Source organism: Lampetra fluviatilis, chromosome 56 (genome assembly GCF_964198595.1).
Source record: "Lampetra fluviatilis chromosome 56, kcLamFluv1.1, whole genome shotgun sequence".
Lineage (NCBI taxonomy): Eukaryota > Metazoa > Chordata > Hyperoartia > Petromyzontiformes > Petromyzontidae > Lampetra > Lampetra fluviatilis.
Window position 1 is genome coordinate 5,163,068 of NC_136330.1, and position 144,179 is coordinate 5,307,246.

General features: G+C 50.7%; 1 protein-coding gene and 1 non-coding gene across 2 annotated transcripts; both read right to left on the minus strand.

Annotated features, from left to right (window-relative positions):
• Nucleotides 1-3,773: 3,773 nt before the first annotated feature.
• Nucleotides 3,774-62,134, minus strand: LOC144950111 (glypican-5-like). The gene is made up of 10 exons (XM_078880171.1): nucleotides 58,814-62,134; nucleotides 53,437-53,598; nucleotides 37,509-38,251; nucleotides 33,615-33,819; nucleotides 31,667-31,782; nucleotides 15,983-16,101; nucleotides 14,344-14,403; nucleotides 8,751-8,876; nucleotides 4,127-4,247; nucleotides 3,774-3,794 (listed from the first exon to the last, which is right to left on the minus strand). The coding sequence occupies exons 1-10, from the start codon at nucleotides 59,202-59,204 to the stop codon at nucleotides 3,774-3,776; spliced, it is 2,064 nt and encodes a 687-aa protein (XP_078736297.1). The 5' UTR covers nucleotides 59,205-62,134.
• Nucleotides 62,135-121,245: 59,111 nt separating this feature from the next.
• On the minus strand, nucleotides 121,246-121,328 carry TRNAL-CAG (transfer RNA leucine (anticodon CAG)). Its single transcript has one exon. It is a non-coding gene; the product is annotated as a tRNA-Leu (tRNA).
• Nucleotides 121,329-144,179: the final 22,851 nt, after the last annotated feature.

The following is a 144,179-nucleotide window of genomic DNA, read 5'->3' on the forward strand; positions in this document are numbered from 1 at the left end:
AGCCTGAATGTGTATAACCGGCGCAGCTGTTGCATTAGAGGGATCCACGTTTCATAAGCAGAGAGAAGGGAGGGCATGACTGTGGCCGAGAAGACCCGAAGCTTCGTATGGAGCAACATACCAGGTAGATTCCACACAGCTTTAAACAACCGATGTCAACGTGACACTTTTTTTGCTGATTGTCCGTGTCGGGTGGTGCAGGGTTACGACACATTTATAAATAACGTGATCTCAACCAAAAAAACGTTGACTATGAATAATATTGGTCGCGAAAGCCTACGTGTTAAACTAACCGATGAAAAGCCAATGCCACCTGACTGATTTGGAGACCTCTGCTGTCAAACCGGAGCTGGTCATAAGCGCACTGCCCAGGTATGTGCAACTCTCCACTCTCTTCACAACTGCTCCATCAGCAATGGGGAGCTGAGAGATTGAGTGAGCAGCAATCACCAGACCAAGAGGGAGACCTCCTTAAACCGCACCCGGGCATCGACCAGCCTCCCATTGTTTCTGTACCAGATGGAATTTCCTCCTGTACAGCCATAAAAAGCTTCTCAAACTGTGTGGTCAAAGATCATGTTAAATAATGTGGGAGCCAGAGGACATCCCTGTCGCACCCCAAGGTGAACAGGGAATGGCTCTGACTCCTGGCCACGCAGCTTTACCCGTGCCTGCCCACCATCACCAAGGCCCTTAATGATTGTGAGCAGAGTAAGGGACTTCGAAAGTACAGAGAACTGCCCACAAACCTTGGCTTGTTTATGGTATCATAGGCCTTGACCAGGTCAAGAAAAGCAGAGATGTAAGTCCTGCTGGAATTCCCTACACCTCTGCTGTAGCAGAAGTAGAGAGAAAATGGCGTCCGCGCAAGACTGCCCTGGTCTGAAACCACATTGGGGCTCCGCAAGCCTCTCCCCAGCGTGCCTTGGCAAGGCAATGTTCAATAATCCTTGCCAGGACCTTTCCCGGCACACTGAGAAGATAGCTGCCCCTATAGCTGTTACAATCTGTGCAGTTCCCCTTCTTAAAGACCACCAGGGCATCCTTCAAATCTTGCAGAACCTACCTTGTGTTCCTTAACAGATGTGATGTCATGTAGGGAAGTCTGCACACAGTTTCCACCCTCTCTCAGCATTTCACTTGGAAGATCATCTCTGCCCGGTGCTTTTCCTGGTCTCAGGACCCCAGATCGCCCCTCCTACTTTCTCCACAGATGGCACCTCTGTGGAGAAGGAGTGGCTACTTCTGCCAATGTTTGTTATACCGCAGCCCTAGAAGGGGCATAATCACCTCGCCCCATGACGTTGTCTGAGCTGAGCGAATTCCCTTCCCCCAAGACCTCACAGAAAATGCTCAGCAAACCTACATATCTGTTCCTGGGGGTCGGAGATCGGATCACTGTTCTTTTCCTTAACGGTGGTAGGTGAGGCGCTGCAAGTTACTTTTTTGATGGAATCAAAGATTGATTTGTGATTGTGGGCTACTGAGGCATAGTCCATCTCCTCAGCAAACCCGCACCCACCACTCATCCTTGCAGCGCCGCACGTCTCTCCGAATCTCTGAGCAAAGGCTGCGGTGACCCTCTTCATTCTCCCATGTTGGATGTTGCAGACGACAGGAGTGGGCCTGTCATTTTCTCTCAACCAGCCGGAACACCTGCTCCTTCAACCAGGGTTTCTTGGGAGGTCTGGACCGCGTAGCCAATGTAGCTGTTGCAGCTGCATGAGCCACAGTCCTGAACCTCATCCATTTCTCCTCAGCATCAGAAGGAAGGGGGGGGGACGTTGCCAACCCCAGCTGCAAGCAATATTGAAATTCCTGCTTGCAACTATCCTCAGCTAGCTGAGACCAGGCTACTGAGGGTTTGAATGGGGTCTTGGATGGACACCCACCACCGGAGTGGAGGAATGGCAGGCGCATCTTACACATGACAAGTCGATGGTCAGTGCGCAGATCAGCTCCACGGTAGGTCCTGGTGTCAAAGACATGGGCCCGCATCCGCTGTTCCGTCACTATGTAGTCCAGCAGATGTTCTTGCTTAGACCTTGCGTGCATCCATCATGTGGTGTGGATGTGCCGATGCCCACAACAGCGTGTGCATAATTACAAGCCCACAGGCTGCACAGAAGTCTAGCAGCCTCCTACCATTATTATTGAGCTGATCTGGCCCATGCCTTCCGATCATACAACCCAGGTGTCTGCGCCATGACCCACTCAGGCATTAAAGTCACTCAACAGGATGACTCTATCCCGAGGGGCCACTTTAGTTAGCACTTGGGACAGGAGGTTATGGAAGGCGTCCGACTCATTTGCCTTGCCTTCATCCCTCCACTGATGTTCATCTTCGGTGGGGGCGTAAGCAACCACCAACCATTCCTCTCCTCCCGTTGATGGGGAGGTGAGCCCACCGTAACCTGGGGCTTACAGCTTCCCACACCTCACCGCCACGCTCCCTCATCCCCTTCATTCTTTTGTTCAGAATAAGAGCCACTTCCTGTTGTCTGGCAGTCTCCTGCCCCGAGTAGAGGACTGTCCATCCTGCATTGTGACTGGAGCCAGAACCAGTCGACCGGACCTCCTGAATACCACAGAGATCCCAGCGGTACCAGTCCAGCTCCCGACAGAGGAGTGGCAGCCTCTCCTCTGCGGCGAGCGTCCCGAACATTCCACGCAGCCCTTCGCAGTGGTTTTTTTGCCTTTTCTGGAGGAATTCCGAGGGTGAAGATTCAGTTTACTGGCTCCGCCAAATGGGGTTTGGCCAAGAGACGTCATAGACGCAAACACGTACACGCACACACGTACACGCACACACGCACACGTACACACACACGTACACACACACACACGTACACACACAAGTCCACACGTACACACACACGTACACACACGTACACACACACACGTACACACAAGTACACACGCACACGTACACACACACACGTACACACACACACGTACACACACGTACACACGCACACGTACACACACACACACGTACACACACACACGTGGTACACACACGTGGTACGCACCGTGTCGCCCCCCGCGCTGCGAGCCCTCCACTCCGTTGCCGGACCCCGCGCAGCCATCCTCGTCGTCGCAGTCCCCGCTGGCCCCCCCCTCGCCCCCCCCCTCGCCCCTCCCCCCCGCCACCGCCAAGCCGCCCTCGCCGGACCGGATCGGCGGCCGCCCCGCCCCCGTGACCCCCCCCGTGCCCCCCGATCCTCCCGCCCGCAGCATCTGAAACGGGGGGGGTAGAGAGGTGGTGGTGGGAGGGAGGGGGAGGGGTGAGAAGGGAGGGAGGGGGAGGGGGGAGGGGGAGAGGGGGGTGTTGTGAGAGGGAGGGGGAAGGAGGAAAGAGGAGTGAGGGGGGGAGAAGGGAGGGGGGGTGGAGGGGGAAGAAGGGAGGGAGGGAGGGAGGGGGAGGAGGGGGAGGGGGGAGAAGAGAGGGAGGGAGGGAGGGAGGGGCGGAGGGGGAGGAGGGAGGGAGGGTTGGTGGAAAGGAGGAGAGGGGAGGGAGGGAGTGGGGGGGAGGAAGGAGGGGGGGAGAAGGGGCGGGGGGAAGAGGGGGGAAGGGGGGCGAGGAGGAGGGAGAGGGGAGGAGGGGTGTCTATGTCTGTGTGGGTGTGTGGTGATCGCTGACAGCACTTTCCCCCAACAGCCTGCGAAGGCTACACGGGGGATCTTTGTCTTTGTGTATGTAGGTGTGTATGTGTGTGTGCGGAGGAGTGACGCTCACAACGAGTGGAGCGCCGGGTGGCTAAAGCACAGCATCAGCCAGTCATCTCGGTCATCTAAGTCAGTCGAACCGTGGCACCTGCTGGGTCTGCCCTGTGATCTCCTGCCAGCGGGCGTTCGACACTTCACGTGGTAGCCTCAAGGTGCACATGGCCTGGCACAAGCGTCGTGGTGACGTCACCGCCACGTAGTGGCGAATGGCGGTTGTGTGTGGGTGTGTGATGGGTGTGTGGTGTGTGTGTGGGTGTGTCTCTGTGGGTGTGTGTGGTCTGTGTGTGTGGCGTGCCGTGCCGGAATTCACAGGTGCTCGCTAACAGCACTTGCCCCAACAGTCTGTGAAGGCTACACGGGAGGGGGGGATCTTTGTCTTTGTGTGCTCGAGCCGCACCTGATTGAGTTGCTGTAGCTTGTGGGCTATGAGGGAGACTCCGGGCTCCACGGAGCGCACTCGCAGCTCCGGGTTGCGCTGCTGCTCCTCCAGGCTCGTGCCGACCACGAGGCGCTGGTAGCTGCAAGGCAAAGGCAAAGGTCTGCCCCCACCACCCGTATAGCCTCGACCGACTGTTGGGGCAAGTGCTGTTAGCGAGTAGCACCGCCTTTGAAGGCTGGCACGGCACAGGATGGGGTGGGTGGTCAGCGACAAGCCCGGCCGAATTGTGTCTCTGTAGTGGCGATGTTTATACCGGTTGAGGCTGAGTCGACCTAGGGGAGGCTCATACAGAGAACAATGAGACTCGCACAGAGAACAATGAGACTCACACAGAGAACAATGAGGCTCACACAGAGAACAATGAGACTCACACAGAGAACAATGAAACTCACACAGAGAGCAATGAGACTCACACAGAGAACAATGAGGCTCACACAGATAACAATGAGACTCACACAGAGAACAATGAGACTCACAGAGAACAATGAGACTCACACAGAGAACAATGAGACTCACACAGAGAACAATGAGACTCACACAGAGAACAATGAGACTCACACAGAGAACAATGAGACTCACACAGAGAACAATGAGGCTCACACAGATAACAATGAGACTCACACAGAGAACAATGAGGCTCACACAGAGAACAATGAGACTCACACAGAGAACAATGAGACTCACACAGAGAACAATGAGATTCAGAGAGAACAATGAGACTCACACACAGAACAATGAGACTCACACAGAGAATAATGAAACTCACACAGAGAACAATGAGACTCACACACAGAACAATGAGACTCGCACAGAACAATGAGACTCACACAGAGAACAATGAGACTCACACAGAGAACAATGAGGCTCACACAGAGAACAATGAGACTCACACAGAGAACAATGAAACTCACACAGAGAACAATGAGACTCACACAGAGAACAATGAGACTCACACAGAGAACAATGAGACTCACACAGAGAACAATGAGGCTCACACAGAGAACAATGAGACTCACACAGAGAACAATGAGACTCATACAGAGAACAATGAGACTCACACAGAGAACAATGAGGCTCACACAGAGAACAATGAGACTCACACAGAGAACAATGAGACTCACACAGAGAACAATGAGACTCACACAGAGAACAATGAGGCTCACACAGAGAACAATGAGACTCACACAGAGAACAATGAGACTCACACAGAGAACAATGAGACTCACACAGATAACAATGAGACTCACACAGAGAACAATGAGACTCACACAGAGAACAATGAGGCTCACACAGAGAACAATGAGACTCACACAGAGAACAATGAGATTCAGAGAGAACAATGAGACTCACACACAGAACAATGAGACTCACACAGAGAATAATGAGACTCACACAGAGAACAATGAGACTCACACACAGAACAATGAGACTCGCAGAGAACAATGAGACTCACACAAAGAACAATGGGACTCACAGAGAACAATGAGACTCACACAGAGAACAATGAGGCTCACACAGAGAACAATGAGACTCACACAGAGAACAATGAGACTCACACAGAGAACAATGAGATTCAGAGAGAACAATGAGACTCACACACAGAACAATGAGACTCACACAGAGAATAATGAGACTCACACAGAGAACAATGAGACTCACACACAGAACAATGAGACTCGCACAGAACAATGAGACTCACACAAAGAACAATGGGACTCACAGAGAACAATGAGACTCACACAGAGAACAATGAGGCTCACACAGAGAACAATGAGACTCACACAGAGAAAAATGAGGCTCACACAGAGAACAATGAGACTCACACAGAGAACAATGCGACTCACACAGAGAACAATGAGACTCACACAGAGAACAATGAGACTTACACAGAGAACAATGAGACTCACACAGAGAACAATGAGGCTCACACAGAGAACAATGAGACTCACAAAGAGAACAATGAGACTCACACAGAGAACAATGAGGCTCACACAGAGAACAATGAGGCTCACACAGATAACAATGAGGCTCACACAGAGAACAATGAGACTCACACAGAGAACAATGAGACTCACACAGAGAACAATGAGACTCACACAGAGAACAATGAGACTCACACAGAGAACAATGAGGCTCACACAGATAACAATGAGACTCACACAGAGAACAATGAGGCTCACACAGAGAACAATGAGACTCACACAGAGAACAATGAGATTCAGAGAGAACAATGAGACTCACACACAGAACAATGAGACTCACACAGAGAATAATGAGACTCACACAGAGAACAATGAGACTCACACACAGAACAATGAGACTCGCACAGAACAATGAGACTCACACAAAGAACAATGGGACTCACAGAGAACAATGAGACTCACACAGAGAACAATGAGGCTCACACAGAGAACAATGAGACTCACACAGAGAAAAATGAGGCTCACACAGAGAACAATGAGACTCACACAGAGAACAATGCGACTCACACAGAGAACAATGAGACTCACACAGAGAACAATGAGACTTACACAGAGAACAATGAGACTCACACAGAGAACAATGAGGCTCACACAGAGAACAATGAGACTCACAAAGAGAACAATGAGACTCACACAGAGAACAATGAGGCTCACACAGAGAACAATGAGGCTCACACAGAGAACAATGAGGCTCACACAGATAACAATGAGGCTCACACAGAGAACAATGAGACTCACACAGAGAACAATGAGACTCACACAGAGAACAATGAGACTCACACAGAGAACAATGAGACTCACACAGAGAACAATGAGGCTCACACAGATAACAATGAGACTCACACAGAGAACAATGAGGCTCACACAGAGAACAATGAGACTCACACAGAGAGCAACGAGACCCACGTACACAAACAAGAACATTGGCATAAAATTACCGCTCCACCCACTCAACCACTGGTCCACCCACTCACCCACTGCTCCACCCACTCACCCACTGCTCCACCCACTCAACCACTCCTCCACCCACTCAACCACTGGTCCACCCACTCACCCACTGCTCCACCCACTCAAACACTGCTCCACCCACTCAACCACTCCTCCACCCACTCAACCACTGGTCGACCCACTCACCCACTGCTCCACCCACTCACCCACTGCTCTACCCACTGCTCCACCCACCCATCCACTGCTCCACCTACTCACCCACTGCTCCACCCACTCACTCACTGGTCCATCCACTCACCCACTGCTCCACCCACTCACCCACTGGTCCACCCACTCACCCACTGGTCCACCTACTGACCCACTGCTCCACCCACTCATCCACTGGTCCACCCACTTATCCACTCATCCATTGCTGCACCCACTGCTCCACCACTCATCCACTGCTCCACCCACTCACCCACCGCTCCACCTACTCACCCACTGCTCCACCCACTCACCCACCGCTCCACCCACTCACCCATTGCTCCACCCACTCACCCACTGCTCCACTCATCCACTGGTCCACCCACTCACCCACTGCTCCACCCACTGACCCACTGCTCCACCCACTCACCCACTGCTCCACTCATCCACTGCTCCACCCACTCACTCACTGCTCCACCCACTCACCCACTGCTCCACCCACTCTCCTACCGCTCCACCTACTCACCCACTGCTCCACCCACTCACCCACTGCTCCACCCACTCACCCACTGCTCCACTCACTCACTGCTCCACCCACTCACCCACTGCTCCACCCACTCTCCTACCGCTCCACCTACTCACCCACTGCTCCACCCTCTCATCCACTGGTCCACCCACTCACTCACTGGTCCACCCACTGCTCCACCCACCCACTGGTCCACCCACTCACCCACTGCTCCACCCACACACTCACTGGTCCACCCACTCACCCACTGCTCCACCCACTCACTCACTAGTCCACCCACTCACCCACTGCTCCACCCACTGACCCACTGCTCCACCCACTTACCCACTGCTCCACCCACTGACCCACTGCTCCACCCACCCACTGCTCCACCCACTCACTCACTGCTCCACCCACTCACCCACTGCTCCACCCACTCACCCACTGCTCCACCCACTAACCCACTGCTCCACCACTCACCCACTGCTCCACCCACCCACCCACTGGTCCACCCACTCACCCACTGCTCCACCCACTCACCCACTGCTCCACTCATCCACTTCTCCACCCACTCACTCACTGCTCCACCCACTCACCCACTGCTCCACCCACTCACCCACTGCTCCACTCATCCACTGCTCCACCCACTCACTCACTGCTCCACCCACTCACCCACTGCTCCACCCACTCACCCACTGCTCCACCCACTCTCCTACCGCTCCACCTACTCACCCACTGCTCCACCCACTCACTCACTGCTCCACCCACTCACCCACTGCTCCACCCACTCACTCACTGCCCCACCCACTCACCCACTGGTCCACCCACTCATCCACTCATCCATTGTTCCACCCACTCACCCACCGCTCCACCCACTCACCCACTGGTCCACCCACTCATCCATTGTTCCACCCACTCACCCACCGCTCCACCCACCCACTGCACCACCCACCCACCCCCTCACCTCTCCACCACCTCGTCCCCGTCCCAGCAGAGGGAGCCGTCGGGCGCGGCGAACTGCGTCTCGCAGAGTCGCTCCGGTAGCGTTGCATAGAAACCCTCGTACACGGGAAGGCTCTTCCTGAACTCCCTGCAAAGACAAAGGTCCCCCGCGTAGCCTCAAACGATTGCCGGGGCAAGTGCCGTGGGCGAGTTGCAGCAACCTACGGAGGGCCGGCAGCGTGCCTTAGAATCCCTCTTACGCCGGGAGGCTCTTTTTGAACTCCCTGCAAAGACAAAGGTCACCCGTGTAGCCTCGATCTATTGGTGGGGCAAGTGCCGTGAGCGCGTTGAATGCAACCTTTGAAGGGCCGGAACGGCACGCGGCAACGTGGAGGTGGGAGGTCAGCACCACGCAGCGGCTACAATTGACTCCCCCATGTACGAACACACGCACAAGTTAAATGATCACCCTGCAGGCGGGCACACCGTGTGAGTGGGTGCGAGTTCAGGAGGACGTGGAGCTGAGTGGACTTGCCGATGACTGGTACCAGCGGTGTCAAGTTCGGCCTCTGTGGAGGAGGCTCGTGAAGGACGCTGCTACTGGGCAGTTGGAGGCAGTCGCCCTCCAACAACAACGGAGGGCGGAGGAGCGGAGCGCCGGGTGGCTAAAGCACAGCAAGTTGTCTTGTTTGACTTGCATCCCACTGGGATTTTTGCACACAGCGTTGGTGTACGGTATTTTTTTTTGCAATATTTTGCTGTCTTTAAATTTGATTTTCTGTTTGCACTCAGTCACATATTCACTTTAAGATGTTTTTTTGTTCATGGTTTTGTTTTTTGTTTGTTGCGGTTGCACCCGATTCAAGAGCCGAATGGCTCACAGGGCTATACCAAATAAATGAACTTGAAGTTGGCACAGTAAGGGGCACAGGTGGTGCATCAGCCGGTCATCTCAGTCAGTCGACCCTTGGCACCTGGGTTTGCCCCGTGACCTCCTGCCAGCGGGCGTTCGACACTTCACGTGGCCTCAAGGTGCACATGGCCTGGCACAAGCGTCGTGGTGACGTCACCCACACTTAGTGGCGAATGGCGGTTGTTGTTGTGTGTGTCTCTGTGTGTGTGGGGAGCGGTGGTGTAGCGGTTAGCGCTACGCTGCGCTACGAACCTGACCGCCCTAGTTCGATTCCCGCTCACGGCCAACACCGGTGACGATGATCTGAACCGATCCCGGGCCTCCCCTAGGTTGACTCAGCCTCAAATGAGTACCTGGTGTGGTGTGTAGTAAACCTCGCCACTGGGGAGACAAAGGCGGCCGGGCGTGGTTCTGGCCACCCACCCCCTCGTGTGCCGTGCCGGCCTTCGTAGGTGCTCGCTAACAGCACTTGCCCCTACAGCCTGTCACAGCCTACACGGGGGGTCATTGTCTTCGTACGAACGCAAAGACAAAGATCCCCCGTATAGCCTTTCACAGACTGTCGGGGCAAGTGCTGCTAGCGAGTAGCAGCACCTATGAAGGCCGGCACGGCACACGAGGGTGTGTGTGTGTGGGGGGGGGTAGTGGTGGCCAGCAACCACGCCCGGCCGCCTTTGTCTCCCCAGTGGCGATGCTTACGACACACAGCACGAGGGACTCATTTGAGGCCGAGTCGACCTTAGGGGAGGCCCGGGATTCGTTCAGATCGTCGTCAGCGGTGTTGGCGGTGAACGGGAGTCGAACTCTGGGGGGGGGGTCTCTCTGCCCAGTAACGGATGCTCAGCGAAACGTTGCGGTTAGTCTCAACATAGTCAGTACCCTCGCAGCCCCAGCCCAAACATCATACACTACACACCACACACACCACACACACACACACCACACACACCACACACACACCACACACACACACTACACACACACACCACACACACACAACACACACACACACACACCACACACACACACCACACACACCACACACACACACTACACACACACACCACACACACACCACACACACCACACACACACACCACACATACACACTACACACACACACACCATACCACACACACACTATACCACACACACCACACACACACTATACCACACACACCACACCACACACACAAAGCACACACCACACACACACACCACACACACCACACACACACACCACACACACACACCACACACACACACCACACACACACACCACACACACACACCACACACACACACCACACACTACACCACACACTCCACACACAGCCTACACACACCACACACACTACACACACACCACACACACACCACACACACACCACACATACACACCACATACTACACCACACATACATCCCAAACTCCACACACACGGCACACACAGAACACACACACACCACACACAGCCTACACACACACACCACACACACCACACACACCACACACACCACACACACCACACACACACCACACTACACCACATACCACACACACACCACACACACACCACACACACACACCACACACCACACAGCCTACACACACATCCACACACACACACACACCACACACACCACACACACACCACACTACACCACACACCACACACACACCACACACACACCACACACACACCACACACCACACACAGCCTACACACACATCCACACACACACACCACACACACACACCACACACACACACACCACACACACACACCACACACACACACGCCACACACACACCACACACACACCACACACACACCACACGCACCGACCCCCCCCCCCCCCCGTGGCTTCAAGTAAACACAGAACCACGTCAAGGCGGTGGCAGCAGCAGCAGCAGCAAGAGAGGCGAAGCTCAACAACATCCATCAAGGACCGCTGCCCTGTGACACAAACAGGAGATGCCGTGTCACGGTTCACCCGCTCTCGATTCACTGCTGGATGACTCACTCACACACCCACTCACACAATCACCCGCACACTCACTCACCCATTCACTCACATACCCCCCCCCCCACACGCTCACCCACTCACTCATCCAAACACCCACCCACACACTCACCCGCCTACACACTCACCCATCCACTCACCCACACGCGCACACACACGCTGGCCCACTCACTCATCCACCCGCTCACCCACTCACTCAACCAGTCACTTACTTAATCCACCCACTCATTCACTCACCCACCCAATCTCCCACTCACCCACCCACACACTCACTCGCCCATTCACACAACGACTCACCCATCCACCCACTCTCCCACTCGCCCACTCACTCATCCACTCACTTACTCATCCACTCATCCACCCACTCAACCCCTCACCCACCCACACACCCACTCATTCACTCAACCACTCACCCAGCCACTCTCACAATCGTCCACTTGCACTCACTGAACCGCTCACTCACCCACTCACCCACTCACCCACTCATCCACTCATCCACTCAACCACGCACTTCAGAATCAGAAGAACCATGCGTGTATTTCCCGCCGAGTAAAGCCGTGAATCTAAGGAGCTCTTTCTTTTCCCAGGGCTGACTCGGCCGGCAGACAACATCAAAGCATTCCGCAAATTTACAAACCATATATATGTTTTTCTTAAGCAAACAAACTTAACGATAACAGCGAATGTGGTGGAACATTACAATTTGCACTTCTTAAACTTGAGTGATTTTATTTCTAAACAAGTCGGGTTTAGATGAGGACAGAGATGGGGGGGTGAGGGGGGGCGAAATTTCGTCGGTTCCGAAACACTTTGGGGGCAGACGAAACCAACGCCGCTGCTGGGCCCTCCGCCAGGTCGGCTCAGCCTTAAATGAGTACCTGTACCTGGCGCGGTGAGTCGATTGCAAACTCATTTCTTGAAGAGCTGCGCTGAGTATTTAGTTCGCTCTCATTCCCACGCAACTCCCATTAGCAGGGTTGGCTACCTGCCAACATACACACGTGGCCTGCAATTCGCTACGAAGTGGCGGTGACGTCACCACGGCAGCTTGTGCCAGGCTAGGTGCACTCCGAGGGAGGCCACGTGAAGAAGTGTCGAAGGCTTGCTGAGAGGTCACGTGGCAGACCCCAGGTGGTGCCATGGGTTGACTGCCGTGCCAGGCTAGGTGCAGGAGGTCACGGGACAGACCCAAGTGGTGCCATGGGTTGACTGCTGTGCCAGGCTAGGTGCAGGAGGTCACGGGGTAGACCCAGGTGGTGCCATGGGTTGACTGCTGTGTCAGGCTAGGTGCAGGAGGTCACGGGGCAGACCCAGGTGGTGCCATGGGTTGACTGCTGTGCCAGGCTAGGTGCAGGAGGTCACGGGGTAGACCCAGGTGGTGCCATGGGTTGACTGCTGTGCCAGGCTAGGTGCAGGAGGTCACGGGGCAGACCCAAGTGGTGCCATGGGTTGACTGCTGTGTCAGGCTAAGTGCAGGAGGTCACGGGGCAGACCCCAGGTGGTGCCATGGGTTGACTGCTGTGTCAGGCTAGGTGCAGGAGGTCACGGGACAGACCCAAGTGGTGCCATGGGTTGACTGCTGTGCCAAGCTAGGTGCAGGAGGTCACGGGACAGACCCAAGTGGTGCCATGGGTTGACTGCTGTGCCAGGCTAGGTGCAGGAGGTCACGGGCAGACCCCAGGTGGTGCCATGGGTTGACTGCTGTGCCAGGCTAGGTGCAGGAGGTCACGGGACAGACCCAAGTGGTGCCATGGGTTGACTGCTGTGCCAAGCTAGGTGCAGGAGGTCACGGGACAGACCCAAGTGGTGCCATGGGTTGACTGCTGTGCCAAGCTAGGTGCAGGAGGTCACGGGACAGACCCAAGTGGTGCCATGGGTTGACTGCTGTGCCAGGCTAGGTGCAGGAGGTCACGGGCAGACCCAAGTGGTGCCATGGGTTGACTGCTGTGCCAGGCTAAGTGCAGGAGGTCACGGGACAGACCCAAGTGGTGCCATGGGTTGACTGCTGTGCCAGGCTAGGTGCAGGAGGAGGTCACGGGACAGACCCAGGTGGTGCCATGGGTTGACTGCTGTGCCAGGCTAGGTGCAGGAGGAGGTCACGTGGCAGACCCAGGTAGTGCCATGGGTTGACTGCTGTGCCAGGCTAGGTGCAGGAGGAGGTCACGGGGCAGACCCCAGGTGGTGCCATGGGTTGACTGCTGTGCCAGGCTAGGTGCAGGAGGAGGTCACGGGGCAGACCCCAGGTGGTGCCATGGGTTGACTGCTGTGCCAGGCTAGGTGCAGGAGGTCACGGAACAGACCCAGGTGGTGCCATGGGTTGACTGCTGTGCCAGGCTAGGTGCAGGAGGTCACGGGGCAGACCCCAGGTGGTGCCATGGGTTGACTGCTGTGCCAGGCTAGGTGCAGAAAGTCGCGAGTTCGATTCCCGCTCACGGCCACCAACACCAGGTGACGATTATCTGAAGCGGTCCTGGGTCCCTTTCCCTAGGTCGACTCAGCCTCGAATGAGTACCTGGGACGGTGTTGTGGTAAACATCGCCACTGGGGAGACAAAGGCGGCCGGGGCGTGCGCCGTGCCGGCCTTCGTGAGCCGCTGCTGCTATCCGCTACGAACAGCACTTGCCCCTAACAGTCTGTTAAATGCTATACGGGGGATCTTTGTCTTTGTTACTCACAGCAAGAGGTTCCGCAGGGATCGTGGCTTCTTGGGGCGGTCCAGCCACAGTGGCAGATCGCTGCGAGACACACACACAGACACACACACACACACAAAGATAAAGACAATGATCCCCCGTATAGCCTTAACAGACTGTAGGGGCAAGTGCTGTTAGCGAGCACCTATGAAGGCCGCAACGGTACACGAGGGGGTGGGTGGCCAGCACCACGCCCCACACACAGACACACACACTCACAGACACACACAGACACACACACAGACACACACACACAGACACACACACACAGACACACACAGGGACACACAGACACAGAGAGTCAAATGTAAAGATAAAAGTTTCCCGTGTGGCCCACAGTGCGCTAACCGTTGTGCCACCGCTCCCCCACAAACACGCACACACATGACAAAGATCCCCCGTGTAGCCGTAACAGACTGTTGGGGCAAGTGCTGTTAGCGAGTAGCAGCAGCAGCTATGAAGGCCGCTGGCACTGTGGCACACGAGGGGGGGGGGTGGCGGCTGGCCAACACCACGACCGATTCACACACACACGCACACTCACACACGCACACACACACACGCACACACATACACAGACACACACACACATACACGCACACACGCACATACACGCACACACACGCACACACACACATACACACGCGCACACACGCACACGAACACACACGCACACACACGCACACACACACGCACACACACACGTACACACGCACACACAAGCACACGCACGCGTACATTCGTACGCACAGAGAGACACAATGTAAGGAAGTTAGGTGAAAAAGATGACACTGCTTGATATGGCAACAGCTGTAGCACAAAAACACAGCAGCTGCACAAGAGTCAACAGCAGCAGCAGAAACAGCAACATCGTTATCAGCAGTAGAAGCAGCAGCAGCAGCAGCAGTGATAGAGACACCCAGACCCAGGGCTCGAACCTAGGATCATATCAGCAGCAGTAGCAACAGAAACAGCGTTATCAGCAGTAGAAGCAGCAGCAGCAGCAATGATAGAGACACCCAGACCCAGGGCTCGAACCCAGGATCACAGCAGCAGTAGTAGCAACAGCAACAGCGTTATCAGCAGTAGAAGCAGCAGCAGCAGCAGCAGCAATGATAGAGACACCCAGACCCAGGGCTCGAACCCAGGATCACAGCAGCAGCAGTAGCAACAGCAACAGCGTTATCAGCAGTAGAAGCAGCAGTAATAGAGACACCCAGACCCAGGGCTCGAACCCAGGATCATAACAGCAGCAGTAGTAGCAACAGTGTTATCAGCAGTAGAAGCAGCAGCAGTAGCAGTGATAGAGACACCCAGACCCGGGGCCCAGAAAAAAAATGTAAATTTTAAAACGAATTTCCTGCCTAAAATATTTAAAAAGTTCACTAACACATGGGATGGAATTTATAGTTATTGTTTACAATAATGTCTAATAGTGTATTGTATTACATTGCTCTGTTTTTTCTTTGTTTACCTTTTATTGTTTCACTGTATGTACTGGCGGAGATTAGGGATACGTAAAGTACAACCATAACCACAATCATATAAACATTGGGGGGCGGGGGGAGACGTGTGTCCCCCCTCCCCAATATATATATGATGATTACGGCCTTGGCTTCACCTGAACCTGGCGTTAGTGATGGGAGGCCGCGTCTGCTCAGCTGCGAGGGACGTGAAGTCCTCGTCTTGATCAAGGCCCCCCGCTCCGGCTGGCGGAGGTGGCCCACAAGACTGAGCCACCTTCAAACACAGAGGACACATCATCAACAGCATCAGCATCATCAGCATCAGCAGCAGCATCATCATCGCCATCAACAACATCATCATAATGAGCAGCATAATCATGATCAGCAGTAGCAGCAGCAGCATCATCATCAGCAGCATCAGCATCATCAGCAGCATCATCAACAACATCATCATAATGAGCGGCATAATCATGATCAGCAGTAGCAGCAGCAGCATGATCATCAGCATGATCATCAACATCATCATCAGCAGCAGCAGCATCAGCAGCAGTAGCAGCATCATCAGCAGCATCAGCAGCAACATCATCATAATCAGCAGCATAATCATGATCAGCAGCATCATCAGCATGATCATCAGCAGGATCATCAGCAGTAGCAACATCAGCAGCAGCAACATCAGCAGCAGCACCATCAGCATCATTATCATCATTAGCATCAGCAGCAGCATCATCAGCAGCAGCAGCATCAGCACCAGCATCATCATCAGCAGCAGCATCATCATCAACAACATCATCATAATCATCAGCATAATCATGATCAGCAGCATCATCAGCTTGATCATCAGCATCATCAGCAGCAGCATCAGCAGCAGCAGCATCATCAGCAGCAGCAGCTGCATCATCAACAACATCATCATAATCAGCAGAATAATTATGATCAGCAGCAGCAGCAGCATGATCATCATCATCATCAACAGTAACATCAGCAGCATCAGCAGCAGTAGCAGAGGCATCATCAGCATTCGTTGTGAAAACCCAACGCAGAACATCCCTCTGAGTTTTGATGATGATACACTCACTACTCTGCTACTGATGATGATGATGATACACTCACTACTCTGCTGCTGCTGCTGCTGATGATGATGATACACTCACTACTCCGCTGGCTCCTGACGAAGTGGTTACTATCTGAGCTTGACACAGCTAGAATCGTGACATTGTAGCTGCTGCTCTGCATCAACATCAGCAGCCATACGGAAGAGGAAGCATCATCATCAAGTATTACGAACCATGGATCATCATCGCCATCATCAATTATCACGAACCATCGATCATCATGCTCGTCATCATCAATTATCACGAATCATTAAATCATCATCGTCAATTATCACGAATCATCGATCAGGATCATCATCAATTATCACGAACCATCGATCATCATCATGATCATCATCATAAATTATCACGAATCATCGATCAGGATCATCATCAATTATCACGAACCATCGATCATCATCATGATCATCATCATAAATTATCACGAATCATCGATCATCATCATGATCATCATCATAAATTATCACGAATCATCGATCATCATCATGATCATCATCATAAATTAGCACGAATCATCGATCATCATCATGATCATCATCACCATCATCAATTATCACGAATCATCATCATGATCATGACCATCATAAATTATCACGATTCATCGACCACGATCGCGATGATCATCACCAGGGTCATCAGTACCCAGTCGTGCGCTGATACTCATGAAGCTGGCCTAGCAGGTGAGAGCGTTACAGTTTAAAAGGGTAAAAACCTACTACTATATTTTGCCACTGGTAACTGAGATCTCATAGTGTAAATGCTTACCCCGAGCTCTCAAGACTCTGATATTGCACTGTGTTTGAGTTGTACGCCTTCTGGTGTCATCTGGTCCAACACCAATGGGGACTAGGCTCTAAAGAAAGCCGTCTCGGGTGTGGACCAATCAACTTCAAGGACAGTGCATATCATTATCATTATCAGAGTTGCTTCTTTTTCTTTGCTTTTTTGACTACTTGTGTTGTGGTTATTGCAAACATGATGCCTTGAATAAAGGTGTCAGTTTTGTACCAGTTTAAAAGGGTAAAAACCTACTACTATAGCGTTACAGAGCTTCGCTGGTACGACATCCAACGCCCGCCCTGGTTAATACTGCGGCCGTGTGTGCAGTAACGGGGAGTGTGGGGGGGGGGCGTGAGAGGGGAGGGGGTGCGAAGGGGGGGGGTGTTGTCTGGAGGGGGGTGGTGGCCGCGCTGGGTATTTGAATAAACAGATTGGTTTGGGGAAAACGAGCGCACTTCCCCAACTCCTGACAGCCTCACGCAAACACGCGGCCTCGCACAGCTGCCAGTACTCCACGCGTGCGTACGCAGAGTGCACGAACCCTTGTTGACACAATGGGTTCATGCACGTAGGCAGATGCAGATCCACTACATACACCGTGGGTTGTACAAATTCACCGCGCCGTAGACTCTAGAGATCCCACAAACACAATGATTTACACCATTGGAACCTCATTTGCCAGTAAAAAATATGATGATTGGTGTTTTACCCTTCTATCTGGCAACAAAACTGACACCTTTTTTTACAAGGAGTCATGTTTGCATTGACCACAATACCTGCAGCCGTAATGCAAACAAAAAACACAACTCTGATAATATATGCACTATCCGTGAAGTTGATTGGTCCACACCCGAGACAGCTTTCCTTAGAGCCTAGTCTCACATGGTGTTGGAAAAAAAAACCAATTATCAAACACAATGATGATGATGATGAGTCGACCGTGGGGATGCCTAGGACCGTTTCAGATAATCGTCAACGGCGTTGGCCGTGAGCGGGAATCGAACTCGCGCCGTCGGGTGCGTAGCGCAGCGGAGAGCTCGCCGCTACGCCGCCGCTGATCACACACAGACACACAAACTCGCAAGCAAAGATTACCCGTATAGCCTTCACAGACTGTTGGGGCAAGTGCTGTTAGCGAGCACATATGAAGGCCGGCACGGCACGCTGACGTAGACTCACACACAGACCCACACACACCACACACAACACACACACACCCACACACACACCACTCACATAGACCCACACACACAGAACCACACACACACCACACACCCACACACACCACTCACACAGACAACACACACCACACACACAGATCCACACACACATTGACCCACACAGACCACACACACCACACACACACACACCACTCACACAGACTACACACAACACAGACCCACACACCCACAGAGACACACCCACACACCACACACACACACCACACACCCACCACACACCAACACACACCACACACAACACACACACAGACCCACAAACCCACACACACAGACCAACACACACACACCACACCCCCCCCACACACACACCAGTCACAACAACCGCCATTCGCCACTAAGTGGCGGTGACGTCACCATGACGCTTGTGGCAGACTATGTGCACCTTGAGGCCACGTGAAGTGTCGAACGCCCGCTGGCAGGAGGTCACGGGGCAGACCCAGATGCCACAGGTCGACTGACTGAGATGACTGGCTGATGCACCACCTGTGCCCCCTACTGTGCCAACTTGCTGTGCTTTAGCCACCACGCGCTCCGCTCGTTGTTGTGAGCGTCGCTCCTCCCCCCTCCGTTGTTGTTGGAGGGCGACTGCCTCCAACTGCCCAGTAGCCTTGCCTACAGGAGGAGCTCATCGATGGGACTTTGTCCAGATCTTTCGAGGATTTGTGAGCTCCTCACACAATCCAGCCTGGTTAAACCCACACACACATACCACCCACACACACACACCCACACACACAGACCCACACACCCACACACACACCACCCACACACACACCACCAACACACACAGACCAACACACCCACACACATACCACCCACACACACACCACACACACACACCACACCCACACACACAGACCCACACACACCCACACACACCACACCACACACCCACACACACACCACGCACACACACACCACACACACACACCACACCCACACACACAGACCCACACACCCACACCACCTACACACACACCACCCACATACACCCACACACACCACACACACCACACCCACACACACAGACCCACACACACACCACACACAACCACACACACACACCACACACACCACACCACACACCCACCCCACACACCCACACACAGGCAGGGAGCCGCCACACGTGGCCTGCGCCGAGACTCTCCCAGTCAGCACGTGCGTGACCCTTGCCTGCCGGGTGACGTTATCGCGACTTTCCAGCGAGCGGTGGTACAATGTCCCCCCTCCCTCCCTCCCACCCTCCCCACCTCCCTCCCACCGCTCCTCCGCCCTCCGTTGTTGCTGGAGGGCGACTGCCTCCAACTGCCCAGTAGCGTCCTTCACGAGCCTCCTCCACAGAGGCCGATCTTGACACCGCAGGTACCAGTCATCGGCAAGTCCACTCAACTCCACGTCCTCCTGTACTACATCACTCCATCTCTTCTCTAGCCCGTGCCGCGCCCGTTTAGCCCCCTCGATCCGGCCGAACAAAAGCTGTTTAGGCATGCGGTGGCTGGGTTTGCCGGCTACATGACCCAGCCAACACAGCCTTGTCTGTCGGAGGAGCTCACCGATGGGACTTTGCCCAGATCTTTCAAGGGTTTGTGAGCTCCTCACACAATCCAGCCTGGTTAAACCCAGGATGGATCGTAGGCAGGCCAGCCTAAATGTTTCCAACCGGCGAAGATGCTCCATTAGGGGGGTCCACGTTTCGCAAGCGTAGAGAAGAGAGGGAATGACCGTGGCCGAGAAGACCTGAAGCTTCGTGCGGAGCGACAGACCAGGTAGCTTCCACACAGCGTTACGCAACCGATGAAAAGATATTGCCGCTCGACTGATTCGGAGTGAGACCTCTGCTGATAAACTGGAGCCGGTCATGAGCACACTGCCCAGGTATGGGAAACTCTCCACTCTCTCCACAACTGCCCCATCACCGATTGGGAGTTGTGGGGGTGGAGTGTCCGATGGTACAAAATACCCAGGCAGGTGCTTAGTTTTGGTGGGGCTGATGGTAAGGCCCCACCTCTTAGTGGCATGCTCCAGTCTCAGCAGCAGCGTCTCCAACTCCTCCTCTGAATGAGCAGCTATTACCAAATAATCAGCATACATAACGTGATTGACCTATAGGGAGCCATCCCTTGATCACCACCGGGCATCGATCATCCTCCCATTGTATCTGTACCAAATGGAAATTATCCCGGTACAGCTATTGAAGGCTTCACGAACTACGTGGTCAAAATAGATGTTAAATAATGTGGGAGCCAGAGGACATCCCTGTCGCACCCCAAGGTGAACAGGGAAAGTCACTGACTCGCGGCCACGTAGTTTTACCCGGGCCCGCTCACCATCATAAAGGTCCTTAATGATCGTGAGCAGAGGGTCAGAGACTGGGAAAGCACGAAGAACAACCCAGAGCCCAGGCCTACTGATGGTATCATAGGCCTTGACCCGGTCAATAAAGCAGACGGACAGAAATATGGCATCTGTGCAGGATCGCCCTTTCTCTCCTCAGCGTGATTGGCAAGGCGATGTTGAATAATCCTTGCCAGAGGATTATTCAACAGAGACACACACACAGACACATAGACACAGACACACACACACACAGACACACACAGAGACACACACAGAGACACACAGACACACACACAGAGACACACACTGACAGAGACACACACAGAGACACACTCACAGACACACACACAGACACACACACAGGGACACACACACAGAGGCATACACACAGAGACACACACAGAGACACACTCACAGACACACACACAGAGACACACATACACACAGACACACACAGACACACACACAGAGCAACACACACACAGACACACACACAGAGACACACACAGAGACACACACAGACACACTCACAGAGACACACACACAGAGACACACACAGAGACACACACACAGAGACACACACAGACACACTCACAGACACACACACAGAGACACACATACACACACATACACACACACACACACAGAGCAACACACATAGAGACACACACACAGAGACACACACAGAGACACACACAGAGACGCAGACACACTCACAGAGACTCACACACAGAGACACACACAGAGACACACACAGAGACACACAGACACACACACAGAGACACACACACAGAGACACACACACAGAGACACACACAGAGACACACTCACAGACACACACACAGAGACACACATACACACACAGACACACACTCACACAGAGCAACACACACAGAGACACACACAGAGACGCAGACACACTCACAGAGACACACACAGACACACACACAGAGACACTCACAGAAACACACACACAGAGACATACACAGAGACGCAGACACACTCACAGAGACACACACACAGAGACACACGCAGATACACACACAGAGACACACGCAGAGACACACACACATCCTCCGCATTGCTTGAACGTGGCCTATTGGCACGTACCGACTAATAGACTCGGACGCGGCCATTATTAACCCTCTGAGACGGAACGAGAGAGGGAGAGAGACACCCCGACCATGGGCTCAATCCCAGCGTTCCCAGCAGTCCTGTCTCATTGTGTTTCCTGCAGGGTCATTATGAACCTCACGAGATAGACAGAGAGGAAGAGAGACACCCAGACCCTGGGCTCAAACCCAGCGTTCCCAGCAGTCCTGTCTCATTGTGTTTCCTGCAGGGTCATTATGAACCTCACGAGATAGACAGAGAGGGAGAGAGACACCCAGACCCTGGGCTCAAACCCAGCGTTCCCAGCAGTCCTGTCTCATTGTGTTTCCTGCAGGGTCATTATGAACCTCACGAGATAGACAGAGAGGGAGAGAGACACCCAGACCCTGGGCTCAATCCCAGCGTTCCCAGCAGTCCTGTCTCATTGTGCTTCCTGTAGGGTCATTATGAACCTCATGACATAGACAGAGATGGAGAGAGAGACACCCAGACCCTGGGCTCAAACCCAGCGTGCTCAGCAGTGCTGTCTCATTGTGTTTCCTGTAGGGTCATTATGAACCTCATGAGATAGACAGAGAGGGAGAGAGACACCCAGACCCTGGGCTCAAACCCAGCGTCATCAGCAGTGCTGGCACATTGTGTTCCCTGTAGGGTCAGTATGAACCTCATGAGATAGACAGAGAGGGAGAGAGACACCCAGATCCTGGGCTCAAACCCAGCGTTCCCAGCAGTTCTGGCTTAATGCCACTCGAGCATGGCCATTATGAACTTTCTGAGAAAGAAAAAGAACAGAGACAGAGGGAGAGGGAGACACAGATACCCTGGGCTCAAACCCAGCGTTCTCGGCTGTGCTGGCTTTAGTGTGTCCGACACGAACACCCTGTTCGTCACCACCACGGGGTGGTCGTTACAGCGCCTGTTGACACAATATTGCGGAGACCCTCCACCGACAGACGAACCCCGGAGCATGTGAGCCTGGGTTAGAGTCCTGGCTCTGGGTGTCTCTGTCTATCTCAAGGGGTTCATAGTGGCCGTGTCAGAGACACTGAACTGAGGGCCTGGGTTCGAGCCCTGGCTCTGGGTGTCTCTGTCTATCTCAAGGGGTTCATAGTGGCCGTGTCAGAGACACTGAACTGAGGGCCTGGGTTCGAGCCCTGGCTCTGGGTGTCTCTGTCTATCTCAAGGGGTTCATAGTGGCCGTGTCATGGACACTGAACTGATGGCATGGGTCTAGGTGTCTCTCTGTGTCTCTCATCTCAAGGGGTTCATAGTGGCCGTGTCAGAGACACTGAATCGAGATCCTGGGTTAGAGTCCTGGCTCTGGGTGTCTCTCTGTGTCTATTTCAAGGGGCTCACAATGGCCGTGTGAGAGACACTGAACTGAGGGCCTGGGTTCGAGTCCTGGCTCTGGGTGTCTCTCTGTGTCTATCATCTCAAGGGGTTCATGATGGCCGTGTCAGAGACATTGAACTGAGATCCTGGGTTAGAGTCCTGGCTCTGGGTGTCTCTCTGTGTCTATCATCTCAAGGGGTTCATAGTGGCCGTGTCAGAGACACTGGACCGAGAGCTTGGGTTCGAGCCCTGGCTCTGGGTGTCTCTCTGTGTCTATTTCAAGGGGTTCATAGTGGCCGTGTCAGAGACACTGAACTGAGAGCGTGGGTTCGAGCCCTGGGTCTGGGTGTCTCTCTGTGTCTCTCATCTCAAGGGGTTCCTAGTGGCCGTGTCAGAGACACTGAACTGAGAGCGTGGGTTCGAGCCCTGGCTCTGGGTGTCTCTCTGTGTCTCTCATCTCAAGGGCTTTATAATGGCCGTGTCAGAGACACTGGACCGAGAACCTGGGTTCGAGCCCTAGCTCTGGGGTCTAGCGCAGCGGTTAGCCGCCGCTGCAATGCGAACCCGGCGACCCGAGTTCGACTCTCGTTCACGGGTGTCCCCCTGGGCAGACTTGGCCTCCTGCGATGTCTGAACATTGCAGGGGGGGGGGGGGAAGACGACACTGGGGGAGACAAAGGCGGCTAGGCGAGATTTTCAAGCCACACCCAAAGCAACCTCCTGGTATAAGCCAATGTCACGGGAACAAAAAAACAAAGACAAAGATCCCCCGTATAGCCTTAACAGACTGTAGGGGCAAGTGCGGTTAGCCATCACCTATAAAGGTCGGCACGGCACACGAGGGGGTGGGTGGCCAACACCGCGCCCGGCCGCCTTTGTCTCCCCAGTGGCGATGTTTACACACCGCATCAGGTACTAACTTGAGGCTGAGTCGACCTAGAAGAGGCCCAGGTCCGGTTCAGATAATCGTCAGTAGGTGCTGGCCGTGAGCGGGAATCGAACTCCGGTCGTCAAGTTCGTAGCGCAGCGCGCTAACCACTACACTGCTACTCCTCACGGGAACGCACACACGCACGCACAGGCACGCACACACACACAGGCACACACACACAGACGCACACACACACACAGGCACACACACACAGGCACACACACACAGGCACGCACACACACACAGGCACACACACACACAGGCACACACACAGGCACACACACACAGACGCACACACACACACACACAGGCACACACACACAGGCACGCACACATACACACAGGCACACACACACACAGGCACACACACACAGGCACGCACACACACACACACAGGCACGCACACACACACACAGGCACACACACACAAGCACGCACACACACACACAGGCACGCACACACACACAGGCACGCACACACACACAGGCACGCACACACACAGGTACACACACACAGACGCACACACACAGGTACACACACACAGACGCACACACACAGGCACGCACACACACAGGCACGCACACACACACAGGCACGCACACACACACACAGGCACGCACACACACAGGCACACACACACGCACACACACGCAACCACGGACACTGAAATCCCACCGCTGATCCCACGAGCTTTGGTGAGAAACCCACGCGCTTACAAACACACACACAGTCAAAGGCAAAGATCCCCCGGGTAGCCTTCACAGACTGTAGGGGCAAGTGCTGCTGGCGAGTAGCACCTATGAAGGCCGGAAGGGCACACGAGGGGGTGGGTGGGTGGCCAGCATCACGCCCGACCGCCTTTGTCTCCCCAGTGGCGATGTTTACAACAGCGCACCAAGGTACTCATTTGAGGCTGAGTCGACCTAGGGGAGGCCCAGGACCGGTGTTGGCCGTGAGCGGGAACCGAACTGCGTTGTTAGCGCAGCGTAGCGCTAACCTCTGCACCACCACTCCCCGACACACTCACTCATATATATAGACGCATGCACACACATACACGGACACACACATACCCACGGACACACACACACACATTCCCACAGGCGTATCCAGACTCATAGACACACACCCAGATATAAAGACAATCACATATAGGCACACACACACACACGCACACGCATTCTCACTTACATACATACTAAGACAAAGACGGTCCGTGTAGGATTAACAGACTGTTGGGGCAAGTGCTGTTAGCGAGTAGCACCTGTGAAGCCTGGTACGCACACGAGGGGGTGGGTGGCCAGAACCATGCCCGGCCGCCTTTGTCTCCCCAGTGGCGATGGTTACACACCGCACCAGGTACTCGTTTGAGGCCCAGGACCGGTTCAGATAATCTTCAGACACACACATACAAACACACACGCGCACACGGACACACATTCTCACAGACACACACACAGACACACCCAGAGACACACGCACACGGACACACATTCTCAAAGACACACACAGACACACACACAGACACACCCAGACACACCCAGACACACACACACAGACACACACACACACAGACACACCCAGAGACACATGCACACGGACACACATTCACACAGACACACCCAGACACACACAGACACCCCCAGACACACACAGACACACACAGACACACAAGCAAACACACCCAGACACACACAGACACACACAGACGCACTCAGATACACACACGCACACGGACACACATTCTCACAGACACACACAGACACACACACAGACACACCCAGACACACCCAGACACACACACAGACACACACACACACAGACACACCCAGAGACACATGCACACGGACACACATTCACACAGACACACCCAGACACACACAGACACCCCCAGACACACACAGACACACACAGACACACAAGCAGACACACCCAGACACACACAGACACACACAGACGCACTCAGATACACACACGCACACGGACACACATTCTCACAGACACACACAGACACACACACAGACACACACAGACACACCCAGACACACATACAGACACACACACACAGACACACACACAGACACACCCTGAGACACATGCACACGGACACACATTCACACAGACACACCCAGACACACACAGACACCCCCAGACACACACAGACACACACAGACACATACACAGACACACACACAGGCACACCCAGACACACATACAGACACACACCCAGACACACACACAGACACACCCAGAGACACGCGCACACGGACACACATTCTCACAGACACACACAGACACACACACATACACCCCCAGACACACACAGACACACACAGACACACCCAGACACACCCAGACACCCCCAGACACACACACAGACACACATCCAGACACACACAGACACACACATACACACACACAGACACACCCAGACACATCCAGACACACAGATACCCCCAGACACACACAGACACCCCCAGACACACACAGACACACACAGACACACACCCAGACACACATCCAGACAAGGGCTGAACGATTAATCGATTTAAAGTCGAAATCGCAATTTGAAACAATGCGATGAGCAAATCGTAAAGGCTGCACTTTTTTGCGATTTGAAAAGTCAAATTACTTTCGTATTGGAATTGTTAAATGTTGTATTATTATAATAACTTTATTTATTTAACTTAACAATTATTCTATTTTGATTGTTCTATTTCAATTATATTTTTTTCATAAATACATGTTGGAAGCAATCCATATCTTTAAAGTTATCAACCTTGCATTAGAATATATAGAGCAGTTCATATTTTGATGGTATCATGTGGTGATGCTCCATCACATGTTTTAAATCTATCACACAGTGAATATTGAACTGAAGCTTGACTTAATTTTTTTCATCTCAAATCGCAATATCTGTCAGAAAAATCGCAATTAGATGTTTTCCCAAAATCGTTCAGCCCTAACACAGACACACACACAGACACACCGAGATATACACACATACACACCCAGACACACACCCAGACACACACACACAGACACACCGAGACACACAGACACACCCAGACACACACACAGACACACACAGAGACACACGCACAAGGACACACATTCACACAGACACACGCCCACACAGACACACCCAGACACACACAGAAACACCCAAACACACACATACACATACACACCCAGACACACACGCAGACACACCCAGACACACACAGACACACTCAGAGACACACGCACACGGACATACATTCACACAGACACACACAGACACACACACATACACACCCAGACACACACGCAGACACACCCAGACACACACAGACACACCCAGACACAGACACATCCAGACACACACTTAGACACACCCAGACACACACACTGACACACCCAGAGACACACACTGACACACCCAGACACACCCATACACACACTTAGACACACCCAGACACACACACTGACACACACTGACACACCCAGACACAGACACACACACGCACACGGACACACATTCACACAGACACAACCATACACGGACACGGACACACATTCTAGCGGACACACCCAGACACACCCAGACACAACCATACACACACGGACACACATTCTCACGGACACACACAGACACCCCCACACCTACGGACACACATTCTAGCGGACAGACACAGACACACACACACACGCACACGGACACACATTCTCACGGACACACACAGAAACACCCACACACACGGACACACATTCTAGCGGACAGACACAGACACACACACACGAACACACATTCTAGCGGATACACCCAGACACACACACACAGACACATATTATCGCAGACACGTGCAGACACACGCAGACGGACACACATTCTCACGGACACACACACAGACACACACACGGACACACCCAGACACAGACACACACACGGACACACCCAGACACACCCACACGCACGGACACACACACACACATTCTCACGGACGCACCCAGACAGAGAGACAGACACACACACGCACAGAGAGGCGCGGGCGATGTCCGGCCTCCTCTCGTGTTACCCGTCGTGTCCCCTCCCTCACCCACAGCCTCACCCCACAGCCTCACCCCACCACCACCACAGCGTCACACAATCTCAATTTAGAGGCTCCGTATCACGCGCAAACAATGTGTCACACGCGCGCACGCACGCGCACAAAGACAAAGATCCCCCGTGTAGCCCTGGCAGACTGTCGGGGCAAGTGGCTGTTAGTCGCGAAATGAATGCGGGTGGCCAGCACCACGCCCGACCGCCTTTGTCTCTCCCCCCTAGTGGCGAAATTTTTTTCACACCGCACCGGGGACTCATTTGAGGCTGAGTCGACCTAGGGGAGGCACCAGGACCGGTTGGGATAATCGTCGCCGGGTTTGTAGGACAGCGCGCTGACCCAGCTAACGCCACCACGACCCCCACCAATAGCAAAGACAAAGATCCCCCGTATAGCCTTGAGAAATTGCTGGTGCAAGTGCTGTTAGCGAGCACCTATGAAGGCGGGAACGTCACACGAGGCGGCGGGTGGCAAGCACCACGCCCGACCGCCTTTGTCTCCCCAGTGGCGATGTTTACTACACACCGCACCAGGTACTCATTTGAGGCTGAGTCGACCTAGGGGAGGCCCATGACCGGTTCAGACAATCGTCACCGGTGTTGGCCGTGAGCGAGAATTGAACTTGGGTGGCCGGGTTCTTAGCGATAACCGCTACACTACCGCTTCCCACCAATAGCACCACCACTACGACCACCACTACTAACATGACCACTATCACCACCACCACCACTAACAAAGATAAAAAGACAAAGATCCCCCGTATAGCATTAACAGACTGTAGGGGCAAGTGCTGTTAGTGAGCGGTAGTGTAGCGGGTAGTGCTACGCTGCGCTACGAACCCGGCGACCCGAGTTCGATTCCCGCTCACGGTCAACACCAGTGACGATTTTCTGAACCGGTCCTGGGCCTCCACAAGGTCGACCGGATGGAGATTCCTCCGCTACAGCCACGGAAAGCTTCTCGAACTACGTGATCAAAGAAGATGTTGCACTACAGCCGTTGCTCTACATCCGCACAGGCCACACGGAAAACAAGATCTATAAGTTCACCCCATACGACTCATATAGCGACCTACACATTCACACTGAGACCTTTATATTCACACCGATACCTATATACTCACACTGAGACCCATAGACTCCAAAGACACCCACAGACTCATAACAAAGACTCACATAGACCCATAGACTCACATAGAGACCCATAGACTCTCATAGAGACCCATAGACTCACACAGAGACCCATAGACTCACACAGAGACCCATAGACTCACATAGAGACCCATAGACTCACACGGAGACCCATAGACACACATAGAGACCATAGACTCACATGGAGACCCATAGACTCACACAAAGACCCATAGAGCCACACAGAGACCCATAGACTCACATAGAGACCCATAGACTCATATGGAGACCCATAGACTAACACGGACACCCATAGACTCACATGGAGACCCATAAACTCACACAGAGACCCATAATCTCACACGGAGACTTATAAACTCAACACAGAGACCCATAAACTCACATGGAGACCCATAGACTCACATGGAGACCCATAGACTCACATGGAGACTCATAGACTTACACAGAGACCCATAGACTCACACAGAGACCCATAGACTCACATAGAGACCCATAGACTAACACAGAGACCCACACAGAGACCCATAGACTCACATGGAGACCCATAAACTAACACGGAGACCCATAGACTCACACAGAGACCCATATACTCACACAGAGACCCATAGACTCACATGGAGACCCATAGACTCACACAGAGACCCATAGACTCACACAGAGACCCATAGACTAACATGGACACCCATAGACTCACATGGAGACCCATAGACTCACACAGAGACCCATAGACTAACATGGACACCCATAGACTAACATGGACACCCATAGACTCACACAGAGACCCATAGACTAACATGGACACCCATAGACCTACATGGAGACCCATAGACTCACACAAAGACCCATAGACTAACATGGACACCCATAGACTCACACAGAGACCCATAGACTAACATGGACACCCATAGACTAACATGGACACCCATAGACCTACATGGAGACCCATAGACTCACACAAAGACCCATAGACTCACATGGACACCCATAGACTCACACAGAGACCCATAGACTCACATGGAGACCCATAGACTCACACACAGACTCATAGACTAACATGAACACCCATACACTCACACTGATATCGATACAAAGTGGGCATCGTCCCAGCATGAATGATCCACCACTCCGCTACGCCTGACGCTAGACTATTGCATATTTGTGTTTATATATTTGACCAGGTAAGGCACACTGAGCTATCTAGTATTTTTTTCAGAAGCGATTTGGCCACAAATGATAGCTCAACGAAGTGGCTTGTCATTACGTGGAAACGTACAGCAGCCATATTATATAAGGGCACGATGTTGAGTCTAAATGTGCAGGGAAAACCCGCAGGACCCGGAGACTACTGGGGGAGAGACACGCACACTCCAAGTATACAGCAGCAAGCGTCAGGGTCGGGATCGAACCCACGACCTTCTGTACACCAGGCGAGGTAGTCAACATCTCCTAGCCACCGTGATGATGATGAGAGAGAGAGACACGCAAACTCCAAATATACAGCAGCAGGCGTCAGGGTCAGGTTCGAACCTACGACCTCCTGTACACCAGGCGAGGTAGTCAACATCTCATAGCCACAGTGAGGATGAGAGAGAGAGACACGCAAACTCCAAATATCCAGCAGCAGGCGTCAGGGTCAAGATCGAATCCACGACCTCCTGTACACCAGACGAGGTAGTCAACATCTCCTAGCCACAGTGACACAATCATTTAGCTCACCACCAACCAGAGTGGTGAAGTATGTCCCTACGACTCACCATGGCGAGGATCCTCTGGGCGTGCACGCGCGCGTGCAGCAACGCGCCCGCGATGAGGTCGCGCGTCCCCAGCAGCGTGTGCTGGATGTCCGACGGTGGAGCCAGCAGCCTGGATCCTGGGGGCACACGGGGGGGGACACGTGGGGGAGACACGTGGGGGAGACGTGAGGCCACGTGGGGAGACGTGAGGCCACGTGGGGACACGTGGGAGAGACGTAGAGAGACACGTGGAGAGACGTGGGGAGACGTGGAGAGACACGTGGGAGAGACGTGGAGAGACACGTGGGGGGGACGTGGGGACACGTGGGAACACGCGGGGGAGACGTGAGGCCACGTGAGGAGACGGGGGGACACGTGGGGAGACGTGGAGAGACGTGGGAGAGACACTTGGGGACACGTGGAAGAAACGTGAGGACACGTGGGGACACGTGAGAGAGACGTGGAGAGACACGTGGGGGGGACGTGAGGACACGTGGGGGAGACGTGAGGACACGTGGAGAGACGTGGGAGACACGTGGAGAGACACGTGGAGAGACACGTGGGAGACACGTGGAGAGACACGTGGAGAAACACGTGGAGAGACACGTGGGAGAGACGTGGAGAGACACGTGGGGACACGTGGGAGAGACGTGGAGAGACACGTGGGAGACACGTGGGAGAGACGTGGAGAGACACGTGGGGACACGTGGGAGAGACGTGGAGAGACACGTGGAGAGACACGTGGAGAGAGACGTGTAGAGACACGTGGAGAGACACGTGGGAGACACGCGGAGAGACACGTGGAGAAACACGTGGGAGACACGTGGAGAAACACGTGGAGAGACACGTGGGAGAGACGTGGAGAGACACGTGGGGACACGTGGGAGAGACGTGAGGACACGTGGAGAGACGTGGAAAGACACGTGGAGAGACACGTGGGAGACACGTGGAGAGACACGTGGAGAGAGACGTGTATAGACACGTGGAGAGACACGTGGGAGAGACGTGGAGAGACACGTGGGAGACACGCGGAGAGACACGTGGAGAGACACGTGGAGAGACACGTGGAGAGACACGTGGAGAGACACGTGGGAGAGACGTGGAGAGACACGTGGGGACACGTGGGAGAGACGTGAGGACACGTGGAGAGACGTGGAAAGACACGTGGAGAGACACGTGGGGACACGTGGAGAGACACGTGGGAGAGACGTGGAGAGACACGTGGAGAGACGTGGGAGAGACGTGGGGACACGTGGGGACACGTGGAGAGACGTGGGGACGCGTGGGGACACGTAGAGAGACACGGGGGGACATGTGGAGAGACGTGGAGAGACACGTGGCGGAGACGTGAAGACACGTGGAGAGACACGTGGAGAGACGTGGAGAGACGTGGAGAGACACGTGGGAGAGACGTGGAGAGACACGTGGGAGACACGCGGAGAGACACGTGGAGAGACACGTGGGAGACACGTGGAGAGACACTTGGAGAGACGTGGAGAGACACGTGGAGAGACGTGGAGAGACGTGGAGAGACACGTGGCGGAGACGTGAAGACACGTGGCGGAGACGTGAAGACACGTGGAGAGACACGTGGAGAGACACGTGGGAGAGACGTGGGAGAGGCGTGGGGACACGTGGGGGTACGTGGAGAGACACGGGGGAGATGCGGGGGGAGGCACGGGCAAGTGCTGCTGGGTGGCCAGCACCACGCCCGGCCGCCTTTGTCTCCCCAGTGATGATGTGGGCAGCGGTGGAGGGGGATGGGGAGGATGGGGGGGGCTGGGGGAGTGTAGGGGGATGGTGGAGGTGGGGTGATACGGGGGGGGGGTTAAAGGAGGGTGGTGGAGGGGGGGCAGTAGAGGGGACGAAGGTCGTGGTGGGATGTGTGGGCAGGTGGGGGGTGGGGGCAGGTGGGGTGTGTGGGGATGGGGGGGGGTCTGGGGGGGGGATGGGGGGGGGGGGTCCCCACCGAGACGCCCGATTCCCGCGACGAACTCCCTGAAGTGGGGGTCCAGTGCGGGCACGCCGGCGAGGCAGGCGCGCAGCGCGTTCAGGCAGAGCCCCCCGCACGGCTTGATGAGCGTGAGGCCGCGGCAGTGTGCGCAGTACTGCACGCGCAGCAGCACCAGGGCGCAGTCGCGCGACACGGCCACGTGCTCCGTCATGTTGATCACCTGCGTGGTGGTGGTGGTGGTGGGTGGGTGAGTGGGTGGGCCGGTGAGTGGGTGGGCGGGTGAGTGGGTGGGTGAGCGGATGAGCGGGTGGGTGAATGGATGGGTGGGTGGCCGAGTGGATGAGCGGGTGGGTGAGCGGGTGGGTGAGCGGATGAGCGGATGAGCGGGTAGGTGAGTGGGTGGGTGAGTGGGTGGGTGAGTGGGTGGGTGAGTGAGTGGGTGGGTGGTTGAGTGGGTGGGTGAGTGGGTGGGTGAGTGAGTGGGTTGGTGGGTGAGTGGACGAGTGGGTGGATGAGCGGATGGGTGAGTGGGCGAGTGGCCGAGTGGATGAGCGGGCGGGTGAGTGGGTGGGTGGGTGAGTGGGTGGGTGGGTGAGTGGACGAGTGGGTGGATGAGCGGATGGGTGAGTGGGTGGGTGAGTGGGTGCGTGGGCGAATGGATGAGCGGGTGGGTGATTGGGTGGGTGAGTGGATGGGTGGGTGGGTGAGTGGGTGGGTGAGTGGGTGGGTGGGCGAATGGATAAGCGGGTGGGTGAGTGGGTGGGTGAGTGGGTGGGTGGATGGGCGAGTGGATGGGTGGGTGAGTGAGTGAGTTAGTAGGTGGACAAGTTGATGAGTGGGTGGGTGAGTGGCCGAGTGGATGAGCGGGTGGGTGAGTGGGTGAGTGGGTGGGTGGGTGAGTGAGTGGGTGAGTGAGTGGGTGGGTGGGCGGACGAGTGGATGAGTGGGTGGGTGAGTAGGTGGGTGAGTGGGTGGGTGGGTGAGTGGGTGGGTGGGTGAGTGGGTGGGTGGGCGAGTGGATGGGTGGGCGAGTGGATGTGCGGGCGGGTGAATGAGTGAGTGGGTGGGCGAGTGGGTGAGTGGGTGGGTGAGTAGACGAGTGGGCGAGTAGATGAGCGGGCGGGTGAGTGAGCGGGTGGGTGAGCGGGTGGGTGGGTGAGTGAGTGGGTGGGTGAGTGGGTGGGAGAGTGAGCTGGTATATGAGTGGGTGGTTGGGTGAATGAGTGGGTGGTTGGGTAAATGAGTGGGTGGGTGGGCGAGTGGATGAACGGGTGGGCGCGTGTGTGAGTGGATGGGGGGGGATGGATGGACACGCAGGGAAATAAGTATATACACGCGTAGCATGGACAGATGAACGGATGGGTAAGTGGTCAGATGAACGGATGAAACGGATGGTTAGATGAGCGATGGATGAACACATGGACAGAAACACACACACATACCCATATTAACAGGTTCGCGCACACTTATTACAGCCACCGTGTAACCCACTCACACACATAACGACCCATTCACATTCCAATTAACTCACACAATCCCACACAAAAACCCACGAATTCACACACACCAAAGCCACTAACAAGGACAAAGATGTCCCGTGTAGCCTTAACAGACTGTTGGGGCAAGCGCTGTTACCAAGCAACTAACCAGCACACACAGCAACACACACCCTGGCAGACACACACCAACACATACACTCGGACAACAACAACAACAACAACCGCCATTCGCCACTAAGTGACGGTGACGTCACCACGACGCTTGTGCCAGGCCATGTGCACTTTCAGGCCAATCCTGTGGAACCCATCCAGTGGTCCAGACTGTTGTTATGATGTCATGTAGGGCAGTCTGTGCACAAACGCCACCCTCCCTCAGCATTTCACTTGGGAGATCATCTCTACCCGGTGCCTTTCATGGTCTCAGGCTCTGGATCACCTTCAGTGCTTCCTCAACAGATGACACCTCAGCCAGCCACTCACAGGGGGTGACTTCTTCCAATATTTGAGGCACCGCAGCCTCAGCAGGGTCATCCCCACTTTCTCCCACGATGTTTACTAGGCCGAGGGATTTTCCCCTCCCCCAGGACCCCGCAGAAATTATCAGCAAATCTGCAAACCTGTTCCTGGGGGTCGGAGATTGGATCACCGTTCTTTCCCCAAATGATGGCAATACGTGTGGCGCTGCAGGTTACTTTTTTGATTAAATTAAAGAGCGATTTGTGATCGTAGGCCATTGAGGCAGACTCCATCTCCTCAGCAACCCGCGACCACCAACCATCCTTGCAGCACCTCACGGCTCTCCGAACCTGTGAGCGAAGGCTGCGGTAAGCCTCCTCATTCTCTGACGTGGGATGCTGTAGACGATGAGAGTGGGCCCGTCGCTTTTTTCAGCCAGCCTGATCACCTCCTCTGTCAGCCAGGGTCTCTGGGGAGGTCTTGACCGTGTACCCAAAGCAGCCATTTCCGCTGCATGAGCCAAAGTCCTAAACCTCGCCCATTTCCCCTCGACATCAGCTGGAGTGGGGGACGATGCCAACCCCAGCTGCAAGTGATGATGAAATTCTCGCTTGCAATTTTCATCAGCTAGCTGAGACCATGCCACTATGGGTTTAAATGAGGTCTTGGGTATACACCCACCACCGGAGTGGAAGAATGGCAGGTGCATCTTACAGATGACAAGTCGATGGTCAGTGGGCAGAGTAGCTCCACGGTAGGTCCTGGTGTCAACAACATGGGCCCGCATCCATTGTTCCATCACTATGTAGTCCAGCAGATTTGCTTGCTTGGACCCGGCATGCATCCATGATGTTGTGTGGATGCGCCGATGCCGGAACAGCGTGTTGGTAACTACAAGCCCATGGGCTGCACACACATCTAGCAGCCTCCGATTATTGTTATTGAGCTGATCTGGCCCATGTCTTCCAATCACTCCAGACCAGGTGCTACCATCATGACCAACTTGGGCATTGAAGTCACCCAACAAGATGACTCTATCTCGAGTGGCCACTTTAGCCAGTAACTGTGACAGGAGGTCATAGAAGGCATCTGACTCATCGGCCTTGCCTGCATCCCTCCATGGATGTTTGTCTTCGGTGGGGGCATAAGTAACCACGATCACCACTTCTTGCCTCTGGTTGATGGGAATGCGAACTCAAAGTAGCATGGGGCTTATAACTTCCCACACCTCACCGCCACACTCCCACGCCCCCTTCATTCTTTTGTTCAGAAGAAAAGAATAAGAGCCACTACCTGTTGTTTGGCAGTCTTCTGCCCCGAGTAGAGGACTGTCCACCCCTCATGGTGGCAGGAGCCAGAGCCGGTCCACCGGACCTCTTGAATACCACAGAGATCCAGGCGGTACCGGTCCAGCTCCCGACAGAGGAGTGGCAGCCTCTCCTCCGCAGTGAGCGTTCGAACATTCCACGTGGACTTCCGAAGTGGCGTTTTGTTGTTTCTGGAGGAGCCCCAAAGGTAAGGATTCAGTCTTCTGGCTCCGCCAAATGGGGTTTGGCCAGGAGACGTCACAGAAGCCTGTTCCCCCGGGGCCTCCGGCACAAGCGTAATACATTTTTACATCGTAGTTTAGTGGTAGTTAATTGAAGGTGGAGGGGTGACCAGCCCCTCGCACCCCTCCAGAGCCCCCATTTGGCCGCTGTGTGGGTTACAAACGCTATGAAGGGAAAGGCCATGGCACTGCCCACCACAGCGTTGCTGTCCGGCACCCCGAGGAGGTAAGGGGTCGTGTTTGCCGGACTACACACGCGCACACACACACATACACACACACACACATACACACACACACACATACACACACACACGCGCACACACACACATACACACACACACACACGCACCCATACACACACACACACACCTACACACACACACCTACACACGCGCCACGCACCTCCACGCCGGCGTTGAGTGCCCGCACGAAGGTGCCGGCGGCGGTGACAGCGCTCTCCACCCTCGCCTCCATCGTGCGCGGCACCGGCCCGAAGGGGTTCACCTCGCCCCGGAGACGGCGCACGCAAGCCACGTACGACTCGGCGCTGGCGGCGGCACTGCCACCTGCCGCGGCGGTGCCACCCACAGCGGTGCCACCCACAGCGGTGCCACCCACAGCGGTGCCACCCACAGCGGTGCCACCCACAGCGGTGCCACCCACAGCCGTGACACCCACAGCGGTGCTACCCTCGCCGCCCCACGCAGTGGCAGCCGGAGACGGAGGCACGGGAGGTGCCGTTCGGAGCCCCCCGGCGCCTCGCTCCGCACCGCCCGGCAACGTCTCGGCCTTCGCCGTGCCGCGGCCTTCACGGAGCGCGACCTCCGCTTCCTCCCCCTCCACATCCTCCACCTCCCCCTCCGCCGACGTCCACTGCCGCTGCCGCTGCTCTTGCCGCTGCCGCTGGGCGCCGAGGAGATTGGAGGCGACGACGGAGGGGAAGAGGTCGTCGTAGAAGCGCGCCACGGCCTCCCGTAGGGCCGGGCTCGCGGGCCCGGGCCCCGGGGCCAAGTGGCGGGCCAGGGCGGCGTAGAGGCGGCGCACCGCGGGCAGCGCCGTGGCCGTGCGGCCGAGCTCCGGGTGGCCACGCGCCACCAGCTCCTCCGTCGCGTTCTGGGACTGGCGCAGCAGCGACTCCAGAGTCTCTGCGGTTGGTCAGAGGGGTGGTGGTGGTTGGTGGTGGTGGTTGGTGCTGGTGGTTGGTGGTGGTTGGGGGTGGTTGGTGGTGGTGGTGGTGGTTGGTGGTTGGTGGTGGTGGTGGTGGTTGGTGGTGGTGGTGGTGGTTGGTGGTGGTGGTGGTTGGTGGTGGTGGTGGTTGGCGGTGGTGGTTGGTGGTGGTGGTGATGGTTGGTTGTGGTGGTTGGTTGGTAGTGGTGGCGGTGGTAGTGGTTGGTGGTGGTGATGGTTGGTGGTGGTGGTTAGTGGTGATTGGTTGTGGTGGTTGGTTGGTGGTGGTGGTAGTTGGTGGTGGTGGGTGGTTGTGGTGGTTGGTTGGTGGTGGTAGTAGTTGGTGGTGGTTGGTGGTGGTGGTGGTAGTTGGTGGTGGTGGCGGTATTGTAGCGGTGAGCGCGACGCTGCGCTACAAATCTTTGCCTCACACGATACAGTAAATCTAGCTGTGACGGTCCCACCTGATGACGGAGACTTGTATTGCTTCCGAAACGTCGTGATTTATTATTTTATTTTATTTCTATTATTACTTCTATTAATTTTAAATTTTAATTTTATTTTTTACCTACGTGACTTTACCGAAAAAAACCTAAGAGTATGAATCCTTGCAGTCACGAAAGCTTCAAATCTTGAGTTATAACAGTCCCAAACCACACACCAAGACAACAACAACAACCACACACAGTCCCCCCAATTACATTTCACGTTCACATTGAACGGTCGAAGAGGCACGGACGGGACAAGGTTCACGGTTAGGAGGCGCACTCCATCCAGGGATCCCAGTGTGCCTTGCACGACCTGAGGCCTCGCGAATTATACAAACGCCACCACGAGGTCACGCGGAGTCGAACTCTTAAGAGATGGACCTCCGATTACCACGGCGTGGCTACGTACGGTGCGAAAGAAGTTCAACGCACACGCTCATTAGCAATGCAAAATAAAAAAAATCTCGACAGCATGATGATGATGACGATGATACTATTGCCGTCATTCGCTAGAGTACAGGTTGGTCCAGATGTCTCGTGACCCCGCCCCCCCCCCCCCCAAATTCAGAATAATTTCATCAAGGCCGATTCGATCTTGGGGAGGCCCAGGACCGATTCAAGAGATTCGTCAGCGATGTTGGGTGTGAGCGGGTCAAAATCAGAATATGTATTTTGTACAGCTCCAGGAATCCGATGAGCGTTGAAGCTCTTCGTGCACGCAAGAGGCACAGTCCCCAGCCCCTTGCCCCAATGATTGTGGCCGTTTCAGTGGCCACCAGAGTTTCTGCACGCGACGAAGGAGAGCAATCGTCTTGGTTCTTTCGGTAAAGTCACGTAGAAGGGAAATAATAAAATAATAAAAATAAAACATAATAAAATTTCGATGTAAAGCTTTCGTGACTGCAGGGATTCATCTTCTTGGTTCTTTCGGTAAAGTCACGTAGAAGGGAAATAATAAAATAATGAAAATAAAACATAATAAAATTTCGATTTAAAGCTTTCGTGACTGCAGGGATTCATCTTCTTGGTTCTTTCGGTAAAGTCACGTAGAAGGGAAATAATAAAATAATGAAAATAAAACATAATAAAATTTCGATTTAAAGCTTTCGTGACTGCAGGGATTCATCTTCTTGGTTCTTTCGGTAAAGTCACGTAGAAGGGAAATAATAAAGTTACAAAAATAAAGCATAATAAAATAAATATTAAATAATTATTTTATTATGCTTTCTTTTTATTATGGCATGCTTATGCCATGAAAAAAAGAAATCATAATAAAATAATTATTAAATAATTACGTTATTATGTTTAATTTTTATTATGGTATACTTATGGCATAAAAAACAAACAAAAAACATGAACAAGAGAACATCTTAAAGTGACGACGCGCAACAGCGTTGGACTTCTTTCGCGCCGTACGTAGCCGACCGCGCTAATCGGAGGTGCGGGGGGGGTGGTGGGGAAGGACACCAAACTAGACACGCACTTGCATCCCACTGGGATTTTTGCACACAGCGTTGGTGTACGGTGATTTTTTTCCGCAATATTTTGCTGCCTTTTCTTGGATTTTCTGTTTGCACTTAGTCACATATTCACTTTAAGATGTGTTTTGTTCATGTTTTTGTTTTTTGTTTGTTGCGGTTGCACCCGATTCAAGAGCCGAATGGCTCACAGGGCTACACCTAATACATGAACTTGAACGTGAACTTGAACGTAGTCCGTGTGTGGTGAACGCAGACTCGATGTGCCCTGCTAATTTGACGTCTAATTAGTGTGCGAACGTCTTAACGCCTCCCTTGCCATTAGCAAAATATCAGAATAGGTTTTACCCTTCCTGCAAATAATGTTCACCACAAGTATATGTGGTTAATGCAGACAGGATTCCTTGCAAAAGGTTTCAGTTTGGTGTTTTAACATCTGAACACAACTGTTTTATTATGGCCAGGAAGGGTAAAAGCTCTTCTTATATTTTGATTAGTGGCAGAGGTCCCATGATGTAGCTGCTCGTCCCGAGCTCTCAATGTCCTGACAGTGGTTCTAGATTTGAAGTTTTCGTGACTGCAAGGATCCATACTCGTTGGTTCTTTCGGTAAAGTCACGTAGGTGAAAAAAAACCAAATAGTTATAAAAAAATGTTTAAAAAAAATTATTTGTATTTTTTATTTTCACCTACGTGACTTTACCGAAAGAACCAACGAGTATCCTGACAGTGGCATTGCCCTTGTGCTGTCTTCGCCTTTTGGCGTCGTCCTCTGGTCTCACACCGTTCGAGACTTGGCTCTAAAGAAAGCTGTCTCTGGTGTGGAGCAATCACTTTCAAAGACAAAGCATCATCATCATCATCGACTACCATGTGCACCACAATTACTTGTGGTTAACACAGACAGGATTCCTTGCAAAAGGTTTCAGTTTGGTGTTTTAACATCTGAACACAATTGTTTTATTGCCAGAAAGGGTTAAACTTATTGTAACGGCTTAACGCCTACCTGCATTCTTGCAGGGGTAAAAAATTAACCTGTAAAAACAAAGGTTTCCACTCTAAATCCTTTATATGCGTGGCAGCTAGAGTCCTCTCGTCCTCTGCCTTGAGATGGCTGCCACCTATGGGTCAGATGATTGTCTGCCAGCATTAAGCAATTGGTAATTAAATATTTAAAAAAATGCCATAAACAGTGTAAAATTTTGGAAAAACATTTTCCCGAAAATTCATTGTCACGCACAACGAGTCTGTGTGCAACATGTCAGCTCGATTGGATCACGGGAAGTGGGTTAAAAAACGACCGAAAGATTTGCACGGTCGTAAGCAAGCAAGCAAGCACGCAAGCACGCAAGCAAGCGAACTTAATATAAAGGATTTAAAAAGGATTAATCCTGCTGCTGCTGCTGTTGTTGTTATTTGTGATTAGTTTCATCCTCTTCTGAATGTGTTTCACACTGGGCGTCATTGACGCACAACTATCGCAGCGTTAGTCCCCGACTTACGTTACCAATTACAAACACCAGCCCCGAACCCACTTAAACACCAACAACACCAACAACACTAACAACAACAAACTATGATAATTGTCTTTTTTACCCTTCTATCTGGCAACAAAACTGACACCTTTTTACAAGGAGTCATGTTTGCATAGACCGCAATACCTGCAGTCATAATACAAACAAAAGACATAACTCTGATAATGTATGCACTGTCCTTGAAGTCGATTGGTCCACACCCGAGACAGCTTTCCTTAGAGCCTAGTCTCACATGGGTTGGACCAGATGACAGATAGAAGGATAAACAACCAATTATCATATTTTTACTGGCAAATGAGGTTCCCATGGAACAACAAACTAACAACAACAACGAGCAGGCCCCCCAAAAATAGACAACACCGTGGATAGCTTTACTTGCATAATAGAGGAGTTTTTTTGTGGGGGGGGGGGGGGGAGTTACTTGAAACAATTAAAATATGAATAATATTTGTAGTTTAGTATATATGTGTTTTTTTTAAACATCGAGCAACAACAATAAAAAAAAACTACTGAGAAAATCCGACGGCTCTTCTAACAGCTTTGCATACTTTGCCGGATTGAATGAGGCTCATAAACAAAAAGGAAATAAATCTATCTCTATTGGAATAAAAAAAAAATATATATATAGTGTGCGCGTGCGTGTGCTTAAAAATATCCAGCAAAGTTAAACAATATGGGCTGGCTTTGGTGGTATTCACATTGAAAGAGTTGAATATTTTGATTTGTGAAAAATTGGACACCGGTTTTGGAGCTATCTCCGTGTGTGTGTGTGTGTGCGTGTGTGCGTGCGTGTACGTGTGTGTGTGTCAGAACCGAAAAAACACAAACACAACCCCCTACCTCCTCGTGGTGCCGGACGGCACCGCTGTGGTCGACAGTGCCATGAGGGGAGGGCCAATTTAAATTGGCCTTTCGCCTCATGGCGTTTGTAACCACCACAGTGGCCAAATGGGGGCTCTGGATGGGTGCGAGGGGCTGGTAACCCCTCCATCTTCAATTAATTACCACTAAACCACGAAATAAAAATGTAATTAATAGGCTTGTGCTGGAGACCCCGGGGGGACAGGCTTCTATGACGTCTCCTGGCCAAACCTCATTTGGCGGAAACAGGAGATTGAATCTTTACCCTCGGGGCTCCTCCAGAAACAACTAAAAACCACTTCGTGTGGCCACGTGGAATGTTCGAACGCTCAATGCGGAGGAGAGGCTGCCACTCCTCTGTCGGGAGCTGGACCAGTACCGGCTGGATCTCTGTGGCATTCAGGAGGTCAGGTGGACCGGCTCTGGCTCCTGCCATCATGAGGGGTGAACAGTCCTCTTCTCGGAGAAGAAGACTGCCAAACAACAGGGAGTGGCTCTTCTTCTGAACAAAAGAATGAAGGGGGCGTGGGAGTGTGGCGGTGAGGTGTGCAAAGCTGTAAGCCCCAGGCTAATTTGGGCTCGCCTTCCCATCAACCAGAGGCGAGGAGTGGTGGTCGTGGTTACTTATGCTCCCACTGAAGACGAACATCCGTGGAGGGATGCAGGCAAGGCCGATGAGTCAGATGCCTTCTATGAACTCCTGTCACAGGTGCTGGCTACAGTGGCCCTTCGGGATAGAGTCATCTTGTTGGGTGACTTCAATTCCCGAGTTGGTCACGATGCTGGCACCTGGTCTGGAGTGATTGGGAGTCATGGGCCAGATCAGCTCAATAATAACGGAAGGAGGCTGCTAGAATTTTGTGCAGCCCATGGGCTTGTAATTACCAACACGCTGTTCCGGCAGCGGTGCATCCACACCACATCATGGATGCATGTCGGGTCCAAGCCAGAACATCTGCTGGACTACATTGTGATGGAACAGCAGATGCGGGCCCATGTCCTAGACACCAGGACCTACCGTGGAGCTGTTCTGCCCACTGACCATCGACTTGTCATCTGTAAAATAAGCCGGCCATTCTTCCACTCCGGTGGTGGGTGTACACCCAGAACCCCATTCAAACCCTTAGTGGCATGGTCTAAGCTAGCTGATGAAAGTTGAAAGTGAGAATTTCATCATCGCTTGCGGCTGGGGTTGGCATCGTCCCCCACTCCTGATGTCGAGGGGAAATGGGCGAGGTTTAGGATTGTGGCTCATGCAGCTGCAATGGCTGCTGTGGGTACACGGTCTAGACCTACCCAGAGACCCTAGCTGACAAAGTGGTTGTGGCTGAGAAAAAGCGACAGGCCCACTCTCATCGGCTACAGCATCCCAGGCCGGAGAATGAGGAGGCTTACCACAGCCTTCGCTCAGAGGTTCAGAGAGCAGTGAGGCGCTGCAAGGATGGGTGGTGTTCGTGGGTTGCTGAAGAGATGGAGTCTGCCTCAATGGCCCTCGATCATAAATCGCTAATTAACTCCAAAAAAGTAACCTGCAGCGCCACACCTATTACCATCATTAGGGGAAAAAACGGTGATCCAATCTCTGACTTCTGGGAACAGGTTTGCAGATTTGCAGAGCATTTCTGTGAGGTCTTGGGGGAGGGAAAATCCCTGAGCCTGGAACCCAACGTGGGACAAAATGGGGGTGACACTGCCGAGGCTGCGGTGCCTCAAATATTGGAAGAAGAAGTCACCCCCTGCGAGTGGCTGGCTGAGGTGCCATCTGTTGAGGAAGTACTGAAGACGATCCAGAGTGTGAGACCAGGAAAGGCACCGGACAGAGATGCTCTCCCAAGCAAAATGCTGAGGGAGGGTGGCGTTTGTGCACAAACTGCCCTATATGACATCATAACAACAGTCTGGACCACTGGACGGGTTCTGCAGGAGGGGGACCGCACAGACTGTAACAACTACAGGGGCATCTCACTCCTCAGTGTGCCGGGAATGGTCCTGGCAAAGATTATTCAACATCGCCTTGCTAGGCACGCTGAGGAGAGGCTTGCAGAGCCCCAATGCGGTTTCACGAAATGGCGGTCCTGCACAGATGCCATATTTTATGTCCGTCTGCTACAGCAGAGGTGTATGGAATTTCAACAAGACCTACATCTCTGCTTTATTGACCTGGTCAAGGCCTATGATACCATTAGTAGGCCTGGGCTCTGGGTTATTATTCGTGATTTCGGAGTCCCTGACCCTCTGCTCATGATCATTAAGAACCTTCATGATGGTGAGCAGGCCCAGGTAAAACTACGTGGCCGAGAGTTGGAGCCATTTCCTGTACACCTTGGGGTGCAACATGGATGTCCTCTGGTTCCCACATTATTTAACATCTATATCGACCACGTAGTTCGCGAAGCCTTCAATAGCTGTACTGGAGGAATTTACATCTGGTACAGATACAATGGGAGGCTGATAGATGCCCGGGTGTGGTCAAGGGATGGCTCCCTATTGCTCAACCACGTTATGTATGCCGATGATCTGGTAATTGCTGCTCACTCGGAGGAGGAGTTGGAGGCGCTGTTGCTGAACCTGGAGCTTGCCACTAAGAGGTGGGGCCTTACCATCAGCCCCACCAAAACCAAGCACCTGCCTGGGTATTTTGTATCATCTGACACTCCACCCCCACAACTCCCAATTGGTGATAGGGCAGTAGTGGAGAGAGTGGAGAGTTTCCCATACGTAGGCAGCGTGCTCATAACCGGCTCCTGTTTAACAGCAAAGGTCTCACTCCGAATCAGTCGAGCGGCATTATATTTTGATCAGTTGCGTAACGCTTTGTGGAAACTACCTGGTCTGTCACTCCGCACGAAGCTTCAGGTCTTCTCAGCCACAATTATGGACGCCCTAATCAAACATCTGCGAACATCTTCACCGGTTCGAAACCTTAAGGCTGGCCTGCCTACGATTCATCCTGGGTTTAACCAGGCTGGATTGTGTGAGGAGCTCACAAATCCTTGAAAGATCTGGACAAAGTCCCATCGGTGAGCTCCTCCGGCAGGCAAGGCTGCGTTGGCTGGGTCATGTAGCCCGCATACCCAGCCACTGCATGCCTAAACAACTTTTGTTCGGCCGGATCGAGGGGCTAAACGGGCGCGGCACGGGCTAGAGAAGAGATGGAGTGATGTGGTACAGGAGGATGTGGAGCTGAGTGGACTTGCCGATGACTGGTACCAGCGGTGTCAAGATCGGCCTCTGTGGAGGAGGCTCGTGAAGGACGCTATTGGGCATTTGGAGGCAGTCGCCCTCCAACAACAAAGGAGGGCAGAGGAGCGATGCTCACAACACCGAGCAGAGCGCTTGTTGGCTAAAGCACTGCAAGTTGGCACAGTAGGGGGCACAGGTGGTGCATCAGCCAGTCATCTCAGTCAGTCGACCTGTGGCATCTGGGTCTGCCCCGTGACCTCCTGCCAGCGGGCGTTTGACACTTCACGTGGCCTCAAAGTGCACATAGCCTGGCACAAGCATCGTGGTGACGGCACTGCCACTTAGTGGCGAATGTCGGTTCTTGTTGTTGTTGTTGTGTGTATGTGTGTGTACGTGTGTGCGTGTGTGGGGAACAGTGCTGTAGCGGTGAGCGAACCCGGCGACCCGGGTTCAATTCCCGCTCACGGCCAACACCGGTGACGATTATCTGAACCGGTCCTGGGCCTCTTCTAGATCAACTCAGCCTCAAATTAGTACCTGGTGTGGTGAGTAGTAAACATCGCCCCTGTGGAGACAAATGCGGCCGGGCGTGGTGCTGGCCACCCAACCCCTCTTGTACCATTCCGTCCTTCACAGGTGCTCGCTAACAGCACTTGCCCCAACAGTGTGTTAAGGCTACACGGGGGATTTTTGTCTTTTTTGTTGCGTGCGTGCACGTCAGCTGTGGGGAGCGGTGGCGCAGCGGTTAGCGCTACGCTGCGCTACGAACCCGGCCGTCAGCCCGGTTCGATTCCCACTCTCGGCACCAAAACCAGTGACGATGATGTGCACCGGTCTTGGGCATCCCCTAGGTCGACTCAGCCTCAAATAAGTACGTGGTGCGGAGTGTAAACATCGCCACAAACAAAGGCGGCATGGGCGTGGTGTTGGCCACCAACCCTCAAGGATTTTCTCCGTGAGTATACTGATCTCGACGTGAGTCAATCTATCGGTCACTTAGTCTCCGTGTCAGCTTTTGGATCTATGTAAGTCTAGAGGTATCTCTACGTGAGTTTATGGGTCTCTGTGTAACATCTATAAGCGTCGTAGTTTTTTGTTGTTTTTTTCTTTGAACCTGTAATAAAGGTCGTGGAAGCGACTTCTGGAATCCGGTCTTTATTTGTCTTTCTTTTACAACACTCCTTCACGCTGCTGACAGACAGCGTGAGAGGGATAGAGAGAGAGAGACACACGCGGCCACGTGGCAGCCTGGACCCCCGCTCCCGCGTGGCCTCACCCTCCGTTCGTTCCAGATCTGACCACGTGTTGTTCGTCTCCACCCCTATTTAATACCCGGGTCACGTGGTACCTTTCCACCAATCCTGGTTAACCTCTATGGAATCTTCTAGACTCCATCGTACGCTCCCGGGACCACGCCCCTGACTCGTCCCCCCATTGGCTGTGGCTAAAGCCAGCAGACCCAATCCTCTACTTACAGATGTCACCTTCCCATTACGTCAGGGCCACGCCCCTAGACTTCCCCCCATTGGCTATGGGCCAGGACCGGTAGAGCGAATTATTGTAACGAGTTATGATACGTCAGTGAGCCGGATATATCCTCACATTACAGATCTATGTAAGTCTAGCGGTCTCTCTACGTGAGTTTATGGGTCTCTGTGTAACATCTTCAAGCGTCGTAGTTTTTTGTTATTTTTTTGTTATTTTCTTTGAACCTATCTACGTGACTTTTACCGAAAGACCCAAGCATATCTCAAAGCCTCTATGTGATACTATGGGTCTCTATAGACATCTCTAGGAGTCTCTATGTGAGTTTATAAGCCTCTATGTAATCCTATGGGTCTCTGTGTAAAGTCTATGGGTCTCTATAGAGAGGTCTATGAGTCTCTTATGTGAGTCTATAAGCCTCTATGTAATCCTATGAGTCTCTGCATAACGTCTTTGGGTCTATTTCGAAAAGTCTATGCGTCTCTATGTGGGTCCATAAGCCTCTAGAGGTGATGCGATGGCTTTCTATCTAAAGTCTATGGATCTACGTGAGCCTATGGGTCTCTGTATAACATCTATAGGCCTCTATATGAGGCTATGGGTGTCTGCGTGAAGTATATGAGTCTCTATCGTCAAATATAGGAGTCTATGTGAGTATATAAGCCTCTATGTGATCATATGTGTCTCTGCGTAAAGTCTATGGGTCTCTATACATAAGATTTACTAGTCTGTATGTGATGCTATGGGTATCTGCGTAAAGTCTATGGGTTTCTGTACATACGATCTATGAGTCTCTATCTGATGCTATGGGTCTCTGCGTAAAATAAAAAAAATTTTGCTACGTGAACCATCCTGAGCTCAGAACAACAGCAACACAAAAAATGTGAACGTCATTCGCCAGATGGCGGTGAATCTTGGTTTGCCCAAATTCTTTTATTTTTTTGTAGCAAATATAAAAATAAAATAAAAAAAAAAGTCAAATAAATAAAACCATCCTTAAAACCCACGGCTCCCACCCCCCACCCCACCACCTTAAACCTTCAAAGTCCGTTCGGAATGTCACCGCTGCCAAAAAAAAGGGCCATCTTTATACGTTAACCAAAGGAAAATAAATACGTGCGTGTCAAATAAAAATAACACAAAAAATTTCCAGGGACCAAAGTATTTGGAGATAAAAAAAAACCCACCAAACCTTCGCTTGTCAAAATAAAGCGACACACGTGCAGAAGAATCCAGCACATCAGATAATGGTGGTGGCGGTGTTGGCGGTGGTAGTGGCGGTGGTGGTGGTGGCGGTGGTGGTAGTGGCGGTGGCGGTGTTGGCGGTGGTGGTGGCGGTGTTGGCGGTGGTAGTGGCGTTGGTAGTGGCGGTGGTGGTAGTGGCGGTGTTGGCGGTGGTGGTGGCGGTGTTGGCGGTGGTGGTGGTGGTGGTGGTAGTGGTGGTGGCGGAAGTGGCGGTAGTGGGCCAGGCACAGCCCCGCCATTGAATGCGCGTGCTCGAGATGAGACCACGGCGGCAGCAGTAGTGGCAGCAGTAGTGGCAGCAGTAGTGGCAGCAGTAGTGGCAGCAGTAGTGGCAGCAGCAGTGGCAGCTGCATCAGTGCCAGCAGCAGCAGTGGTAGCAGCAGCAGCAGTGGTAGCTGCAGCAGTGGTAGCAGCAGTGTCAGTAGCAGCAGTGGCAGCAGCAGCTGCAGTAGTAGCAGCAGCAGTGGTAGCAGCAGTTGTAGCAGCAGCAGCAGCAGTGGCGGCAGCAGCAGCAGTGGCGGCAGCAGCAGCAGTGGCGGCAGCAGCAGCAGGAGGAGGCAGCAACTAAACACAGGCAGAATTTGTCACAGCGGTGACCACGTGGTGGTCGTGATCGTGGTGGTCGTGGCGGTGGTGGCAGTGGTGGTCATGGTGGTGGTCATGGTGGTGGTGGTAGTCATGGTGGTGGTCATAGTGGTGGTGGTGGTCGTGATCGTGGTGGTCGTGGCAGTGGTGGCAGTGGTGGTCATGGTGGTGGTCATGGTGGTGGTGGTGGTCATGGTGGTGGTGGTGGGTCGGGTAAAACAACCCCCTACCTCCTCGTGGTGCCGGACGGGCAACGGTGTCGTGGACAGTGCTGTGGGGGGGAGGGCCAATTCCAATTGGCCTTTCCCCTCATGGCCTCTGTGACCACCATAGCGGCTAAATGGGGGATCTCGACGGGTGCGAGGGGCTGATAACCCCTCCACCTTCAATTAACTACCACTAAACTACGACCAAAACATAAACATTTAATTAACAAGCTTGTGTCGGAGGCCCCGGGGGGACAGGCGTCTATGACGTCTCCTGGACAAACCCCATTTGGCGGAGCCAGGAGATTGAATCTTTACCCTCGGGGCTGCTCCAGAAACAACAAAAAGCCACTACGGGTGGCCACGTGGAATGTTCGAACGCTCACTGCGGAGGAGAGGCTGCCACTCCTCTGTCGGGAGCTGGACCAATACCGCCTGGATCTCTGTGGAATTCAGGAGGTCCGGTGGACCGGCTCTGGCTCATCTCAGTCAGTCGACCCGTGGCACCTGCTGGTTCTGCCCCGTGACCTCCTGCCAGCAGGCGTTCGACACTTCACGTGGCAGCCTCAAGGTGGCTGTGTGTGGGTGGCGGTGTCGATTTTTCATGGAAGGCACAAAGCGAGTCTCTCTAGAATGGAACCAGAAAGGCGACTTCAACACGCACTCCGCGGCTGCGCGGCGGTGAAAAAAACACGAGACGAGAGGGGACCGTGCCAATACAAATATATATAATAAATAATAAAGTTCTAACACATTCCTGCGGAGGGAGCTGGTAGGAACGTTGGGTTGCTCGGTCAATGGCCAGGGTCAACGGCGGCGTGGTGTATTCTACAAATATGGCCGACTGTGAGGGCGGGCACAAGCCGGCGTGAGTAGGTTAAACGTTGAGTTTTATAAGGGCACCACGGGGTGACCAGCCCCTCCCCACCCAGCCCCACCCCTCCAACCCCCCACCCAGCCCCACCCTCCCCACCCAGCCCCTCCCCACCCTCCCCACCCAGCCCCTCACCACCTTCCCCTCCCCACTCAGCCCCACCCTCCACACCCAGCCCCTCCCCACCCTCCCCACCCAGCCCCTCCCCACCCTCTCCACCCAGCCCCTCCCCACCCTCCCCACCCAGCCCCTCCCCACCCTCCCCACCCAGCCCCTCCCCACCCTCCCCAACAAGCCCCTCCCCACCCTGTCCACCCAGCCCCTCCCCACCCTCCCCACCCAGCCCCTCCCCTCCCTCCCCACCCAGCCCATCCCTGCACGACGGACGGACACAACAATCCCCTGTGGGCTGGTGTAACCAGGAGGTTCCTGCCAGTATAAATGAACATATTTAGATGTCTACATAAATCTGCAGCGTGGAGGCCACTGCGATTCCGAGTGCACACGGCGAAGGCGACGTGGAGGAGGAATGTTAAAGGGACGTCACGGAGCTTTGCGGGACGGCCCCATGTGCATTCGTACCGCCTGTGTGTGTGTCTGTGTGTGTGTCTGTGTGTGTCTGTGTGTGTGTGTGTGTCTGTGTGTGTGTCTGTGTGTCTGTCTGTGTGCGGGGAGCGGTAGTGTAGCGGCTGCGCTACGAACCTGGCGACCCGGGTTCGATTCCCACTCACGGCCAACACCGGTGACGATTACCTGAACCGGTCCTGGGACTCCCCTAGGTCGACTCAGCCTCAAATAAGTACCAGGTGCGGTGTGTAAACATCGCCACTAGTGAGACAAAGGCGGCCGGGCGTGGTTACTGGCCACCCACCCCCTCGTGTGCCGTGCCGGCCTTCCCTCGCCACCGTGATGATGATGATGATGAGAGAGAGAAACACGCAAAATCTAAATATACAGCAGCAGGCCTCAGGGTCGGGATCGAACCCACGACCTCCTGTACACCAGTGTGGGCGCTGGCTGGGCAAAACTGGACACGTCTGCGTTCAGGCTGCCATCAGCTGGCAAGGGTCCGGTTACACGCGGGGGGGGGGGGGGTGCGGGGGGGGGTGCGGGGGGGGGGGGGGGTGCGGGGGGGGGGTGAGGGGGGGGGGCTCGCTGGCAGTACCACGCAGTGCCGGACGAAGCTTGTGCCGGGGCCTGTAGCACGATGTTGTAAAGGGGCAATAAATAAATAAATAAAAGCTCTTTGATATTAAAACACAGAAATGTTTTCATTGCATAGTTCAAGTAATTGTCGTTGTTTCATTTGCTATACCGGCCAGATAATACGACAAATCGCTCACCTTAAACACCCAGTCGTTCATAAAAGTTGACACCCGGGTATTGCATGTCAGGAATCACATCCTTTACAGATGGGATCAAATCAAGGATTTTGTGTACTGTGCTGAAACGAACCTGGATCTTGTGTTTGTTTAAGATTTTGGAAATCTTTTAGGTAACCCCTGCTATGTATGGCAAAGTAATGGTTTTGGTTGTCTCCCCATGGCTGGGGAGACAGCTTTGCGGATTGTACGGTCAGAATATCCGTTCATCCTGAGGGCTTGTTGTACGTGCTCCAGCTCACTGGCTAGGTGATGCTGGTCGGAGACACGGTGCAGTGTTTTGATGAGGGAATTCTTCTGTGCTGGATGGTAGCTTTAGCACCATCCAGCCTAGAACTGCATCGCAGCAGGGAGGCTGTTACGTCGCAGCAGGGAGGCTGTTACATTGCAGCAGGGAGGCTGTTACATCGCAGCAGGGAGGCTGTTACATCGCAGCAGGGAGGCTGTTACATTGCAGCAGGGAGGCTGTTACATTGCAGCAGGGAGGCTGTTACGTCGCAGCAGGGAGGCTGTTACATTGCAGCAGGGAGGCTGTTACGTCGCAGCAGGGAGGCTGTTACATCGCAGCAGGGAGGCTGTTACATCGCAGCAGGGAGGCTGTTACATTGCAGCAGGGAGGCTGTTACATCGCAGCAGGGAGGCTGTTACGTCGCAGCAGGGAGGCTGTTACATTGCAGCAGGGAGGCTGTTACATCGCAGCAGGGAGGCTGTTACATTGCAGCAGGGAGGCTGTTACATTGCAGCAGGGAGGCTGTTACATTGCAGCAGGGAGGCTGTTACATCGCAGCAGGGAGGCTGTTACATCGCAGCAGGGAGGCTGTTACATCGCAGCAGGGAGGCTGTTACATCGCAGCAGGGAGGCTGTTACATTGCAGCAGGGAGGCTGTTACATCGCAGCAGGGAGGCTGTTACATCGCAGCAGGGAGGCTGTTACATCGCAGCAGGGAGGCTGTTACATTGCAGCCAGACATCGCTTTACAAGACACGGTGCCGGCCACACACACACCACTTCGACAGGACACAAGCCACAGTCGCATCTGCGTGCAGTCGTCGGTGTTTCAACATCGGCGGTCTAACCCCAGTGTTCTCACCACAATGTGCTCACATCGCTCAAAACACACGGACAAAGACAAAGATCCCCCGTGTAGCCTTCGCGGACTGTCGGGGCAAGTGCCGTCCGCGAGTAAGCACCTACGAAGGCCGGCACAGCGGCACGCAACGGGGTGGGTGGGGGCACCACGCCCGGCCGCCTTTGTCTCCCCCACTGTTGGGTGTGTATGTATCGGTGCGTATGAATCACTGTGTGAGGAGCGGTGGCCCAGTGGTTAGCGCTACGCTGCGCTGCAAACACGGCGACCCGAGTTCCATTCTAGCTCACGGCCAACGCCTGTGACGATAATCTGAAGAGGTCCTGGCCCTCCCCTAGGTCGACTCGGCCTCAAACGAGTACCCCGGTGCGGCGTGTATACATCGCCACTGGGGAGACAAAGGCGGCCGGGCGTGGTGCTGACCACCCACCCCCCTCGTGTGCCGTGCCGGCCTTCATAGGTGCTCGCTAACAGCACTTGCCCCTACAGCCTGTTAAAGGCTTTCGGGGGTCTTTGTACCACTGTGCATGCATCGATGCGTATGTAGCAGTGTGTGCATATCACTGTGTATGTATCGCTACGCATCATCTTGCACACCCCACCCTGCACCACACCACCCTGCACGCACCACCCTGCCAGCCCCACCCTGCACTCACCACCCTGCACGCACCACCCTGCCAGCCCCACCCTGCACTCACCACCCTGCACGCCCCACCCTGCCCGCTACACCCTGCCCTCCCCACCCCCGACTCACCGGCGATGGCTGCGGCGTTGCCCGCCACGAGCAGCTTCAGCGCGGAGGAGGCTGAGCGCATGGCGTGGCTCAGATCCCTGCGGGCCGCCACCACGTAGCGCTCCTCCATGCGCCGCGTGCAACACGACCACTCGCCCGCCACGCACACCTGCAGCTCGGAGCCTGCGCCCGTCACGGTGGGGGCATTGGGTCATCAGGGCGAGGTCGCAGGGGCATTGGGTCATCAAGGCGAGGACACGGGGGCATTGGGTCATCAGGGCGAGGTCAGAGGGGCATTGGGTAGGAGCGCACGATCATTCACCCGGCCATGCACACTCGCAGCTCGGAGCCTGCGAGCATCACGGTAGGGGAGAGGGGGCATTGGGTCATCAGGGCGAGGTCACAGGGGCATTGGGTCATCGGGGCAAGGAGACGGGGACATGGGTAGGAGCGCCCAATCACCCGGCCACACACCCGGCCACACACCTGCAGCTCGGAGTCTGTGAGCATCATGGTGGGGGCATTGGGTCAGTAGGGGAAGGTCACAGGGGCATTGGGTCATCAGGGCGAGGTCACAGGGGCATTGGGTCATCAGGGTAAGGTCACAGTAGTATATATACGGAGTCGGATCTCTTTGGAATTTTTCATTTACTTGATACAGCGAGCGTGCTGTGACGGTTCCACCTGAAGACGGAAGCTTGTGTTGCCTCCGAAACGTCGTGATCTTTATTTCATTTTTATTTTACTTTTTATTAATTTTAATTTTTTTTACCTACGTGACTTTACCGAAAAAAACCTAAGAATATGAATCATTGCAGTCACGAAAGCTTCAAATCTAGAATTAATATCTCAACAAGGTGGCTTTATCATCACGTGGGAATTTATGGGAGCAAATTTTTTTTTAAATAATCTAAACTCGAGTTTCTAAATGCGGACGGAAAAAGCGGAGGACCCGAAGGGAAAATTGAATCCACGCGGCCACGGAGAAAGAGGCACCGCAAACTCCAAATCTACAGCAGCAGGCGTCAGGGTCGGGATCGAACCCACGACCTCCTGCACACCAGGCGAGGGAGCTAACATCTCCTAGCCACCGTGATGATGAAGGGAGAGAAACACGCAAACTCCAAATACGCAGCAGCAGCAGGCGTCAGGGTCTGGATCGAACCCACGACCTCCTGTACACCAGGCGAGGGAGTTAACATCTCCTAGCCACCGTGATGATGATGGGAGACACGTAAACTCCAAATATACAGCAGCAGGCATCAGGGTCGGGGTCAAACCCACGACCTCCCGTACACCAGGCGAGGTAGTTAACATCTCCTAGCCACCGTGATGATGATGATGAGAGAGAGACACGCAAACTCAAAATATTCAGCAGGTGTCAGGGTCGGGATCGAACCCACGACCCCCCGTACAGCTGTCGAGGTAGTTAACATCTCCTAGCCACCGTGATGATGATGAGAGAGAAGAGAGACACGCAAACTCCAAATACACAGCAGGCATCGTCAGGGTCGGGATCCAGGTTCGGAGCGCAATGTGCTAACCGCTGCGCCACCGCTCCCCCCCCTCCTCCCCCACACTGCAACACGTGTACGTTGCCATTCCAACGAATTCGTATTTTTTGGCTTCTGTTACCTCTGTCGGCATTTTCCGGCCGTTGCCCAAACACAAATTACACACAGATTTGTGTGCATATTTCATATTGGTGTTTGTGTGTAAAGTGTGTGTGTGTAAAGTGTGTGTGTAAACTCTGTGTGTGTGTAAACTGTGTGTGTGTGTAAAGTGTATGTGTGTAAACTGTGTGTGTGTGTGAACTGTGTGTGTGTAAACTGTGTGTGTAAACTCTGTGTGTGTGTGTGTAAAGTGTGTGTGTGTGTGTGAACTGTGTGTGTGTAAACTGTGTGCGTGTCAACTGTGTGTGTGTGAACTGTGTGTGTAAACTCTGTGTGTGTGTGTGTGTAAAGTGTGTGTGTGTGTGTGTGAACTGTGTGTGTGTCAACTGTGTGCGTGTCAACTGTGTGTGTGTGAACTGTGTGTGTGTGTGAGTAAACTGTGTGTGCAAACTCTGTGTGTGTGAGTTTATGAGAGTCACGGCCAACACCAGTGACGATTATCTGAACCGGTCTTGGGCCTCCCCTAGATAGACTCAGCCTCAAATAGTGTGGTGTGTAAAAACATCGCCACTGGGGAGACAAAGGCGGCCGGGCGTGATTCTGGCCACCCACCCCCTCGTGTGCCGTGCCTGCTACTCGCTAACAGCACTTGCCACGTGACAGGCTACACGGAGGCGCCTTTGTCTTTGCCTACGAGAGTGTTGGAGCGGTGTTCGCTGACAACACTTGCCCCGACAGTCTGCGAAGGCTACACGGGGCATCTTTGGCTTCGCGGGGGGAGCGGTGGCGCAGCGGTTAGCGTCGCCTCATTACGAACCCGGCGATCCGAGTTGGAATCGGGCGCGTGACCAAGATCGGACCTGCTCGAACGGCATCAGTAAGGGGCCGCCCATAAATGACGTCACGCGATTTGGGATGATTCCCCCCCCCCCCCCATCGTCACACGGCGTCACAAAAAGTCAGACCCCCCCCCCTCAAATATCACGTCACAAAGCTCTGCCCCCCCCAAAAAAAATAAAACATGCTTCAATTCGCTTTAAACTATTGTCGTTGTAGTGCGTATTTAATGTGGCGCTGCACTCTGATGTTGTAGGAGAAAACATTCATTAAAAAGTCTATTTAATTAAGCAGAACGTGTCTATATTTATTTAAAGTTGAGCATTTCGATGTGACGTCACCTTTCTCAAACCCCACTCCTCCCCCCCCCCCTCGTCACACATCGTCACAAATGTCTGACCCCCCCCCGCCCCCCGCCCCCCCAGGTGCGTGACGTCATTTATGGACGGCCCCTTACCACCTGGTCGTAAAATCAACGATTGGATTTTTCACTTGCAAAAAAGTTGAAGCCGGCGTCAGACGCGTGGCCAACTCCTGACTGCTGCTGTCACGGTCATTAGAGCTTTCGATATTTAATTTATCGCGGCAGCAAAAGGGTCCCTTGTCACACACACTTTCATATTTAGCGCGCCGACACAGACAGACAGACGCGCCCTTGATGCCCACGCCGTTCACAATTGCCAGCATTGTTCAAACATCGGCGTCATAATTCGTCACCATCATCAGCAGCAGCAGCAGTGTGTTCATCATCATCAGCAGCAGTATCATCATCATCATCATCAGCAGCAGTATCGTCATCATCATCATCAGCAGCAGTATCGTCTTCATCAGCAGCAGTATCATCATCATCATCAGCAGCAGCAGTAGCAGCAGCAGTGTGTTCATCATCATCAGCAGCAGTATCATTATCATCATCAGCAGCAGCAGTGTGTTCATCACAATCATGAGCAGTATCATCATAATCAGCAGCAGTATCATTATCATCACCATCAGCAGCAGCAGCAGCAGCAATGTGTTCATCATCAGCAGCAGCAGTATCATCATCATCAGCAGCAGCAGTGTGTTCATCATCATCAGCAGCAGTATCATTATCATCATCAGCAGCAGCAGTGTGTTCATCACAATCATGAGCAGTATCATCATAATCAGCAGCAGTATCATTATCATCACCATCAGCAGCAGCAGCAGCAATGTGTTCATCATCAGCAGCAGCAGCAGTATCATCATCATCATCAGCAGCAGTATCATCATCATCAGCAGCAGTATCATTATCATCACCATCAGCAGCAGCAGCAGCAGCAATGTGTTCATCATCAGCAGCAGCAGTATCATCATCATCAGCAGCAGCAGTATCATTATCATCATCAGCAGCAGCAGTGTGTTCATCATAATCAGCAGCAGTATCATCATCAGCAGCAGCAGTGTGTTCATCATCATCAGCAGCAGTATCATTATCATCATCAGCAGCAGCAGTGTGTTCATCACAATCATGAGCAGTATCATCATAATCAGCAGCAGTATCATCAGCAGCAGCAGCAGTGTGTTCATCATAATCAGCAGCAGTATCATTATCATCATCATCATCAGCAGTGTATTCATCATCAGTAGCAGCAGTATCATTATCATCATCATAATCAGCAGCAGTGTGTTCATCATAATCAGCAGCAGTATCATTATCATCATCATCAGCAGTGTGTTCATCATAATCAGCAGCAGTATCATTATCATCATCATCATCAGCAGCAGTGTGTTCATCATAATCAGCAGCAGTATCATCATCAGCAGCAGCAGTAGCGTAAACTATCTGTGTGAAAGAACCAAAAATCCAAAATGCAGTTCCACTGTGTTTGTGGGTTTAGCTATTGGGCGGGGAGCGGCGGTGCAGCGGTGCCGCAGTTCGATTGCCGCTCGCGAACCGGTCCACGAGCCTCGCCTAGGTCGACTCGGCCTCAAACGAGCCACGGGGGAGACAAAAGCGGCCGGGGCGTGGTGATGCCTCCCCCCCTCCTACCCCCTCGCGTGCCCTGCCCACCTGCACAGGTGCTGCTACTCGCTAACAGCACTTTGCCCACGCAACAATCTGTTCAAAAGCTATCCGGGGGATCTTTGTCTTTGTGGTGGTCGTGGTGGTGGTCGTGGTGGTTGTGGTAGTCGTGCTCGTGGTGTTGGTGGTGGTGGTCGTGGTGGTGGTGGTCGTGGTGGTGGTCGTGGTGGTGGTCGTGGTGGTGGTGGTGTTGGTGTTGGTGGTCGTGGTGGTGTTGGTGATGGTCGTGGTGTTGGTGGTTGTGGTGTTGGTGGTGGTGGTCGTGGTGGTGATGGTCGAGGTGTTGGTGGTGGTGGTCGTGGTGTTGGTGGTCGTGGTGTTGGTGGTGGTGGTCGTGGTGGTGGTGGTCGAGGTGTTGGTGTTGGTGGTCGTGGTGTTGGTGGTCGTGGTGTTGGTGGTGGTGGTCGTGGTGTTGGTGGTCGTGGTGGTGATGGTCGTGGTGGTGGTGGTCGAGGTGTTGGTGGTGGTGGTCGTGGTGGTGATGGTCGTGGTGGTGGTGGTCGAGGTGTTGGTGGTGGTGGTCGTGGTGGTGATGGTCGTGGTGGTGGTGGTCGAGGTGTTGGTGGTGGTCGTGGTGGTGATGGTCGTGGTGTTGGTGGTCGTGGTGTTGGTGGTCGTGGTGTTGGTGGTCGTGGTGTTGGTGGTGGTGGTCGTGGTGGTGATGGTCGTGGTGGTGGTGGTCGAGGTGTTGGTGGTGGTGGTCGTGGTGGTGATGGTCGTGGTCGTGGTGGTCGAGGTGTTGGTGGTGGTCGTGGTGGTGATGGTCGTGGTGTTGGTGGTCGTGGTGTTGGTGGTGGTGGTCGTGGTGGTGGTGGTGGTGGTCGTGGTGGTGGTGGTCGTGGTGGTCGTGGTGGTGGTGGTCGTGGTGGTCGTGGTGGTGGTGGTGGTGTTGGTGGTGGCTTACCGGGTTGTGGGACGTCTGGAACCCACTTGACGGGGCCGATCTCGCGGAGTTGAAATGCCGTGCGGACTTCCTGGCAATTGGGAGAGTTCACCTGCACTACGTCACCCCCTCCACCTCCTCCACCTCCATCACCTCCACCTCCTCCACCGTCAGCCAGGGGTTCACCACCACCCCCTCCACCTCCACCTCCTCCATCTCCTCCACCTCCTCCACCATCAGCCAGGCGTTCACCACCACCGCCACCATCTCGCCCGGCGGTGTCCAACTCAGGCTGCCGACTCAGAGGCGCTTCCGTGGCGCGCGACGCCGACACGGCCAGCGAGAGGCACAACAACACGGCGAGGAGATGCAGATGATGGAGAAGATGTCGCCTTGGCGCCTTGAGCTTCATGGTCGTGGTGGTGGTGGTGGTGGTCGTGATGGTAGTGGTGGTCGTGGTGGTGGTGGTGGTCCTGGTGGTGGTGGTGGTCAAGCCTGATAAGTGCTGTTTTTGATGAAGGCAGCAAGGAGTGGTTCGTGTTGGTTGTGATGGAGATGATGATGATGGTGGTGGTGGTTGTGTTGGTTGTGATAGATATGATGATGGTGGTGGTGGTGTTGGTTGTGATGGAGGAGATGGTGGTGGTGGTATTGGTATTGGTTGTGATGGAGATGGTGGTGGTGGTGGTGGTATTGGTTATGATGGAGGAGATGGTGGTGGTGGTGTTGGTTGTGATGGAGATGGTGGTGGTGGTGGTGGTATTGGTTATGATGGAGGAGATGGTGGTGGTGGTGGTGTTGGTTGTGATGGAGATGGTGGTAGTGGTGTTGGTTGTGATGGAGGAGATGGTGGCGGGGGTCACGATGGAGATGCGGGGTGATGGTGGTGATGATGGTGTTGAGAGCGGTCGTTGTGATGGAGGTGATGGAGATGGTGGGTGTTTGTAAGAGTGATGATGGTGCTAGTGGTGGTGATGGTGGGTCTTGGTGGTTGTAGACAGAGGAAGAGGTGATGGTGGAGATGGTGATGGTGATGTTGACAGCGATGGCCTTAGCGATGGTGTTGATGGTCGTCAAGGTGAGTAACGACGCGACGGCTGATGGGCGCTATCGTGGGTTCGGGGTGTGCGTGATGATTGTAACGGGATTGACGGTGTTGGCTGTGATGGAGATGGTTGTGCTGGTGGTGCTGGTGGTTGTGATGGTTGTGATGGTGGTTATGATGGTGATGATGATAACAGTGGTGATGATGCTTGCGATGGATGGATGATGGTTGCGATGGTTGCCGGTGGTGATGTTAAAGCTGAGTATATTCAGTATTTACCCTAAGCTAGCTTACAGCGTGATGTGCTATCTATAACCACAATCTCAACATCGGTAAATCACGAACTCCTATCGCAACGCCACGTCAAAATCGAGCCATACTACAAACCAACATGGTCGTAACTACAGACCGAATAGACTAACAGAGCTAAAACAAACTCATAGGATTTCCGCCCGATGCCATATAAATCACATGCCCAGCCGCCGCTGCCGACGATGATGACGATGATTGCTAAAATCTCGCACGAAATCTATTCAACCTCCTCGGCTATGTTTGAGCGGTGTGGGGGGGGGGGAAATCGCCCGACTTTGTGTCCGTCGAATAATTTAATTGCCGGAAAGATGAACACGACCATCGTCGGTACGCCCTATCGAGACTCGTCGCGGCGAATAAAGCCGACGATGTAAGTCGACGCCACCGCCGTTCGTACGTTCACGATGTCAGACGCTCGCCCTAGACAAACTCGCATCGCTCTTTGCACGAATCGGCTAATCGATTTAAGTCGTGCATTGTGTGTGTGTGTTTTTTTTATGTTTCGGTTAACTCGTTAATAGGAAATATAACATACACGAGATATCAAACAGTATCCGAACACAGTTACGCTTTGGTCAAAGTTAACATCTTCGCAAATCGGGTTCACGTGGACTTAGCGTGATATCGGCATTGGGGCTGTCGCGTCAATTAAGATGTATGCGCTATCGTCGATGCGATGTGAAACCGCATGGACTTCTGAGTTGTGATGACATCTAAGAGACAAGTTACTGCAATGGCAGAGTAATGTATTGTAATAAACTACTGCTATAGACTCATAGACACTGCTGTAGACTCCTGCTATAAACTCAGACACACTCATATAGTGAGGCCTACTCCTATAGACACCTACAGACAAATCCTATAAACTCAGACACACTCATATAGTGAGGCCTACTCCTATAGACACCTACAGACAAATCCTATAGACTCAGACACTCATATAGTGAGGCCTACTCCTATAGACACCCACAGACAAATCCTATAGACTCAGATACACTCATATAGTGAATCCTACTGCTATAGACACCCACAGAAAGCTCCTATAGACTCATAGGCACTGCTATAGTGAATCCTACTCCTATAGACTCCTATAGACCACTCCTATAGACTCAGACACACTCATATAGTGAAGCCTACTCCTATAGACTCCTAGAGACTTGTAGACACTGCTATAGTGAAGCCTAATCCTATAGACGTTCATAGAAAAACTCCTATAGACTCAGACACACTCATATAGGGAAGTCTACTGCTATAGACACCCATAGACAAATCCTATAGACTCATAGACACAGCTATCCTGAAGCCTACTCCTATAGACGTTCATAGACAAATCCTATAGACTCAGACACACTCATATAGTGAAGCCTACTGCTATAGAAGTTCATATAAAAACTCCTATAGACTCATTGACACTGCTATCCTGAAGCCTTATCCTATAGACGTTCATAGACCACTCCTATAGACTCAGACACACTCATGCAGTGAATCCTACTCCTATAGACGTTCATAGACAAATCCTATAGACTCAGACACACTCATATAGTGAAGCCTACTGCTATAGACACCCATAGACCACTCATATAGACTCAGACACACTCATATAGTGAAGCCTACTGCTATAGACAAATCCTATAGACTCATAGACACTGCTACAGTGAAGCCTACTGCTATAGAATTAATAGAAACACTCCTATTGGCTCATAGACAACGCAGACATCGGCGGACCAAGTTTCCCGAGTGAAGCGACCACAGAGATCCGTTCCCCTCCTGCTTGTTCCGTTCCCGTTCCGACGCTGCCGGCCGCTGCTGAACGCTCAAGCCAAAGGCAAAGGCGCCGCCGTATGGCTAGCCTCGATGTGGGTGGAGGGCAAAGTGCTAAGAGAACGCGGACGCACGCGCACGCTGAGCGAAGTGAACCCTCCCGGCAACTGAGTCCAGCGCAGTGAACTTCTACCCAGAGGTTTAAAAGTAGCTTCGCTCGGAGGGGGGAGGGAGTGATGGGGAGGGAGGGGAGGGAGTAGGGAGTAGGGGGAGTAGGGGGAGGGAGGGGAGGGAGTGATGGGGAGGGAGGGAGGGGAGGGAGTAGGAGGGAGGGGAGGGAGTAGGAGGGAGGGGAGGGAGGGGAGGGAGGAGAGGGAGTAGGGGGAGTGAGGGGGTAGGAGGGAGGGGAGGGGGAAGGGGGAGGGAGGGAGGGAGGGGAGGGGAAGGGGGTAGGGGGTAGGGGGAGGGAGGGGAGGGGAGGGAGGGAGGGAGTGGAGGGGAGGGCCGGACTTGGTAGAGAATGTCCAATCAGCCTCTTTACATCCATTGGCCGCTGTAGGAGGAATGTGGCTCTGTGTGTGTGGGTGTGTGAAGCGTGGTGCGTGTGGTTGTGTGTGTGGTGTGTGTGGGTGTGGTGTGTGTGGGTGTGTGTGGTGTGAGTGTGTGGTGTGGGTGGTGTGTGTGTGGTGTGTGTGGTGTGTGGTGTGGGTGTGTGTGTGGGTGTGTGGTGTGTGTGGTGTGGGTGTGTGGTGTGTGTGGTGTGTGGTGTGGGTGGTGTGTGTGTGGTGTGTGTGGTGTGTGGTGTGGGTGTGTGTGTGGGTGTGTGGTGTGTGTGGTGTGGGTGTGTGGTGTGTGTGGTGTGTGGTGTGGGTGGTGTGTGTGTGGTGTGTGTATGGTGTGGTGTGTGTGGTGTGTGGTGGATGTGGTGTGTGTGTGGTATGTGTGTGTGGTGTGTGTGTGGTGTGTGTGTATTGTGTGTGTGGTGTGTGTGGGGTGTGTGTGTATTGTGTGTGGTGTGTGTGGTGTGTGTGTATTGTATGTGGTATGTGTATTGTGTGTGGTGTGTGTGGTGTGTGTGTATTGTGTGTGGTGTGTGTGTGGTGTGTGTGTGGTGTGTGTGTGGTGTGTGTGGTGTGTGTATTGTATGTGGTGTGTGTGGTGTGTATGTGTGTGTGGTGTGTGGTGTGTGTGTGTGTGGTGTGTGTGGTGTGTATGTGTGTATGTGTGTGTATGTGTGTGTGGTGTGGGCGGTGTGTGTGGTGTGTGTGTAGTGTGTGTGGTGTGCGTGGTGTGTATGTGTGTGTGGTGTGTATGTGTGTGTGGTGTGTGTGGTGTGTATGTGTGTATGCGTGTGCGGTGTGTGTGGTGTGGGTGGTGTGTGGTGTGTGTATGTGTGTATGTGTGTGTATGTGTGTGTGGTGTGTGTATGTGTGTATGTATGTGTGTGAGTGGTGTGTGTGTGAGTGGTGTGTGTGGGTGTGTGTGGGGTGTATGTGTGTGTGTGGTGTGTGTGGTGTATATGTGTGTGTGGTGTGTGTGGTGTATATGTGTGTATGGTGTGTGTGTGTGGTGTGTGTATGTGGTGTGTATGTGTGTGTGGTGTGGGTGGTGTATGTGTGTGTGTGTGGTGTGTGTGTGTGGTGTGGGTGGTGTGTGTGTGTGGTGTGGGTGGTGTATGTGTGCATGTGTGTGTGGTGTGTGTGTGTGGTGTGTGTGTATGTGTGTGTGGTGTATGCGTGTGGTGTGTGTGTGGTGTGTATGTGTGTATGTGTGTGTGTTATTGTATGTGTGTGTATGTGTGTGGTGTGTGTGGTGTGTGTGGTGTATGCGTGTGGTGTGTGTGTGGTGTGTATGTGTGTATGTGTGTGGTGTGTGTGTGGTGTGTATGTGTGTGTATGTGTGTGGTGTGTGTGGTGTGTGTGTATGTGTGTGTGGTGTATGCGTGTGGTGTGTGTGTGGTGTGTATGTGTGTGTATGTGTGTGGTGTGTGTGGTGTGTGTGTATGTGTGTGTGGTGTATGCGTGTGGTGTGTGTGTGGTGTGTGTGGTGTGTGTGTGGTGTGTATGTGTGTGGTGTGTGTGGTGTGTGTGTGTGGTGTGTGTGTGGTGTGTGTGTGTGGTGTGTGTGTGGTGTGTGTGTGGTGTGTATGTGTGTATGTGTGTGTGTGTGTTATTGTATGTGTGTGTATGTGTGTGGTGTGTGTGGTGTGTGTGGTGTGTATGTGTGTGTATGTGTGTGGTGTGTGTGGTGTGTGTGTGTGGTGTGTATGTGTGTGTATGTGTGTGTATGTGTGTATGTGTGTGGTGTGTGTGGTGTGTGTGGTGTGTGTGGCGGCCTGGCGTGCTGCTGGCCACCCACCCCCTCGTGTGCTGTTCCTTCATCGGTGCTGGCTAGCAGCACTTGCCCCAGCATTCTGTTAAGGCTACACGGGGGATCTTTGTCTTTGTCTCTGCAGGGGTTCAGGCTGTGGTGGTGTTGGCTGCTACAGTCTTGCTCTGCGTTCTGTAACTGGAATATATATATAATTAATACTCGGGACATTCGCCAATAACACAACTGTGTGGACTTGAACGAACATAAATGTATCCAATATAATCGACGTTTCAGGCAATGCCCCTTCTGAATGCAACTGGGATGTTTGATGACAGATCGACAGAATGGCACGGATGATGCTGATGCTGCTGATGATGGTGATGCCGATGTTGAGGATGATGCTGATGATTGCTGTAATGTATAGTGTTGCTGATGATGATGATTGCTGTAATGGATGATGATGGTGATGCTGTTGATGATGATGGTTATTGTAATTCATGATGCTGCTGATGACGCTGTAATGAAACTGATGATTGCTGAAATGGATGATGATGATGCTTCTGTTGCTGATGATGACACTGATGATGATAATAATGCTGGTAATGATGATTTCTGTTGGAATGTTTTAATGCTGATGATTATTGCAATCGATTAAGTTGAAGTTTCAGCTGATGATGATTGTCGCAATGCGTGCTGATGATGATATTTTAGTACGTTTGGCTACGTACGGTGCGAAAGAAGTTCAACATACATTGACACTGCTGATGACGATGGTGATACTGCCGCTGCTGATGATGGGTCTAACGATGAATTAAAATTATTTTGCTAATAATATCATTATATTGTTGAAATGCTGCTGATGCTGATACATTTTAGGTAATTATGATGCTGCTGATGATTTGTTCTTATCACGAACGATGCTTATGGCGATTATACCGCTGCTGATGATGATGGTTCATCGTAATTACGTTAACGTGTGTGAAAATTCGGCGTGTGAATGGTAGAGCGCACAGAGAGCCAGCCTATTGCTCCTGTAGCTTCATTTGGCGGTTCAGCGTTAACGACAGAGGGCTCGCAGAGTCAGACTGGAGGCTCCCATAGAGCTGAAGCTTTAAGCTCATAGATCCAGTACAAAATCTCAGCTGTCTTGTGAGGTTCCACAGATCCAGAACCAAGTCTCAACTCTCTCTGTGAGGTTCCACAGATCCAGAACCAAGTCTCAGCTTCCTCGCGAGGTTCCACAGATCCAGAACCAAGTATTAGCTCTCTCGTGAGGTTCCACAGATCCAGAACCAAGTCTCAACTCCCTTGTGAGGTTCCACAGATCTAGAACCAAGTCTCAACTCCCTTGTTAGGTTCCACAGATCCAGAACCAAGTCTCAACTCTCTCTGTGAGGTTCCACAATTCTAGAACCAAGTCTCAACTCTCTTGTGAGGTTCCACAGATCTAGAACCAAGTCTCAGCTCCCTTGTGAGGTTCCACAGATCCAGAACCAAGTCTCAACTCTCTCTGTGAGGTTCCACAGATCCAGAACCAAGTCTCAGCTTCCTCGCGAGGTTCCACATATCCAGAACCAAGTATTAGCTCTCTCGTGAGGTTCCACAGATCCAGAACCAAGTCTCAACTCCCTTGTGAGGTTCCACAAATCTAGAACCAAGTCTCAACTCCCTTGTTAGGTTCCACAGATCCAGAACCAAGTCTCAACTCTCTCTGTGAGGTTCCACAATTCTAGAACCAAGTCTCAACTCTATTGTGAGGTTCCACAGATCTAGAACCAAGTCTCAGCTCCCTTGTGAGGTTCCACAGATCCAGAACCAAGTCTCAACTCTCTCTGTGAGGTTCCACAGATCCAGAACCAAGTCTCAACTCTCTCTGTGAGGTTCCACAGATCCAGAACCAAGTCTCAACTCTCTCTGTGAGGTTCCACAGATCCAGAACCAAGTCTCAACTCCCTTGTGAGGTTCCACAGATCTAGAACCAAGTCTCAGCTCCATTGTGAGGTTCCACAGATCCAGAACCAAGTCTCAACTCTCTCTGTGAGGTTCCACAGATCCAGAACCAAGTCTCAACTCTCTCTGTGAGGTTCCACAGATCCAGAACCAAGTCTCAACTCTCTCTGTGAGGTTCCACAATTCTAGAACCAAGTCTCAGCTCCCTTGTGAGGTTCCACAGATCCAGAACCAAGTCTCAACTCTCTCTGTGAGGTTCCACAATTCTAGAACCAAGTCTCAACTCTCTCTGTGAGGTTCCACAGATCCAGAACCAAGTCTCAACTCTCTCTGTGAGGTTCCACAATTCTAGAACCAAGTCTCAACTCTCTCTGTGAGGTTCCACAGATCCAGAACCAAGTCTCAACTCTCTCTGTGAGGTTCCACAATTCTAGAACCAAGTCTCAACTCTCTCTGTGAGGTTCCACAGATCCAGAACCAAGTCTCAACTCTCTCTGTGAGGTTCCACAGATCTAGAACCAAGTCTCAACTCTCTCTGTGAGGTTCCACAATTCTAGAACCAAGTCTCAACTCTCTCTGTGAGGTTCCACAGATCCAGAACCAAGTCTGAACTCTCTCTGTGAGGTTCCACAATTCTAGAACCAAGTCTCAACTCTCTCTGTGAGGTTCCACAATTCTAGAACCAAGTCTCAACTCTCTCTGTGAGGTTCCACAGATCCAGAACCAAGTCTCAACTCTCTCTGTGAGGTTCCACAGATCTAGAACCAAGTCTCAACTCTCTCTGTGAGGTTCCACAATTCTAGAACCAAGTCTCAACTCTCTCTGTGAGGTTCCACAGATCCAGAACCAAGTCTGAACTCTCTCTGTGAGGTTCCACAATTCTAGAACCAAGTCTCAACTCTCTCTGTGAGGTTCCACAGATCCAGAACCAAGTCTCAGCTTCCTTGTGAGGTTCCACAGATCTAGAACCAAGTCTCAGCTTCCTTGTGAGGTTCCACAGATCCAGAACCAAGTCTCAACTCTCTCTGTGAGATTCCACAGATCTAGAACCAAGTCTCAACTCTCTCTGTGAGGTTCCACAATTCTAGAACCAAGTCTCAACTCTCTCTGTGAGATTCCACAGATCTAGAACCAAGTCTCAACTCTCTCTGTGAGGTTCCACAATTCTAGAACCAAGTCTCAACTCTCTCTGTGAGGTTCCACAGATCATGTTGCTCCCTTTGGGCTCCGGGCTACTAACATCTTGAGTCTCGCGGTGCGACACAAAGTCCCCCAGGGTAGATACATCACCAGGGCCGTGTCACCGTCGGCAGGTGATCTGCTTGCCCGAACCCGCGCGGTGAGCCATGGTGACATTCAGCAGAACGGTAATGCCACCGGTACTGCGACCCGGCACATATCATTGTCGTACCACCTCAGCGCACAGATGCCAGTTGCCCAACAGGTGGCACGACCAGAGTGTACGCGTGTGAGTAAGTTGGGTGGCCGCTGTGGGTGAGCGAGTGGGTGAACGAGTGGGTGAGTGAGTGGGTGGCTTGGGAAAGGAATGAGTGACTGGGTGAATGAGTGGGTGAGTGAGTGGATGAGCGAGTGCGTGGACGAGTGGGTGAGTGAGTGGGTGGACGAGTGGTTGAGTGAGTGAGTGCGTGGATGAGTGGGTGAGTGAGTGGGTGGGCGAGTGGGTGAAGGAGTGGGTGGACGAGTGGGTGAGTGAGTGGGTGAGTGAGTGGGTGGACGAGTGGGTGGGTGAGTGGGTGAATTACTAGGTAACTTGGCCAATGAATGAGTGAATGGGCGAATGAGTGAGTGACCAAGTGGGTGGGAGAGTGAGTGGGTGAATGAGTGGGTGGGTTAGCAAAGGAATGGGTGGGTGAGTGAATGGGTGAACGAGTGGGTGAGCGGGTGGATGGAAAGGTGGGTGAGTTACTGGGTGAGTTGGCAAAGGAATGAGTGACTGGGTGAATGAGCGAGTGAGTGAACGAGTGGGTGAGTGGGTAAGTTACTGGGTGACTAGGCAAAGGAATGAGTGACTGAGCGAGTGAGTGGATGAGTGAGTGAACGAGTGGGGGGGGGGGGGGGTGAGTGGGTGAGTTTCTGAGTGACTTGGCAAAATGGATCAGTCACTGGGTGATCGAGTATGTGATTGAGTGGGTGGCTTACTGGGTGATTTGGCAAATGAATGAGTGACTGACTGAGTGAGTGGATCAACGAGTAGGTGAGTGGATGAGTTACTGTGTGACTTAGCAAATGAGTGAGCCGATGGGTGATTGAGTGGGCGAACGGGTTGGGTGAGTGCGTGAGTGGATGACATACTGAGTGAGTTGGCAAATAACCGAATGACTGCATGAGTGAATCAGCGAGTGGGTGGGTAAATTAGTGGGTCGGATTACTTGGGCGATGAATGAATTTGGTGGATGGCGAAGTGAATGAGCAAACGAATGAATACCGAATCGGGTGAGTCAAATATAGACTCATCGAGCCAGACTCTGGCTCTTGCAGGTTCAATATCAGGGCAATGCCCTCGGCTCACAGAAGAGCCATCGAACGGTTCCGTGTTCACTGCAGAGGGCTCTTGGAGCGAGGAGCCAGACTACTAAGGCTACCCCGAGTCCTCGTTTCGAGATGCGACTCACTCAGCACCCCCCTCCACCCCTCGCTCGGTCGGGTGGGTTAGCGACTGGCACAGCTGAGCGTTGCTGTGGCATCAGCCAAATGTGTAAACGGGGCGGTACGTGGCGGATCCCTCGGGAGAGAAATGACGCGAGACATTTCTCGCGGGGCCGGGGCCTCGCACTGAGGTCACAGTCCCAGGCACAAAGCCCACTTCACTGCGGCGGGGGTTTATGAACAAAAAAAGTTGGAATGAACTAATTTTCAGAAGTATGCGGCGTTGTGGTTTTTTTTGTCCAAAAATAACACAGTCATCATCAGCAGCAGCAACAGTGCTTGTAGCAGCAGCAGCAGCAGCCGTAGCCGTCATCAGCAGGGAAATAAAACTATTATCGGCAGTAAAATCGTTATCATCAGCAGCAGAAATATCATCATCAGCAGCAGCAGCAACAGCAGGAAAATAAAACTATTATCGGCAGTAAAATCATTATCATCAGCAGCAGAAATATCATCATCAGCAGCAACAGCAGTAGTTGTAGCAGCAGCAGCAGCCGTCATCAGCAGGAAAATAAAACTATTATCGGCATTAAAATCATTATCATCAGCAGCAGAAATATCATCATCAGCAGCTACAGCAGCAACAGTGGTTGTAGCAGCAGCAGCAGCCGTCATCAGCAGGAAAATAAAACTATTATCGGCATTAAAATCATTATCATCAGCAGCAGAAATATCATCATCAGCAGCTACAGCAGCAACAGTGGTTGTAGCAGCAGCAGCAGCCGTCATCAGCAGGAAAATAAAACTATTATCGGCATTAAAATAATTATCATCAGCAGCAGAAATATCATCAGCAGCAGCTACAGCGGCAGAAGCAAAAACGATTATCGGCATTTAAATCATTATCATCATCAGCAGCAGTAACAGTATCATCAGCAGCAGAAATATTGACCGAAGAGTATACAATATCAGCATCAGCGGATACAGCGGCACAAGAAAACGATTATCAGCATTGAAGTCATTACCATCATCATCATCAGCAGCAGCAGCAATAGCATAGGCGGTAGCAACAGTATCATCAGCAGCGAAGAGTGATCAGTGTCATCATTAGCGGCACCATCATCATCATCACCACCAGAACAGAAAAATCGTCATCAGCAGCAGCTACGGCAGTAAAAGGAAACTCGTATCAGCAGTACAATCATTATCAGCAAGCAACAGCATAGGCAACAGCAGCATAATCATCAGCAATACTGGCAAGAAAAATGATGGATAATATCATCAGCACCACCACCATTATCATCGGAATCATCATCATCATCAGCAGCAGAAGAAGAAAGAGCAGCATAATCATCAGCAATAGCAGCAACAGAATCATCATCATTTTGCATTCCTGCTGAGCACTGGTTCTAGCAAAGCCTCGCCTTGCTGCTGATGAGAGACTGGATGTTGAAACAGGTCCACAGAGAGAAAACAAACACATTCCTTGCGGAGGGAGCGGGTAGGAACGTTGGTCAATGGCCAGGGTCAACGACAGCGTGGTGTATTCCGCAAATATGCGCGACTGTGAGGGTGGGCACAAGCCGGCGTGAGGAGGTTAAACGTTGAGTTTTATAAGGGCACCACGGGGTGACCAGCCCCTCCCCACCCAGCCCCAACCCTCCCACCCTCCCCACCCAGCCCCTCCCCACCCAGCCCCTCCCCACCCAGCCCCACCCCTCCCACCCTCCCCACCCAGCCCCTCCCACCCAGCCCCTCCACACCCTCCCCACCCAGCCCCTCCCCACCCTCCCCTCTCCACCCAGCCCGACCCCTCCCATTTTTGGATGCACACCGGACGGACGGACACAATAATCCCCTGTGGGCTGGTGGAACCAGGAGGTTCCTACCAGTATAACTCCCAGGTGTAAGGGGCCCAACGAGTGGCTGATGGGATCGGTGGGTCAATTATCTCCAAAGACAAAGATCCCCCGTATAGCCTTAACAGACTGTAGGGGCAAGTGCTGTTCGCGAGTAGCACCTAAGAAGGCCAGAACGACACACGAGGGGGTGGGGTGGCCAGCATCACGACCGGCCACCTTTGTCTCCCTCATTGGCGATGTTTGCTACACACTATACCAAGTAAGCTATTTGAGGCTGAGTCGACCTAGGGGCGTCTCGTAGGGACAGCTGAGGCTAACCGCTGCGACACTGCACCCCAACACTAACAATCTCACCCTCTCACACAACAACAACCGCCATTCGCCACTAAGTGGCGGTGACGTCACCACGACTCTTGTGCCAGGCCATGTGCACCTTGAGGCCACGTGAAGTGTCGAACTCCCGCTGTCAGGAGGTCACGGGGCAGACCCAGCAGGTGCCACGGGTCGACTGACTGAGATGACCGAGACGACTGGCTGATGCACCACCTGTGCCCCCTACTGTGCCAACTTGCTGTGCTTTAGCCACCCGGCGCTCCGCTTGTTGTTGTGAGCGTCGCTCCTCCCCTATCCGTCGTTGTTGGAGGGCGACTGCCTCCAAGTGCCCAGTAGCAGCGTCCTTCACGAGCCTCCTCCACAGAGGCCGATCTTGACACCGCTGGTACCAGTCATCGGCAAGTCCACTCAGCTCCACGTCCTCCTGTACCACATCACTCCATCTCTTCTCTAGCCCGTGCCGCGCCCGTTTAGCCCCCTCGATCCGGCCGAACAAAGCTGTTTAGGCATGCGGTGGCTGGGCATGCGGGCTACATGACCCAGCCAACGCAGCCTTGCCTGCCAGAGGAGCTCACCGATGGGACTTTGTCCAGATCTCTCAAGGATCTGTGAGCTCACACAATCCAGTCTGGTTAAACACAGGATGGCTCGTAGGCAGGCCAGCCTAAATGTTTCTAACCGGCAAAGATGTTCCATTGGGGGGTTCGTGTTTTGCAAGCATAGAGGAGGGCATGACCAAGGCCAAGAAGACCTGAAGCTTCGTGTGGAGCGACAGACCAGGTCACATCCAGACCAGGTATTGACAACTCTCCACTCTGTTCACAACTGCCCCAATCGGGAGTTGTTTGGGTGGAGTGTCCGATGGCACAAAATACCCAGGCAGGTGCTAAGTTTTGGTGGGGCTGATGGTAAGGCCCCACCTCTTAGTGGCACGCTCCAGATTCAGCAGCAGCGCCTCTAACTCCTCCTCCGAGTGAGCAGCAATCACCAGATCATCGGCATACATAACGTGGTTGACCAATAGGGAGCCATCCCTTGATCGCAACCGGGCATCTATCAACCTCCTAATTGTATCTGTACCATATGGAAATTCCTCTGGTACAGCCATCGAAGGTTTCACGAACGACGTGGTCGAAATAGATCTTAAATAACGTGGGAGCCAGAGGACATCCCTGTCGCACCCCAAGGTGAACAGTGAATGGCTCCGACTCCCAGCCTTGTAGTTTAACCGGGGCCTGCCCATCATTGTGAAGGTCCTTAATGATCGTGAGCAGAGAGTCAGGGACTCTGAAAGCACGAAGAACAACCCAGAGCCCAGGCCTACTGATGGTATCATAGGCCTTGACCAGGTCAATAAAGCAGAGATGGTAAGTCTTGTTGTAATTCCCGACACCTCTGCTGCAGCAGACGGAGAGAAAATATGGCATCTGTGCAGGACCGATCTCGATTTGAAGTTTTCGTGACTGCAGGGAGCCATGCTCGTTGGTTCTTTCGGTAAAGTCACGTGGGGTAAAAAATGAAATAAATAAAATCACGACGTTTCGATTGCAACACAAGCAATCGTCATCAGGTGGGAAAACCACAGCAAGAAAAACAAAACGTTGCTTAAGTGGGAGAGAGATTACCTCTATAACCTCTCACCACGGCATCTCTCTCCCACTTCGGCGAAACATGTTCTTGCTGTGGTTTTCCCACCTGATGATAATTGCTTGTGTTGCAATCGAAACGTCGTGATTTTATTTATTTTATTTTATACCCACGTGACTTTACCGAAAGAACCAAAGAGTATTGTATTCAGGACCGCTTTGCAATGGGAGCAGGTGGGGCGGTTGGGGTGGGGGTGGGGCGGGGGTGGGGTGGGGTGGGGGTGGGGCGGGGCTGGGGGTGGGGTGGGGGTGGGGGTGGGGTGGGGCTGGGCGGGTGGGACGGGGCGGGAGGAGTGTTGTGGGGTGGGGTGGAGGGGTGGAGAGGTGAGTGGGGTGGAGGGGTGGGGTGGAGGGGTGGAGAGGTGAGTGGGGTGGGGTGGGGTGGAGGGGTGGGGTGGAGGGGTGGAGGGGTGAGTGGGGTGGGGCGGGGTGGAGGGGTGAGTGGGGTGGGGTGGAGGGGTGAGTGGGGTGGGGTGGAGGGGTGGAGGGGTGAGTGGGGTGGGGCGGGGTGGAGAGGTGAGTGGGGTGGGGTGGAGGGGTGAGTGGGGTGGGGTGGAGGGGTGGAGGGGTGAGTGGGGTGGGGTGGAGGGGTGAGTGGGGTGGGGCGGGGTGGGGTGGAGTGGTGGGGCGGGGTGGGGTGGAGGGGTGAGTGGGGTGGGGTGGGGTGGAGGGGTGAGTGGGGTGGGGTGGAGAGGTGAGTGGGGTGGGGTGGAGGGGTGAGTGGGGTGGAGGGGTGAGTGGGGTGGGGCGGGTGGGGTGGGGTGAGCGGGGTGGGGTGGAGGGGCGAGTGGGGTGGGGTGGGGTGGAGGGGCGAGTGGGGTGGGGTGGAGGGGTGAGTGGGGTGGGACGGGGTGGGGTGGAGGGGTGCGTGGGGTGGGACGGGGTGGGGTGGAGGGGTGGGGTGGAGGGGTGGAGGGGGGTGGGGTGGGGTGGAGTGGGGCGGGGGGGTAGAGTGGGGCAGGGCGAGTTGCGGGGTGGGGTGGGGCAGGCCGGCGTGGGTGGAAAAAATTAGAATGGGGCTGACATTTCACATCAACAGCTGTTTCTTATTATTCGTGTTAAAGAAGGTGGGGGGATGCTTAGAGGGGGTAAAGGGGGGGGGGGTAGAAAGGGGGTGGGGGGGGCATTTAAACACCAATCACTTTGAAACACAAAAAAATAAACTGCTACCCCACCCCTGTGTATGTGAGTGTGTGTATGTGTGTATGTGAGTGTGTGTATGTGTGTATGTGAGTGTGTGTATGTGTGTATGTGAGTGTGTGTCTGTGTATGTGTGAGTGTGTGTCTGTGTGTGTGTCTGTGTGTGCGAGTGTGTGTATGTGTGTATGTGAGTGTGTGTGTGGATCTGAGTGCGTCTGAGTGTGTCTGTGTGTGTCTGTGTGTGTATGTGAGTGTGTGTGTCTGTGTGTGTCTGTGTGTGTCTGTGTGTGTGAGTGTGTCTGTGTGTGTCTGTGTGTGTGTATGTGAGTGTGTGCGTCTGAGTGTGTCTGTGTGTGTATGTGTGTGCGTCTGAGTGTGTCTGTGTGTGTCTGTGTGTGTGTATGTGTGTGCGTCTGAGTGTGTCTGTGTGTGTGTATGTGTGTGCGTCTGAGTGTGTCTGTGTGTGTCTGAGTGTGTGTTAGTGTGTGCGTCTGTGTGTGTCTGAGTGTGTCTGAGTGTGTCTGAGTGTGTGTATGTGTGTGTCTGAGTGTGTCTATGTGTCTGAGTGTGTCTGTGTGTGTATGTGAGTGTGTCTGAGTGTGTGTATGTGAGTGTGTGTGTGTCTGAGTGTGTCTGTGTGTGTATGTGAGTGTGTCTGAGTGTGTGTATATGAGTGTGTGCGTCTGAGTGTGTGTGTATGTGTCTGTGTGCATGCGGGGTGAGCGGTGGCGCAGTGGTTAGCGCGCTGTTACTTCGAATCCCAGCGGCCAGCCGATCTCGATTCCTGCTGATGGACAACATCAGTGAGGATTATCTGAACCGGTCCCAGGCCTCCCCTAGATCGACTCAGCCTCAAATGAGTACCCGGCTGCGGTGTGTAGTAAACGTCGTCACTGGGGAGACAAAGGCGGCCGTGCGGGCGTGGTGTTGGCCACCCATCCCCTCGTGTTACCGTGTCGACCTTCATAGATGCTACTCGCTAGAAAGCACTTGCCCCAACGATCCGCTAAAGGCTATCCGGGGGGATCTTTGTCTTTGTGTTGCGTGCGTGCACTGGTGGAGCGGTGGTGCAGCGGTTAGCGCTACGCTGCGCTACGAACCCGGCGACCCGAGTTGGATTCCCGCTCACGGCCAACACCGGTGACGATTGTCTGAACCGGTCCTGGGCTTCCCCTAGGTCGACTCAGCCTCAAATGAGTACCTGGTGCGGCTTGATACTCCGACTGATGCTGCTACTGTTGTGGAGTGACTCATGCAGCCAGCTAAGGCTGCAGAGTTTGGTGGTACGTGTTGTTGACGTCGTTTATTGTGAAAATTCGGTCCCAGTTCCTATGAACTGCACTGTTTCCTTGCTTTTATGGCTTTATTTTGGTGATTTTCGATACGTTTTTTGGTTTGGCCATGTTTGTTTGTTGTAGTACAGAGTTAGACTGATGGCCTTAATCTAAGTTGTCTTGTGGTTGTTGTTGTTGTTTGACTTGCATCCCACTGGGATTTCTGCACACAGCGTCGGTGTACGGTGCTTTTTCTGCAATATTTTGCCGTCTTTTCTTGGATTTTCTGTTTGCACTCAGTCGCATAGTCACTTTAAGATGTTTTCTTGTTCATGTTTTTGTTTTTTTGTTTGTTGCGGTTGCACCCGAGTCAAGAGCCGAATGGCTCACATGGCTATACCTCTTCTTGGTTATTTCGGTAAAGTCACGTAGAATGAAAATAATAAAATAAAAAAAATAAAAACATTATTTTATTATCTTTTATTTTTTTAATTTTATTATTTCCATTCTACGTGACTTTACCGAAAGCACCAAGAAGATGAATCCCTGCAGTCACGAAAGCTTTACATCGAAATTTAGGGCTATACCTCAATAAATGAACTTGAACTTTAACTTGCAAAACATTACATCGCCACTGCTCGCTAACAGCACTTGCCCCAACAGTCTGTGCCGGCTATACGGGTGGATCTTTTGTCTTTGTTTTATCGTGTGGAGAGACAAAGGCGACCGGGCGTTGTGCCCGCCTGGACCACCTGCTCGCAGCCCACGAACAGCACGTGCCACAATATGAATGTGTCCAATCTCTCTCCCTCCCCTGGGGAGGCCTTCAGTCCAGCAGTGGATATATCACGCGTGATCATGATTATGATCATCATGATCACGTCCGCGCTCTCAATCAACTGCTGGATGAAGGCCTCTCCGCGTGGCGTCGGTCATGGGGAGCGGTTTGTCCATACTTCACCACGCTGGTCAGTAGCCGTGGCCCCCCGCGGAATCGACATCAGAACGCTGGGTTCATGGCCCGGTTTAAATCACGGGGGTTTGAACCCAGGTCACTTGGTGGTGCTGATTCTGTGTCCCTGACACGGACATCATGAACCCCTTGAGATCAGAGACACTGAGACACCCAGAGCCAGGACTCGAACCCAGGCTCTCAGATCAGCGTCTCTGACACGGCCACTATGAAGCCATTGAGATGAGAGATAGAGACACCCAGACCCAGGGCTCGAACCCAGGCTCTCGGTTCAGTGTCTCTGACACGGCCACTATGAACCCCTTGAGATCAGAGACACTGAGACACCCAGACCCAGGGCTCGAACCCAGGCTCTCAGATCAGCGTCTCTGACACGGCCACTATGAACCCCTTGAGATGAGAGACACAGAGAGACACCCAGACCCAGGGCTCGAACCCAGGCTCTCAGTTCAGTGTATCTGACACGGCCATCGTGAACCCCTTGAGATGAGAGACACAGAGAGACACCCAGACCCAGGGCTCGAACCCAGGCCCTCAGTTCAGTGTATCTGACACGGCCATCGTGAACCCCTTGAGATGAGAGACACAGAGAGACACCCAGACCCAGGGCTCGAACCCAGGCTCTCAGTTCAGTGTCTCTGACACGGCCATCGTGAACCCCTTGAGATGAGAGACACAGAGAGACACCCAGACCCAGGGCTCGAACCCAGGCCCTCAGTTCAGTGTATCTGACACGGCCATCGTGAACCCCTTGAGATGAGAGACACAGAGAGACACCCAGACCCAGGGCTCGAACCCAGGCTCTCAGTTCAGTGTATCTGACGCCTGTCCGCTCGAGGAGCTCAGAGAAGGTGACGTCACGCGTTGAGCGGTGGGCCTAGAGGTGAGCACTCGGAGGGGTGAGGGGAGGGTGAGGGGAGGGGTGAGCGAGAGGGTGAGTGGGAGGGTGAGTGGGAGGGTGAGTGGGAGGGTGAGTGGGAGGGTGAGTTGAGTGGATAGGGGAGGGGTGAGGGGAGGGTGAGGGGAGGGGTGAGTTAGAGGGTGAGTGGGAGAGTGAGTGGGAGGGTGAGGGGAGGGGGAGGGGTGAGGGGAGGGTGAGTGGGAGGGTGAGTTAGAGGGTGAGTGGGAGGGTGAGTGAGAGGGTGAGAGGAGGGGGAATGATCAGGGGAGGGTGAGGGGAGGGGTGAGTTACAGGGTGAATGAGAGGATGAGTGGGAGGGTGAGTGGGAGGGTGAGGGGTGAGTGAGAGGGTGAGTGGGAGGGTGAGCGAGAGGGTGAGTGGGAGGGTGAGGAGAGGGGAGCGAAGTTGCTGGTGAAAGTGGTGTTGGCAGTGGTGGGTGGCATGAATGTCATTATTATACCTTCAATCATCATTAATTTCATTCCCACATTTTTTGAAATACATTTTTCGTCTCTCTCTCTCTCCTCTCTAAAACTTTGGCACAATCGCGAGCGGCTGATCGGCATGCCGAGAATTCCTCCTCTCTCCCCGTCACGACTCACAAATCTGTCCGCGAAAGCCTCGGCCGCAAATCCCGAACGGGAGCCATCGCAGATCAGACGCTCACGAAACACTTAACAAGGGCAATGTATTTCGATTTAAAGCTTTCGTGACTGCAGGAATTCATCTTCTTGGTTTTTTCGGTAAAGTCACGTAGAAGGTAAGTAATAAAATAATAAAAATAAAATACAATATTTTATTATATTATTATATAATATTATTTTATTATGTTTTATTTTTATTATTTTATTACTTCCCTTATACGTGACTTTACCGAAAAAACCAAGAACAAGGGCAATGTAACAAAAAATATAAAATCTACCTTCGTTTTACTCCGGGAGAGAAAACCCGTCCAGATGTATTTTCCTTTTTTGAAACGTCCGGTACTCAGATTGTAAATGTTGTGGCTTGGTTCTCCAACACACCGGTGTTGCTGTACTAGTACACTACACCATACACTACACTATACACTACACACTACTATGCACTACACGATACACTACACTATACCACTACACTACTATACACTACTATACATTACACTATACACTACTATACACTACACTATACACTACACTATTATACACTACATTATACACTACTATACCTTACACTATACACTACTATACCACTACACTATTATACACTACACTATACACTACACACTACTATGCACTGCACTACACACTACACTATACCACTCACTCACACCCACATTCACTCACACACACTCACACACACTCACACACACTCACACACACTCACACTCACTCACTCTCACATTTACTCACACACTCGCTCATTCACTTACAAGGACAAATATCTCCCGTTTAGCCTGAGCAAGTGCTATTAGCAAGCACCGATGAAGGCCGGCACGGCACACGAGGGGGTGGGTGGCCAACACCACGACCGGCCGCCTTTGTCTCCCCCAGTGGCGATGTTTTACAAACCGCACCAGGTACTCATTTGAGGCTGAGTCGACCTAGAGGAGGCCAAGGATCGGTTAGATAATCGTCACCGGTGTTGGCCGTGAGCGGGAATCGAACTCGGGTGGCAAGGTTCGTAGCGCAGACACACACAGACCAACCCACACACACACCAACTCACCCACACACAGACACCAACTCACCCACACACAGACACCAACCAACACACACACACAAACACCAACTCACCCACTCACACACCAACTCACCCACACACAAACACCAACCCACACACACACATCGAGACACCAACTCACACACACAGACACACACACCAACTCACCCACACACACACACAGACACCAACTCACACACCCAGACACATCGAGACACCAACTCACACACACACAGACACACACACCAACTCACCCACACACACAGAGACACCAACACACACACACACCAACACACACACACCAACTCACCCACACACACACACCAACTCACACACACACACCAACCCACACACACACCAACTCACCCACACACACACACAGACACCAACTCACCCACACACACACACCAACTTACCCACACACACACCAACTCACCCACCCACACACACCAACCCACACCCAGACACATCGAGACACCTACTCTCACACACACAGACACACACTCCAACTCTCACACACACACAGAGACACCAACACACACACACACCAACACACAGACACCAACTCACCCACACACACCAACTCACCCACCCACCCACACACAGAGACACCAACTCACACACCCAGACACATCGAGACACCAACTCACACACACACGTGTCCAACTCACCCACCCACACACACACCAACTCACCCACACACACACACACCAACTCACTCACCCACACACACACAGAGACACCGACCCACACACCCAGACACATGGAGACACCAACTCACACACACACGTGTCCAACTCACCCACCCACACACACACCAACTCACCCACACACACACACACCAACTCACCCACACACACACAGAGAGACACCAACCCACACACCCAGACACATCGGGACACCAACTCACTCACACACACACAGACACACACACCAACTCACACACACACACACCAACCCACACACACCAACTCACCCACCCACCCACACACACAGAGACACCAACTCACACACCCAGACACATCGGGACACCAACTCACACACACACAGACACACACACCAACTCACACACACACACACCAACCCACACACACCAACTCACCCACCCACCCACACACACAGAGACACCGACCCACACACCCAGACACATGGAGACAGGCGGCCACACCGCCGGGCGTTATGCACCAAGTCAGCGTTATTCCCCGACACCAGAGAAGCCGTGTCTGGATATCACCCCTCTCCCCTCGACCGCTCCGACATCCGAGTTGAAAAGAATTCAGAAGCAGACAATGCGCCTACTCGACGTGCCTGTCCCTTCAAAGACACGAACAAGAAGAAGAAAAAGAAAGAAGAAAAAGAAAGAAGAAAAGAAGAAGAAACGACGCATACTCTTAGTTTTTTCGGTAAAGTCACGTAGGTAAAAAAATTAAATTAAAATTAATAAAAATAATAAAAAAAATCACGACGTTTCGGAGGCAACACAAGTCTCCGTCATCAGGTGGGACCGTCACAGCCAGATTTTCTGTATCAAGGTGCAGCAAATCTGGCTGTGACAGCAAATCTGGCTGTGACGGTCCCACCTGATGACGGAGACTTGTGTTGCCTGCGAAACGTCGTGATTTTTATTATTTTATTTTTATTAATTTTAATTTCATTTTTTACCCACGTGACTTTACCGAAAAAACTAAGAGTACGAATCCTTGCAGTCACGAAAGCTTCAAATCTAGAATTTTGTTGATTTTTTATCATTTTATTTTTATTAATTTTAATTTCATTTTTTACCTACGTGACTTTACCGAAAAAACTAACAGTACGAATCCTTGCAGTCACGAAAGCTTCAAATCTAGAAAGAAACGACGTAATTTGAACCCATTCGGTCAGACACACACGCGGCCATTGGGCGAGTGTCCAATCTTGGCAGCATCGGGAGCAGCGCAAAACGAAAACTCTGGACCGGTTTCGACGTTCAACGTCTCATCAGCAGCAGGCCTGTCGCGGTTTGCCCGGACCAATGCTGATGAACTTCCACATGTTGATAGGCAAGGACTGGTTTCGACATTCGGCGACTCGTCAGCAGAAGCGTTCACGTTTTGCCTCTGCCAATGCTCCGTGAAGCTGCCCAGATGTTTGTAGGCAAGGACTGGTTTGGAGATTTAGTGTCTCTTTAGCAACGGGTTTAGATTGTGCATGGACCGGGGCCGTTACGACGTAGCGCTCCGTTACAATGCACGATCCGTTACAATGCACGCTCCGTTACAATGCACGATCCGTTACAATGCACGCTCCGTTACAATGCACGCTCCGTTACAACGCACGCTCCGTTACAATGCACGATCCGTTACAATGCACGCTCCATTACAATTCACGCTCCGTTACAATGCACGCTCCGTTACGACGTAGCGATCCGTTACAATGCACGCTCCGTTACAATGCACGCTCCGTTACAATGCACGCTCCGTTACAACGCACGCTCCGTTACAATGCACGATCCGTTACAATGCACGCTCCATTACAATTCACGCTCCGTTACAATGCACGCTCCGTTACGACGTAGCGCTCCGTTACAATGCACGATCCGTTACAATGCACGCTCCGTTACAATGCACGATCCGTTACAATGCACGATCCGTTACAATGCACGCTCCGTTACAACGCACGCTCCGTTACAATGCACGATCCGTTACAATGCACGCTCCATTACAATTCACGCTCCGTTACAACGCACGCTCCGTTACGACGTAGCGATCCGTTACAGCGCTGTTTCCGAGCGGTCGACGGCGAACTACTTTCTCGAGCTGAGCGGCTGAGTGGAGTGATACGGTGACGCGGAGTGATACGGTGACACGGCGGCGGCGTGCCCGGAGCTGTTTGTAACGCCATCTCACGGCGCGGTGTGCGAAGCAGCAGCAGCAGCATTAGTAGTAGCAGCACATCGTACCTCGCCAGACTTTAACGCCACCGCGTCGTTTATGAGGGCAATTGTTTTCACTTAACGCGTTTTTCGCTTAACGCGTTTTTCGCTTAACGCGTTTTTCGCTTAACGTGTCACTTTCCAGGAACGCATGTAACATCGCTATCACGTGTCAGTGTGTGTGCGCTCCTTTAAGGGGCCGTCCATAAATGACGTCACGCACCTAGGGGAGGGGGTGTGGGGTCAGACATTTGTGACGATGTGTGACGAGGGGGGGGGGGATGGGTTTGAGAAATGTGACGTCACATCAAAATGCGCAACTTTAAATAAATATAGACGACACGTTCGACTTAATTAAATAGACTTTTTAATAAATGTTTTCTCCTACAACGTCAGAGTGCAGCGCCACATTAAATACGCACTACAATGACAATAGTTTAAAGCGATTTGAAGCATGTTTTATTTGGGGGGGGGGCAGAGCTTTGTGACGTCATATTCGAGGGGGGGGGGTCTGACTTTTTGTGACGCCGTGTGACGAGGGGGGGGGGGGTCAGAAATCGTCCAAAACCCAGTGACATCATTTATTTCGCCCGATTAGAAAAAATATATAAATGTGTAGATAATTAGTAGCCCTCGAGTAAAGCTTACAATGAGCATTTACTCGGCATTGTATGTAGTACGTGAGCACATTCTTAGTTGTTGTTGTTGGTTGTTGTTGTTGTTGGTTGTTGTTGTTGTTTGTTGTTTGATTCTTCATTCCGATTGTAGTCGCTCGCGCTCAGGACGGGATCGTAAGCAGATGGCGAAGGTGACAGTTGTCTGAGTGGCAGAGTCTACGGTGTGTGTGGTGGTGTGTGAGTGTGTGAGTGTGGGTGTGAGTCTGGTGGTGTGTGTGCGTGTGGGTGTGTGTGCATGTGTGGGAGTGTGTGTGGTGGTGTGCGGGTGTGTGTGGGTGTGTGTGTGTGTGTAGGGTGTGTGTGGGGGTGTATCAGTGTGTGTGGGGGTGTGAGTGTGTGTGGGAGTGTGTGTGGTGGTGTGCGGGTGTGTGTGGGTGTATGTGTGAGTGTGTGGGTGTGTGTGGGTGTGTGTGGGTGTGTGTGTGTTAGTATGCGGGTGTGTGAGTGTGTGTGGGGGTGTGTGTGGGTGTGGTGGTGTGTGTGTGTGTGGGTGGTGGTGTGAGTGTGTGGTGGTGTGTTGGTGTGTGTGGGTGTGTGTGTGTGGTGTGTGTGGATGTGTGCGTGTGTGTGGTGGTGTGTGTGTGTGTGGGAGTGTGTGTGTGTGTGGTGTGTGCGTGTGTGTGGGTGTGTGTGGTGGTGGATGTGGGTGTGTGCATGCGTCTGTGTGTGTGGTGTGTGTGTGTGTGGGTGTGTGTGTGTGTGGGTGTGTGTATGTGTGGGTGTGTGTATGTGTGGGTGTGAGGTATGCGTGTGTGGGTGTGTGTGGGTGCGCGTGTGTGGGTGTGTGTGAGTGTGTGTGAGTGGGGTGTGCTTGTGGGTATGTGTGGGTGTGTGTGGGTGTGCGTGTGTGAGTGTGTGAGTGTGCGTGTGTGGGTGTGGGTATGTGTGGGTGTGAGTGGGTGTGAGTGTGTGTGGGTGTGAGTGTGTGGTGTGTGTGTGGTGTGTGTGTGTGGTGTGTGCGTGTGTGAGTGTGTGTGTGTGAATATGTGGGTGTGAGTGTGTGTGGGTGTGAGTGTGTGGGTGTGTGAGTGTGTGTGTGGTGGTGTGTGTGGTGGTGTGTGTGTTGGTGTGTGGTGTGTGTGTGAGAGTGTGGATGTGTAGCGGTTAGCGCTACGCTGCGCTACGAACCCGTCGACCCGCGTTCGATTCCCGCTCACGACCACCAACACCGACGACGATTTTCTCAACCGGTCCTGGGCCTCCCCTAGGTCGACTCAGCCTCAAATGAGTACCCGATGTAGAGCGTAGTCAGCATCGCCACTGGGGAGACAAAGGCGGCCGGGCGTTGTTGCTGGCCACCCACCCCCCTCGTGCACCATCATAGGTGCTCGCTCCTCACGAACAGCACTTGCCCCAACGGTCCGTTGCAGGCTATACGGGGGATCTTTGTCTTTATCTTTGGGGTGGGGTGTCTACGGGAGTGTAACATTTCAATATGGATGTTGTTCCATGTCTCCCTTCCTCCGTTGCTCTTTTAGTCGGCTCCGCTTATAGCCGTCGCCGCCGTCTCCTCTACCCCTGTGGCAAGAGGCATTCGATGCCAAAGCTCTTCCTCGATGCAGACACCCCGTCTCCGCTAGACTATGAACTATTTTATTTTTTTACATGTACATTTTTTTTTTACCAGATTGACAACGTGGCCATCGCAGATGATGGCTTCTACGGCGGTGGCGGATTACCATCATCATAATCATCATCACCACCACGTGGAAATGTAAAACAAATAGCCGAAGAGTGTCGTCTAAACTAAAAACAAATATTTTATTTTACCAGTTTAAGGCCCGCTTGAGCTGCTATAACTACTTTTCAGAAACGACCTGTCCATCGCAAATGATAGCTTCGACGAGGGTGGCGCTGATCATCATCATCACGTGGAAATGTATAGCAGTAGCCAAATGCTCGAAACGGACACGTTGATTCTAAATGTGGAACGGAAAAAAAATCGGAGCACCCGGCGAAAAATCCACGCGACCACGGGGAGAGACAGAGAGAGACACGCAAACTCCAAGTATACAGCAGGCGTCGTCAGGGTCGGAATCGAACCCACGACCTCCTGTATACCAGGCGAGGTAGTTAACATCTCGCCATGAACAGCGGTGGTGGTAAGGGAGCAATCCTCATCACCTCCATGTCCCTGTGGCTCCTCCTCTCTCCTGCCCGTGTATTTTTAGACAAGAGCCAAGCTGGAGGGGATGGGTGGTGGGTTAGTGGATGGTGGGTGGGTGGACGGGTGGGTGGTGGGTGGACGGGTGGGTGGTGGTTGGTGGATGGTTGGGTCGGTGGTGGGCGGGTGGTGGTCCCAACATGTGCACGGATTACATTGTTTGCAGTCAAAACAAACCGCCAGAGTTGAGCGACTGTCAATCACCCACGGTATTAATAGTGTGTCCGTGTGTGTGCCTGTCTTTGTGTCTCTGCGTCTCTGTGTCTGTGTGTGTGCGCACGTGTGTGTGTGTGTCTGTGTGTAGTCCGGCAAAAACAACCCCCTACCTCCTCGTGGTGCCGGACGGCAACGCTGTGGTGGGCAATGCCATGGGGGGAGGGCCAATTTAAATTGGCCTTTCCCTTCATGGCGTGTGTAACCACCACAGCGGCCAAATGGGGGCTCTGGATGGGTGCGAGGGGCTTGTAACCCATCCACCTTCAATTAACTACCATCAAACTACGATGCAAAAACGTATTAAGCTTGTGCCGGACGTCCCGGGGGAACAGGCGTCTATGACGTCTCCTGGCCATCTGTTGAGGAAGTACTAAAGGCGATCCGGAGTTTGAGACCAGGAAAGGCACCGTGCAGAGATGATCTCCCAAGCGAAATGCTGAGGGAGGGTGGCGTTTGTGCACAGACTGCCCAACATGTCATAACAACAGTCTGGAACACTGGACGGGTTCCGCAGGATTGGAAGGATGCCCTGGTGGCCCCCCTCTATAAGAAGGGGGACCGCACAGACTTTAACAACTGCAGGGGCATTTCACTCCTCAGTGTGCCGGGAAAGGTCCTGCAAGGATTATTCAATATCGCCTTGCCAGGCACGCTGAGGAGAGGCTTGCAGAGCCCCAATGCGGTTTCAGGAAAGGGCGGTCCTGCACAGATGCCATATTTTCTGTCCGTCTGCTACAGCAGAGGTGTAGGGAAATCCAACAAGACCTGAATCTCTGCTTTATTGACCTGGTCAAGGCCTATAATACCTTCAGTAGGTCTGGGCTCTGTGTTGTTCTTCGTGCTTTCGGAGTCCCTGACCCTCTGCTAACAATCATGATGGTGAGCGGGCCCGGGTAAAACTACGTGGCCGGGAGTCAGAGCCATTCCCTGTACACCTTGGGGTGCGACAGGGATGTCCTCTAGCTCCCACATTATTTAACATATATTTCGACTACGTAGTTCGCGAAGCCTTCAATAGCTGTACCGGAGGAATTTCCATCTGGTACAGATACAATGGGAGGCTGATCGATGCCCGGGTGTGGTCAAAGGATGGCTCCCTATTGTTCAACCACGTTATGTATGCCGATGATCTGGTAATTGCTGCTCACTCGGAGGAGGAGTTGGAGGCGCTGTTGCTGAACCTGGAGCTTGCCACTAAGAGGTGGGGCCTTACCATCAGCCCCACCAAAACCAAGCACCTGCCTGGGTATTTTGTATCATCTGACACTCCACCCCCACAACTCCCAATTGGTGATAGGGCAGTAGTGGAGAGAGTGGAGAGTTTCCCATACCTGGGCAGTGTGCTCATGACCGGCTCCGATTTATCAGCAGAAGTCTCACTCCGAATCAGTCGAGCGGCATCATCTTTTAATCGGTTTCCTAACGCTGTGTGGAAGCTACCTGGTCTGTCACTCCACATCGAAGCTTCAGGTCTTCTCAGCCAGTCATTCCCTCCCTTTTCTACCCTTGCGAAACGTGGACCCCCCTAATGGAACATCTTCGCCGGTTAGAAATGTTTAGGCTGGCCTGCCTACGATCCATCCTGGGTTTAACCAGGCTGGATTGTGTGAGGAGCTCACAAATCCTTTAAAGATCTGGGCAAAGTCCCTTTGGTGAGCTCCTCCGGCAGGCAAGGCTGCGTTGGCTGGGCCATGTAGCCCGCATGCCCAGCCACCGCATGCCTAAACAGCTTTTGTTCGGCCAGATCGAGGGGGCTAAACGGGCGCGGCACGGGCTAGAGAAAAGATGGAGTAATGTGGTACAGGAGGATGTGGAGCTGAGTGGACTTGCCGATGACTGGTACCAGCGGTGTCAAGATCGGCCTCTGAGGAGGAGGCTCGTGAAGGACGCTACTGGGCAGTTGGAGGCAGTCGCCCTCCAACAACAACGGAGGGCGGAGGAGCGACGCTCACAACAACGAGCGGAGCGCCGGGTGGCTAAAGCACAGCAAGTTGGTAGAGTAGGGGGCACAGGTGTTGCATCAGCCAGTCATCTCGGTCATCTCGGTCAGTCGACCCGTGGCACCTGGGTCTGCCCCGTGACCTCCTGCCAGCGGGCGTTCGACAATTCACGTGGTCTCAAGGTGCACATAGCCTGGCACAAGTGTCCCTCTCTCCGCCCCCTCTCTATATTTAAAGCCTCATCACAGAAACGACCTCTCTCTTTGTGCCGTTACATGTCCTCTTTTCCCTTCTACGCGACTTTACCGAAAGAACCAAGAATATAGTATGGATTGTTTCATTCAAAACAGCTTGAATTCAAAACCTCAAAAACAAAAGATAACACGATGGTTCTCGCTTTAATTTTTTGTCGTCCAGCGCTATAAACGTAAAAAAACCCCACAATCTTAGATTTTGAACGGTTTCTGAATGACACCACGCACAAACATGGTTATGGGGACACTTCTAATCAATATTTGAGGGCCTAAAATGAAAAACATCGGGACTTTCAGATTGTTCCTGTTGTTTCATGTCCTAAAATCTACCCGTGAACGACATTCCAGCTTTCTACCTCGTCGAGATGTATCTTAGACGTGTTGGAGACGTACAGACGAAGGTCTTCATTTGTATAGAAGATTTATTATAATTCTCGAGCCAGTTGCGACCTCTAGCGCGAAGACTGCGTAAATGCGAAAATAAAATAAATTTGCGATCGTAGAAACTTCGTGTGGCTACGACCGAATGTGATACTGGTAGGAACCTCCTGGTTCCACCAGCCCACAGGGGATTATTGTGTCCGTCCGTCCGTCGTGCAGAGAGGGGCTGGGTGGGGAGGCTGGGTGGGGAGGGGCTGGGTGGGGAGGGGAGGGTGGGGAGGGACTGGGTGTGGAGGTTGGGGCTGGGTGGGGAGGGGCTGGGTGGGGAGGGGCTGGAATGGTATTTTGACGTTCAACAATCAAATTTAAAGAGGTATTCTTTGGGTCTTTCGGTAAAGTCACGTAGATAGGTTCAAATTAATAAAATAAACTACGTTTCGATCACAACACAAGCGATCGTAACCCCCCCCCCCTGATGACGATCGCTTGTGCTGCGATCGAAACGTCGTAATTTATTTTATATTTATAAATTTGAACCTATCTACGTGACTTTACCAAAATAACCAAATAATGTGAAATCCTGCAGTCACGAAAGATTTAAGTCAAGAATTAAAGGTGTTTTACCCTTTCTGCCAATAAAACAGGTGTTAAGATTTTCGATTTAAAGCTTTCGTGACTGCAGGGATTCATCTTCTTAATTCTTTCGGTAAAGTCACGTAGAATGGAAATAATAAAATAATAAAAATAGAACATTAAATAATTCTCATGACGTTTCGGCCACAACGCAAGCAGCCGTCCTCAGGTGGAGAACAAGTCTGTCGAGAAGACAGACCCGACAGACCTGTTCTCCACCTGAGGACGGCTGCTTGCGTTGTGGCCGAAACGCCGTGAGAATTATTTTATTGTTTTCTTTTTTTCTTTTATTATTTCCATTCTACGTGACTTTACCGAAAGAACCAAGAAGAGGTGTTAAGATGTTCAAACACGAAATCGATACCTTTCGCAATGAATCACGTGTGGTGAACGCAGACAATACTTGTGGCGACATGCACACAAACACGTGGCTCCGATAACACTGGTACAAAAAAAACAAATCTACCCTGGACTTTTGCAGCTGTTCTAGACTAATTTCAGTGTGTTGATTCCAAATCTGACCTCAGATTAGCTCAATCACATCTAATTTTTTATGCTATCGGCATACCCCATTTTCATTGATTTTACCCGAAATTAACTCCGTCACTTATGATTGCAAGTTGTTGCGAGTCAGTGACTGCTTTAGTGTTAAAATATGGCGCTGTATTTTTAGGATAGTATTTATAATATAATTTTATGTAGATATCCACATTTCATATTTTTCTTCTGCAGTTTTTATTGAAAATGCAATATTTGATATCTCAAAAACCTGATGTGATAGACAAAAACTGATGCCAGATTTGGAATCATCACCCCAAAATTACATTTAAACCGTTGGAATACGTGATGCCAGAAAACGTGTTTTGACCAGTGTAATCAATGATGCATCGTCTTTGAAACCGATTGCCCCACACCAGAGACCGCTTTCTTCATGGCCTCGTCTCACCAGCAGTGGCAGACCACAGAACATCGCCACAAGGCGAACAGGACAAGGGCAATGCCACTATCAGGGGTGAGCAGCTAAAATAGATTGATATTGCTAAAAAGATCCCAAGTACGATATCGAAAGAAAACGGCTATTTTTAATTGCAATGCGGGGCCTATTGCCCCGTAACGTGGAATGTTAAATGTTTTAAGGTGACGTTTTAGTAGGGGGAGTTTGTGACGACGGTACATGCCGGTTCTCTGCAAGTGGGTTGTGAGGATAATCGTCACTCAAGGGGGCTTCATACATTCTAGATTTGAAGCTTTCGTGACTGCAATGATTCATATTCTTAGGTTTTTTCGGTGAAGTCACGTAGGTAAAAAAAAAGTTACATTAATAAAAGTAAAATAAAAATCGACGTTTCGGAGGCAACAGACGAAACGTCGTGATTTTTATTTTTCTTAATTTAAATTTTTTATTCATAATCAACGTTTTTGGGCTTAGATCGCGTTATTTATAAATGTGTCGTAACCCTCCACCACCCGACACGGCCAATCAGTAAAAATGTGTCACGTTGACAAAAGACAAATAGTTCACTGCTTTAGCCCACCGGTGTGTTGAAGCCACAACATTTACAATTTGAGTACGACGTTTCGCTGGTAATTGCATCCAGCATCATCGGGCAATTCGCCAGAATGGTGAGGCTCTGCTGTGTCTCCCGTTCTTATATAGAGCAGCAGCAGGGTGACGTCATCATTAACTCATTAACTCATCAGGTGCAAAGATTCAAGGGGGGAGTGATTGTAATTATATACTAGATTAGTAATCAGGCAGTTGCTACGATGCGAGTTGTAGATTAGTAATCATTTGGAATGTGTTTTATTGTGATTATGCTACATCAGTAATCAGTTGGTGTTTGTTTCCCATAAGGAATTGTAATGTATCTTATTTAATAATACGCTTCCAGTTAATGATGACGTCACCCTGCTGCTGCTCTATATAAGAACGGGAGACAGAGCAGAGCCTCACCATTCTGGCGAATTGCCCGATGATGCTGGATGCAATTACCAGCGAAACGTCGTACTCAAATTGTAAATGTTGTGGCTTCAACACACCGGTGGGCTAAAGCAGTGAACTATTTGTCTTTTGTCAACGTGACACATTTTTACTGATTGGCCGTGTCGGGTGGTGGAGGGTTATGACACATTCATAAATAACGCGATCTAAACCCAAAAACGTTGATTATGAATAATATTGGTCGCGAAAGCCTACGTGTTTAATTTTTTACCTACGTGATTTTACCGAAAAAACCCAAGAACATGGGCTTCATACAGTCACACCAGCTTCATAGTAATTCAAATGTAGAACGCACGTCCAATACCAGGAACCAGGGGCAATCGACCAAACTAAGAAAGGAAGGGGGGGCTTTAAGAGATGGGCTTCCAAAGTAGACTTAAACAGATATATATACACACTGCCCGATTTCAAGTGGCAAGGAATTGTGGCTTGTGGGTGCCAGGCTAATAAAAGCACAGATCGCCAAAAGTTCAACGGTGCTTGCGGAGGGAGCTGGTAGGAACGTTGGGTTGCTATTATTTCCCTTCTACGTGACTTTACCGAAAGAACCAATAGGAATCCCTGCCGTCACGAAAGGTTTCAATCGAAACGTACTTGAGCAAAGTCTCAATTTCCATGTACAAGAATACAAGGATGCGTTTCGATGTCATCGCTTTACCCATCAGGAACACATCCCCAACGTAAAACGGATGGTGGCGATGCGGGCTATTCCAGCGTCTTCGAAACTGTACAAGTTGGCAGCTCGAAATGCACGGGTGCTTCGCCTGTAGGGCCCATCCATTTAGTCCGTACGCAAAAACCTTTCAAAGCCCCTCTCCGCATTTGGGTTAAACTCCCCTCCCCCCTCCATGCGTACGTACTAAAAAGGGATGGTCCCTTACCGCACCCACTTTGATTCTTAACCGTTAACCCAAATGTTGACAACTACATATGGTTGGATGACAAAGTTGCAACTTAAGATCCGTGTTTACAATTATTTACCTTCCAAAACAATATCTGGCCGTCTCGCACACTCCAGAAAGGGCATCTCAAGAACCACTGCTCTAAGTCTCAATCCCATCGTCCCCCCACATCTGGGCATCTATACATTCGGATCATAACCAGGAGGTATAGAGACGTTCAAACTCAATATTTTGAACATACCCCCTTTTAAAAAAACGCGCGCGCACACACAATTCCAACTTGTCACTTTTATTAATTACACAGCGTTACATTGTTTGTTTAAACATGGGGGGGGGGGTCCGTACACTTGCAAGCAATGTCTAGAAATACTTACCATGGATGGGAAGGTGCCACGCACATAGACCTGGGGCGAGACATACCCAACACAAACAAGACTGCTCCCTCTCCTCCGCAAAGCCTCTTTTGGTGGTAAGATACGGAGGGTTCCGTTCCTGCCCTCCCAGAAACCAACTCTACTTTCACATTGGGGTGGTCAAAGCCCAGATAACCGGCGTCGTCAGGAGCCAGGCGGAGTAGCGAGTGTAGCAGCATCATCACCATCGCCGCCACCGTGATGTCTCCTTCATATTCGTGGGTCGGGTACGACGTCTTGGTTCTGGATGACCCCTAACCAGGTCGTGTCGCACACACCTACACCAACCTGGGAGAGGTTTCGTTTATTTCCCCATTTGTAGAATCCAATATTTAAAAACATTTCATTCGTGCCGAGTCACCCGTGCAAAGGGGGAACGCCAATAGAAGGCGCACAAAGGACAGTCCCAAAAAAATATATAAAGTTCATCACGGCGGTGACTCGAGTCAAGATCTCACACGCGTGTGGAGGGCCCCCCTATCCCACCAGCAATGGGCCCCCCAAGCAAGCAACTTGCAGGGCTGCGCCTTTAACCGTTACACAGTTTGGGGGCCGACCCGCAATCACCGACGAACTACTTTCAGCTTGCGCGGGTATCCAGGTGATGCGGAGTGATTGCAGTAACCGGCGGCGTCACCCCTCGGGGTTATTTCGTCCCGCCGTTTCACTGCTGCGCGGAGTAGTCGGGTGGTGGTACACATCACCACACAATCACCTTTCCAAACGTTATCGGCGCTACATTATAATTAATTTTTCAGCCTAACCCCGGGCACTTTCAGGGACGGGTCCAACTACCAAGTTAAACGGAGGCCTCGCCCGTTTTACACACAAAGAGGGGTCAGAATTCCCCTAGAGCAGGGGGGTAAGCTGTAACCGAATTTAAACGCGGCATTTGTGTTGGGTTTTCAAATTCGGCTGAACACAAACAAAATAAATCGATACTTTAAGAGCCACATGACGCGAATACAAGACGGAGAAGAGGGGGGGGGTGATGTTCCTTATTAATACGCATCGGTCAGCGAACACTGCCCTGGACAAAACAAATTATAATCGGACACGATTTGCTTTACCCAGCCCATACCCACATGCCGTCGTGAAATCCCTGAACAATAAGCACAAAGTTCGTCTCCGCAACTTGCGATTCACGCACGGCTCACCGCCACGTAAGGTTCGCGAAAAAGTTCCACGTACCTACAAGTCCCCTGGGGGGGGGGGGGGGGGGAGATAGAAAGTTTGCCGTCGTGCCAAGCCACCGCAGATAGACCGAGACGAGTGCAATGCTCACTGGGAAAGTCATAGCACTTGCTCAAGTCTCGACCTCTCTGTGGCGGCAAGTCCTTTGCTGGGGGGGGGGGGGGGGGGAAGGTCGGAAATTTTAAACCCACAAGACAACTTGCTAAATTGCAAATTATCTGTAAGCATGAAGGCTTTGGTAAGCCTCAATATCGGTATGGGAAAAAATGGCCGCAATTATCAGCCACACGTGGTTAAGTAAAAAAAAGTCAAATATTCATAATTGTTTGAGCAGTTGGTCACAAGATATTTAGACAAACCTTTCAATGCCTCAAAAAAACCCTCCCTACCACCCCCCGCCCAACGTCCATCGCTTTCGTCATCCAATTCCCGGTAAGCCGTTGCAGACACATGCACGTGCAGTCTCATCATCATCATCATCCAAGGCGTTTGGAGACTCATTTCGAGGACAACGGTTAGCAAGTCAGTCTCCGTCGGCACCACGATTTGGCTTTTCATCTCTGGTTGTCGACTTCTGGGCAACCTTCTTTATGGCCTCGTCTCACCATCAGTGTTTTGCAGACCAGAGGACGCCAAATCGTACAAAACACAACGCATGTGCCAGAGCATGTAGAACTTGAGTTGAGCATTTTATATCTCTGGGACCTTTTTGGGAGAATCAAGAGCATGAAAAATAGGTTCAACGCTTTCGGAAAATAAAACAGCAGGGTGTTAAGATTCATAATAAAAAAAGGTTTTTGGATTAGATCGCATTATTTTTAAATGCGTCGTAACCCTCCACCACCCGATACAGCCAAAGAGTAAAAAGTGTCACGTTTACAAAGGACAAATAGTTCACTACTTTAGCCTACTGGTGTGTTGAGTGAATCATTGAAAAAATTCGGGTGGAGGGTTACGACAATTTAATAAATAACGCGATCAAACCCAAAAACCTTCATTATGAATGTTGGTTGCGAAAGCCTGCTACGTGTTAAACTGGTGTTAATATATTCACGCAACCGAAGTAGATACCCTTTTTGCAGTGACTCAAGTCTGCATTAACCACAGTACTTGGCAAAAACCATGCAAACAAGCAAGCATAGCCAGATAAACTTTGGTTCTTTCAGTAAAGACACGTAGGTATAAAATAAATTAAGTAAATGAAATGACGGACACTCTCGTTGTGCCTGAAACGTCGTGAGTTATTTTATTTCTACCTACGTGACTTTACCGAAACCAAAGAGTATGGATTCCTGCAGTCACAAAAACTTCTAATCTAGAAACGCTCAGATAAAATGTTTGCGTTGCATTTGAATCCGATTGGCCTATACCAGAGACACTTCATGGCCTTGTCGAACCCAGTAACAAGGGCATCGACCAGAGAACGCCAATAGCCTTACAGATGACAGTGCACCTGCTATATGGACGCATGTAATACTGCTGCTCGATTGGACGATTCGTCGCTCTTAAGAGCTACAAACGCACTGACGCTTCCATCACCTCTGTACTGGTCCATGGCATTTGGCGCGTGTGTGCGTTCAAGTCAAGACCAAGAAAAAGCTTCTTGGTTCTTTCGGTAAAGTCACGTAGATGGGAAGTAATAAATTAATAAAAATAAAACATTAAAATAATTCACGACGTTTCGGCCACAACGCAAGCAGCCGTCCGCAGGTGAAGACCAGGTCTGTCGGGGAGACAGTCTGAATGAAACACAACCACGCTTTCATTCAGACGCTGTCTCCCTGACAGACCTGGTTTTCACCCGAGGACGGCTGCTTGCGTTGTGGCCGAAACGTCGTGAGAATTATTTCGTTGTTTTATTTTTATTATTTTATTACTTCCCTTCTACGTGACTTTACCGAAAGAACCAAGAAGATGAATCCCTGCAGTCACGAAAGCTTTAAATCGACAGACTAAGAAAAAGTCTAAGAAAATGGAGACTCGCCCACCCTCCTCCCCCTCCCAACAATCAGTCCACCTCCGATTAGCACGTGTTGGTGGCCATCGTCCTGTGCGAACACCAACCAAAACTCTACCCCCCACCTATGTCACCACCATAATAAATTCACCACTGTCATCATACAATGATCATCAGCCCACGCATTCTTCCGACACGTCCAGTCGTAAACGTACAAACACTCCACCAAGACAGTCCACCGCGTGCGTCTCTCGCAGCAGCACACACAGGCCGGGACAAGTGCAATACAGGACACAGTGGCAGCGTATTGAGGCGCATGCCCCAGCCTGAGTGGACTGCGCCACTGTGGAATGGGGTAAAAAAAAACAGTCTCCATTGCGTGCAGAATACAATAACGCCCCTCCCCCTCCACTACCGTGGTTTGGTTGAGGCGATCCAAGGTTCCGATGGTAGCAAGGATGACAGAAAATGACGGTGGGTGGGGTGGGGGAGCAAGAGCTCCTCCATCATGAGGGCACGGCGAACCGAAAGCAGCCACATTCAGTTTTGCATGGATTTGCACAGCAGGTCGGAGGGAAGATGCGAGCCGAGGCTGACTGCAAACCCTGCAAAACTAATCGTAGCGCTCAGCTTCTTTTTTTGGTTGTTGAAAAAATAAAAACAAGACCACGCACACGCGACGCAGGCAGGCAGGCAGGCTTAATAAAACTTCACTATTTTTATATTGTTACCAGCCCCTCCCCCCCTTCCTACTGGAGCGATGTAGCTCTCTTCAGAAGCGACCCTGGAGGCCATCGGCAAATGATCGTGTAACCAAAGTGGGCGGGCTTAAATCGCGTGGCAATTAAAACATCGGTTCTAGATTTGAAGCTTTCGTGACTGTAAGGATTCACTGTTTTTTTCGGTAAAGTCACGTGGGGGAAAAATGATAACATAAATCAAATAAAAATAAATACAATAGAAATAATAACTAAAATAAATAACATGATAGAAATCAAATGTATTTCTATTATTTTTATCTACCCGACTTTACCGAAAAAACCTAAGAGTATGAGAATTAAAACATCGGCCAGACATTGGAAACAAAACGCACGTTTTCTTCAAAAAACAAAACGTGGGAAGGGGGAAAAAAACCCAGAGGACCCGGAAAAAAAATCCACGCGACCAAGAAGCCAGACAGACACGCAGACTCCAAATACAACAGATGTCAAGGGTCAGGATCGAACCCACGACCTCCTTGTATACCACCAGGCGAGGTGGTAGACATCGACACCGTGGCGCGCAAGATGCCCCCTTTGGGATCAGACGAAGCAGTGTAGCAAGGTTTTTAAAACGGGGGGGGGGGGTGGTGTGGGTTCTCTCCACACAATCGGTGTGTGCTGAACTAGTAACGAATAATGGCACGTTAATTCTAGATTTGAAGCTTTCGTGACTGCAAGGATTCACACTCTTAGGTTTTAATACCCTCGATGGGGAGGAATTTCACCTGTTAAGAGTTTTTAACAGACGAAATTTTTTTTCTGTCTACGTGACTTTACCGAAAAAAACTAAGAATAATGGGACGTTTAGGTTACGTGACAAAACCTTTACCTGGTGCGAAAACAATTATAGGGTTTCACCCCTTTCTGGCAATAAAACAGGAGTTGGGTTAAGATGGTTCAAACACCAAATAGAAACCGTTAGCAAGGAGTCAAGTCACAGCATTAACCACAGTACTTGTGAACATGCAATCATTACTCGTTGTCCGTGTCCGGGTGATGGTGGCGGGTTCAATGCCACATTTTACGCGATCCGACCGAGAATAAAAACTCGACGGCTAATGGTCATGAAAGCCGACGTGTTAAAAACAGGTCCTCTGACATTTCCGCCCCCAACACGATGCAGTTAAATGTTTTCAAAGAATTTTATTTTAACAACCGAGCGATGCTACGCGACTGCGTGGTTTATTATTTACCGGTGGGAGGGGGGGGGTGCGATTTTAAAAGTTATTGCGTCGCGCGATACCCGGGAGCGAAAGTTTAAACAAAGGGGACAATTTTCGTAATCGTCACGACAGAGTCGACTTTGTTTGTTTGTAATGAACGAGCAAACACCGTCGATTCCGTACAAGTTGGCGTCTCAACGCGTCAACGGAACCGCGGTGATCTTTCACAACCAGGACCTCGCGCCTTCAATGGTTGGGCCAGATCGTGAAAACAAATTGATCACCTTTATTTATTTTAGGGAGCGATTTTACACCACCAGGGTGATGCTGCAACGACATTCTAAGACCCTGGATGACGACAGGACCCAACGCTACGGATGGTGGAGGCGAGTTAAATCCCGACCCAGGCTCGTGCCCAACTTCCGTTACCGATGTGCGCGCGAGGGCGTCCAGCCACGCCTACAAATAGTTTTTGGTTGCTTCGTTCAACGTTTCAAATAGTCTTAAAATTCAAACCCCCTTTTAAAAAAAAATATGACTACCCCCTTCCCCAACACTGCTTTGTTTACGCTTGGAGTCAATCGCCATCCCTCAAGCTTAACTTAACCCAGGACGGTCCGGCAACAGGAGACGTTTTTGCGAATTCGGTCAAAACAACAAAAACTCTAAATATTTCAAGAGCCGCAACAAGTGTGGTGGGACTACGATACTTCAGTCTCTTTACGAAGTCACTAAGCAGCGGTCATTGAAAAAAAAAAGGAGCCGGGCACGCGGCTCTGGAGACGCAGGTTTGCCTTATCGCAGAGCTAGAACCAACATCTCCCCCCTTGCAGGGCAAGACGACTTACAGGGTGGGGCGTCTACCAAGTCTAGATTCATAGCGGGGGGCAATAAAAAATTCATGTTTTGTTTTCGCAGGACCAAGATGTCAGAGTAAAGAAGAACGTGTCCAGATAATTAATGAACAATGGAGGACGCATTGAGCATGTTCCGTGATTAAAAGCCAATTGCCTTTTTTGTATCGGTTTTTTTTCTCTACGTGAACCCGAGCAGGCTATTAACTCGATCCTAAAAATATACGCTCACCCCTACCGATACAAAACAATTGCGTTCGAGAGTCTGCATTTAGCAGGTGGTACACAAGTAGACTTATTTAAAACCACCAACATCTTTCTAATAACACCACCGCCACCGTGAAAGGAAACCCCCAAGTTGAGATTTCACAACAGGACTTTCATTGTAAGTCAATTTATATACTTTCGTAACAGTACAAATATATACAAAATCAGAATGTATTTATACTGGAGGAATCCGATAAGCTACAAAGCTCTTTCACAGATGCCGGGGCAGATAAGAATGTTACAAACCATATATAAAAACAGGGGCAAGTCTGCTTACGAACGAATTGGGTTCTAGGTCTGTTCGTAAGTCCAACTTTACTGCTGTCGATTCCAAACATGTTGTACGGCATGTTACACTAAACAGAGGGAATGACTTTCAAAGTAGTACAATCTAATGTAGGTGCCACTGGTTCACGTTCTGCAGATGTAGATGCCACCACCGCCACCTATTACGCAGCAGTTGAACTTACTCTCGGTTTAAACAGGCAACTGGACATACGGACAAGGGTTTGTTCACATTTCTGAAAGTTCGCAAGTCAAATGTTCATAAGTAGAGGGAGCCCCGGTACCTTCTTAGTCGACAGCAGGTGTTAGCAAGGACGGGACGTGTCAACCTCATACCGATTTCACGAATAATAACAATAAAACCGCAACTAAATTTCGATTTAAAGCTTTCGTGACTGCAGGGATTCATCTTCTTGGTTCTTTCGGTAAAGTTACGTAGAAGGGATATAATAAAGTAATAAAAATAAAACATAATAAAATAATAAACATTACACATTTTATTATTTCCCTTTTACGTGACTTTACCGAAAGACCTAAAAAGAAAAAACGCAACTCTTCAACAACATCTCGAAGAGCCATCGATTCAAAATGGTCGCTGCTCACGGTTCTTAGCAGCGTTTTCCCGTCGTTGCTGCCGCCAGGCCAGGGTCTAAAAACCCTCCACCGCCTCATCCTCCGCCGTGATGTCGGGGTTGATGACCTCCCAGGCGCTGCAAGTGCTCACAATGCAGTAGTCGCATCAAGGGAGCCTACCTGCACTATCAGCACTTTGGCGCCTGGCGAGGCAACTTGCGTGCAGTAGACGCACACGTGGTCAGCAGGGGCTGGTGTGTTCGTCAACAAAAAAGAAAACCGCGATATTTAAGACCGCGCGAAATCCGAAAGCGGTGAGGGCTGTTCCGTTTCTTTCAGTAGGGAATTAAGTGGGTGGTTTAAAAAAACGATATAGTAAGTTTTTTACACCTTCAACTGGTACAAACACCGACACCTTTATACAAGGTATCATGTTTGCAATAACCACAACACAAGCAGTCAAAATACAAACTGTGGAGAGAAACCCGCATTGTAAATGTGGAACATTTTCAAAACTATTAAGACAAAATTAAAATACCGGGACTCGACTTACGAAATAGGTCTGTTCCTGGTGTCTGTTCGTAAGTACTTCACTTCTGTCGATTGCAAACATGTTGTATGGCGCGTACACTAAACACGACGGTTTTGAATTATATTCTAGATGTGAAGCTTTCGTGACTGCAATGATTCATATTTAGGTTTTTTCAGTAAGTCACGTAAAAAAATATCCAGGGCCTACCTTGGCTCCTCCCACCCTCAAACAGTATTTATACAAGGACTGTTTTCTTGGAATCTCTCTTACTTGATACAGCTATCGTGCTGTGACGGTTCCGCCTGAATACGGAGGCTTGTGTTGCCACCGAAACGTCGTTATTTTTATTAATTTTTTTTTTACCTACGTTCTGCAGATGTTGATGGCAGCACCGGCATCAACTGCGCGGCCGTTGACCTTAATGACCCTCGGTCGGAAAAGGCAACTGGACGGACAGGTTGTCGCATCTCTGAAAATTCGTAAGTCGAAAATTCGTAAGTATGGTCCCTGTACCCATATTATGAAAATCGGCGATTTGTCCCCATCAAGCTACTCGGAGTGCACCGTTCATTTCGGTTGATAATTTCTCTCCACGTTGGGCACACTGGCCCAACATGGAGCAGCTCCTAAGACTGAAGTCTCTGCTGTAAAATTTCCACACGACGATGAGCAACCTCCGTTGAACTCCCATTTGTGGACAGGTCGCTTCTGCCAAGGTGATTTACACAGCTCTTTGGACCTCACCAGGTAGAGATTTTTAATAAGTTTCACGCACCGCGTCGAATAGATCACCGCGCCACTAGAGGGCGTCAGAGCACAAGAACTCGCGGCAACGCCAGTTGACCATTTTCAACTGCTGCCAACTAAAAAAAGAACTTCTAGATTTGAAGCTTTCGTGACAGCAAGGATTCATATTCTTGGGTTTTGTTTGGTAAAGTCACGTAGGTAAAATTGTTATAAAAGTGAAATAAAATTTTATTTATATTTTACTTTACTTTTATTAATTTAAATTTTTTTACCTACGTGACTTTACCGAAAAAACCCAAGAATATATATAAAAAATAACTTTCCAAACCGACGCTGGACAGCACAACACGGTACAGACTAGAAGCGCACCCCAGCAAAACAAGCCGTGTGTTGTGCGGTGCGTGTGGAGTATGTATTAACAAGACGGACAATATCACCACCACTGCTATCGTGGATGGGGGAAAACATTAAAAGATCCTCTACGGGTGGCATTCAAGCAGCGTTTTCCTCCATCAGGGAACGATATTGTAGACCGCTCGGAACGTGCACTGTTATAACGCGGTCCGAGCAGCCGTGCAGAGCAAGTGAACATGGCACCGTATCCCTCAGCCATTTGTCCCACCATCTCACCGCGTGCATAATACAGCGTCGTTCAAACTCAATCGTCAATTTATTTACGGAGACAATAATCTCGCTCGACGCGGCACTCGAGGAACGCATCTACCGCACTAAAGCGAGGCCTTGGCTGTACTCTCACTAGCAGCACGCTTCATTGTATACAGGGCGGGAGACCCCCCCCCCCCCCACGTGAGAGGGTTGGTGAACAGTGTGGGCGAGGGTAACGATGCGCCATGCAGTTAGTATTGTTTTTTTACACGGTAACCTCAGCTTTGCGTAGGTTTGCACAGCAATGTTAAACAAAAAGCAGTGCTAAACACGCAAAACTGCGGAGACCGGCAATGAAGAACGTCTTGGGAGAAATTGTTCCTTGGTGCAAAAAATAAAAAACACGTTAACAATGTTGCCCGGGCAAGCAAACCGTCCCCTCGAACTGGGAGGCAGAAAGATCTTCCGAAAGTCTTGCGCAGACAGGAATCAGTCTGTCTCAGCGAGACGCACGGAGGTCAAAATGCAAATAGAGTAGGCAGATGGCAGTGAACACTACCTACCACTATTTGCACTTTTCCCCCGCACGCTCATTCAGGAACGGGGGTGGGGGGGGGGGGGTCTCCGCCCGAGAATCTTGCAGGCCACAATAAACGGACGGGATTTGACAACGCGAGACCGTGACAATGGTGCATAGATTGAGTTTCAAAAATCGCACCACACTCCATCTTCCTCCCTCCCCCATAACCCCACGGCCCAACGCAGTGGTCAGAGAATCATCATCATCATCACCAAGATCCATGTGGTCAGAGCGCTTGACACAATTTGTAAGTGAGTTCCAATGCTAAGGTCCACGCAACTAAAAAAAAGATATGCCAACATCAAAGGGTATCTTTGCTCAAAATTGGCAAATGGGATAGCGCACACCGTGTCGAGGGCACGGAAGCAATGAAGGGAAACCTCTAGGGGTGGAGCCACAGTGCAGTCAAAACAACGCCGGTAATCTTGGATGCGCATAGAGCTTATTTTCGCACCGTACGTAGCCAACTGCAGCACTGTCATCATGGTCAACAATCATTGTGAAATAGGTTTTACCCTTTCCTGGCAATAAAACAGATGTTAAGATGTTCAAACAAATTAATCCTTTTGCAAGGAATAAAGTTTGCATTAACCACACGTACTTGGTGAACACGCAAACAAACATGCTCTGATAATATATGCAGTCTTTTAAAAGGATTGGTCTACAAGTCCAATTTTGTAACATCGTTTACAAAAATTGTTTCACAATAACCGATGTACATAATGATGATGATGCCGCCGACGACAGACGAACCACCACTAACGAGGGTTTTGAACTTCCCAAACATTTGCAGTCGACGCGACAGACTGGCGCGACACAACGCCGGCAGAAAAAACCCACACAAATCAGCAAGTCCACAGGTTGAAAATAAACATGGGGCAAACAATTACTTCGACCACAACGCACGGTGGTAACAAAAAAAACAAAATTAATGCAAAGCGGCGGTGAAATCAAAACAATGACAAGAAGCGCATAAAAGCCATGCTGGAGGGAAGGGGTGGGGGGGGATTGGTGGTTAACAAGGATCCAGACGAAGACATCCTCGAAGGTCAAGCAAGACAATCCCATAACCACGTCTATCTTAAGGGGAGACAACCACCTAAATAATTCGTTTTAAGTCACCATTGGTACCTCATTTGCCAGTACCAATGGTGTAAATGCTTACCCCGAGCTCTCGTACCCTGATGGTGCGTTGTCTTTGAGTTGTGCGCCTTTTGGCGTCATCTGGTCCAACCCATGAGAGACTAGGCTCTAAGGAAAGCTGTCTCGGGTGTGGACCAATCAACTTCAAGGACAGTGCATATATTATCAGAGTTGTGTTTTTTATTTGCATTATGACTGCAGGTATTCTGGTCTATGCAAACATGACTCCGCGTAAAAAAGTGTCAGTTTTGTTGCCAGATAGAAGGGTAAAAAAACAATCATAGTCAAGTCGTTGATTTAATAAAAAAAAAGGTAGTCACATGCCCATGTGGCTCTGGGTCAAGTTGTTTGTTTGGCGAACGAGGGAGGACGAAGGCACGGCCGCTGGACCAAGTGGTTCGATCGGAAAGGGGGGGGGCACTAGCCACCACGGAGGGTTACATCGCTTCCCTCGGGAATACCGAATTCTGTCTCATTACAGAGACGACAGCCGGTAGCACGAATGTGACAAAAGTGGTTAACATTTTAATATATACACAAAACCACGGGTCAACACCACCACGACGTAGCCATGGCAGCACACCTGACAACCTAAAATTTTCCCCAACCCCCCACCCTAGCCACCCAAATGACGTTTAAAACTCAAAACCGCCTGTCAAAAAGACAAGCCCAGATAAATGCATCGATCTATAACTTCGCTTTTCAGGGTTGTGTGTGGAATACGACCCGGCCAACATAACGAAAGCGCAACAGCAAAGTGGCTTAGCAGCCCGTGGGAATTTATAGCAGCCAAAGTCCGAAAACTCAACGTCCATTCTAAAATGTGGCGAGGGAAAAACCGGGAGGACCCGGATGAGAAAAACCACGGGGAGCGAGAGACATACAAACTCCAAATATACAGCAGGCATCGTCGGAGTCTGGATCAAACCCCCGACCTCCTGTATACCAGGCGAGGGAGTTAGCCACCACGAAGTTAAACACGGCTCCCTAGCGCCAGAGACAAGTCACCAGAGGGGGGCGAGAGACTCTATTAAGAAAATGGCCTCAAAGAAAACTAAACGGGTCTTGTAACCAAATCTGGATGTATTTATTCTAGATTTGAAGCTTTCGTGACTGCAAGGATTCACTCTTAGGCTTTATCGGTAAAGTCACATAGGTAAAAAATAAAAATAATAGAAGTGATAATAGAAATAAATTAATAAATCAGGACGTTTCAGAGGCAACACAAGTCTCCGTCATCAGGTGGGACCGTCACAGCTAAAATTACTACTAGCTGTGACGGTCCCACCGGATGACTGAGACTTGTGTTGCCTCCGAAACGTCGTGCTTTATTATTTTATTTCTATTACAACTTCTATTAAGTTAATTTTTTACCTACGTGACTTTACCGAAAAAGCCTAAGAGTATACATCTGGATGTCTGGAGCACGTCGCGCACACACCTCGCACCACATGCGCGAGACGACGGAGGCGGCTGGTGGCCACAGCAAGGGGCACGCGGTGGTGGAGGCGGCGGCGGAGAGGGGATGGGGGAAGGGCAGCAAAGCAGCGAGCGTGACCTCTTGTGGGTAAAGGAGCACATAGAGCAGTAGCATTTAAGCAGCAGAACTATCTGCACTAGATGCACCTTAGCACAAGCAAGCACAGGGTCAGCCAGGGCGGGCAGGCAGGCGGAAGCATTGCAGGATGCTCTTACACACACACGGCGCGGGCACGCACACAAAATATCAACCGGATAAGCCTCTAACGGGCTTGCTGGCGCAAGTGCTGTTCAGTGAGTTATCACCGATGAAAGATGGAAACGCGAGGAGGTGGGGGCAGGCAGGCGGGCCATCACACCCCGACCACCTTCGTTTTCCGAGCGGCGATGTTTACACGCAGCACACCCAGATACTCACACGAGGCAGAGTCGAGCCGGGGGGGGGGGTAAATCGATTCGGGTAAGTCGGAGTGTCGGCCGCGAGCGGAGGAATCGAACTCGGGTCCAGCCAGGTTCGTAGTTACGTGCACCAACCACGACACCACCGCACGTGCGCGCGTATCCCCCCCATACACCAGACTCGCATTAAACAACGGGCAAATGCAGATGCTCGATACACGCACAGATTATTTGGTCGAGCAGCAGTGCATTTCGCGGGCCGTTTGAGGTTTGTCAAGCACAGCGGGCACCCTGGGTAATACCAGGGTGGGGCACGCAACGGTGGCTAAAGATATGTCAACTACCTCGCTTGGTATACAGGAGGTCGTGGGTTCAAAGCCAATCCCCAACACCCGTTAATTTGGAGTTTGCATGTTCTCCCCGTGGATTTCTCTCAAAGTCCTCCATTTTTATTTCCCGCCCTCCGCATTTTGGAATCAACATCACGTGCGTTAGGAGTATTTGGCACCTATAAATGTCCACGTGACAAGCCACTTCGTTGAGCTAGTGATGAACAGGTCGCTTCTGAAAAAAAACGACAGTTCAGCGAAGCCTTACCTGGTAAAATAAAAAGTTTAGTTTTAGTTGAATTTAGTACCAAGGGGCAACTAACCATAACATTTAATGTAAAAGCACTAGCAAGGCTCAAACCCAAATTAGCATATAAGTTTCAATTAAGGTCAGTAAAGAACAGGGGTCTGCAAGAGGACAGCACCTTTGTCTTTCCACCGGTGCCAAATTTTGCACGTTAGATCAAGTTAAAATAACACTGTAGCCATAGGTTCACCAAAACTGTAGCGTAGTGCATCAACCAACTTGCCAAACCCTCAATCATTTATTGCTGATGGGTGGAGGTGGGGTGGTCAGTGAAACCCATCAGAGCGTGGCCCAGGTAAAGCACTCTCGTTAAAACACCAAGTTGATTCTACTCTTCTCTATAAAGGTTCCAACAGCTGCTGCAAGCTCGCCCATGGTGTGGACGCGAGTTGTTGGGGAGGGCCTCCGCCTTGTCTGGATCGGCACCTGAAAATTGAGAACAAAAATAGACACCCCATTAAAAAAATAAGCAGATGTTTACCCTTTCTGGCAATAAAACAGGCCGTGTTAAGATAAAACACCAAATAGAAACCTTTTGCAAGGAATCATGACTGCGTTAACCACACTACTTGCAAACCAAACATGCTCTGATAATATATGCATCGTCCTTTAAACTGATTTGGCATAGAGACAGCTTTCTTCAGGGCGATCAGCTACATGGGACCTTTTTGCCAGTAAAGAATAAAAAAAAGGAATAGGTTTTAAACTCTTATTTTTTTACCCATTCTTATTTCTTTATACTTTGATAGTGCCAAAAAGGTCTCAAGTTGAAGATACCCCTCCTGCCCCCGCAGGTCCACGTTTACAATTTGGCAAAACACGGGAAAGTTACGCAACAAGTCCCTCCTGAAGTGTTCACAAACTACACGCGTTTCACGATAATTCAATTCTTCCGTTAGGGAAGACTTCCGCACCGCTATAAACGCGTTTTCTGAGCGGTCAACGACAAACTACTTTGAGCGGCACGGCTGAGCGAAAGTAACGCAGCGGTGGCGTACCCTCCGTCGTTAGTCTCACCGTCTCACTACCACGCGGTGTGCGTAGCGGTAACGTTGTTATCTCGCAAGACTATCATCATCTACACCAGGAGGTGAAATTATTTTCTCGACGCGGCACTGTTCAAGAACACATCTGCCGACGCGTTAAACGAGGACTCGCTGTAGGCGAGGATGCTGCTGTCGTGGTGCAAGAGTTAGGAATACTGGACCTGCAATAATACAGAGTTCAGGAGGTGGGAGTGTGGCAATCTCCCAGTGGCAGAAGTTGGAATGGTCAATACTGGGCCGGCATTGAAGGGTAGGCCAACTCCCTCTGGTGGGGGCTCTTGCACTAGACAGATGTTAACTACCTCGCCTGGTATGCAGGAGGCCGTGGGTTCGATGCCGACCCTCACGCCTGCTGTGTATTTGGAGTTTGTGTGTCTCTCCCAGTGGTCACGTGGATTTTTCTCTAGGTCCTCCTGTTTCCCCAATCCCCCACCACATTTCGAATCAACATCACGCATTAAGAGCATTTGGGCTGCTGTAAAGTTCTTACGCAATAAACCACTTTTTTCGAGCTATCATTTGTGATGGCCAGGTCACTTCTGAAAGAACTACGCAGCTCAATGGGTTCATCTTCTTGGTTCTTTCGGTAAAGTCACGTAGAAGGGAAATAAGTATGGTGTATTTATATTACTTTATTATTTCCCTTCTACGCGACTTTAACCGAAAGAACCAAGATGATGAATCCCAGCAGTCCCGAAAGCTTTAAATCGAGAAAGCTCAATGGGGTTCACCTGGTTAAATAAAAATAGTTTCAAAGCACCTTGAGCCAGAGAAGGCAGAACTACAGCTTAGGCCTTTTACAGGCGAGGTATAGCTTCCTTGATTAAACAAAACGGGGATCAGTCTCTGCTACTCATAAAGTACCGCACCACCTCCAGGTTACTTCGGGCATGCGCTCTTGACGCGATGACAAATATCCAAACCATGTAAATCAAAGCGATATACAAGGTAGTCGTGGGTGGTGGTTGGCGAAAGCCGAGGAGAGGCGACGTATAATGACAAAGGACGTACGATGGTGCAATCAGCGACGCGAGCATGTGGTTGAGGCGGTGTTAGTAATAGTGACGACATAGATTTAAAGCTTTCGTGACTGCAAGGATTCACTTAGGTTTTTCGGTAAAGGCACGTAGGTAAAACAATAAATAATATAATTGAAAAATAATATAAATACATTTATTTTATTTCTATTATGTTTTTTATTACATTATTCATTATTTATTTAATCGAAAAACCTAAGAGTACAGTGACGACATAAAATTGGGGGTACTAATGTTATTGGAAGTCCCTTCCCTGAGCAACTCGTGGGCTATCGACTCTCCTACCTACAAGAGGCCATGCTCGGACACCGCTTCATTCTGCCACATCTATGAATATAATACAAATTATACGTCTCAGAGAGAATCTCATAGCGCTGTACAAGAGTCTGCAAAACTTAATTAAAACACCCTCAATACTAAGCAAAAAAAAAAACAATCGCAGAATGATAAAACACCAAGCCATTTGTAGATACGCCTATCTTTTGTCGATTATCCGAGCGTGCAGTTGCATTTAGAAATACTATGTAAATCCTTTGTTTCCACCTTACCCCACACAATGTGCTTGTAGGAATATATTATTCATAATTCATGCAAATTCTAGGGAAACATTACCTTCGGGGCTATCGAGACAAACCACACAGCACCAACACTGAAAACACGGGACGATTTAACCAAATCGCGATCACACAATGCTGCTGTGAATCACGGTGACGTGCATGACATGCCTCAATGTCACGCAACCTTGCATAGAAAGCCAACTACCCAAACCAACCCCACAACCATCCCTACCCACACAGGAAGGTCTCCAACAGTTCTATCACGATTTCCCGACATCATAGACCCCTCACACCAACAAGTTTCATTCAGGTATATGCCAAGCCATTGTGAGTAAATTCTTTGCTAGTCGGTGGTTTTCGTGAAAGCGGCGGGGGGGGGGGGAACGACTTCGTCAAAATAACTATTAACATTTGTGAGTTGCATTTCATTCGTAGATCCCAATGCACTTCCTATAGCAACCAACTCATGCAACTTAAGCGCAGAAACATTCCCGCGCCTCCGATTGGCATGGTTGGCTACGTACGGGGTGCGAAAGTTCAACTAGCGTGCATGGCAGTTTTAACCTCTTCAGCTCGTACCATAGTCTTCCCCTTAGTCTGATCATTTATAGATGTCAGAATGAGAATCTTAATCCGATGGGAGGTACAAAGGTCTTTCATAGAAGCGAGAGTACCATGGACGCAAGTGTGACTGCAAATGTTTGCGAGGCATAGGAATGCTGCAACAGTACACAATGCTACTATAATCGTACAATTGCACAACATCAAGCAGAGTGAGGATGGCCACCAAGCCAGCAGCTGTCATGAGCATGTCATTGGGTACTTGCAATCTTTAACACAAGTTTAAGCAAGACTAATTGGAGGAGTGGGGCAAATATTATTTCAGAACAGTAAAAACACAATTGACAAGTCTTTCAAGTATGAGATATATTGGTTGTAACATTATATACCACTTAAGAAAAGAATTTGGGAAACTCCAAATTTTAAACAAACTAGACAAGTTTTAGATCTACACACTTGATGGGGTTTACTCACGCGACAATAGGGTCATTTGTGATCAATAGATTTCTAGTAAATGCCGACAGCTAATGGAGGCAAGATGCCAAAAGGAATAAAATATTTTTAACCAAAGCCCAAAATTGTAACCGACCCGACTATAGGGTGAGAATCAGTCTATGTACAACAGAGACCCACTTACCAAGCTATCTACATACAGCCCCCCTATCTGCCCGTATACAAAAGTTCCCCCTGTATAGCAGCGGTGTAGCGGTTGGCGTGCTGCGCTATGAACCTGGCCACCTAAGTTAGATTCCTGCTCACAGCCAACACCGCTAACTATTCTTATGCGAACCGGCCATAGGCCGACTCTGCCTCAATTGAGTACCTGGTGCGTGTGGTGTGTAATCACCACTGGGGAGACAAAGGCGGCCGGGCATGGTGCTGGCCAAAGCCACCCCCCCCTCGTGTACCGTGTCGGCCTTAATTGGGTGCTCGCTAACTGTACTTGGCTCCAACCTGTACACAATGTTACCTTGTACACCAACCTACATTAATTGCACACCGCGTTGGTGTACGGTGTTTGTTCTGCAATATTTTGCTGTCTTTTCTTGGATTTTCTGTTTGTACTTAGTCACATATTCACTTTAAGATGTTTTTTTCTCATGTTTTGGTTTGTTGCGGTTGCACCCGATTCAAGAGCCGAATGGCTCACAGGACTATACCTAATAAATGAACTTAAACTGCACAAGAAACTCCCCCCCCCATATGGCCTTTAACGGTAGGGAAGGGTTTGCGAGCACCTACCAAGGGCATGAACGGTGCACAAGAGTGGTGTGGCAAGGACCAACACACCCAGCCACATCCGATGTCTGCACGTTTTATTCCCATTTCTTATTTTTATAAGGCAAGGCCCACCAAGCTACATAGCGGTTTTTTCAGAAGCGACTGGACACAGCCACAAAAATTAGCCCAAGTGGACGATCATGTGGAAATTCGCAGCAGCCAAATAATCTTTAAAAAGCAGGTCATTTCTCACGAGGGAAAAAAAACGGAGGACCCAGAGGAAAATCCACACGACTACGGGGGGGGAAAACGCACGCAAACGCCAAATAGGAGGCATCAGTTGGAATGTAACCCACAAAATCTCTTGTATACCAGCAAAGGTAGTTAACATTGAACCACAACGGCACCATCATACTAGGCAATGATTTTAAGGTCATCTACGCGAGACTCCGAAAACAGTTCAGAAAATGACTCAGTTTCCAACCAACCGTTAAACCACGGGCAGAGAATCAAACTCGGGTGATGGTGGTTCAAAGCACACCACTGTCAAATCCACTTGCAGCACGACCACCACCTCCCCCATCGCCTAGTAGAAAGTTAGCCAGCACCTTCACCAAAAGTCGGTACGCACATACATACCACCCCCCCTCTACCCGCGTGCACTCGCTCAAAAAACATAAACACGCGCCAACAAGCTCATTCCTGTTATGACAGTTCATATCGCAGGTGCTCAAATAACAGCATACCTTAAACAAAACTTAGGAGGCGCATAGCCGTTGCTACGTAATTTTTTTTTTACACTCCAACTTCCGAGCAACAATTGCCCCCCCCCCTCCCCCAGAAACTCCTGCGAATGATCCCACAAGCCAAAAAAACATCCAAAATCTCGATCTCATATCTCAGGGTGGTATTGAAGTTCAGGTTTCAGTGCTTGGAATGGGCGACCACCATTAACCAACAAGGTTGTGCCATGGGGGGGGGGGGGGGATGGGGCTTTCCTTGGGGGCGGTGGATTTGCAAGAGGGCATTGCAGCAAAAAGTGTCCTCTTGGTACTCTTCACCCTATGCTCCCACAATCTGTGTGGACGTTCAGCAGCAACGTTATCGTCCGTGTAAATAGCCGGGGACAACTGTAATCATGATCCACGTAACGAATCAAATAAACGCGCCAACTAAAATGACAGCGACGAAAGCAGGGAATAATGGTCAAGATGAACAAAAAAAACTTGCTAAAAACAGCTATTTTTTCGCGTGTTAAGCCACTTCATTGGGCTGTCATTACATCGGATCAATTGGCGTTTAAATTAAATGTTTTATTTGAAGTCTCTACAGATGATCTCCTTTGCCATACAAGCTCCAGTTTTTCCCCTCCACATTTAGAATCAACACCACGCATTTTAGAGTATTTGACTGCTATAAATTTCCACATGACAAGCCCCCACTTCAATGAGCCATCACGTACGACAGCCAGGTAGCTTCTGAAAAAAAGCTGTCTAGCGCAGTGGGCCTTACCTGGTAAAAGCCTTATTTAAATAGCCCCAAGATACGACAAACCGTAACACAATGTCCAAGCACCATACCAGGTGCAAACACACAGATTAGCTTATTAAGCAGCATCAATTTGGGTCAGTAAAGAACAGGGGGTCTTGCAAGAGGACAGGAACTATGCATATCCATCTTTGTGTCTTTCCACCAGTGCCGATGTTGGCTGCTATACATTCCACATAAGCCACCACTTCATTGAGCCATCATTTTTTATAACTCAGTGGGCCTTACCTTGTAACATAGTTTTAAATGTATTAAACAGTTTGGTTTAAGTCGTGCCCAAAAGTTGACAGGAAACCAGAACAAATAGCAGGCGGAGAGATTGAGCGAAGGGAGGGGGGGGGAAAAAGCCAACAATGAGAAGAAAAGGCGATTGAAAACAGGGGCATGTGCACTGCCCATCCCCCAACAACAGAGCCATGTGGCTCTAAGACTCCACCTCAATAACAAAACCCCTAGTCTCCGCATTATTATTAAAACCAAAAACGTTTAAAACTATTCCTTTTTTTAACCAGGTAAGCCCCATTGCACTATACCTCTCGTCAGAAGTGATGCTGGATATCGCAAATGACCTCAACGAAGTGGCTTTTCAGCCTCGTGTGGAAATTTACAGCATCCAAAATGTACTCTAAAAACGCATGATGTTGATACTTAAAATGTGGAGGGGAAAAACCGGAGGATCCGGAAAAAACACACGTCCACGGGGAGAGAGAGACACGCAAACTCCAAATATACACGAGCCAGGGTTGTGGATCAAACCCACGACCTCCTGTATAACAGGCGAGGTAGTTGACATCGCCAGTGGCACTCCTAAGTTGGTTCTTTCGGGCAAGTCACGTAGAAGGGAAATAATAAAATTCGTCGCCGTTTACACATCGACAAAGACTCACACCCCCATATCGCCTTCAGACTGCGAGCGAACACCTCTGAAGGCCGGAACAGCAGAGGGTGGGTGGCCACCGCACCTGACCGAGTTGCTGATGTTTTACACCACACCAGTTATTCATTTGGAGGTTGAGTCGACCTAGGGGAGGCACAGGACCGGTTAAAAAAATCTTCACTAGTGTTGGCCGTGAGCAGCAATGGAACTCGCGTCACCGGGTTCGTAGTGCACTAACCGTCACGCATACTTTCAGTTCAGCGTTACCAAATGCGTAGAGTTTAACATGCCGAGGCTTTCACGACCAATATTACCAATTGACCGAAGGGTTTCGCCACAACTCCTCTCGCCTGATGGTGCTTCGTTGTCATTGCTGGCGAAACGTCGGACTCGAATTTTAAATATTGCGAGTTTACCTCTCCGACATTCCGGCAGTGTGCGGTGCTAGCAACGAATTGCCATTGGTTTGTTTCCGTGACAAACCTTACCAATTGTCTGTCAGGTGGTGGCGGGTTTAACTACACATTTACACGCTCCAACACAAAAGCCTTTGTTATGAATGCGTAAAGCATGCTTGCATACGACACTACGCAGTTGTGTTAAAATGCAGGTGGGTCCATGACACAGGTAGTTGTTACGATGACACATCAACTGAAATTGGGAGGTAGGTTTGCATAACCCTTTTTAAATGGAATCACCGATTTCTTCATTTTATAAACTCAACGACGGTCATTCTTAATGTCGTGAGCAAAAAATAGGGGGGGGCTACGTTTGTGTTTTTTAGATTACATTAGAATTATCGAAAGGTTAAAAGATTGCGAATTCACCCTGGATTTGTGGTGTGGTGTCATTCTAGGGGCTCCAAACTCGAATGTAATTTATACCTAATATTTTAAGTAGGCATGTCTTAATAGGGATAGCCATGCAATTATTGCCCATTGTGAAACACGGGCGCATCTTTAATACCAAGAAGCTTGTTGCAAGCTCTGATAAGAACAATTTTTTGGTTAAAAAAATGCATAAGCCTACTTTGAGACCAACAAAATAATTAAGCTCATGCTAATCAGTTTTAACAGATATACATTTACGTTATTTAAGCATCCACATTTATTACCGTGCCAGATCACACTACACGTATTATATTGCACCATTCAATTACACGGCTCAAACCAAATTAACGGCCCGCCAATATTAATAAAACGGTCGTCACACAAACCTAGGAACACATTGGTACGATTTTTTTTCACTCCAATCTGTTGCTGGAGGAAGGGCATCCTCGTCACAATACTACGCGATTCAACGGTTTTAAAGCAAGCATATTAGCCGGTAATTACAAATTTTTTCTTGAAATTTAACTTTCGGGTGAGCGCAATAGACGCCAAAAACTACTTTTGGAGCATATACCAGCAAGCACTAGAAACTACTAGTATACATTAATGGGTCAATTACTGAAATGGTGGTAGGGTTTCCCTCAAATCATATTATTAGGGGCGTAACTTAAATCCATTAAAAGACAAAACCGTGCCAACGTTTTCTACACAACCAGGTCCATTACAACAAGATCCACCAATGATTTGCAGTCATCACAGCTCTAGTAATGATCTTATAATTTACCAGCATCACAATGCCACTATTGCTGTCAAGACACGGGGGCTTGGTATTTACCACACTTCACCACTTTGGTCAGAGCGGGCTGGATAGATTATTATTAAAGACCGTGGCGTTAACCGTGATTCGGAATCGAACTTTTGACTGCCGGGTTCGTAGCAGTGAGCGAATCTCCGCGCCTCCCGCTAACTATATAAAAACAATTTGCAACAATGAAAAATGGTGTAAGGGACGCATTTAATATTTATGTAGAATTTTTTTGCGTTTAGAAATAATCACATTTTAATCTGTTATTTAATTTTTTTTACTCCAGAGGGGAGGGACAAATTAATCGAATCACTAACATTGGATAAGACTCACCCAGATATTAAATCAAAGACGAAAAGTGTAAATGCTCAAAAAGCTTACAACGTCTGGCGTTCAGCTCAACAGCTGTCGCAAAAACGTGTAACAAACTAATACTACATTAATGCATTAACACACCAAGGTGCTATTAATCGGTTAAACAGGTTGCGTGTTCAATCAAGTTTGTTTAGTCTTACCGACATTGATGAAGAAATCCTATGTGGGTAACGGAGTGCATTTTTGCCGGAAGACCAGAGATACAACACTGGTCTACTCTTAAAACATTGGTCAATAAGAGTACTTACAATGGAACGTAATTACTACGCGCCAAATCTGTTACGTCTATAGGATTTAAAACCTGCAGTATATACTAAACACGCGGCTTCCATTGCAACAATAGCAATGCTAATTAATACCCGACCCCCATAATAATTTACACGTGATTTTTTAGCTAGTTTGGACTACGTATTTCGAATCATTCAAGCGTTCTATTCTCCACGGGAGAATTAAATGATCCGATTGCAATTCCCATTTGTCCAAAGTTCTCGCAAGTGCCGACTGAATTGCATTATCCGTCCCGAATCAATGATCAATATTAAACGGCAAGCATTATACGATACATAAAACACAATACGTAACAAAAATAAGCTTAGTATTATAATACATTAACTTAAAAGACACTGGTCCATTAAAATAGTAACCCACACCGACCCATGAACTTCCATTAGTATTTTTTTCTCAAATATCCATGAACAGGCGTCTTTGTCGAAACTATTGTGTGTTAGTCTGGGTGCTGATTAACGTTATCGCCATACATATGTAAGAAGCAGTGATCGTTTCACGTCATGAATGTGTCCGAGTAGGATAAATGCTCTACATTGTATGTGCATTACTAAAAGAAAATTAAAACAAAGACCTTCATACAAATAACCTTACATGCGTACTAGTCACATTGTAATGCACACAAGCACTCCGACCAAAACATTCAACATCCCCAAGTAGGTATTCATCATTATCGACACTTCAACGTTTTGTAGCATCTTAAACAATTTACAAAACCATAAGGGAATAATAGACTGCAACTTCCAAAACCACAGTACGAGTCATATCGCGCCAGACACGCTACTTACACGATAGGAAAAATAACTGCACATCTAAACTTTAAAAATTTTTACCACCATCAGATGACCGATTATGCACACTATTTAATCGTGTGTAAACATTTTGGAGCTATTACGTAATCTTATTACCTGTCATTATCTTTGTTTAACGGATTGGGAGCGATTGTTGAGTCGCATCATTATCTGTGCTCCGTGTAAGAACAGAAGATTCGCCGATAAACTTCAAAACAAGAGTAATCGATTACACAAATCACGAAACTAAAACTGGAAGTTACATATATCCACTTAAAAACACACACAACCTTAAGGCTCAATTTTACATTATTTTTTCAAACTACAATGCCCATCACGACAGCGGTAACCGCGCCGTCAGCGGACATCCCAAAACAAACGATCTTTCACAAACACCAACAAGCATTTACTCGCTACCACTCACCTAAAAACACAATTTCGCAACGCCGTATAATAACTCATTTGAACGCAAGCGATTGTCACTTGGAAGTGTCCAAATCTGCGGTCACCCCCCACGAATCTTTGTGCCCGCGAGTGGGCGCCGCAAATCGTAACAAAAACACGAGCACGTGTGCGGCCTGGCGCAGGCTTCATCCAAGCAAGGCAACCAAAACAACAAAAAGATCGCGACAAAAGACACCTCGAATTCCGCTCGCGCGCTCTCGTTTGCAGTTAGTTCAATAAGCTATTAAGTCACTTGGACGGTGGAGGAGTAAGGAAAGGTGAGCGGAAGTGGAGGGGTGCAAGGTTGACTCTTACACGAGGCGCGAGTGCCATGCGCCTCTCCGGAGCACGCGGCTTGGGACAGCGGCAGAGCGGACAGGCGAGCTCGAGGCTTCACGCAAGACCACGCGAGGCCTACCCGACAACCCACTCCCTTATCAACAACTCTTAGGGAGATTTAAAAAAAAAAACCTCCGAAGCCAAATTTCCTGGAGCTACGAACGCAAAAAACGCAAATATTTCACGAACAAAACAAACAAAAAATCAAACATTTAAATCATCCCACAATAACAATTCAAAAAAACAGCGGAGCGCTGAGGTAAACTTATTTTGGAAAAAAAACCCACTTGGATGCAGCCCCCCCCCACCACAGCAAACTCTTAAGATTCCTCACTATTAAAAAAAAACAGTTGCGGTATTTTTTTTCTTTACTCGAGTTTCATTTTTTTTTAAGTTAAAACTCCCTCCGACGTCGTGTGAAGGAGTTGAAAGGCGCCAGCGAACGAGCGCGCGCGCACCACCACCCACCTCAGGGAGACGCGCGCGCGCCACTCGTTATGAAAATGGCGCGAACTGCGGGGGGGGGGGAGGCGTGGGTGGACGAGGGGGGGGGGCTGCGTCACGTGACCGCCCCCCCCCCACCACCGCCAGCGACTCACAAAACAAATTCGCGGCGCTAGAATTCCTACCAAGCATGAGGCACGCGGACGGTGGTGGCCGCTCTTGTTTATGATGAAGCAGAACAACAAACGGCGTGAGGAGCAGCAGCAGCAGCCGCACCCCCCCCCGTTCCTCCGTGGGACAATTACCCCACCAACCAACCACCACCCAACCAACCCTCCATCCACCTTCCACGTGACCGCGCGCCTTCATTTGAAATCGGTAACGCCTCGCGCTCCTTATATAGGCAGTGTGGGGGGGGGGGCGATGGGGGGGACGGGGACTCGCGCCCCGAGCTCCTTATATGGGCAACAGGAAATGAGGCGGTCAGTCCACGCCCCCTAATTAATCGCCTCGATGCCCATCTGCGCTCCTTATATGGGCAACAGGAAACGGGCGGTCACGTGGGAGTCCTCGATGTATGCAAAAAATGGACTTATGGCCACATTGTGTAGATGCTCACCCCGAGATATAAATGCCCTGATAGTGGCATGAGGTTCCAATTGTGTGGCATTGTCTTTGTGCTGTTCGCCTTGTGGCGTCCTCTGGTCTGACACGGTTTGAGACTGGGCCCTACAGAAAGCTGTCTCTGGTGTGGACCAATCAGTTTCAAAGACAATGCAGCATCATATACTACCAGAGTATGTTTTTTGGTTTGCATGTTCACCACAAGTACGTGTTGTTATCTTCTTGGTTCTTTCGGTAAAGTCACGTAGAAGGGAAATAATAAATTAATAAAAATAAAACATAAAATACAATTCTCACGACGTTTCGGCCACAACGCAAGCAGCCGTCCTCACGTGAAGAACAGGTCTGTCGGAAAGACAGCGTCGGAAAGACAACGTCGGAAAGACAGCTGTAATGTGAAAACAGGGACTCCTCTATTTACGAACATTCGATTAACGAACTTCCAAAGATACGAACAAACCTGGTTCATACGTCCAGGTGCCTGTTTGGACCGGGAGTCGTAATTTCAACCGCCGTGCAATAGACACCGGTGGTGGCATCTTCATCTGCAGAACGTGAAGAACCAGTGGCATCTACATCTGTAAAACGTGAAGAACCAGTGGCATCTATATCTGCAGAACATGAAGAACCAGTGGTATCTACATCTACAGAATGTGAAGAACCAGTGGCATCTACATCTACAGAACGTGAAGAATCAGTGGCATCTACATCTGTAAAACGTGAAGAACCAGTGGCATCTATATCTGCAGAACATGAAGAACCAGTGGTATCTACATCTACAGAATGTGAAGAACCAGTGGCATCTACATCTACAGAACGTGAAGAATCAGTGGCATCTACATCTGCAGAACGTGAAGAACCAGTGGCATCGACATCTACAGAACGTGAAGAACCAGTGGCATCTACATCTACAGAACGTGAAGAACCAGTGGCATCGACATCTACAGAACGTGAAGAACCAGTGGCATCTACATCTACAGGAGATTAAACCCCTTTTAAAACTACCCCTCCTGTTTTTAGTGTAAATGCCGTACACCAGGTTTGGAATCGACAGGAGTAAAGTTGGAGTTGGGAACAAATTGATTTACGAACAGACACCTCTGGGACCTAACTCGTTCGTAAGTGGAGGAGTCACGTGATGCTGAGAAGCCAATTTGCTGAGCTGTCATTTGTGGGGCCCAGGTCGCTTCCAAAAAAGAACTCGGTGGGGTTTACCTGCTGAAATAAAATATAGTTTAAATTTTAAAGTGATTACTTACCCTTCTTATACTCTGCACTCATATCGTGTTTTGTTGCATTGTTTGTTGGAACTTTCTGATCCAGTCCCCCTACTGGACATCTGTGAAAAAAAGAGCTTTATAGCATACTCTTTGGTTCTTTCGGTAAAGTCACGTAAATAAAAAAATAAAACAGAATCCCCATTCCAGCAGTTGCTTTTGGCTGTGGTGGTCCCACCTGATGACGAGCGCTTGTGTTGCGCCAGAAACATCGTGATTTAATTTATTTTAATTTTAATTTTATTTTTTTACTTTTATTGTTTTTTTACCTACGTGACTTTACCGAGAGAACCAAAGAGTATGGATCATTGCAGTCACGAATACTTAAAATTTTGCTTCATAGCACATCTGATTTCTCCTACAGCCTAATTAACGATAGGGGGGGTGGGGTGGGGGGGAGATAATTACCAACGTCACGTGACCACCGCCGGTGCTGCACGCGCGCGCTCACGCGCGAGCACGCCGTTCCAAATCCGCACTCTCGATAAGCGCGGCGCGCCCCCGGCTGTTTGAATTCGCGCAGCGGATAGACGCGCGCCCGTCGATGTGCTTATAAGGGCAACGGCCGGAAGTGGGTCAAGCGAGCGTTTTGATTGGCTAAGGGCACCACCTCCCTCCACCCCCCACCTCCCCCCCTAACCCCCTCCGCCCATATTAGGAAGCAATCGCGCCACGTGACCAATTGTGTTTGGGAGACCCCGTGCAATCAACATGTTTATCTGCGCTGGTTGAATCTGATGATCGATAAAGATGTATTTTTTGCATGTTCCAGTCGGGGCATGGGGTCAGAACGTTACAACAACAACAACAAACAATTAATTTCGATTTAAAGCTTTCGTGACTGCAGGGATTCATCTTCTTGGTTCTTTCGGTAAAGTCACGTAGAAGGGAAGTAATAAAATAATACAAATACACCATTTCGATTTAAAGCTTTTGTGACTGCAGGGATTCATCTTCTTGGTTCTTTCGGTAAAGTCACGTAGAAGGAAAAATAATAAAATAATAAAAATACACCATTTCGATTTAAAGCTTTCTTGACTGCAGGGATTCATCTTCTTGGTTCTTTCGGTAAAGTCACGTAGAAGGGAAATAATCAAATAAAAAATATACAATTCTCACGACGTTTCGGCCACAACGCAAGCAGCCGTCCTCAGGTGAAGAATAGGTCTGTCGGAAAGACGGCGTCTGAATGAACACCACCAAGCTTGGCAGCGTATATTTAAGCTGATGTAGTTTATATTTTAGTTTTTTACGTGGTGGTTTAGCTGCTGCAGCTCCTTACTATTAAAATTCCTTCCCTTTAGTACTGCTAACCCTACCTCCTCCCTTTGTTGCTGCTAATCCTACATAATGCACGGGCATAATATGACTTGTATTTTATTATGTTTAATTTTTATTATTTTATTATTTCCCTTCTACGTGACTTTACCGAAAGAACCAAGAAGAACAAACAATGAAAATAAATAAACACGACAAGAGTGCAAAGTATAGTATAGGAAAGTTAAACAAATTACTATTAAAAAAAATTTCTATATAAATCTAAAGCTAATCTTTATGTAGGTCTCAAACGTCTGGGGTTACTTCCCGACAAGGTATGAAGCTGGAATTTGCTGCACATGTAGCTTTTAGGGCACAAAACAACAGGAACAATCTGAAAATCCGATTTTTTTTAATTGTAGGCCCTCAAATATTGATTTTAAGTGCCCCGTAACTATATTTGTGCGTTTCATTCTGGAAAAGAAGATTGTGGGATTTTTCGTTTGATAGAGAGTTGAACAGCATATACACATAAAGGGTTCTAGATTTTAAGCTTTTGTGACTGCAAGGATTCATAGTCTTAGGTTTTTTCGGTAAAGTTACGTAGGTAAAAATAAATAATAAAAATAATAGAAATAATAATATAAATAAAATAATAAATCACGACGTTTCTGAGGCAACACAAGCTCCCTTCATCAGGTGGGAGACTTTTGTTGCCTATTACTATTTCTATTATTTTTATTATTTATTTTTAGCTACGTGACTTTACCGAAAAAACCTAAGAGTACAAATAAAGGGAGCACCATTGTTCTATATTTTATTGTTTTTGAGATATTTCGGATTCAAGCGGTTTTTAATGGGAAAAAAATCCGCATTTTATGACGTTCACATCTCAATAATTCTTAAAAGGTAAACAGAATGCAGTGCTTCCCCTCGTAGATTATTAAATTAATAATTTTTCGTTCTTTTTAAGAATAAAAGAACGGAATATTTAACTTGAGCGGTTTCCGATGGCTACGTCTTTAGGCGTCATCTGGTCATCTGGTCCAACCCATATGAGACTAGGCTCTAAGGAAAGCTGTCTCGGGTGTGGACCAATCAACTTTAAGGACAGTGCACATTATCAGAGTTATGTTCCTTTGTTTGTATTATGACTGCAGGTATTACGGTCTATGCAAACATGACTCCTTGCAAAAAGGTGTCAGTTTTGTTGCCAGATAGAAGGGTAAAGAACCAATTATCATATTTTTACTGGCAAATGAGGTTCCCATAAAGTCAACAATTTATTGTGGGTATATGTGCGGAAAAATACGAAACAATTAGAGTACTTGTTAAGTGGTCTGATCATATCAGGTGAATTATTAGCTCATGCTTGCTCATTCATCTCTCTCCCTAGCCCATCTCTCCCTCATCTCCCCCATTAACACAACTGACGTGCATACGTCCGTGGATGGAATTCCTTTCCAGCTCAGACCCCGCCTGCTTGCCCATTGCCACATAAAACACATTCCTGCGGAGGGAGCTGGTAGGAACGTTGGTTTGCTCGGTCAATGGCCAGGGTCAACGGCGGCGTGGTGTATCCCGCAAATATTGCCGACTTTGAGGGTGGGCATAAGCCGGCGTGAGTAGGTTAAACGTTGAGTTTTATAAGGGCACCACGGGGTGACCAGCCCCTCCCCACCCAGCCCCTCCCCACCCAGCCCCACCCTCTCCACCCAGCCCCGATGGGGGGGGGGGTTGAAAAATGTGACGTCACATCAAAATGCGCAACTTTAAATAAATATAGACAACACGTTCTACTTAATTAAATATACTTTTTAATGAATGTTTTCTCCTACAACAGCAGAGTGCAGCGCCACATTAAACACGCACTACAACAGTTTAAAGCGATTTCAAGCATGTTTAATTTTGGTGGGGGGGCAGAGCTTTGTGACGTCATCTTTTAAGGGGGGGGGGGGGTCTGACTTTTTGTGACGCCGTGTGACGAAGGGGAGGGGTTAAAAATCGTCCAAAATCGCGTGACGTCATTTATGGGCGGCCCCAAAGCTTTAAGTCAAGACTAAACCATAGTGTTTTTTTTTATCTTTTCCAGGAAAACGACCACTGCCCTATTAACTTTTTTTTCCAGAAGCGACCTTGACTATCACAAATGGATAGCTGATAAAAGTTGGCGGCTTATCAATATTTTAATCGCGTAGTAATTTATATCAGCAAAGTAATCGATAAGGAGGGGGTGGAGGTGGTGGGGGGTGATCCGGCGCGCACGGTTTAGAATTCGCACCGCGGATAAGTAGCGAAGGCGTTGTCCGATCGCCTGCGCATGTGTACTAGAATATATAAACACAAACTGGCATCGGTTTGTTTTAAGTTTTCACCAATTAATATTGTTTATCCGATTTAGCTCACGTGTTTGACTTTCGAGATGGGCCAATAAGCGCTCACGTAATTCACCGAATGTATTATTGTTTAATAGTTTATCTTTACAACTGCCAGTTGCAAACAATGTGCATCAACAACAGTCAAGCGCCTTTTAAACACAGGTGCAAACAAAATATCGAGTCCGTCAAATTAACACTTCGTAGTGTTTTCGTGCAGCTACTAAAATTATAAAAGTACTATTATTATAAAAGTAACAAAAATATTACTTGTGTCAGAAGTGGGATTCGAACCCACGCCTCCAGGGGAGACTGCGACCTGAACGCAGCGCCTTAGACCGCTCGGCCATCCTGACCACGTGGTTCCTACCTCGGTATAATACCTCATGATCATCAACAATCCTAGATCAGCCACCACTACGGGGCCGTCCATAAATGACGTCACGCGACTTTGGACAATTTTTGACGATTTTTGACCCCCCCCCCCCCATCGTCACACGGCGTCACAAAAAGTCAGACCCCCCCCCTCGAATATGACGTCACAAAGCTTTGCCCCCCCCCCCTCCCCCAAAATAAAACATGCTTCAAATCGCTTTAAACTATTGTCATTGTAGTGCGTATTTAATGTCCCGCTGCACTCTGATGTTGTAGGAGAAAACCTTTATTAAAAAGTATATTTAATTAAGTAGAACGTGTTGTCTATATTCATTAAAAGTTGCGCATTTTGATGTGACGTCACATTTCTCAAACCCCCCCCCCCCCCCTCGTCACACATCGTCACAAATGTCTGACCCCCCCCGCAGGTGCGTGACGTCATTTATGGACGGAGTGCCAATCGAACAGTGGCTAAAGGAGAGCCCATTGTACCATCGTGTGTGTATGTGTGGCGATGGCGAGATGTTAACTACCTCGCCTGGTGTGCAGGAAGTCGTGGGTTCGATCCCGACCCTGACGCCTGCTGTTGTATATTTGGAGTTTGCGTGTCTCTCTCTCTCATCATCATCACCACGGTGACTAGGAGATGTTAACTACCTCGCCTCGTATATAGGAAGATGATCGTGGGTTCGATCCCGATCCATACACTGATGCCTGCTCTGTATTTGGAGTCTGCGTGTCTCTCTCTCTCTCATCATCATCACGGTGGCTAGGAGATGTTAACTACCTCGCCTCGTATATAGGAAGATGATCGTGGGTTCGATCCCGATCCCGACACTGATGCTTGCTGTATATTTGTAGTTTGCGTGTCTCTCTCTCATCATCGCGGTGGCTAGTAGATGTTAACTACCTCGCCTCGTGTGCAGGAGGTCGTGGGTTCGATCCCGACCCTGATGTCTGCTCTATATTTGGAGTTGGCGCGTCTCTCTTTATCTCTCCCCGTGGTCGCGTGGATTTATGTCCGGGTCCTCCGGTGTTTTTTTCCCCCTCCACATAGAGAATTGACATCACGCATTTCGAGTATTTGACCGCTACTATACATTTCCACGTGGTGATGATGATGATGATGGTAAGCCGCCACTTTCGTTGAGCTGGCATCTGTGATGACCAGAGCCGCTGCTAAAGGAAGAGCTACACACAACTCACTTGGGCCTTACCTGGTCAAATAAAACCAAAGTTTAGTTTATATTTGCATGCGTTCTCGACGGCGTTATTTATTTCGCAGCGGTAATAATAACACAATTACAGGTGGTAATGATTATCTCGTAAATAATTCGCACTAATGACGGGGAGGACGCCCGCGGATAATGCAAAATTGTGGATAATAATAAAAAATATGACCATTTCTTGCCGGATATCGTGAAAGAAATTGAGTTTGTTAATGAATAACACGAATATTTATTGGAGGTAATCGACCGATCTGTGATAGTAACACTCTGCTAGCTCTCGCTCTGCAAGAAGACTTGGCCAACGAAGTGAATGATAACAGCAGAGCCGCTGGCCACAATCAACATAAATCAAACTCCGCCACCCACTATTGTAAAGATATGGCAACTACTGTACTGTAGAGGCGATCACGTGGATTTAGGATTAACCGGAGCAACGTATTTGTTTGGTTTAGGCACCGCGTTACATGCCAAGAACATTTCCAAGAACAAGAACGCGTAACTGCTGTGAGATTATTGATTCGAGGTCAGGGGAAAATCCATGAGTTGATCAATTCGCGTCAAAAATCTCGGGTGCGCGGTTCAACCGCACATCGGATTAACAGCAGGCGAATAATCGAGAATCGACTGCAACTAGAATCTGTTTGTGTGCACTCAGCGAACAAGCGAGCACTTATAGCAGACGTTGATGTGGTTTATCGACCGCTGTAGGTGATAGTATCAAACACAAGGTGGCGCTTAAGGACGGAATAAGTGTAAGCACACGGGGCGAACGACACGGAAACATAAATACTGTACCATCTTCTCCCTTCCATCTCTCCCCATCGCCACCCTCCCTCACCATCCTTCACCTTCCTCACCATCCTCACCTCTCTCTCCCCATCACCACCCTCCCTCACCATCCCTCACCTCCTCACCTCTCCCCATCACCACCCTCCCTCACCTTCCTCACCATCCTCACCTCTCTCTCCCCATCACCACTCTCCCTCACCATCCCTCCCCTTCCTCACCTTCTCACCTCTCCCCACCACCACCCTCCCTCACCATCCCTCACCTTCTCACCTCTCTCTCTCCCCATCACCACCCTCCCTCACCATCCCTCCCCTTCCTCACCTTTCTCTCTCCCCATCACCACCCTCCCTCACCATCCCTCACCCTCCCTCACCTTCCTCACCTTCCTCACCATCCTCACCTCTCTCTCTCCCCATCACCACCATCCCTCACCTCCTCACCTCTCTCTCTCCCCATCACCACCCTCCCTCACCATCCCTCACCATCCCTCACCCTCCTCACCTCTCCCCATCACCACCATCCCTCACCTCCCTCACCTCCTCACCTCTCCCCATCACCACCCTCCCTCACCATCCCTCACCTCCCTCACCTCCTCATCTCTCCCCATCACCACCCTCCCTCACCATCCCTCACCTTCCTCACCTCCTCACCACGTCCCATAACCACCCTCCCTCACCATCCCTCACCTCCCTCACCTCCTCACCTCTCCCCATCACCACCCTCCCTCACCATCCCTCACCCTCCTCACCTCCTCACCACGTCCCATAACCACCCTCCCTCACCATCCCTCACCTCCTCACCTCTCCCCATCACCACCCTTCCTCACCATCCCTCACCTTCCTCACCCTCCTCACCTCTCTCTCTCACCATCACCACCCTCCCTCACCATCCCTCACCTTCCTAAACTCATCACCTTTCCCCATCACCACCCTCCCTCACCATCCCTCACCATCCCTCACCTTCCTCACCTCTCTCTCTCCCCATCACCACCCTCCCTCACCATCCCTCACCTTCCTCACCTCCTCACCACGTCCCATAACCACCCTCCCTCACCATCCGTCACCTCCCTCACCTCCTCACCTCTCCCCATCACCACCCTTCCTCACCATCCCTCACCTTCCTCACCCTCCTCACCTCTCTCACCATCACCACCCTCCCTCACCATCCCTCACCTTCCTAAACTCATCACCTTTCCCCATCACCACCCTCCCTCACCATCCCTCACCATCCCTCACCTTCCCCACCTCTCTCTCTCCCCATCACCACCCTCCCTCACCATCCCTCACCCCTTCCTCACCATCCCTCCTCTTCCTCACCATCCCTCACCTCTCTCTCTCCCCATCACCACCCTCCCTCACCATCCCTCACCATCCCTCACCTCCCTCACCTCTCTCTCTACCCATCACCACCCTCCCTCACCCTCCCTCACCCTCCCTCACCATCCCTCACCATCCCTCACCTTCCTCACCCTCCTCACCTCTTCCCATCACCACCCTCCCTCACCATCCCTCACCTCCTCACCTCTCTCTCTACCCATCACCACCCTCCCTCACCCTCCCTCACCATCCCTCACCATCCCTCCCCTTCCTCACTTCTCTCTCTCTCCCCATCACCACCCTCCCTCACCATCCCTCACCTCCCTCACCTCCTCACCCCTTTCTCTCCCCATCACCACCCTCCCTCACCCTCCCTCACCATCCCTCACCATCCCTCCCCTTCCTCACCTCTCTCTCTCTCCCCATCACCACCCTCCCTCACCCTCCCTCACCATCCCTCACCTCCTCACCTCTCTCTCTCCCCATCACCACCCTCCCTCACCATCGCTCACCCTTCCTCACCTCCTCACCTCTCCCCATCATCACCCTCCCTTAGCATCATAATTATGGTTCAATTTAGTTGTTTTCATTTTTATTTGATTATTATTTTCACCTCCGTGACTTTTGACTGTTTTTCCAGGATTTTTCTGTTGCGTGTAGTCACTTGAAGATGTTTTCTTGTTCATGTTTTTGTTTGTTGCGGTTGCACCCGATTCAAGAGCCGCATGGCTCACAATGTTATCTCCATTTTTATTAAAGGCAAAGTTGTGATTATGTGTGTCTGTTCAAAATGTTTAGCGTACTTCCCGACATGCAACAGACTGTACACCATGCAAATCTGTCACGTGACCCGCGCGTGTGTCACGTGACCCGCGTAACGCATTGCCGTGCGCCGCGCTACGAACCCGGCGACCCGAGTTCGATTCCCGCTCGCGGCCACCACCAGTGACGATTAATTTAACCGCTCCTGGGCCTCCCCTAGGTCGACTCAGCCTCAAACGAGTAACTGCTGTGGTGTGTGAACATCGCCACTGGGGAGACAAAGGCGGCCGGGCGTGGTTAATCCAAGCCCCGGGCGAAGCCGGGTAGTAAAGCTAGTACCTAATAAATTAAACTGAAAACTGACATGAAAAACCTCTCCCCATCACCACCATCATCGTCGTCACCAACACCGCCACTCGGCTAATTGCCAATTCATGGGAACGGTGGCGTCGGGAGTTCATCGCGGACGGAAGGAAAGCGAAATCCAAGGGGCTAAACCACAGGGGCGATCAATACCTCATTACTAGAATCAATTGGGAATCAACTTACAAACACGTGTCACTGGACGCGCTAACACGGGGCGGAAATTCGTCCGCAACGCAAACAAACCGTGCATTTGGTAGTTGATGTTTTAGTTCATCTTGGGAGGCGCCCACTGAGTTGTTCTTTATTTGTTATCAGAAGGAGCGTCCTGGCCATCACAGATGAGAGCTCAACGCAGCAGGGATCATCATCGTCGTCATCGTCGTCATCGTCATCATCATCGTCGTCATCATCGTCATCGTCGTCATCATCATCATCGTCATCATGTCATCATCGTCGTCATCGTCGTCATCATCGTCGTCATCATCATCGTCATCGTCGTCATCATCATCGTCATCATCGTCGTCATCGTCGTCATCATCATCATCATCGTCGTCATCATCATCATCGTCATCATCGTCATCATCGTCGTCGTCATCATCGTCATCATCGTCGTCATCATCGTCATCATCGTCGTCATCGTCATCATCGTCGTCATCATCATTGACGTCATCATCATCGTCATCGTCGTCATCATCATCGTCATCATCGTCGTCATCATCATCATCATCATTGTCGTCATCATCATCATCATCGTCATCATCATTGTCGTCATCATCATCATCGTCATCATCGTCGTCGTCGTCATCATCGTCATCGTCGTCGTCATCATCATCACCATCGTCATCATAATCATCGTCATCGTCGTCATCATCATCGTCATCATCGTCGTCAACGCAAACAAACCGTGCATTTTGTAGTTGATGTTTTAGTTCATCTTGGGAGGCGCCCACTGAGTTGTTCTTTGTTTGTTATCAGAAGGAGCGTCCTGGCCATCACAGATGAGAGCTCAACGCAGCAGGGATCATCATCGTCGTCATCGTCATCATCATCGTCATCATCATCATCATCGTCGTCGCCATCGTCATCATCGTCGTCGTCATCGTCATCATCGTCGTCATCATCATCGTCATCATCATTGTCGTCATCATCAGCATCATCATCGTCATCATCGTCGTCATCATCGTCGTCGCCGCGTGTAAGTTCATCCTCGAAACGCGTGACGTTGGTTATAAATGTGGAGGGGAAAAAAACCGGGAGGACCCGAAGAAAAATCCACGCGACCAGGGTGACAGAGAGAGAGAGAGACACCGCAAACTCCAAATATACAGCAGCAGGCGTCGGGGTCGAGATCGAACCCACGACCTCCTGTACACCAGGGGAGGTAGTTAACATCTCCTAGCCACAGTGATGATGTTAATGATGAGAGAGAGAGAGAGACACGCAAACTCCAAATATACAGCAGCAGGCGTCGGGGTTGAGATCGAACCCACGACCTCCTGTATACCAGGCGAGGTAGTTAACATCTCCTAGCCACCGTGATGGTGATGCAATCACCATCACACAGACACACATACACACACATGGTGATGCAATCACCATCGCGGTGGCGAGATGCAGCCAATCCCCTCATTGCTGTTAGAGTACCAATTGTAATAGTTAATAATAGTAGAAGTTAATGATATTAATTAATTATAATAATAAGAGGTTCGATTCCCGTTCACGGCCAACACCGGTGACGATTATCTGAACCGGTCCTGGGCCTACCCTAGGTCGACACCACGCCCGGCCGCCTTTGTCTCCCCAGTGGTGATGTTAACACACCGCACCAGGTACTCATTTGATGCTGAGTCGACCTAGGGGAGGCCCAGGCACGGTTCCGCAGGATAGTGCACAAACACACACACAGACAAAGATCCCCCGTATAGCCTTGACAGACCGTAGGAGCAAGTGCTGCTAGCGAGCAGCGCCTATGAAGGCCTGCACGGCACTCGAGGGGGTGGGTGGCCAACACCACGCCCGGCCGCCTTTGTCCGACGGAAAGACACACAGACACACATACACACACAGACACACATACATACAGACACACACACAGACACACACAGACACACACATACAAACACACACACAGACACACACACAGACAAACACGTGTGTAAACACTACACATGGCGATCGTTATTTATATAAGAGACACACACAAGGACACACACACATACAGACACACACACAGACACACACAGACACACACACACAGACACAGACACACACACAGACACACAGACACACACACAGACACACACACAGACACACACGTGTAAACACTACACATGGCGATCGTTATTTATATAAAATGCACACACACAGACCAGCAAACAGTTCCCCGTAACATTTCTCATTTCATTTCTCATTTTATATTTTTTTGGGTCACAGGTTCTGAACTCCCCGAGTTTTATGCCTTTGCGCTTTGTGGAGTAATACAGGCAAAGTCCGCCCCCCTCCCCATATAGCCTTTAACCAAACTTGGGGCAAGTGCCGTACGTACGCTTCTCGATTCGTCGCTGTGAAGCATCTTCCAAAATAAAGAAACCCACGACAGTTCGTGTCGTCCGAGAGTCACTTCATATACACAGCGAACACCCCACGGCGTCCCGGTGAGATCAACCGCGGTGGTGAGGGTGAAACACATTGAGCGGTTTGGTGCCCATCATCATCACGGTGGCTAGGAGATGTTGACTACCTCGCCTGGTGTGCAGGAGGTCGTAGGTTCGATCCCGACCTTGACGCCTGCTGCTGTATATTTGGAGTTTGCGTCTCTCTCTCATCATCACCACGGTGGCTAGGAGATGTTAACTATCTCGCCTGGTGTACAGGAGGTCGTGGGTTCGATCCCGACCCTGACGCCTGCTGCTGTACATTTGGAGTTTGCGTGTCTCATCATCATCATCATCACGGTGGCTAGGGGATGTTGACTACCTCGCCTGGTGTGCAGGAGGTCGTGGGATCGATCCCGACCCTGATGACGCCTGCTGCTGTATATTTTGAGTTTGCGTGTCTCTCTCTTTCTCATCATCACCACGGTGGCTAGGAGATGTTGACTACCTCGCCTGGTGTGCAGGAGGTCGTGGGTTCGATCCCGACCCTGACGCCTGCTGCTGTATATTTGGAGTTTGCGTGTCTCTCTCTCTCATCAGCATCATCATCACGGTGGCTAGGAGATGTTAACTACCTCGCCTGGTGTACAGGAGGTCGTGGGTTCGATCCCGACCCTGACGCCTGCTGCTGTACATTTGGAGTTTGCGTGTCTCATCATCATCATCACGGTGGCTAGGGGATGTTGACTACCTCGCCTGGTGTGCAGGAGGTCGTGGGGTCGATCCCGACCCTGATGACGCCTGCTGCTGTATATTTGGAGTCTGCGTGTCTCTCGCTCTCATCATCATCACGGTGGCTAGGAGATGTTAACTACCTCGCCTGGTGCACAGGAGGTCGTGGGTTCGATCCCGACCCTGACGCCTGTGGCTGTATATTTGGAGTCTGTGTGCGTCTCTCTCTCTCTTTGTCATCATCATCATCACGGTGGCTGGAAAATGTTAACTCTCCCCGTTGATGATAAGCCGCCAACTTCATTGAGCTATCATTTGTGATAGGCACAGCGCTTCGGAAAAGAACACAGACATCTACGTAGCATCTCAGTGGGGGCTTAACTGATCAAATAAAAATAGTTTAATAGAAGTTCAGACATTTCTTTTTACCCCCCTCCAGAGTAAATCCCATCATTGAGCTCAGAAGATGAATATTTTTTTAAAGAGGGCGACTTGGGCAGCTGACAACATCAAAGCATTGCGCAATTACAGATGTAAACAAACGCAAGGGCCCACTTAACAACTAGCCGCGATGCGCAATTACTGAGAGCGCAATTACTTGGGCCCTGAAACGGCACCGATTGTGATCGCACGGTCAGTTGAAACGAGGACAAAGATCATCTTCTTGGTTCTTTCGGTAAAGTCACGTAGAAGGGAAATAATAAAATAATAAAAATAAAACATAATTAAAACAATTCTCACGACGTTTCGGCCACAACGCAAGCAGCCGTCCTCAGGTGAAAACCAGGTCTGTCGAGGCGACAGCGTCGTGAGAATTGTTTTATTATGTTTTATTTTTATCATTTTATTACTTCCCTTCTACGTGACTTTACCGAAAGAACCAAGAAGATGAATCCCTGCAGTCACGAAAGCTTTAAATCGAAATTTTATTATGTTTTTTTTTATTATTTTATTACTTCCCTTCTACGTGACTTTACCGAAAGAACCAAGAAGATGAATCCCTGCAGTCACGAAAGCTTTAAATCGAAATTTTATTATGTTTTATTTTTATTATTTTATTACTTTACTTCTACGTGACTTTACCGAAAGAACTAAGAAGATGAATCCCTGCAGTCGCGAAAGCTTTAAATCGAAATTTTATTATGTTTTATTTTTATTATTTTATTACTTCCCTTCTACGTGACTTTACCGAAAGAACCAAGAAGATGAATCCCTGCAGTCACGAAAGTTTTACATTGAGGACAAAGATGGCGGAGCCGACACGCCACTCGGAGGGAGACACGTGACTCTGCGCCGGAGAAATCCGATGAGCTGTGAAGCGCTTTCTCAGGGGCGGTGCAAGTCGGGGCAAGGGGTTGAACACGTGACAAGTCGATTGGGATCAACGACAGTTGGAGGGGGGAGGGGGCGAAGGGGGGGGGGTGAGGGTGGGGGGCAGGGTGGGGGGGGTAAGAGGGTTGAAGGGGGGGGCGAAGAGGGGGGGCGAGGTGTAGCGAGGGGGAGGGGCGAGGAAGGTGCGAGGCGGGGCAAGGGGGGTAATGGGGGTGAGGGAGGCAAGGGGGGGAATGGGGGGGCGAGGGGGAGAAGGGGGGGCGAGGGGAGGCAAGGGGGGGGGAATGGGGGGCGAGGGGGGCGAGGGGGAGTCGGGGGATCGAGGGTAGGCAAGGGGGGGGGGAATGGGGGGGCGAGCGGGGCAAGGGGGGGAATGGGGGGCGAGGGGAGGCAAGGGGGGGGGATGGAGGGGGGGGGGCGAGGGGAGGCAAAGGGGGGGGGGGAATGGGGGGCGAGGGGGGGAATGGGGGGCGAGGGGGGGCAAGGGGGGGGGGCTCCGTCAGCAGGGTTGCGCCAACCGTTGCGCCACCGCTCCCTTCCCCTCCGTCTTACCCGAACGCAAAAACAACCACCCAACAACAAGAACAACAACAAAACATTCTCAGGTGGTTGTTGTTTTTTGTTGTTGTTGTTGTTGTCGTTGCGTGAGACGAGGCGGGTAGCGTGTTGTGGGGGAAGCGAAGTAAGATTACACAACACGGGGATTCGAGTGACAGCCAGAGGAAGAAAGAAAGAAAAGTGGGGGGCGGGGGGGGGCATGGGGGGGGGGCATGGGGGGGGCATGGGGGGGGCATGGGGGGGGCATGGGGGGGCATGGGGGGGGGGGCGTGACTGTCCCTACTTGTCTCTGCTTAGATGTCTGTCTATATGTCTCTGGTTCTGTGTTTGATCTCTCTCTCTCAAATTTAGCATTCTCAGGAAGAACGTGATCAACCAGGTCGGGTGTTGACTGTTATGTTATCCGACTCTCTCTGTTGTATTACATTCCATTTCTAAGGATACTAGATTTGTGTTTCTATTTCATTTATACCTGATGATGATTGCTTGTGTTGCAATCGAAACGTCGTATGCTAGTATTTAATTTATTATTTTCTCTTTATACGTGACTTTACCGAAATAACCAAAGAGTAATTCCTGCAGTCACGAAAGCTCCAAATGAAGTATATACTCAGCGTGACGTCAATAACTCTGCGTATTAACAAAAATAAAATGTTTTTGTTCCTGGCTAGTAAGTGTTATTTTCTAATTGCTTATGCCTCAAAGGGTACAGAGAACGGCTATTCTTCCCCACATACTTTGCTTTGGTGACCAGGGCGTTGATATTTTGTAATGTACCTATTTTCAATGAGAACACGTGTGCACGTGTGTCATTCCTTCACGTAAAGTCCTCGTCACAAATGCAAAGTTTGTGGGGGATAATAGCCGTTTTTTGTACCTTTTGAGGCATAAGCAAATTGGGAATAACACTTACTACCCAGGGACAAAAATCGTGTTAGGGGCCGTCCATAAATGACGTCACGCATCTATGGGGGGGGGGGGTCAGACATTTGTGACGATGTGTGACGAGGGGGGGGGGGTTGAGAAATGTGACGTCACATCAAAATGCGCAACTTGAAATAAATATAGACAACACGTTCTACTGAATGAATCGACTTTTTAAACACATTACTGCGGAGGGAGCTGGTAGGAACGTTGGGTTGCTCGGTCAATGGCCAGGGTCAACGGCGGCGTGGTGTATTCCGCAAATATGGCCGACTGTGAGGGCGGGCACAAGCCGGGTGACCAGCCCCTCCCCACCCAGCCCCACCCCTCCGACCCCCCACCCAGCCCCTCCCTCCCCACCCAGCCCCTCCCCACCCTCCCCACCCAGCCCCTCCCCACCCTCCCCACCCAGCCCCTCCCTCCCCACCCAGCCCCTCCCTGCACGACGGACGGATGGACACAATAATCCCCTGTGGGCTGGTGTAACCAGGAGGTTCCTACCAGTATAAATGTTTTCTCCTACAACATCAAAGTGCAGCGCCACATGAAATACGCACTACAATGACAATAGGGGGCAGAGCTTTGTGACGTCATATTTTAGGGGGGGGTCTGACTTTTTGTGACGCCGTGTGACGAGGGGGTGGGGGGGGGTCAAAAATCGTCCAAAATCGCGTGAAGTCATTTATGCACGGCCCCTTACATGGTGTAATAATAGTACGTCTAAGCATAAAAAACGCGAGAACCACCACCAACAACAACAACAACAAAGACGTTGTTGTTGTTGTTGTTTGATCGATCGTCAGCTGATCGCGTCGACTAGTGGATGTCTTGAGTTCGATTCCCGATCACGGCCCCCAATACCGGTGACGTTTTATCTGAACCGGTCCTGGGCCTCCACAAGGTCGAATTGGTCTTGGGGATGCTCGTTATAACGCGCGCGCCGCTGTTATTTCTTTATTTAAATTTTAAATGTGTTTGAAATGTTTATTTTTTTTTGCATATTTTGTACGTAATTTTACGTAGTAATATATTTTTTTACACGAATTTTTAATTGAGCTTGAACATGTATTATAATGTTTTATATTTCATATTTGATATTCTCTTCTCATATATTTTTGTTTACAGTATAGTGAACCCTCCTTATAATTTTTAAAGTATTTTTTTATGTTTCTCTTTATATTATTTTAGTTGTTACGTAGTTTTAGATTTCTTTAAAAAAACTAATTTGTTATATTTTTTATTTTACATATTTTGTTTCATATCTTATATACTTACAAATATATTTTTTACAGTCGACCGAGCCCCGCTTATTTTGGTATTTTTTTTATTTAAAAAAATTGTAATGTTTGATATAAATTTTTCATAACATAGTTTTGGACATTTTTGTTCAATATATTTTTAATTTTTACATTTTGTGAATTTTATTTTACGTTCATATCTTATACATGCACAACACACACAGCACACACACACAAAAAACAATGACAGTCAATATATTGTGCCGAAAATAAATTCAATAGTTCTAATCTTACACATGACGCCAATTTCTAATTCAAAATCGTGAATAGTTAATGGACATCCACTTAATATTTAATAAGGATTCCTAAAAAAAGACTAAGCGTGCATATGCACACAAAGATAAAGACACCCCCACCAAAGACAAAGGTCCCCCGTGTAGCCTTAACAGACTGATCGGGGCAAGTGCTGTTCGCGAGTTTGAAGGCCGGCACGGCACACGAGGGGGGTAGGTGGCCAGCACCGCACCCGGCCGCCTTTGTCTCCCTCGCTGTGCAATGTTTACGCATCGCACCCAGGTACTCATTTGAGGCTGAGTCGACCTAGGAGAGGTCCAGGACCGGTTGAGAATAATTGTCACTGGATGTTGGTGGCCGTGATGGGGAGTCGAACTGAGGTCGCCGGGTTCGTAGCGCAGCGGAGCGCTAACCGCGGCGCCACCGCTCGCCACGCCGCAACACACGACACTCAATCTCAACCCGATGCAAAGAAAATACAACATTTCTTTATAATCACTTGGCCTTTTAATGGGAGAAACCAACTCCCAAGTGGAACGCCGTTTATTTGATTCATTCATGTCCACACTGTAATGTTCATGTATATGTGTACTGATTTTATTTTCATATTTGACGTAAGAAACACAAGAGGAGATGTTAACTACCTCGCCTGGTGTGCAGGAGGTCGTGGGTTCGATCCCGACCCTGACGCCTGCTGCTGTGTATTTGGAGTTTGGGTGTCTCTCTCTCATCATCATAATCATCATCACGGTGGCTAGGAGATGTTAACTACCTCGCCTGGTGTGCAGGAGGTCGTGGGTTCGATCCCGACCCTGACGCCTGCTGCTGTATATTTGGAGTTTGCGTGTCTCTTTCTCTCATCAGCATCATCATCACGGTGGCTAGGAGATGTTAACTACCTCGCCTGGTATACAGGAGGTTGTTGATTCGATCCCGACCCTGACGCCTGCGGTATATATTTCGAGTTTGCGCATCTCTCTCTCTCTCTCCCAGTGGTCGCGTGGATTTTTCTCCGGGTCTTGCGATTTTTCTCCCTCCACACGCGTTCAGAATATTTGGGCTGCCGCTATAAATTTCCGCACACTGATAAGCCGCCGAATTCGTCGAGCACAAGAAGTCGCTTCTGGAGAAAGAGCTTTAAAGGCTCAGTTGGCCTTACTTGGTCAATTAAAAATAGTTTATAGCCCCGTCGCTCATTAATAGAAGCCCCTGGACCCCCAACTCCGCTTCTGCTGCTTCTCCTCCTCCTGCCCGATATCTATGGGACCGTGTTTGCCAGTGTCAACAGCGTGACAAGAGAAGGCTTCACCCTTTCCGCCAATAAAACAGGAGGCGTTAGGATGTTCACACGAGCAAATAGCCACAAATTGTCGCAAGGATTCAAATCCGCGTTAGCCACACACAGTGCTTGTGGCAAAAAAAAAAACATGCAATCATTTTCTGATAACAAAAAGTAAATGCGTTATCTTTAAAACCGATCGGCCTAGACCAGAGACAACCTTCTTTATGGCCATGTTTCAAGGCCAGTGTCAGACCAAACTCAGGTCTGTATGCCAGGCGAAGTAGTTAACATTTCGCCACCGTGATTATGACGATGAGAGAGGAAGACACGCAAACTCCCAATATAAAACAGGCATCGTCAGGGTCAGGGCTGAACCCACGACTTCCTGTATACCACGTGAGGTAGTTAACGTCTCCTTGCCACCGTGACGAGATACACGCAAACTCCAAATATACAACAGGCATCGTCAGTCGGGAGCAAACCCACGACCTCCTGGATACCAGGCGAGGTAGTTAACATCTCCGAGCCACCGTATTTTCCACCCAACCTGCTCATCGTTTCTGATAGTCAGAGGCGGTTACGGAGACCCTTGCTGCTGTGTGTGATCCACACTTTGATTAATTCATCGGTTGTGAGAGTGTTTCTAAATGTCCGTACCTGCAGCAACAGCATTAGTTTCATCGATGGCGAGTGACGCGTCCCGAACGAGCCCCCGTCGGAATGCCTCACTCTGCTTCCAGCCTTGGGTGAAAGGTCATTCATCTTGCTCTGGTCACCTGGACGTCTATCTGCCTATCATCTGCACATCTGTCCGTCTGTCTGTCTGCCCGGAAATCTGTCCATCTGCCTATCGATCTGTCTGTTTATCTGTCCAACTGTCCATCTGTCTGTCTATCTGTACATTTGACCATCTGTGTCTGCCTGTATGTCTATTGATCTGTCTGTATATCTGTTTGTCTGCCCGTATGTTAGTTTGTCTGTCCGTGTGTCTATCTATTGATCTGTCCGTCTGTTCATCCGTGTATCTGTCCATCTGCTCGTCTGTCTGTATATCTGCTTGTTTGTTTGACTCTGTCCATCTGTCTGTCTGTCTATCTATCTATCCATCCGTCTGTCTATTTATCCATCCGTCCGTAATGTCTCTATGTCCGTCTGTCAATTTGTCTATCGGCCTGTCCGTCTGTATGTTCATATATCTGTCGATCCATCTATCCGTCTGTCTGTCCATTTGTCAAACTATTTGTTTGTCTCTCCGTCCGTTTGTCTGTTTATCCATCTGTCCGCCTGTAAATCCATCCATCTGTGTAGCTATGTATTTCTGTTAAGTCTGTCACTATGTCTGTCTAACCATCTCTCTGTCTGTTTATCCATCTGCCCGTCCGTCTATCCATCCGTCCATCTGTCCGTATCTCCGTCTGTCTGTCCATCCGTCTCTTTTCGCATGTCTGTCTGCCCATCTGTCTGTTAAGTCTGTCACTATGTCCGTCTGTCTAACCATCTCTCTGTCTGTTTATCCATCTGTCCGTCTGTAAATCCATCCATCTGTGTAGCTATGTCTGTCTATCTGCCCATCTGTCTGTCACTATGTCTGTCTGTCTAACCATCTCTCTGTCTGTTTATTCATCTGCCCGTCCGTCTATCCATCCGTCCATCTGTCCGTATCTCCGTCTGTCTGTCAATCCGTCTCTCTTCGTATGTCTGTCTGTCTGGCTATCTGTCTGTCAAAAGGGCCATGTACATCTGCACGACTGAATTGGTGAATGCATTGTTGAGTGGATAGCTCCTGAATTTTTTCCTAAAAAAATTCAATGCAATAATATTACTATCTTTTTATTATTATTCATCATTATTATTAACAATGCTGCGTTGTGACCCAGTGATATTTGGAAAGTTTGAAATATTAATGAATCGAATCCAATTTCAGTGACAAAAAAAAATAACTGACTCTGCCCTTGACTTTAAATTCGGTGGATTGCTGCAAATCAATCTCAAAGGTCTCTCTGCGTGAGTGTCTCTCTCTCTCTCTTTCTCTCGTGGGTTCATAATAGCCAGGTCACACGCACTGAGCCAACACGGCTGATAACCTGGGTTTGAACCCTGCATGTGTTTCTCTCTCTCTCGTGGGTTCACAACGGCCAGATCACAACACAGCTGAGAGCCTGGGGTTGTAGCCCTGGGTCTGAGTGTCTCTCTATCTCATGGATTCATAATGGCCAGGTCACACACACTGACACAGCACAGCTGAGAGTCTAGGTTGGAGCCCTGGGTCTGAGTATCTCTCTATCTCAGGGATTCATAATGGCCAGGTCACACACACTGAACCAGCACAGCTGAGAGTCTAGGTTGGAGCCCTGGGTCTGAGTATCTCTCTATCTCAGGGATTCATAATGGCCAGGTCACACACACTGAACCAGCACAGCTGAGAGTCTAGGTTGGAGCCCTGGGTCTGAGTGTCTCTCTATCTCAGGAATTCATAATGACCAGGTCACACACACTGACCCAGCACAGCTGAGAGCCTGGGTTGGAGCCCTGGGTCTGAGTATCTCTCTATCTCAGGGATTCATAATGGCCAGGTCATACACACTGAACCAGCACAGCTGAGAGTCTAGGTTGGAGCCCTGGGTCTGAGTGTCTCTCTATCTCAGGGATTCATAATGGCCAGGTCACACACACTGAACCAGCACAGCTGAGAGTCTAGGTTGGAGCCCTGGGTCTGAGTATCTCTCTATCTCAGGGATTCATAATGGCCAGGTCACACACACTGACACAGCACAGCTGAGAGTCTAGGTTGGAGCCCTGGGTCTGAGTATCTCTCTATCTCAGGGATTCATAATGGCCAGGTCACACACACTGAACCAGCACAGCTGAGAGTCTAGGTTGGAGCCCTGGGTCTGAGTATCTCTCTATCTCAGGGATTCATAATGGCCAGGTCACACACACTGAACCAGCACAGCTGAGAGTCTAGGTTGGAGCCCTGGGTCTGAGTATCTCTCTATCTCAGGGATTCATAATGGCCAGGTCACACACACTGAACCAGCACAGCTGAGAGTCTAGGTTGGAGCCCTGGGTCTGAGTGTCTTTCTATCTCAGGGATTCATAATGGGCAGGTCACACACACTGACCCAGCACAGCTGAGAGCCTGGGTTGGAGCCCTGGGTCTGAGTGTCTCTCTATCTCAGGGATTCATAATGGCCAGGTCACACACACTGACCCAGCACAGCTGAGAGCCTGGGTTGGAGCCCTGGGTCTGAGTATCTCTCCTCTAAATTTCGATTTAAAGCTTTCATGACTGCAGGGATTCATCTTCTTGGTTCTTTCGGTAAAGTTACGTAGAAGGGAAATGATAAAATAATAAAAATAAAACATAATAAAATACAATTCTCACGACGTTTCGGCCACAACGCAAGCAGCCGTCCTCATGTGAAGAAGGGGTCTGTCGGAAAGACAGCGTCTGAATGAACACCACCAAGCTTGGCAGCGTATATTTAAGCTGGGTTAGGGGAAGAAGGGTGCCTTGACAAAGGAATTTGCATATCAACAGAGGAATTGAGCATATTTATGGAAAATGCAGATATGGGATTAGTCACTACTTGTGGAATGCATAGGAGGTGGGGGGGGGGGTCTCAAAGTCATATTATGCCCGTGCGTTATGTAGGATTAGCAGCAACAAAGGGAGGAGGTAGGGTTAGCAGTAATAAAGGGAAGGAATTTTAATAGTAAGTGGTGGTAGGGGACGGGCTAATAATGGCCAGGTCAGAGACACGGGGTTTGACGCATCTCGCTAACAAACACTTTTGAACAGCAGAGTCTGTCGAGGGCGATGCGGTCCTGGGTGAGTGGTGGTGGTGGAGGGGATACTTTATCTTCTGAGCGAGAGAAAGAGAGAGAGAGAGAGGGAGCGGTGGTGGTAGTTACTGCGACATTCAAGAGATAACGTTTTTACGGCCCGTAAAACCCCACGACACATTTATAAGCTCCGTTTGCTCCAACGAGCGATAAACTTTTACTTAAAACGACGGCAGCTCGGCAGCAGATTACGTTTTGTTTTTGGGGTGGGTGGGTGGGTGGGGGTGTTGATTTCTTCTTCTGCTTGTTGTAGTTGTTGTTGATGTTGTCGTTTAAACTCTTAAAGTTTGTTGGAGATCCCGTTATTGCCTGTCACGCGGAGTCTGGTTCATCGATTGGTTGATCAATCGGGTTAATCCTTTGGGTCCATCGATTGGTCGATCGGTCGGGTTCATTGATCGGTCGACCGGTCGGTCGGGTTCATCGGGTTCATCGGTCGGTCGCATTGGAAGTGAAAACGCTGAAGACGTCGTAGCCACGGTCGGGCGGTCGTGGCCATTGTCACCCGAACTTACGAGGCCAAGCGGTAGAAACGGTACAGATCTACGTAGAGATGCGCACAGACTCGTAGAGGCTCATAGATATACATAGAGATGCACATAGACACATAGAGACACATAGAGACACATAGAGATACACAGAGACACATAGAGATACATAGCGACACATAGAGATGCACAGCGACACACAGAGACACAGAGACTCAGAGATATATAGAGATGCATAGAGACTCATAGATCCACAGAGACTCGTTGAGATACAGAGATGCACAGAGACTTGTAGAGATACAAAGAGACTCATAGAGATACATAGATACGCATAGGGACTCATATAGACTCAGAGATGCACAGAGACTCGTAGAGATACATAGAGACCTCTGATAGACCAACCACAGCGGTGCAACTGTGGCAATTTGCACGTTCACGTGCGCGAGTGTGTATATGTGTGTGTGTACACGTGTGTGTTCACGTGCGTGTTCACGTGTGTGTTCACGTGCGCGTGTGTACACGTGTGTGTGTACACGTATGTGTACACGTGTGTGTGTGTGTACACGTGTGTGTGTACACGTGTGCGTGTGTACACGTTCACGTGTGTGTGTTCACGTGTGTGTACACGTGTGTGTTCGTGTGTGACGTGTGTGACGTGTGTGTGTACACGTGTGTGTTCACGCGCGCGTGTGTACACGTGTGTGTGTACACGTATGTGTACACGTGTGTGTGTGTACACGTGTGTGTGTACACGTGTGCGTGTGTACACGTTCACGTGTGTGTGTTCACGTGTGTGTACACGTGTGTGTTCGTGTGTGACGTGTGTGACGTGTGTGTACACGTGTGTGTTCACGCGCGCGTGTGTACACGTGTGTGTGTACACGTATGTGTACACGTGTGTGTGTGTACACGTGTGTGTGTACACGTGTGCATGTGTACACGTTCACGTGTGTGTGTTCACGTGTGTACACGTGTGTGTTCGTGTGTGACGTATGTGACGTGTGTGTGTACACGTGTGTGTTCACGCGCGCGTGTGTACACGTGTGTTCACGTGCGCGTGTCCCCCACGTGTTCGCGTGCAGTACTGCACACACTGCGTTGAGCTTAAGGCGCACACGAATCCCACAGCCGGTGAATTGTCTCGCGACATCGCTTCTGTCTGACTCCTGAAGAGCGGTGGGGGGGGGGTTTGTTGAGGGTGCGGTGGAGGAGGCAACTCGGACAGGAGCAGCGGTCCGTGGCCACGCTTCCCGTTGTGACTCATGACTCTTGTCAGAGCGCTAAATGTACAATGCGAGCGAGTGTGCGCGCGTGTTACATATGTCACGGGGAGCGGTGGTGCAGCGGTTAGCGCTACGCTGCGCTACGAACCCGGCGACCCGGGTTCGATTCGCGCTCACGGCCAACACCCGGTGACGATTATCTGAACCGGTCCTGGGCCTCCCCTAGGTCGACTCAGCCTCAAATGAGTACCTGGTGCAATGTGTAAACATCGTCGCTAGGGAGACAAAGGCGGCCGGGCGTGGTGCTGGCCACCCACCCCCTCGTGCGCCGTGCCGGCCTTCATAGGTGCTCGCTAACAGCACTTGCCCCTCCAGTCTGTTAAGGCTATATGGGGGATCTTTGTTATATATTTCACAGGGAGCGGTGGTGCAGCGGTTAGCGCGCTGCGCTATGAATCCAGCGACCCGGGTTCGATTCGCGCTCACGGCCAACACCCGGTGATGATTATCTGAACCGGCCCTGGGCCCTCCCCTAGGTCGACTCAGCCTCAAATGAGTACCTGGTACGGTGTGTAAACATCGTCACTAGGGAAACAAAGGCGGCCAGGCGTGGTGTTGACTGTTGTTGCCCCAACAGTTTGTGAAGGCTACACGGGTGACCTTTGTCTTTGTGGAGTGTATATATACGTGTAAACAAAGAGGTATGAAATAAAATAGCCGATGGAAATGTTGATGACGCGTGCAACATTTGCCAATTGGTCTGCTAGACGTGGTCGTTATGAAATACATTTTATTCATATACATCAATTAATATAAATATCAGACATATCATGTATATAATAAACACAGGCATATATCACGTGTGTGATATTTAAATTCGTATTAATTTACATATAAATACACGTACACCGTAGTTGTTTTTTTTCTGTTTAGTCAGGCATTTCACACACAAAAAATATTTTTTTCTCTAATTTCACGAGGTATGAACAGGGCCAATTTTTCGTTTGTTTGTTTGGCTGCGGTGAGCGCGCCGCCCCCACCACCAGGGTTCGATCCCCGCTCACGGCACAGCGACACCGCCAGGGAAGGGATCCTCCCCGAACCGGAGACTCTCTGCTTGAGGTGGAGTCGGCCTCGAGCGAGCCACCCGCTGTTGTCGTAGCGACACGTCGGCAGTGGTGGAGGTGAAGGCGGGTCGTGGTGGAGATGAAGGTGGGTCGTGGTGGAGATGAAGGTGAGTCGTGGTGGAGATGAAGGTCGTGGTGGAGATGAAGGTCGTGGTGGAGATGAAGGTCGTGGTGGAGATGGAGGCGGGTCGTGGTGGAGATGAAGGTCGTGGTGGAGGTGGGTCGTGGTGGAGATGAAGGTCGTGGTGGAGATGGAGGCGGGTCGTGGTGGAGATGAAGGTCGTGGTGGAGATGGAGGCGGGTCGTGGTGGAGATGAAGGTCGTGGTGGAGGTGGGTCGTGGTGGAGATGAAGGTCGTGGTGGAGATGGAGGCGGGTCGTGGTGGAGATGAAGGTCGTGGTGGAGGTGGGTCGTGGTGGAGATGAAGGTCGTGGTGGAGATGGAGGCGGGTCGTGGTGGAGATGAAGGTCGTGGTGGAGATGGAGGCGGGTCGTGGTGGAGATGAAGGTCGTGGTGGAGGTGGGTCGTGGTGGAGATGAAGGTCGTGGTGGAGATGGAGGCGGGTCGTGGTGGAGATGAAGGTCGTGGTGGAGATGGAGGCGGGTCGTGGTGGAGATGAAGGTCGTGGTGGAGATGGAGGCGGGTCGTGGTGGAGATGAAGGTCGTGGTGGAGGTGGGTCGTGGTGGAGGTGAAGGTTGTGGTGGAGATGGAGGCGGGTCGTGGTGGAGATGAAGGTCGTGGTGGAGATGGAGGCGGGTCGTGGTGCTGGCCACCCACTTCACCCGAGCCGTGGCGGGCTACACAGAGTGCTCGCCTACAGCACTTGCACCCAACAGCCTGGGAGACCTTGTGGTGGTGGTCGTGTTGGTGGTCGTGGGGGTGGAGGGTGTAGTGGTGGTGGTTGGGATGATGGTGGAGGTGGTGGCGGGCTGGTGGGGGGGGGGTAGCGGTAGTGGGGGTAGTGGGGGTGGTGGGTGGTGGTGGAGGGGGTAGTGGTGGTGATGGTGGTGGCAGGGGTGGTGGGCTGGTGGTGGCAGTGGTGGGGGTGGTGGGTTGGCGGGGGGGCGGTGATGGGGATGGTGGTGGGGGGGGGACTGGTGGGGGGGGGGGGTAGCGGGAGTGGGGGTGGTAGTGGAGGGGGTAGTGGGGGTGGTGGAGGGGGTAGTGGTGGGGGTAGTGGGGGTGGTAGTGGAGGGGGTAGTGGGGGTGGTGGAGGGGGTAGTGGTGGGGGTAGTGGGGGTGGTAGTGGTGGGGGGTAGTGGGGGTGGTAGTGGTGGTGGTGGCTACGCTACACGTGACTCGTAGTCCAGCAACCTTAGAGACATCAGCGAGGGTTGATGCTGTTGTCACATTCCCTTCGCTTCCCTCTCATTCCCGTGCCGAAGGCGGCCGGTCAACGTGAACTCCGCCTGTTCCACGTCCACTGCGCCACCCATCGCTCCCCGTGATCCCAAAGACGCCCCGTGTAGCCTTAGCAGACAGTCGGGGCAAGTGCTGTTCGCGAGTAGCAGCACCACCCTATGAAGGGCTCGGCACACGAGGTGGCCAACCCCACGCCCGGCCGCCTTTGTCTCCCCAGTGGCGATGTTCAACTCCACACCGCACCAAGGTACTCATTTGAGGCCGAGTCGACCTTAGGGAGAGCCAGGCACCGGTTCCAGATAATCGTCACTGGGTGTTGGTGGCCGTGAGCGGGAATCGAACTCGGGTCGCGGGGTTCGTAGCGCAGCGTAGCGAGCCAACCGCTGCACCACCGCTCCCCATTTCTCAGCAACAAAGATCCCCCGTGTAGCCTCAACGGGCTGTCGGGGCAAGTGCTGTTCGCGAGTAGCAGCACCACCTACGAAGGCTGGCACGGCACACGAGGGGATGGGTGGGTGACCAGCACCACCCCCGGACGCCTTTGTCTCCCCCAGTGGCGATGTTTGCTACACACCGTATCACTCTTTAAGGCCGAGTCGACCTAGGGGAAGCCCAGCGGTGTTGTTGTTGGCCGCGAGCCCTGGAGAGAGAGGGGTTCGTAGCAGCAGCAGCGGCGGCGGTGTGCTAACCGCGGCGCCACCGCTCCCCAACGCACAGGCAGACACGTGCATGGCGACATGCGGACATCAATCCTGGAAAAGCGAAATTATGAAAACGCATCGGGAACGTCCCCGACACGCGTGACGCTCTTGACATTTGCGCTTGCGGAACGTCGGGGATATTGCGTTGCGTGACCGAGTGCTGCCCCGTGGCAGATTGGTCCGGCTATCGGAGACAGAGGAAAATAAAGGTCTTTTTTTGACCTGGTCTGCAATGCCATTATCGATAGTCGCATTTTTACGTGCGATTTCATTGAGGGACTGTTGTTGTTTTGGTGTGGTATGGGACTGTTGTTGTTGTCTTGGTGTGGTCTGGGGCTGTTGTTGTTGTCTTGTTGTGGTCTGGGGCTGCTGTTGTTGTCTTGTTGTGGTCTGGGACTGTTGTTGTTGTTTTGGTGTGGTCTTCGACTGTTGTTGTTGTCTTGGTGTGGTCTGGACATCTGTAAAAATAAAAACGCTTCACAGCTCATCGAATTCCTCCTCCTCCTGCCGTTCGTCAATACATCGTCCGACTCCGCTTCCGAGAGATTTGGTCTTCGACGAAGCAGCCGGCCACGATGCGGATCTTGGACAACTCAGCCAGGCCAGGGCCCTACGCGGCCCGTGCCGCCATCAAGAGGCACGTCCCGAGTGTTCTCCAACTCGCGCGT

Excerpts from the sequence above, each read along its gene's own strand:
- LOC144950111 (XM_078880171.1), bottom strand. The coding sequence starts at position 59,204 with ATGAAGCTCAAGGCGCCAAGGCGACATCTTCTCCATCATCTGCATCTC. Across the intron at positions 16,102-31,666 it reads CCCAGAGGATCCTCGCCATG|GTGGCTCAGTCTTGTGGGCC; the intron begins GTGAGTCGTAGG and ends CTGTGTTTGAAG. Across the intron at positions 3,795-4,126 it reads AGCTACAGCAACTCAATCAG|ATGACCGAGATGACTGGCTG; the intron begins GTGCGGCTCGAG and ends CGACTGACTTAG.